Raw genomic sequence first — 136,128 nt, forward strand, 5'->3', positions numbered from 1 at the left:
AAACCTGATAAGAGATTAAAACGTATTTATATTGAACAGTAATTAACCAAAAAAATACAGTTCTTTTTTTTAAGAAATAATATCCTTGGTATAGTTTGATAATTGTGCCTTGTGTCTTACTTATAATCACCTAAAAGTTGTTATCTCTTTGTGAATCCTTAAATAAAATCAAGCGCTACAAATTTCACAAAGGAACAGGAATAAATATATTAGTTTTGTTGATACGTTTTTGTTGGCTTTATTTTTTAGTGCAAGTTGTATGGAAAGATGTCGGTTGTTTTGTCTCCACTTCTAGTTTGACATCTTTCCTCCTGTATGAAGACTCTTTTTCAGGCAAGTTTCCAGTTTTGCTCAGATTGCTTCGCTGGTGACTTATTGCTGAGTTATTGTCTCGCTGCTGTCTTCATTACAAGATATCTGCCTCACTGGTAACTTCATTGCAAGATATCTCTCGCTGCTATCTTCATTGCACGATATTCGCCTTGATGGAGTTTTTAGTATGTGATATTCGCTTGAGGCCGGGTAAGGAAACCCGAGATAACTTCCAGGATTGTAAAGCTGCTATAAAAGCCATGCGCTCCCCCTTAGCAGCCTCGACGCTTTTTGATCAAACACTCAGAGCTCTTAGACGTGCAAGACCGGCGGACTGAGAGGCTGTGTGTTTTGGTTATAAGCGGTGTAGTCTCTCAAACACTATTCCACAAAGATTGAGTGTCTGTGAGAGTTGGGTTTTGTGTTCTCGTGATTGAAGGTTCACGTACAGCTGAAGACTAAAGGTCATCCGAGCTAGGAGGTTGCTCGAAGGGTGGAATTGAGACGGAGCTCAAATTCAGGGGGAGTCCCTGTCTAGGTGATCACTAGTAGTAATAGTCTCTAGGTTTTATTGATTTGTTGATTGTAATCAGATATAAACCTTGTGTGTACTATTGACTACAAGATAGTGAAAATCCTTTCCACTGGCAGCGTGCCCCCAGATGTAGGTGTGTTTCACCGAACTGAGTAACTATATCGTGTGTACTTTGTTTACTACACTGTTTTGTTGTTTATCCATATCTGTGTTCAAGCAAGTTGTCGGACACATTGTCAACACATTGTGTGCGACATCTTGTCTTTGCGACTAATATCAGAATTTCATTTGGTATCAGAGCAGGCACCTTGATCTTTTAGGTGGTTTCCTGGATTTTTTTTCTGATTGCCTATTATGGATAGTTCCCGAGAGGGAGGTTCTGTCAATCGCCCTCTAGTACTCGACGGAACCAACTATGATTATTGGAAGGCACGCATGACCGCTTTCTTGAAATCCCTTGATAGCCGAACATGGAAAGCTGTGATACACAGGTGGGAAGCTCCTATAACGACTGATGACAAAAGAGCCCGTACTGGCACAAAACTCGAAAAGGACTGGACCCCCACTGAAGATGAGGCGGCCCTTGGTAATTCCCGTGCTCTTAATGCTATATTTAACGGAGTCGATAAAGATGTTTTCAGGTTGATAAATACATGCACTACTGCCAAAGAGGCCTGGGAAATCCTCGCTGTTACCTATTAGGGAACTACAAAGGTCCGTGAGCAGAAGCCTCAATATCTCACAACCAATTTTGAAGCCCTCACGATGCTCGGGGATGAATCAGTTGCTGAGTTCAACGTTCGCATTCGTGATCTTGCCAATGAATCATATTCTCTCGGGAAACCAATGACAGATGAAGATCTTGTTCGAAAAACACTGAGAGCCTTGAGCTCTAGGTTCAAAATGAAAATCACAGCCATTGAGGAAGTTCATGACCTAAAGACGTTGAAGTTCGACGAGCTCATGGGATCCCTCATGACTTTTGAGCTCTCCCTTCCTAAGATGGAAAAGAAACACAGAGGGATGGCGCTCAAAAACTCTGTTCATGAACAAAGGGAACAAGTATACTCAGACTCTGACAATGATATTGACGATACTATAGCTATGCTTGCAAAAAACTATGGCAGGGTCATGAAAAGACTCAACCAGATGAATGGAAAAAATGTCCCGCAAGATGTCAAGGACAATTTCCAACAACGATTCCAGAAGAATACTAATCCTCACAGGAATAGTAAAAGTGGTGAACGATCTGGCAAAGGCAAAGGCATTCAGTGCCACGAATGTGAAGGTTTTTGACATATTCAAAAGGAGTGTCCCAACTTCCTCAAGAAACAGAAAAAGGGATACAACGCTACTCTTTCGGATGAAGATGAAGATAGCGATTCAGATCAGATAAGTAACTTTGTAGCCTTTACTGCCTCTGTCCATACTCACGAGTCTATTAATGAATTTGGTGAATGTTCTCAGAAATATGTTCTCGATGAAGAACTATCTGATGATGCTATGAATGAAGCATACAATACCTTGCACACCAAATGGGTTGAGGAGTCCCATATTCTAGACAAACAGAGTGCTCTTATTCTTATCTTGACTGAAGATAAGGCAAGGCTTCTTGAGACAATTGTGGATCTGAAGAAGGAAGTCAGTCGGCTGAATGGAGAACTTGATCAAATGACTAAATCAGTCAGAATGCTGAACTCTGAGACTGACAGCCTTGACAAAATCCTCACTATTGGCAAACATGCGAAGAACATGAAGGGGCTTGGATATACCCATGGAGCTTCATCATCCCAGACTACGTTCGTTCCCCAAAAGCTGACTAGCCAGATGTCACGAAACATGCCTCAACCATCTGGTAATAACAATTCTCAAAATCTTTCTCGGCATCATCTCTCTGGACCAACCAGGTCTCTAGTCAATAGACCTCGTTGGGTATGCCATTATTGTGGTAGAAATGGACATATTCGACCCTTTTACTATCGGTTATACGGGAGAAACATTCGTCAGCAAAATTCCATTCAAAGAAATGTCCTACCTCGTCAACAACCTTCTACTCGACTGGAATGGAGAGTAAAAAATACGAACTATCATGCCAATATTGCCTACACATCTCTGAGTGCATCCACCGGAAGTGACTGATATTTCGATAGTGGCTGCTCTCGTCATATGACAGGTGATCACACCTTCCTGACCAACATGAAACCTTATTCCAACTGCCATGTTACCTTTGGAGATGGAGTAAAAGCCAAAATTGTGGGTAAAGGTCGATTAAACTATCCTGGTATGTCTTGCTTGACTGATGTTTTGTTGGTAGAAAGACTTACTGCTAACCTTATCAGTATTAGTCAGCTTTGTGATCTGAATTTGCGTGTTAATTTTACTCGTGATCAGTGTGTGGTGATTAATGAGGAACAGGATGAACTCATGCGAGGAACCAGATCTCGTGACAACTGCTACATGTGGTCTCCCGTACCAAACAACAATTGTCTCTTGACCAAAGTTGACGAAACCAAACTGTGACACCAAAAGCTTGGTCACCTGAATCTCAGAAGCATGCAGAAAATTATCTCTGAGAAAGCCATCATCGGTGTCCCAAATCTGAAGATTGTTGAAGGAAAAATCTGTGGTGAATGCCAGATTGGGAAACAGGTCAAGAAGTCTCACAAGATGGTGCAACATCTTACCACATCTCGTGTTCTGGAACTTCTTCACATGGACCTGATGGGACCGATGCAGGTCGAGAGTCTTGGGGGAAGAGATACATGTTCGTGTGTGTGGATGACTACTCCAGGTACACTTGGGTTGATTTTATTCGTGAGAAATCTGACACTTTTGCTGTTTTTGAATCTCTGTGTAAGAAAGTTTAGAGAGAAAAAGGAGAGAGCATCGGGAAAGTGATCAGAATCCGGAGTGATCATGGGAGGGAATTTGAGAACATGAGCTTTGCTAAGTTCTGTACTGAAGAAGGGATAGCCCATGAGCTCTCTGCTCTAATCACACCTCAACAAAATGGAATTGTTGAAAGAAAAAATCGAACCCTCCAAGAGATGGCTAGAGTGATGATGTTGGCCAAAGATATTCCACCACATTTCTGGGCTGGAGCTCTTAATACTGCATGCCATATTCACAATCGAGTTACCATTCGTCCAGGTACTTCTGTCACTCATTATGAAATATGGAGGGGGAGAAAGCCTAATGTGAAGTACTTTCATGTCTTTGGTTCGGTTTGTTATATTCTTGCCGACAGAGATCCACGACGAAAATTTGATCCTAAAAGTGATGAAAGTATATTTCTTGGATATTCTAGAAATAGTCGTGCCTATCGTGTCTTTAACAAACGCACTAAGACTGTGATGGAATCCATAAATGTGGTGGTAAACGATGATCATGATGTTACTAACAGTACTAATGATGAGGCTGAAGTGTTTCCTAGTAACACAGATGTCAGGACAGATGCTGAAAACTCTTTGGACGTCATTTATACTGGAAATCCAAATGTTAGGACAGATGCTGATGACAAAGTAAGCGACATTGTTCCTGATGAAGGATCTCCTCTTGAGACTGAACAAAGAGTTCCTTCCCGAAGAATTCAGAAAAATCATCCTGCTCATGAAGTGATTGGCGAAATCAGTGAAGGAATAAAGACTCGTCCAAAACCTCCTGTTAACTATCGGGAGATGATTGGTAATCTCTGCTTTGTCTCTAAGATTGAACCTAAGAATGTTAATGAGGCTATTGATGATGAATACTGGGTTAACGCTATGCAAGAGGAACTTGTTCAGTTTGAAAGAAATGAAGTCTGGGAGCTAGTTCTCAAACCTGACAATGTAAATGTCATTGGAACTAAGTGGATTTTTAAGAATAAATCCGATGAACATGGTAATATAACTCGGAACAAAGCTAGACTTGTGGCGCAGGGTTATTCACAGGTGGAAGGCGTAGACTTTGATGAAACATTTGCCCCTGTTGCGAGACTTGAAGCTATCAGACTTCTGCTTAGCATCTCTTATCACCTGCAATTCAAACTTTACCAGATGGATGTTAAGAGTGCTTTCCTCAATGGTACCTAAATGAGGAAGTCTATGTAGCTCAACTAAAAGGGTTTACAAATCCTAGCTCACCACAGCATGTCTACAAACTCAGAAAAGCTCTCTACGGCCTTAAGCAGGCTCCTCGTGCATGGTATGAAAGACTGACCCAATTCCTTATGCAGAATGGTTATACCCGAGGTGGAGTTGACAAGACCTTGTTCGTGAAAAAGGAGAATGGCAATCTCATGATAGCTCAAATCTATGTTGACGATATCGTATTTGGAGGAATGTCAAACAAGATGGTGGATCTTTTTGTTCGACAAATGCAGTTAGAATTTGAGATGAGTATGGTCGGTGAGTTAAACTACTTTCTGGGCTTTCAGATCAAACAAATGAGTGATGATATCTTCATCTCCCAAAGTAAGTATGCCAAAAACTTGGTAAAGAAGTTTGGCTTGAAAAAATCCTCTCACAAGCGGACCCCTGTCGCTACTCACATCAAACTCACTAAGGATGAGCATGGAGAATCTGTTGATCAAAGCCTCTACAGGAGTATTATTGCCAGCCTTCTTTACCTCACTGCCAGCCGACCAGATATAGCCTACTCGGTAGGAGTGTGTGCACGATATCAAGCCAATCCCAAAGCTAGCCATCTGGCTCAAGCTAAGCGAATCATAAGGTACATCTCAGGAACTGCTGATTTTGGTTTATTGTATACCTATGATACCTCCTCTACGCTTGTGGGATACTGTGATGCTGACTGGGCAGGTAGCACGGTTGATAAGAAAAGTACTTCTAGTGGATGTTTCTATCTTGTAAACAATCTCATCTCTTGGTTCAGCAAGAAGCAGAACTGTGTTTCCTTGTCCACATCTGAGGCCGAATACATCGCCGCTGGGAGTAGTTGCACTCAGCTTCTTTGGATGAAACAGATGCTTCCTGAGTATGATGTTGGTCAAGATGTCATGACATTGTTCTGCGACAATGTTATCGGTCCATCTCGGATCGACAGGGACTAAGGCGTCACCTCGACCCATGCGACCGGTGCAAGGCCTCGAGCGGCGAAACCTTACCTCGGCCTTTGGCCGGCCCAAACCAATGGCCGGGCCAAAGGTCAGCCGGCCGGCGGCCGGCCATATGCTCAGCCGGCCAGCGGCCGGCCATATGCTTGGCCGGCCTGTCGCCGGCCCAAAGGTCAGCCGGCCAGTGGCCGGCCATATGCTCAGCCGGCCAGCGGCCGGCCATATGCTTGGCCGGCCTGTCGCCGGCCCAAAGGTCAGCCGGCCAATGGCCGGCCATATGCCAAGGCCGGCCCTCCTCCAAGGCCGGCCCTCCTCCATGGCCGGCTCTCCAAGGCCGGCACTCCAAGGCCGGCCCTCCTCCATGGCCGGCTCTCCAAGGCCGGCCCTCCAAGGCCGGCCCTCCTCCATGGCCGGCTCTCCAAGGCCGGCCCTCCAAGGCCGGCCCTCCTCCAAGGCCGGCCCTCCTCCATGGCCGGCTCTCCACGGCCGGCACTCCAAGGCCGGCCCTCCTCCATGGCCGACACTCCAAGGCCGGCCCTCCTCCATGGCCGGCACTCCAAGGCCGGCCCTCCTCCATGGCCGGCCGGCTCTCCATGGCCGGCACTCCAAGGCCGGCCCTCGCCCAAAGCCGGCTCTCCAAGGCCGGCACTCCAAGGCCGGCCCTCCTCCATGGCCGGCCCTCCTCCATGGCCGGCTCTCCATGGCCGGCCCTCCTCCAAGGCCGGCTCAACCTTGCTCACTCGGCCAAGGGGTCTTCAAACCACCCCTTGGCTGCCTATAAATATGAGGGTCTCTCCCTCGACCCAGGTAATCCGAATTTGAGTGCTGAAACGCTGTCGAACTCGTACCTCGCTCATTTCTCTCAAGTCTCGACCTCTAAACACTAAAACCTCTATACTCCACCTCAATCACACTAATGTTGAGCGTCGGAGAGGTAAACAGGGCCCCCCCCTGTTTCCCCTTTGTAGTTCACGTGTTCTCTACTCCTTTTCAGGTACTCGGACGAAACAGAGACCACCTACGGCTAAGGGACGGCTTGGAATACCAAGCCCGACACGCTCGAGTCGAGACGAGACCACTTGGTCCGGCCTTGGGTCTAACCGTCTGCGACTCCTAAATCGTTGTCCGAAAAACTGCGACAACATTTTGGCGCTAGAAGGAGGGGACCACCAACCTTAGCACGCTCTCCCTTCCATTCCACACTTTCACCACTCCTGCGATTCTCGAGAGATGAGTCACCTGCCCACTACCTCCGCGGGTACCCGAGCGACGAGCTCGAGGTACGGTCTCCGACTCCTCGCGCACCGTCTTGAAGGGCAACCTCGCGATAGCGAGAGCCAGCCCCAAGACCCGGTGAACGACCCCGAGGCCGAGCTCCGAGAGGACACGGCCCGGCGGCTCGCGGAACTCCTTGACCGTCCCGGCGTTGACAGCTCCCTCATCGCCGGTCTCCTCGGCTACGACGTCGAGGATCGATCTGCTTAGGATTACTCCGACCCCGAATACGTGGAGGAGTCGAGGACCGACGAGGCCACCCCCAGCCTCGCTCAAGCGCGACCCGAGAGGGCCAACGGTGCGTTGGCCGATCCTTTGTACCCGGCGCGACAACAGGCACGGTTACAGTCCCGAGGACTCGCCCCCTCGGTTTCAAGAGGTGGCCGGACACGGCCCCTCGCCGAGGAGAGAGCGACTCTGGTCGACGATGGAGCCGATAGCCGAAGCGCTCGCCGGACGACCCGACCGAGGGCGACCTCGCCTCGTCACGCACCAAGCGTGGACCTTAGAGAGCGCTTGACGGTGCAGAGAAACTCCCGAGGGGAGGATCTCCGCCAAAGGCTAAATTCTCGAAGGGACGCGCTCCCCGCCGCAACTCTTGGCCGACCTCAGGCCAATGTCGTGGACCAAGCGTCCAATGAACGCCAACCGGTGACCCCCGTGGCCCCGACAATTGGCCCTGCCAACGGGCTTGATATGGTCACAATGATCCAGAGCCTCCAAAACCAAATCATCGAGATGAGGGCATCAGGGAGGCAAAGATCGTATGGAGGGATCGAGGAGTCATACTCTCCCTTCGCCGCACAAATCCTCGCGCAGCCTTGCGTGGGGAACTTCAAACTGCCGTCCATCCCTCCCTATGATGGACGAACTGACCCAAACTTCCACATCCAACACTACGAGACGTGGATGACGATGCAAGGGCAGACGGACGCCACCCTCTGGCAAGCCTTCAGCTTGACCTTCACAGGGTCGGGCTTTGAGTGGTTCCGGAGTTTGAGGCCTGGGAGCATCCCGTCCTTCCGGGCCTTGCGAGAGGCTTTCCTCGCTCGCTTTGCCACGCTTGTGGCACAAAAGAAGTCGAAGACCCACCTCCTCTCCATTCGACAAGGGAGAGACGAGACATTGAGACAATACCTCGCTCGCTTCACCGAGGAGTCTCACAAAGTCGAGGGCTTCGATGACAAGGACGCCATCACAGCGATCACCGAGGGAGTTCGCACGAGCGACTTCCTCAAGTCCATTGTCGGGCAAGTCCCGCGAGACATGGCGGAGCTGATGACGAGAGCCCGCACACATATGGGGATCGAGGACTATCTCGATGGCCAAGATGGCCGAAAGTCGGGAGGACAAAGTAGTCACCACCGCGAAGAACAGGACGAAGATCGTCCCGACCCTCGGAGGAAGAGGAGCAGGGGAGGCCGGGCCCCTAACGGTCGCCCCCTCTCCGATCCAAGATCGTCGCACGTTGATAGCTTCCGAGCGTTATCAACGTACACCTCACTGAACACTCCGCAAGAGCGGATCCTAGCTCTACACCGCGACAAGCTAGGAAGTCCGGCTCCCCTTGCGAAGGACCCCGCGAAGAGGGATCGAAATAAGTTCTGTGAATACCACCAGGATCACGGGCATCTGACGTCCGAGTGCTACCATCAAGACGGGAAATTAAAAGAGTATGTCCTGAGAACGGTCGGGGCGGCCGCGGTGCACGAAGGCCGTCCACGGCAGGGATGGAAGGGTCTGGCGACGGTGACTGTCATGGACCAGGCAGCGATTGAAGAACCGGAGAGCTCACAGCTGCATGTCGTGGGCTAAGCCCGTCCCCTTTTCTCATTATGTCATTTTATTTCCGGTTTTAAGACAATCTCGAATTTCAATAAGGCCAATGGCCCAGGGATGTAATTTTTGACTATTTGTGCATGATAATTGCATCACATTTCACCTCGAAGTCTTTATCTTGCTGCATTATAATTTCTAGTCTCCTCTACGAGTACACGAGAAACTCGGGGGGCTAATGGGAAACAATGCTAAAAAAAAAAAAAAAAAGGTACAATAAAGACGCGCGAATCGATTATGCCTTCGTTGGCAAATCGAGAAAACAAGACGCGCACAATACAACAAAGACGCGCGAATCGATTATGCCTTCGTTGGCAAATCGAGAACATAAGACGCGCACAATACAATAAAGACGCGCGAATCGATTATGCCTTCGTTGGCAAATCGAGAAAACAAGACGCGCACAATACAACAAAGACGCGCGAATCGATTATGCCTTCGTTGGCAAATCGAGAACATAAGACGCGCACAATACAATAAAGACGTGCTAATCGATTATGCCTTCGTTGGCAAATCGAGAAAACAAGACGCGCACAATACAACAAAGACGTGCTAATCGATTATGCATTCGTTGGCAAATTGAGAAAACAAGACGCGCACAAGACAACAAAGACGTGCAAACCGAATATGCCTTCGTTGGCAAGTCGAGAAAATAAGACGCGCACAACACGATAAAGCCGTGCTAATCGATCACGCCATCATTGGTAGATCGAGAAAATGAGCCACGCACGATCAACCCGAAACAAAAAGTCGTCCCTCGCGACGCCCAAAGGCCATTCCTCATGACGCAAACCCGAGAGCGTTCATCCCGCATCCGTATAAAGAGTAGATTTTGAGTTTCCACTCGATCTACGCTCGACCGGAAACTCGGGGGCTAATGTTGTCGGTCCGTCTCGGATCGACAGGGAGTAAGGCGTCACCTCGACCCATGCGACCGGTGCAAGGCCTCGAGCGGCGAAACCTTACCTCGGCCTTTGGCCGGCCCAAACCAATGGCCGGGCCAACGGTCAGCCGGCCGGCGGCCGGCCATATGCTCAGCCGGCCTGTCGCCGGCCCAAAGGTCAGCCGGCCAGTGGCCGGCCATATGCTCAGCCGGCCAGCGGCCGGTCATATGCTTGGCCGGCCTGTCGCCGGCCCAAAGGTCAGCCGGCCAGTGGCCGGCCATATGCTCAGCCGGCCAGCGGCCGGCCATATGCTTGGCCGGCCTGTCGCCGGCCCAAAGGTCAGCCGGCCAATGGCCGACCATATGCCAAGGCCGGCCCTCCTCCATGGCCGGCTCTCCAAGGCCGGCACTCCAAGGCCGTCCCTCCTCCATGGCCGGCTCTCCAAGGCCGGCCCTCCAAGGCCGGCCCTCCTCCAAGGCCGGCCCTCCTCCATGGCCGGCTCTCCACGGCCGGCACTCCTCCATGGCCGGCACTCCAAGGCCGGCCCTCCTCCATGGCCGGCCGGCTCTCCATGGCCGGGACGACAAGGCCGGCCCTCGCCCAAGGCCGGCTCTCCAAGGCCGGCACTCCAAGGCCGGCCCTCCTCCATGGCCGGCCCTCCAAGGCCGGCCCTCCTCCATGGCCGGCTCTCCATGGCCGGCTCTCCATGGCCGGCCCTCCTCCAAGGCCGGCCCAACCTTGCTCACTCGGCCAAGGGGTCTTCAAACCACCCCTTGGCTGCCTATAAATATGAGGGTCTCTCCCTCGACCCAGGTAATCCGAATTTGAGTGCTGAAACACTGTCGAATTCGTACCTCGCTCGTTTCTCTCAAGTCTCGACCTCTAAACACTAAAACATCTATACTCCACCTCAATCACACTAATGTTGAGCGTCGGAGAGGTAAACAGGGCCCCCCCTGTTTCCCCTTTATAGTTCACGTGTTCTCTACTCCTTTTCAGGTACTCGGACGAAACAGAGACCACCTACGGCTAAGGGACGGCTTGGAATACCAAGCCCGACACGCTCGAGTCGAGACGAGACCACTTGGTCCGGCCTTGGGTCTAACCATCTGTGACTCCTAAATCGTTGTCCGAAAAACTGCGACAACAGACAACATTAGCGCCATCAACATCTCAAAGAATCCAGTTCAACACAGTAAAACCAAACATATTGAGATCAGACATCACTTCATTCGAGATCTTGTGGAAGAAAAGAAGATCAAACTCGAATACATTCATACCGAAAAACAGCTAGCAGATATTTTCACCAAGGCTTTGGACGCTAACCGGTTTGAAAACCTCATATCCTCTTTTGGTTTATGTGTCATTGATCAATAGCAATTACTGCTTATCGGAGGGATTTTTGGTCTTATCATTTGTGCTGATCTTTCTCTTATTCTTATTCGCGTGAATTTTCTCTCATGGGCCCATGTATCTGGTTGGCCCATTCGACTGTTTTGCCGGGCTAAAATGCCAATTGTTGTCTTTCTGGGCCTAAGAACGATCAAGGTCCACTTTAAGTCACGACGTCGTTTCACTCCCTGCCATGCTCTCATTCATGCAGACGGTTACACTCTCGAGAAAGAAAGGGAAGTTACCACTTGTTCGAATTTTGAAATTTCCTATTTTTCTTCACTGTTCTTGAGCTTTGGTTCACGTAGTTGCTCGCTTACCCTCTTCGACGGTTATCTGTGTGACAATTTTCGTAGAACCCCTTTTAAAATGGTTGGCACCAGAAGTGGGATCAACACAACCATTCCCTTGGAAAAGGAGAAAATCACCATGAAGAGGAAAAATGTCGCGACAAGAAAGCCTGGCGCTGAAAGCAACATGCACGGAGTTAGGGTTCGAGGTCTTCGACCCAGTGTACACGCCGATGGTCAGGCCGGAGGTGCGATCACTTGGTCATCGGTTCCTCCTGAGAATCCATCCCTTTCCGCCGCCATCACAGGAGATGTAAGTTCCAGCAGTTCGTCTGAGGAAGAAAGAAGAGGTGACGATGCTCCAGAAGAAGAAACCCTCACCGGTGGATCCCCCATCGAAAGCCCTCACAAGGTTGTGCTAGGTAATCCTGTTGCCTCTGTCTCTTCTATTGTCATTCCTAGGGATAGGGATTCGCTGCTCCATACTCCAGAGCCTACTCCTGAGGATGCCATTGGAGGCATGTTGGGCTTGAGTAAAGATGTCGCGAAAAATGTGCCTACATCCTCTCTGGGACAAGAAAAGAAGATTGACCATGTCCAGGATGCTGGAGAGGACATTCTTGCTTGTCTGAAGCAGAAGGTTCAGAAAGATGATGACGTATGCCTAGCCTTTCTTCTGTCAGAGAAAAGAAAGAAGAAAAGAAAGTTGATGGAAGAAAGTGTTGTTCCTACTCACATCCCTGCTAAAATGAAGATGAAGAAACCGGTGAAGATGAGTCTGAACAAGAAGAAGTTGAAGGGAAAAACTGTTGAGGAGCCAATTCCAGATGTTCTGAAGGATATTGAGGAGGAAGAGGAAGATACCCGTCCTGAGTTTGTGTCTCACATCTCCAGGAAGTCTGTTGGAGGTCAAAAGCTTCCCAAGGATGTTCCCGCCGCCCCTCTGGATAATGTCTCCTTTCATGAGGAAGACCGCGTCAGAAAGTGGAGGTATGTCTTTCACATATCTATTTTTCCAGAAAAAGAACTGTCTAAGGATGCCCTGAAGATTGATGTGATCATGGAACTTTTATCCGATGCTCAACTTGGGAAAACTGTCTCTGGAATCGGGCCCTATTATCCTAAACTGGTAAAAGAGTGCATAGTCAATTTGTCCTCTGAAGTTGATCAGCCTCATCACCCTGAGTTTGGGAAAGTCTACGTGCGAGGCCACTGCTTTGATATCTCATCCACTGCCATCAACGAGTTTCTGGGAAGAGGAAAAATTGTCACTACTGATCGACTTCCCTCCTTGGATGTGATTGCTAAAGAGCTCACTAACGATGAGAAGAAGACCTAGCCTTCTAAGGGCTCTCTGCCTTCCTCAGATCTCTCGGCGAAGTATTCTGTTCTATACAGAATTGGGATTGCAAATTGGGCCCCTTCTTCTCACGGCTCAAGCATCAAGTCAGACTTGGCATGCCTCATTTATCAGATTGGTACTCGAGCGTCCTTCGACTTTGGGGAGTTTGTTTTCAGCCACCTGGCAAAACATGCTAAGTCCTATGCAGTGAAGCTTCCTATTGGCTTCCCCTCTCTCTTGTCAGGCATGTTGGTGGCTCAGAAGAGGGATCTGCTCAGGGCTGACGACATTTCAGGTAAACCTCCCGGTGAAATCTCCTTCAGTCCTAAGTTGTTTGAAGGGAAACATGCCATGGATCTTGTCATGTCATCTGTCGCTACATCGGTCTCCCTTGGTCGTACCTTCAAAGTGGCTCCCTTGTCAGAAACTACTAAGAGCGATATTCTCAAAGGCTTGTTGGAAGAAGTTGCTGCTCTTAAGAAAGTCATCGATATCTCTACTCGAAGAAAGACAGCTTGTGAGCGTCTTATCTCTGTCATGACTCCCTCCTCTACCACTGATGGTACTTCTACTTCTCACCCGAGTCCTTCTGTGTGTCATGATGAAGAAGAGACAGAAGATGATGTCAGCAGCGACTCTCAGAGTTCTCTTGCCCACGATGTTTCTAATCCCTCTGGTTGATGTTTATTTGTTCTGGTCTGTAACATCTAACCTCTTTTTAGACATCTTTATGTTGGTTTTTCGTCTGATTGTGTGTTTTCAGTCTGATGTTTTTTCTTCTGGATGGTTTGTAAGACAGCTTTCTCGTACTTTTTTTGCTGAATGTTATGCTGTTATTCTAGTTCTCATTTCTTTACAGGCTGTTGTTCCTCCCTCTGTGTTGATCGATCCGTGCCTTTGGTATTTTTTTTTTATGCAATCAGGGGGAGATGCGTCATGAAGTCATTTATTTTGACTCTCCTCTCTGGTCTTGACGCTTGTATGAGAACTGGTCCAGGAAGTGCTTGCCTAAAAAATAGCCAAAGGGGGAGATTGTTGATATGTTTTTGTTGGCTTTATTTTTTAGTGCAAGTTGTATGGAAAGATGGCGGTTGTTTTGTCTCCACTTCTAGTTTGACATCTTTCCTCCTGTATGAAGACTCTTTTTCAGCCAAGTTTCCAGTTTTGCTCAGATTGCTTCGCTGGTGACTTATTGCTGAGTTATTGTCTCGCTGCTGTCTTCATTACAAGATATCTGCATCGCTGGTGACTTCATTGCAAGATATCTCTCGCTGCTATCTTCATTGCACGATATTCGCCTTGATGGAGTCATTACTTTGTGATATTCGCTTGAGGCCGGGTAAGGAAACCCGAGATAACTTCCAGGATTGTAAAGCTGCTATAAAAGCCATGCGCTCCCCCTTAGCAGCCTCGACGCTTTTTGATCGAACACTCAGAGCTCTTAGACGTGCAAGACCGGCGGACTGAGAGGCTGTGCGTTTTGGTTATAAGCGGTGTAGTCTCTCAAACACTATTCCACAAAGATTGAGTGTCTGTGAGAGTTGGGTTTTGTGTTCTCGTGATTGAAGGTTCACGTACAGCTGAAGACTAAAGGTCATCCGAGCCAAGAGGTTGCTCGAAGGGTGGAATCAAGGAACTAAATGCCGGAGAATTTCCCGGATTTTCGGCTGGAAATTCCATTTCCATGGGTCAACGGCGAGCGAAAGAGAAATATGTCGTTTCCATGTGAGATGTCGCTGGAATTTCCAAGAAACGACATTTCGTTTCTGTCGTTTAATGCCGGTTGATGTCGTTCCATTTTGTGTATAAAACCATCTGCATTTCCAGGAAATTCGAGGAAATTCGAAGGAAAAGAAAAAAAAAGACTCGCGGCTGTGGAGGAGAGAACGTGGGTGTCGGAGGAATTCGACGGCGATCGGCGAGTTTCCACCATTTTCGTCACGCTCAAGGTATAAATCAACAATATGTCGACGAATTTCCTCCGATTTGAAGGAATTTCCAAGTCGTTTTGGAAACCCTAGATTCTGAAACTTGCACCTTCAATTTCTTGAGTAATTTGATTTTTTTTTCATATAATCTTCTTCATGAAAGTTGTTTGTAATGTGACGATCTATCATATATATATTTATGTGTTTGTTTCGCCACATTATTTCCGTTCGGTTTTCCGTCGGCACGTCGGTTTTCCATGGAAATCGGCATTTGAAAACGGCATTTTACTTGCCCATTTCCACAATTTTTCCGTTGGAAATTCAATCGGCATGACGACTTTCCGTAAATCAGGAGGCTCGAAACGGCAACGAAAACGGCATTTTTTTTCCTTGGGTGGAATTGAGACGAAGCTCAAATTCAGGGGAAGTCCCTGTCTAGGTGATCACTGGTAGTAATAGTCTCTAGGTTTTATTGATTTGTTGATTGTAATCAAATATAAACCTTGTGTGTACTATTGACTACAAGATAGTGAAAATCTTTTCCACTGGCAGCGTGCCCCCAGATGTAGGTGTGTTTCACCGAACTAGGTAACCATATCGTGTGTACTTTGTTTACTACACTGTTTTGTTGTTTATCCATATCTGTGTTCAAGCAAGTTGTCGGACACATTGTCAACACATTGTGTGCGACATCTTGTCTTTGCGACTAATCAGAATTTCATGTTTCACAACACATTAAAATATATATATATATATATATATATATATATATATAAAGCATACGAAATATTTGGTTAATTAATTATCCCACTTTCACAAGACCACTAAACAAAATTATATGAAACAAACATATTAAAAAAAATCAACTCTCCAAGTTTTAGCTAATTAATATACAAACCTATTATACGTAGAAGGACGGATTGAGGATTTTGAAACATGCTTGAACTCTAGTGTAACCTTTTGACATCGACCACACCTGAAAATCCCATGACAATGTATGATCAGTTGCATGAAAATGATTGAAATTAAAAAATTACATATATAGTCAATGAGTATTAACTATCAATCACAACAAATTTATTGTTACAGTAGTAATCGTACAAGCATAGAGAATACAAAAAGCTGTCGAAATTCAAGTAATGAAGAAATGTATCAAAGAGTTTAATTATGTGCTCTAATCTTTTGTAGAAACATGTTATACATTTGAATATAAAGACATTAGAAACATGTTATACATTTGAATATAATACTTGTGCAAACCTGAGAATATACGAGAGATGTATTATTTAATAAATAAATTATATACAAAAACAGAACTTTGGTTTCACTCTCATAAAGGATATTAAATGGGAAAAATTGACAAATTAGGAATATTATTATTACTGTTACTTAATAAAATGAATATGGTTCTCAGGAATTAAACTTCATTATGTGCTCTGATCTTTTGTAGAAACATGTTATACATTTGAATATACAGACATTAGAAACATGTTATACATTATTATATATATATATATAAAGGAAAGTGCATGTTTACTGTTCATCGTGTCTCATTTTACTGTTACGCGATTTTGAAAAATTACGAAAATACCCTTTAAATTTATAATAATTACAATACTTGCCATTCAATTAAAAATAAAATAAAATAAAAATTACAATTGTGCCTTGCACTACTCGATGCTTCGAGATTTTTCTAGACTGACTTTACATAACTGAACCATTAAGACAAAAAAATATTAGCTTAACTTTATCTGGACTTTTCTAGACACATTCCGATTCCGTATCCTCAATTCCCATATATTTTCTACTACAAAGTACAAACAATATATATACACACACCTTAACCCCAAAAATAAACAATCGATCAACCACACCACACCATACCACACCACAACTCCACCCAGACATATTCTTTAATTCAAAACAGTATATACACACACCCACATTAGCCCCAAAATAAACAATGGATTAATCCTACCCTAACTCCACATTACAGAAAAACCAAATTTACGAAGAAATTAAGCAACCACTTTAACTTTTCCTTTCTAGATCTCACTATCATTGTTGTGTAGCTGCACCAATATACAAACCCCACCATCTTCAAACATTTCTTCTTATTAGTCAGTCTAAAAAGATAGTTGAAACATTATGCTACTACCACTCAAAATCTATTTTCCTCTTATTTCTCGAAAATAAAGATGATATATTTTCCTCTAATTTGTTCTCTTGATTAGCATTAACACACATAACATATGTAATATGTAAAAGAATCGAAGAAAAAATGAATCAAAAGATTACAGCATATCAAAGATAGTCAAAATTTATAAGCACACTATTTTTTTTATATGAAAAATTGTTTTGTTCCAATCAGATTCAGCACCAACAATATAAGAACAATTTTTTTCCTTTAAATGAATCAACATAACACAACATATGAAGGATAGTCAAATGTATAAGCTATAATGTAAAACAAGTTGGACACATGCAGAAGATTGAAAATGAATTTAGGAAGTAAATGTGATAAAAGCTCCAACATCCTTACCAATGAATTCGATGGAGAAGAAACAAAAAATTAAGATAAAAATTCCAACATCTTACCAACGAATGACACTCCTTTGGTCATATAATGCTTCTCAAACCTGTAATTGTCAGTTATTTCTATTAGAAGATTATTCAACAGAGGTGAAAAATTGACTTATTTGTAACAAATCCAAAAAATGGATAATGAATTTCACGTTTCTAAAATCACACCATAACTCATATTTATTCTCATTCAACTTAACCTCACTCTAAACTTTTCTTATAGTCTAAACGTCACTCTTTTTTATCATAGATTTCTCAGTCTATATAAACGATATTAAATACAATCAAACGAATTAACATCAATTCGGAATTTAAAACTAAATCATCATTAAAAAAATGATTAAAAAATATTTAAAAAAATCCATTTTTTTTTCTGTGGCTTCTTACCGTCTCTTCTAAAGAATTAGGTGAACAAACGAAGCTAGAGAATCACGAAAAATGTCTAAAAAATCTTTGATCAGAAGTTTTCAAATTTAATACACAACTCAAGATAATTTAAACCAAAACCCTTGATTAAACAACAGAGGTCCGAACAGATCGAGGAGCTTCGAAGCCGAAAAGAAAGAAGCCGAAGCGCATAGTAAACAGTACGCGATTGAGAGGTCAACGACAGCCGAGACTAGCTCCGTGAATGTCCATGAATTTATAGCTTCGCATCAAACAAGAAAGAAAAAATAAATCACAGGTCAGTATTTCAATGCGTTTCTCATTATAATCACAGTGCAACACATACACGAAACGAATTTAGTAAATAGGAAATCAGCAGAAACTAAATCGATAAAGAAGCAAACAAATGAGAGGAAGAAAATCTTACCTTATCCAATTAACCGAATACAAACGCGTCAACTGAAAAACTCCAGCATAAAACCTAATCAGCGAGAGAGAGAGAGACTAATCGGCATTGAGAGAGAGAGAGATCAGAGATTTTATGCGGCTCTACCAAATATGATGAAAAAGTATATATATATATGGGCTTTATAATTAGGGGCTTCTGTTTTTTGCTTAATATTGGGCTTTCAATTCCGTTTAATTATTAGTAGGTTTTTTTATTTGAGTATGTATTAATGGGAGCAATGTTATTTTATGGATTCAAGAAAGTACTTTTTTCCACTAATCAGTAAAATATATATATATTACTTCAAAGGAGCTCATTTTCATTGGAATTAATTCAGTAATAGGTTCCATATACATATTTTTATGTCACATATAAATAATATATAGTTTCACTATTTGAATACTTATATATTACTAGTTCTAAGGCCGTGCCCATGGCACGGCATATATGCAATATGATCATTGAGTATTTTTTTTTTTCTTTTATGTATGTTATGTTATGAAACGAGATAGTAGTAGATAATTAGTTCAACAAAAAAAGTAACAGTTAAGTTTATTTACATAAGCATAGGGAGATAGAGTTTGTAGGAGCATAATAATTTACAGGGGTAGATATGGTTGCTAATAACACGTAAACAATAAAGAGAATTTATAACTCAGGGCTTTGTTGTTTTTTTTTTCTGTTAATTATTGGTAGAAGTGTAAGGGTTTATCGAACTAACCTTGAAATATCCATTGTTTTTTTTTAAGAGGAAGAACAGAAATGTGCAGAAATTGGAGTATGAAGATGTGGTTATCTATTCAAAATCAAGGGAATTGGAAAAGTATTGAGATGTTGATAAATAATTAGTGGACGTAAACTATGTGTACCTATGACTTCTAGTGTAGTAAAACAGTTACATATATATTAAATTTCTTTATTTTAAAAGTTAAAGCTATCTATTCACTTATTCACATCAAAGTTATATATTTGAGGTGCTGATTTAATATTTTGGTATATGGTTAACTGTTTTTTTTTTTTTTAAACTTTTCTTGCAGTCTTTAATAAGAGAGTATATGTACCAGTGATTTCTTGTGTATGAGGTTAAACCTGGACACGCCGGTTCTGAGGCTCTTCATGCTTGGCAACCCATAATGCAGGATCGTCTATTGTAACAGATGAAGAAGGATTAAGGATCCACGATATGCGTTCCAACTTTATCAAATAATTGTCGTGCCAATGAGATACCTTTAACTTTTGCCCCAATTCCGAACCGTTTCGTGGCTTTTTTTCCACCGCTGCTCGAAATTAGTGAGCACGTCATACGCATCAGGGGCTTCGATTTTGCAGTGCAAGTCATGCCATAGCTGCCTCGGTCCCTTCGTTCCGCTCTGTTTTTTGACACCGCCAAGTAAAACACATTATAACCTGTTCATCAATTCTTTGGTATTTACAAAAAGGAGACATAGAAATTGACACTCACAGAAAAAGTTGGGTTCTGAAAATCTCCGTCAAACGCAGTGTATAGATCACGAAACAGCCGGTGCTGAGGTGTGTCGTAACGGCCATCATAGAGGTCTAAACCTCCTAGAAATGAAGTTATCTTCCGGTTATTACCCCAAGCTTGTGTGTCCACAATTACGCATTTTTGATGATGCGTAAACAGAGTTCCTACAAGCTGAAAATGAACTTTTCACCTCAGCACCACATAAGAAAATAAGAGTCAATTTAGAAGAAAATAAAACATAAAAGGAATATTTATAAAGGTGAAAATGTTACTGGAACATGATATATTCATGCCTGATGCTTAAAAATGCTGAGCATACTGCTCGCATACCGCGGCGACAACACGCAAGTCACCGACGAGTGCTTGAAGAACTTCTTCGTTTCTTCATCGTGCGTTTCGATCACTCATTTCTGCCATCAAATTAAGCAACGCTGTTATATGTATGTTGAGTTAACACTTACTGTACCAAAAAGAGCAAGTCTCTCAAATAATAATGAAGACAATGATTAATTAGTACCGTCTTTAGAAAGAAGTTGTGGTGAGAGGTCTTATCATCCCAAATGATCATAAGAAGTCTGATGCCTTCCTGAGACTTGAATTTAAGCAAATCTCCGAGGCTCAAATCCCCGCCGTTTGGCAAAGGCCTTGTCGGTTTTCTAACCACTTTCACTTTGTGAAAAATGGACCAACCAACAATGTATATCAGATGATGAGCCTCCAATATCGTGTGGCATATATCTTCCCAGCAATTCTCTTGATCGTACGATTTTCCGTTCTCCAATTCGATTTCTTCAGGTGTTGGATCCGGTGAGTGAGCGTCCTGGTACAGAGTCACCGAACCGGCTTTCCGAGCCAGAAAATAGAGCAGCTTCCCGAACGGATTCTGTGAGTTTGGAATCACACGCGTGTGAGCAATGCGCGCCCCGGCGAGGCACATTGTGACGTGGGTTGCTGGTGATGATTTTCCCGTAGTTAAATGAATTTACCTTGAAACGCACCAGCAATAAATAAGCTGTCCCAGGGTGTTTCTATAACAAAAAGCTAGATCAGTCTAGAAACTTCAGTTTTCTTCCGTCTTAACGAAGACCACTGTATGATATGGTTTGATCTAAACGAGACCAGCATTCTCAACTGCAGATGAAAAGGAAAACAATTAAAAGAGGAATGTGAAGCATGAATGAAAACAAAGTTATTTATAAGCAAACAATAATTTAGTAAATAATAAATGTGCAAATCACAATAGGTGATCAAGTTAATAGAAAGCATTTTTAACTTTCGACAATAACAGTTAACGTAAAGTCGTGATGCAAAATATTCAAATTCATTCACTAATGTATTGCTAAAACAATAAAATATTACCTGTAAATAGAGTGTTGTTTATTTTACAAGTCTGTTGTTTCGTCAAAAAGTGTAATACGAGCCTCTTTTTTTTTTGTTACGTTGCATTCCTAGAAAAGAAAGAAACTTTTGGTGAGAGTGACAAATTTACTGGAAAATAAAAATAAAAGCAAGATAGTATGGCAATAACTATTCTGCTTGACACTTTAAATAAATTCTAAGAGCAGTATATCTATTACCTTGGCTGAAGCACCAAATTTATATTTTGTTCTAAACGATTAGCTAAGAACAGAATCTCGGCGTAGACCAGCGACTCTGAATCCTTCACGGCGAGATTCGATCGATCCTCGTTGAGCTTTGTCTCGCGCTTTCTCTTCGTCGTCAAACCTTCCAGTCTCTCTCTCTCTCTCTCCCGCTGAATATCTCTGTCTCTGTTTCGCCCTCTCACTCTCGCTATCTCTCTCTCGCTCAATCCCCTCGCTCAATCCCTCTCACACAAACAAAACAGGAAAAGAAAAAAGAACGAACAATCTGAAAAGGGGAAATGGGAAAACCAAGAGCTCAGCAAAGTAAAAAAAAACACTGATGCATTAATTGTTTCAGCCCATTAAAAAAACTTAAAATGTGCCACGTGGCGATTGAGGAGAGTGACGAAACGTTTTTTTGCTTAAAATTTTTGGGTCTTTTAATGAGACTAGTTGAAAAAACGCGCTACGCGCGAGTCAGCAATATTTAAAAAAAAAAAAATTAAAAAGAAAAATAAGTAAAATAAAGTAAGTTTAGACTTTTAATTGTATTAAATATAATATACATAAAAAAATTATACAAAATATATTGATAACAGAGGGAGGAAAAAAATTAATATACATACAAAAATTATACAAAATATATTTATGAAAGAAGGAAAAAAAAATTCAAAATCGGAAGTAAAAAAAGAATCAAAACCGGAAGGGAAAAAAAAATGGTTCCACGTGTCGCTGCCTAGCGGCACCAGAATTCAAGTTGAAACAAAAATATATACAAAATATATTGATGAGACAGGGGAAAAAAATTAAAGGTCGGGAAAAAAAATAAACGATAACATATGTTATTGATATAGTATAATATAGTATTAGTATTATGATTATAATATACATAAAAAAAAACATACAAAATATATTGATGTTTGGAAGGGAAAAAAAATCAAAATTGGAAAGAAAAAAAAAATCAAAATCGGGAAAAAAAAAAAACAAAATTGGAAGGAAAAAAAAATGGCTTCAACGTGTCGCTGCCTGGCGGACCAAGATTCAAGTTCGAAAAAAATATATATACAAAATATATTGATGAGAGTGGGAAAAAAATTACAAGGTCGGAAAAAAATAAATGATAATATATGTTATTGATATAGTATAATATATTATTAATAATTATGATTATAATATACATAAAAAATATAAAAAAAATCAAATTGGAAAGAAAAAAATCAAAATCGGAAGTAAAAAAAATCAAAATCGGAAGGGAAAAAAAATGGATTCCACGTGTCGTTGCCTGGCGACATCAGGATTCAAGTTGAAATAAAAATATATACAAAATATATTGATGAGAGATGGGAAAAAAAATTAAAGATCGGGAAAAAAATGATAATATATGTTATTGATATAGTATTGGTAATTATGATTATAATATACATAAAAAAATTATACAAAATATATTGATATTTGGAAGGGAAAAAAAATTCAAAATTGGAAAAAAAAAAAAAAAAACAAACAAAAAACAGACCGGAAGGCTCCCTAAAAAAAGGAAAAAAAAAAAAAAAAAAAAAAAAAAAAACCGGAAGGCTCCCTAAGCCACGTGTCGGCCCCTGGTGCCGCCACGTGTCGCCTCCTGGAGGCGCCACGTGGCGGCACCAGGATAAAAGTTAGAGACCCATTGTCACTTATTAACTATGTTATGGAGTAAGTAGATAGTTCATTCAACTATATGTTTATTATTGATATTAATTAATTTAATATATCCATGTATAAATTTATAAATTATGTTGCTCTCATTATTAAATAATATATTATTTGCATCTGTGAATACGTACATATAAATATATTCTATTTCTTCCGACTACATATTTATTATTGCAGTTCATTAATTTATATGACCAAAATCTATACATAATAAATTTTGTATATGTTTTACTATCATAGATAAATAATATTTAATTTTCAAATTTCAGTACATATATAATACTTTGAATATGATAATCTATAAAATACCTTATTTTTTAATAGAAAGAAATTTGTGGATTTTTTTAATATGAACATAGTTTTTTATTTATAAGATTAGCTTATATATAATTTAAATCTTTTTGTAATTTTTTTTAATGTCATGTTTGTCATCACAAAAAAATAAATTATTTAGATAATTAATTATTAATAACACATTAAGCATCCCGCAACAACGTGCGGGTTATTCCGCTTGTTTGAATATAATACTTGTGCAAACCTGAGAATATAAGAGAGATGTATTATTTAATAAATAAATTATATAAAAAAAAAAAACTTTGGTTTCACTATTATAAAGAAGGATATTAAATGGGAAAATAGACAAATTAGGAATATTATTATTACTGTTACTTAATAAAATGAATATAGTAAGATTGGAATATGCAAACTATGTTGGCATGCTGTAATATAATGATGGATTTATAAATGAATCTAAACAGCATGATATAATATTTCTGAGTAAATAGAATGCCTAAGTACACTGTTTGATTCTATTTTTTAATCTCTAGAGTTTCTGTATAACTCCAACGATTCTTTATAGTTTAAATATAAGTTTAATAAAATATGGAGAAGACAATTTATCGATGGGATGCGTTATCTGGAAGGTTCCAAATCCTAGGAATATTGCTAGAAGACCATGAAAAAGCTATAACGTGATACGTGAGTTATGTATATAATGAGATATTGCCTGAATAAAGCAGCCATTAATACTAATAATAATAATAATAATAATAATAGTATAGCCATTAATTTTCATGACAATCCTAATGCCCTATTTACTATTAGACTCATTGAAGAAGTCGAGCTACACCTTTTTTTTTATTTATAGAAAAAGAGCTTGTTCATCAAATATATTTGACAATGAATTGATTAGCTTCATTTAATTAAAGATATGTTTTCTTAATTAATGATGTATCCAATCACTCAAGGGGTTGACCTTATATTACAATTTAGAACATAAAAGTGAACTCCAACGATGGATCAACGCTCTTCGAGTACTCGTTATCTTCCACGTTCTACCCAAAACAAAACAACACAACCACTCACACTGAGCTCCCTTATGTTCATGAAATTTTCAGTTTAACATTCCTAAAGTGATGCTAAAAAAGAAATAACGGGTAGGAAAAGTAAAATTCGAAACGACGGGCAGACAAGTATGCAAAACCACCAAAGCTTATAAAAAAAATGATTCAACTCTTTTTTAGAATATCATCAGATTAAAGCTCAGCACTGAACAGCCAAATATCAATACAGATACATAAGATTAAGCAGCAAACGAAGAGAAAGACAACCGCAAAGGCTTTTTTTTTTTTTTTTGTATGTGTGTGTGCAAAGGTTTAGTTTTGATGGCTCTGAAACGTCACCTGAATCAGCTCCATCAAGAAAAGCTCCATAAAGAAATGGAAGTCTTTCGCCTTACATTGTTCAAATATAATAAAAAAACTAAAATATATTACAATATTCACATAAAAGAACAACTTTGTTCTAAACTGAATAAAAATAATGGCATAAGTCTTTGTTGATACCACAAAACCTGTGATGACCCTAATTCGTTTCCAATTTCAGTCAAATCAAGAAATTCCAAACAAAACAATTCCAATTCAGAATTTCGAGTGCTAAACAACACCAATCTAGCTAAATCAATTTCACTGAAATTATCAAGGAAATAAAAAAACTCCCAATTTTACAATCTCAAACCCTAATTCCTCAATTCCAATCCGGGTAAGAGATTTTCACCTTGTTTTTGTGGAATTGAACTCTTCGACGCTCTCTCTCTCTCTCTCGTTCACCGGCGGTCGTTCTCGATCGGCGGGTCGTGGCGGCCGTTCTTTTCAGCCACAGCGCGGGCGATGGGTCGGTGATTTCGTGGTAGCGCGAGGAAGAAGAAGAAGGTAGGAGATGGAAGAGATGATTGATGATGGTGGTCGAGTTGTTTTTGTGGATTGTTGTTGTTGTTCGCCGACTATTGTTGTTGTTCGTTTTTTTTCCCTGTTCTTTCTTTGCAGGTGATCGCGCACAGTGGAGAAGAAGTCGAACTATTGTTGTTGATAGCTTTTTTTTTTCCCTGTTCTTTCTTTGTTTGATTACACAGTTCTTTCTAAAATGAGAAAAGATTTTAGAAAAATAAAAAGATAAATATTGAATCATTGAAATCTGTACCACACAAATATCTACAGCATGACAAAAACAATTTGTAAACTCTTTTTTAGCTTAAGTTATCGTTCTCCAGAAATTATGCCACATGTTTTTTATGTTACTTTTTGTTATGCTAGAAGACAAAATATAGAGGACCAGTCTGCTTATCTACACATATATGTAGAAGTAATGATATATATATATATATATATATATATATATATATATATATATATATATTGTTTCCACAACTTTATATACCTAAGTTTAAACTGTGTTAGTATTATATGTTTAATATATATATATATATATATATATATATATATATATTTCAAAAAATTGGCTACGTAGCCATCTTTAAGGCTAGCAATTTGGTTTTAGCTAACCTTTCGTTAATTTTCTGTAAATAGTCATCTTGCTTACGTGGCAGTTTATTAATTGAAATAATTTTACACGTTTGCCCTTATTTATTACGCCGACTAATTATAATTAGAGAGTTTTTTTTAAAAAAAAATTTGAATATTACCGATTTGGAAAGATTTATTAACATGTGTTTTAGGGTTTCTAGACGTGATGATTTGCGTTGACTTTAGCTAAGTTGTTTCTATTTTTGTGGCTATTAATTATGAAATAAAATCTGTAAATCTGGAAATTTGTTATTTATTTTGGCTGGATATTTCTTGATCTAATTTTACATTCAAATTTTATTCTTTCTTAACGTGTAAATAACTCTTTTATTAACATGACATCAATTTACAATTTACATGACTCTTATTTACAAATCCAATTTACATCCACAAGACGAAGAAGAAAGAAGAATATAAACAAAAAAAAATCATGTGTAAAATAAAGAACAATAATGAAGTTCGATCTGAAGAAATTCTTGACCTCGTCGTTCTCGGCATCAAAGACGACCCAATGCATAAAAGAGAAATATGTAATTAAAATATGAAATTTAGTCTTCTTAATAATATAAAAAATTAGAAATTTATGACCATTAATTAAACCAAAACACCCAACCAAATTATTTTAAAAAAAATACAACACGTTAGTGTGTTCTTTCATTAGCATTGATGCAGAGAAAAGTGAGTGAGTGAAGCTACCTTGAATCTTCCTGAAAATAGTCGGTCACCACAAATATGACAGTAGTAAGTAAGTAGTAACCGCCACAAAACGTGTGTATATAATAATAATAATAATAATACACGTCGAAATTGTAAATAGTGTTAAGCCGTTTTTTAGACTTAACGTTCGTGAACACGCGGCGTGCTTGGATTGGTCGCGTGCCTAGTCTCGGGTCGGCCCAAATTACTTTTCGAGAGTCCAAAGGGCTCAAAGAAGTTCGGGACAAAGCCCAAAGCGTCCAAGAGCTTCAGAGGATCCTAGAATCGCAAAGAGGGAAATAATGCTTTGCCTTCTTCTTCGTCGGGAATACGTTCTTCGTCTTTGATTCCTGAGAAAATAAGAAAAGAAAAGTGAACTAGAGGGACGCGGGGGGTTTTCCCGGGGCGCGTGCTCCGACGCTCAACATTAGTCTTGTTGACGTTTGTATGAGTGGAGATAATCTTGAAAATATTTTATTATAGTCTCAAATGTATGTAAGTGATAAAGTTTTGTTGAGTAGAATACTTGCTATAGTTTTTTTTATAGCATGAGAGAGTCTCCTTTTAAAATTATGGGGTTGTGGGAGTATTTATAGAGACTTCAAGCGGTGTTGATGGGTTTTAGGATTTGGTTGTGGGTCCCAACAAAAATGGGAGATCGGTGGGTTTTGAGCGGAAAGAAATCTCTTTGACCAGTGAACATTTGCTTGAGCGAAGAGGCTTTATGCTTTGGCAGAATTTTGCCCAAATGGTGGGTTCCACAATGTTTTAAATACATGTTGATAGCGGATGACGTAGGCTACTACATATGTGAGGTGTTGGCTTTGGTTTTTCACGTGCAAACCCCACCATTTGGAAATAGCATTAAGAAAATATTCATAATGTGGCAGCATGACTTGGTCAACAAAAGGGGCTATTTTTCCAAGCTGATGATGTGGTCATTGATGCATTGTTTGGGTGAATTCTTTTTTCTTCTCATTTTGGGTTATCCAAGGGATCCTCCGGTTTTGTAGGTTTTACCGGAGGGATCCTCCGGTTTTGTGAGCTTTACCGGAGGGATCCTCTGGTTTTGTGATGAGTCGGGGTAGGATGGTCTTTTCATTTTTTCCTTGATTTTTGTAGGGGCTGATCATGCACAATGCTTGAACCTTCCTTGTCCTTGGTAAGGCTGTGATTTTTCTTTCCTGGCCCTTGGCAGGTCTGGGATTGCCTTCACAATTTTTGGGTTGAACTTCCTCCTGGAGGTCGAGCTCGTCTGGAGGTCGAGCCTGGCCTGGAGGTCGTCCCTGGCTGAAGGTCGAGCCTGCCTGGAGGTTGAGCTCGCCTGGAGGTCGACCCTGGCCTGGAGGTCGAGCCTGGCCGGAGGTCGAGCCTGCCTGGAGGTCGAGCTCGCTTGGGAGTTCGAGCTCGCCTGGAGGTCGACCCTGGCTGGAGGTCGATCCTGTTTGGAGGTCGAGCTCGCCTGGGGGGGTCGAGCTCGCCTGGAGGTCGAGCCTGGCCTGGAGGTCGAGCCTGCCTGGAGGTCGAGCTCGCCTGGGGGGTCGAGCTCGCCTGGAGGTCGACCCTCGCCGTCGGAGTGGAAGCCAACCCTTGACGCTAAGGCTGGATGTCATGGAGGTATGGGTTGACCCTTGACGTCAGGAGGGGAGGGGTGTCCCTTTGAGGGCGAGCTTGACTTGTCTTAATTTTGGACTGTACTCATTGGACCGGACTCACAATACTTACTCGTTTGGATTGGGCTTTGATGTTTTTTAATATGGGAAAAATCTCACATAACAGGTTTTACCCGAGGGATCCTCTGGTTTTGATGGTCCTGGCGGAGGGGTCCTCTGCTTTTGCGTCGTTTTTGCATTTGGATCTGTCGTTTTTCCCATACGAAAAATGACGCCATAACATTAACCCCTCAAGTTTTATGTGCGACTTGTCGTGCGTGAAACTATAATTTTTCGGTACCATTTCGAACATTCCGGTGAACTTGGACTTGTAAGCTTCAATTACCCAGATCTTTTTCGAATGTTTGCTTACTATTTTTTTTTTTAAACACAACTTCTGTGACTTGGCGAGGCGGGCTGAGACATCGTCCGAAACCCTCCACCTTGCGAGGTGAGGTCTCTCTTTTTTTTTTGTGAGTCTTGACGGCGCGAGCTCTTTTAATTTTTTTTTGTTAGAGTCTCGACGGCACGAGCTCTTAATAAACTTTTTTATTAGCGTCTCGACGGCGCGAGCTCTTTTATTTTTTTTTTGTTAGAGTCTCGACAGCGCGAGCTCTTTTTTGTGAGAGTCTCGACGGCGCGAGCTCTTTAAATATTTTTTTATTAGAGTCTTGACGGCGCGAGCTCTTTTTTTTTTATTAGAGTCTCGACAGCGCGAGCTCTCTTTTTGTGAGAGTCTCGACGATACGAGGTCTCTTTTTTTGTTAGAGTCTCGATGGCGCGAGCTCTCCTTATATATTCAGCTCTGAGCCCGTCGACGAAGGCGTAAATTGCATCGCTGTCATCATAATCGTTTACCTTGTTTGATTTTTCGATGAATTTGTTTAGGTAATGCTGAAGGGTCTCATGGCTTCCTTGCTTGACTGTCAGGAGATGTCACTCATCTTTCATTCGAACACGTGATGCAGCGAACCGTGTTAGAAACTTTTCTTGAAGGTCCTCGAAAGATTTGACCGATCTTCGTGGTGCTCTCTGACCACGTCTTCGCGGTGCTCGCCAGCACGGGTTTTTGCTCGGCTCTCCGGACCGGTCTTCGCGGCAGTCTCCCATCACGTATTCACGGTGCTCGCCGACCACGTCTTCGCGGTGGTCTCCGACCACGTCTTCGCGATGATCGCCGGCACTGGTCTTCACTAGGCTCTCCGGACCGGACTTCGTGGTGGGCTCCGACCACGTCTTCGCTAACTCGCCGGCACGGGTCTTCGCTCGGCTCTCCAGACCGGACTTCGCGGTGGTCTCCGACCACGTCTTCGCGGTGGTGGTCGACGACGTGGCTTGGCCGTGTTGGTCGTTCGCCGGTGTGGAGCGAAAGAAGATTTTTCTTGTTTGGTTGGTTCTTTGGTTTTTTTTTTTTTTTTTTTTTTTTTTTTTTTTTTACGTTAGCATGGCTTTTTGGAGGAGAATATATTTTCTTTTCTTTTTTCTTGTCTGGCTGTTCACGCAAGTGGGAGAAATAGGTTTTGATGACGTTTTTTTTATTTTTTTTTATTCCCACTTTGTTTGTGTAGCCGCGGGATGGTTTGAGAAGGTGAAGATTTTTTCTTTTTTGTGGCTTTTGAAGAAGAAGTGGGAGTAGGAAAATATATATTTTTTATTTATTTATTTTATTTTTCGTTTGTCTTTTCTTTGTACTCCAGCATTGAGTTGTATGATGAAGAAAGACTTTTCTTCCTTCTTTTTTGTTTTTTGCTGTGGGAGTTGAATAGAGGAGAGGGTTAAAGACCTTTTTCTTTACTTCGTGTTTGTTGTATGGAAATGCTTTGAGCTTGTGCGGGGCTCCTACTGCCTTTTCCCTTCTTGCGCCTTGAGCAGGCTTCGAGGTGGGTTGGGTTCTCGATGGCGCGAGTTCCCTTATCTTGGGCTTCACAAGATTCTTTGAGTTGTTTTTCTGGTCTCGGAGCAGTGAGTTCATTTTCTCCTCGGATCCTGTAAAGGCTTTAAGATTTGTCGGGGACTTGATGGCGCGAGCCCCCTCATCTCGGGTCGTTCAGAACTCTTCGAGATACGCTCGGGGTTCCGTGGGCGCTTTGAGGTTGGTCGGGGACTTGATGGCGCAAGTCCCCTCATCTCGGGTCGCGCGGGATTTTTTGAGGTGTGTTCGGAGTTTCAATGTTGCGAAATCTCATTTCTCGGATCCCGTGGACACTTTGAGGTCGGTCGGGGATTTGATGGCGCAAGTCCCCTCATCTCGGGTCGTACGGGATTTTTTTGAGATGTGTTCGGAGTTTCAACGTTGCAAAACCAAATTTCTCGGATCCCGTAGACGCTTTGAGGTCGGTCGGGGACTTGATGGCGCAAGTCCCCTCATCTCGGGTCGTACGGGATTTTTTTGAGATGTGTTCGGAGTTTCAACGTTGCGAAACCCCATTTCTCTGATCCCGTAGACGCTTTGAGGTCGGTCGGGGACTAGATGGCGCAAGTCCCCTCATCTCGGGTCGTACGGGATTTTTTTGAGATGTGTTCGGAGTTTGAACGTTGCGAAATCCCATTTCTCGGATCCCGTAGACGCTTTGAGGTCAGTCGGGGACTTGATGGCGCAAGTCCCCTCATCTCGGGTCGTACGGGATTTTTTTGAGATGTGTTCGGAGTTTCAACGTTGCGAAACCCCATTTCTCGGATCCCGTAGACGCTTTGAGGTTGGTCGGGGACTTGATGGCGCAAGTCCTCTCCTCTCGGGTCGTACGAGATTTTTTTGAGATGTGTTCGGAGTTTCAACGTTGTGAAACCCCATTTCTCGGATCCCGTAGACGCTTTGAGGTTGGTCGGGGACTTGATGGCGCAAGTCCCCTCATCTCGGGTCGTACGAGATTTTTTTGAGTTGTGTTCGGAGTTTCAACATTGCGAAACCCCATTTATCGGATCCCGTAGACGCTTTGAGGTTGGTCGGGGACTTGCCCGACTTGATGGCGCAAGTCCCCTCATCTCGGGTCGCGCGGAATTTTTTGAGGTGCGCCTGTATTCCTGCATTTTCACATGTGCGCATATATATATATATATATATATATATATATATATATATATTTTGCGTTTTGCGTTGTGCTTGGTGTTTGTCTTACTCTATTAACCCCCCAGTTTTTATGTAATTTTGTTTAAATTGTATGAAAAGTTAGGAGCTAAAGATTGCAAACTGAACGCGAATTTCGACTTCATTCATTAATTGGGCGCATGGCCTGCTTTTGAAAAATTCAAAGTACATTGGGGCCGGTGGTCGCTTTTGGAAAACTAAAAATTTGAAATGACTTGATTTGTTGTTCAGGTTTCGTCGCTTGCCAACCTTCAGGTGCCTTGGCGCCACGGTGTTGTCAATGGTGCCCACAAGAAGAGTAGTAGTGTCTATTTATGTACATTTGATGTCATATAGTCTTACGAAGACTCTTGCTTGTAATTGCTTATTCATTAATAAAAAGTTGAAACGTTCATTCAATCTTCCTTGTCTGAAGCTTTATGATAAAACCATAGTCTTTTAGTCCATAAACAAACTAAACAACTTACGAAGAGACAAATGTAGATTTGCATGAACAAACTCTTCGTAGTTTGCTTAAAACGATATATTCGCAATCTTAGGGTCAAAGGACTATTGACCTCAGTATGATTGTTAGAAGAATCTATGATGTCTGGTTATGAGGCATTGAGAGTTGGAGACTCTATAGTTCTTCTAGGTATCTTCCGAAGGTACTGAATTGACCAGTGCACTTCTAGAGACAATATAAGAACAAACCATTTAACCTCTTATGTCTCGAAGTCACTATGTATGAATTGCATCATGCTTACCTTAATCCTGAAATGAGACATGCCATTTCACACCTTAGTATTCTCATTTGAGAAAGTCAAAGTTCGGACTCACTATGTGATTCCGAACAAGGCCTATTGGTGAAGTACTAAGTTGTGAGTCTGTCATGAGTAACTTTGTGAAGTTCTCATAGATATGGAATTCATGTACAAGATTGCTGAAATGCAATGTATGTCACCTCATGCTTTGTTCCTTGGAGTGTGAATAAATGAACTGGCCAGTGTCCAAATTGAGTCCTGACTCTTTTGGATGAAACAATGTGACTTGTTAGCTCCTCGTCAATACATTGTTTCTAACTTATTCACAAGCGACAAAGGAGTTGAGGAAATAACAGCTAGAAGGGTAAAATGGTAATTTAGTAAATCCCGACTAGCTGATGACATTCATGAAGGGTAAACATAGATAATATTCAGTGGATCCGCTCATCATAATTAGGTCGAATTCTTGAGTAGAAAATAAATTCATTTGAACCGAGAGATTTTCAGTGTCAGCTCTTTAGTGGAGTCAGTTGGCATTAAGCTAAACTTGGAAAAGGTTTGTGAACTTTTGAGTCCAAGTGTTTAGCTAAAGCTTTGTTCATTTGGGTCCATGAGGTCACTGTCACGAATCACATCGATAGGAATAGTTAAACTGGAAGCTAAGTCAAAACAAGAACGAAAATTGTCGAAAGGGTAATTTTGTCTTTTGAGACATAAGGATGAAATGGATGTCAATAAATTTTGACAAGTTCATTTGATGACTTAATGTCACTCGGCCATAATATGATTAATTGGGCCTTGTGAATTAATTTCATTTCATAAGAATTTTATTGAAAATTCTTAATGGGCCTTCCACATGTTGTCATGAACAAATGAAGAAGCTTCTAGATGTGAAATGGGCGCCCAAATACCCAAGGGAAAGAGAAATTATTTTGTGCATAAATGTATCAAGATACTTGCCAAAAGAAAAAGAGGAAACAGATTTCCTCTATGAGGAAAGCATAAGTTCGGCCAACACAAGGGAAAGAGAGAGACAAACTAAATGAGGAAACAAATCCAAGGCTTATTGAAGCACATGTTGGACGTGCAAAGCAAGGGAAAAAGAGGAAATAAGATTTCCTCATAAAGGCTTGGAAAATAAGAGGAAACTACTTCTTTCCAAGGCCAACCCTTCTCCTATAAATAGGACCCTCATTCCTCTCATTCTATTCATTCAACATAAGTTAGAGATTGAGAGACTCTCTCTCTAGACATTGTTGGCCGCCCCTCTTCTCTCTCTTTCTAGTTTCTATTTTCGATTTTTCTTGTCTTGGCACCTAGGTCCTCACTCGACCTAGTCTTTAGCTCTGCGACTTTGAGACTCGTTCTTAAGTCGTAGTGTTTAAAAGTGCCCACTCACTGATTCCTTCTTTTCGAGTGATTTAGTGATAGAAACTTTCGTGGTTGCTCGAGGTGCCGAGGAAAGGAAGAGAGACGTGCTGCGAGGGGAGACGAGCGTTGCAACTTTCCAAAAGCTTCTACAAGGTTCAAGCTTCAAGAAAGGTTAGTAACTTTAATAGCTCATATTAGTTTTTATTTACATGTACATGCTCTTGTCTAGGTTAGTAAAAACTAGTTTTACTTAAAAAGAAAATTTTTAAAATTCCGCCGCTTAACGAAGCGTTAAACTTTTTCTTAAACCCTAGATCGATTCCAACAAATGGTATCAGAGCTATGGTCAAAGGAATGCATGTGCATGTTTTTAAATTATGAGCTTGAAAATCGTTTTCGAAAGTTTACTAATTTTGTGACAAGTTAGAATTGTAATCTTAGATTTTTTTTAATTTATTGCTCATGCCTTTAAATTAAAAACCATGTTGATTTTCTATGAGTTTGGGATGAACTTAAAACACATTAGAATCAGTTCTAAAAGTTTTTAATTTTTTATATTGAAAAACGTGTTTTAAAGGTTTGAGATTTTTTCGAGTAAAATTTTGTGACTAGTTTTGTTACCTTGCTAGTTTCTTATTTTTACTTGAATCGTTTTATGCTTGTTGTTATTTCTTTTATGCCTTGTTATTACCTTGCTAATAAAACACAAATAAAAGCTTTAAACAACATCTTAAAACGTTCCGTTACACTTGATTCTTTTTCGCACCTAAGTAGGACCAAGCTTTAATTTATTTTTTTTCTTCGAGCTGGAGTAAACCCGCATTAAAAGTGGCATAACTCTCTGCTCAGAAATCAAAATTTGATGATTCTTGAATCAAATTAAAGCTCTGTCTGTCCTCTGTCCAATGCCACCGGTTTCGGCTGAAAAGGACATCGGAGCCGCCTGATATGGCGATTTTACTCCGAGGTGCGCGGCTGTCTGGAACTCCAGTTTTTTAGAAATCCGGATTTTCAAACCCCACTACCATGAGTTATAGAACTCTAATGAGAAAACTTTCTTGAGCAAAAATGATTTTCATATGATTATAAACATGATGTGTAAGATTAAAATGTTTTGATTTTTGAAAGTTTAATTGAAATTGAATTTTTACAAAACTAGTTTGAATTTTGAAAAACCGTTTTCACTTTCAAACTTGAAAATTTTTGTCATCCAAATCAAATAAGTTTTCAAAATGTTTTCAAAACTATATCTATATCACATATGTTCAAAATCTATATGCTCTTGAAATTTTGAGTGGGAGGTCTCCTTGTAGACAAGCCGAAAAATAAAAAGATGTGTAATCTCAAACTTTCAAGTGTTCGAGTGAGTTGAAGTTCACACTTCCCTCACGCACTTTCCCGAAATAGAAAATAGGAAAAGATCGAGTATGTACCTTGTGCCTTTATGCACTAATACTGCTCTGAACATGTCGATCTAGGATTCTCTTCTAGTTGTCCGCTCTGTCGCTCTCTAATTAGGAAATTTGTTTCCGAACTTATAAGAGTCGATGAACCAACTCCAAAAACTAAGTGGGAGGGTTATATTCGTTGTTTGTAACCCGCGATCCCCAACACTAGTGAAAGATGCAATAACGTGGGACTAAGAGCCGCTCTTGCGACCCTCACTTAAATGTGAGTACTCCAAGGCGTTATTGCTTCGATCATTGCTCAATGAGCTACGTCCGAGAGTGATGCAATGATGGCAAGGCCTCCCCTTGGGGGATTGTTTTTCAAAGCTGATCTTTTGGACTAAGTGGTTGGTTGCTCACTTAGGCTCAATCCCTAGTATCCTTCCTTAAGGCTCTGCGAAAGGATATGAGTGATCAAACCAATTTACAAGGTGGCTAGTCAAAGTAGATGTGTTGACATCTTGGCTTAGCATTAATGATGTGTCATTTACTTATAAAAGGAGATTTTTTGCGGCCTTCTCTTGAGGGAGTAAATTATCGTTTGGTTTATAACACCTTTGGATTTTACAAAAGTCTTAATAAAACTTAAATCCTAAACCAAAGACTAATCATAAACTTGTTTCAACTTCAATAGGCTTTATGTCCCGCAAACATCTCTCAATCTTTCTTTCCTCGATCAAACTCGAAAACGAAAACTACGTAGATTCGAAACGTAACCTCGACATAATACCTACCGTTAACAAGCACAAATGGGTACTCACCACCCCGTGTCCTCCTCTGACGAATGATGATTCAACTCAAGAGGACAATGACGCCTTAGCGGCCTGACTTCGATCCGATGAGATTGTGAGGTGCTGTATCTTGGCATCTATGAACAATGTGCTGAAAGAGCAACATCGTGACATCGAGACTGCCGCTGACATGCTCTACAATCTCCTTGAGATGTTTGAAGGGCAAAGGCGTCAGACAAGGCAACAAGCAGTCCGACAGTTTATGAACTGTCATATGAAGGCTAGGACTCCTGTTAGAGACTTTATGATACTGATCATTAGTTTTCTAAATAAGATGGAAATCCTAGGATCTGAGAATGATGGGAAGAATGTCATAGATATGATCATAGAAACTCTCCCCGCATCTCTTGATACCTCCAAGATGAACTACTCCATAAACAAGCTAGAGTACACTGTTACCAAGCTTATGAAGGAACGTCACACTGCTGTAGGTCTCACTAAGAGAAAGAGGAATCAAGGTGAGGCACATGCTACTGAGCAAAAGCCTCCGCCTCTGGAACTAAGAAGAGACCTTACAAGGCCGATAAAAAGAACTTTCCCGCCTATCTCAAAGCAAAGGAACATAGTATTGTACTAGTTACCGAAGCATGCTTAGTAGCTGATAATGTATCAACGTGGATTCTTGACTCCGCTGCTACTAACCATATTTGCTGTTCCTTGAATGGTTTCAAGAAAACCAAAAGCTTAGAGGAAGGCGACTTCTGTTTCAAATGGGGTGATGGGAGCCTGGTGTCTGCAAAGGCTGTGGGATCCGTGACGCTGTCTTTTGAAGACCGCACTTTAAACTTGAATAATGTTTATTTTGTTCCTACCTTTGGGAAGAACTTAATATCCGTTGCTCGTCTTCGTGAGCAAGATTATTGTTTAAAGTTCATTAAGAATGGAATTCGTATTTCGTTTCCTGATAATTCTTTTGTCACTGATGCATGTATGAAGAATGCTCTTTTCTACATCTATCCCACTCAACCTTCTCTTTTAGACACCGAAATAGATAACGATCTAATTAGGGAGCCAAAGAGGATCAAACCTTTTGAATCCTCCGATCTAACAAAATCAACATACCTCTGGCACTTAAGACTTGGTCATATCAGTCTAGATAGGATTAAGAGACTTGTGAGGGATGGTCCACTCCAAGCCTCTGCAATAGGTTCACTACCTACTTGTGAATCCTGCATAGAAGGAAAAATGACTAAGCGACCTTTCTCCGATAAGGGTCGAATAGCCACTGAGTTGCTGGAACTAATACATTCTGATGTATGTGGTCCGCTCAACCAACATGCACGTGGAGGATACGAATACTTCGTTACCTTCACTGATGACTACTCAAGATATGGGTTTGTCTATTTGCTTAAACACAAATCCGAGACCTTTAACGTATTTAAGGTCTTTAGGGCTTTAGTGGAAAAGCAAACTGGCAAAGTGATCAAAACCCTTCGATCTGATCGAGGTGGTGAGTATATGTCTGGAGAGTTCGATGACTTTCTTAAAGAAGAAGGTATCGCTTCTCAGCTTACCGCACCTGGCACACCTCAACAAAACGGAGTGTCAGAGAGAAGAAACCGAACTCTTATGGAGATGGTTAGATCAATGATGAGTTACTCATCACTCCCGCTTTCCTTTTGGGGATATGCCCTTGAAACAGCCGCCTACATTCTGAACCAAGTTCCGTCTAAAACGGTTCCTGGTACTCCTTATGAGAGATGGACTGGCCGCAAAGTGAATCTTGGCCGCATCCGAATTTGGGGTTGCCCTGCACACGTGCCGAGGCAAAAGACTAGCAAGTTGGCTAGTAGGTCAGAATTGTGCCTGTTTGTAGGATATCCGAAGGAAACCAAAGGTTTTACTTTCTATAGTCCCGAGGACGATAAGACTTTCGTTAGCACGAATGCTCGTTTCCTTGAGGAGGACTTTATGAAGGATGCGAAACCTAGAAGCAAAATTGTGCTTGAAGAAAAGTTGGGTGAGGAAGCTTCTACCTCATCTGTAAGAACTGTTCTTACCCCAACTGAAACACAACCTAACTCGTCAGAATCTCGTCAAGTAGTACTTAGACGTAGTGGGAGGGCTACTCAAAAGCCTGACAGGTACATGTCTTATGGAGACTCTCTTGTAGCCGTCTCCGACATGGATGACCCTGTTTCCTATAGCCAAGCGATGGCTTGTTCTGAATCAAACCTTTGGCTTGACGCCATGAAAGTTGAAATGCACTCGATGCATGTCAACAAAGTCTGGAAACTTGTAGACCTTCCTGAAGGGATTAAACCCGTAGGGTGTAAGTGGATATACAAGAAGAAAAGGGGTCCTGATGGGAACGTCGAGACGTTCAAAGCACGACTTGTGGCGAAGGGTTATACCCAACAAGAAGGGATTGACTATGAAGAAACCTTCTCGCCAGTCGCGATGCTTAAATCCATCCGCATACTCCTATCCATAGCTGCAGCTCTCGACTATGAGATCTGGCAAATGGATGTCAAGACAGCCTTTCTGAATGGCAATCTTGACGAGCGCATTTACATGGCTCAACCAGACGGTTTCGTGGATAAAGGTCAAGAGACCAAGGTTTGTGAGTTGCTTAAATCCATTTATGGACTAAAGCAAGCATCTAGGTCATGGAATATTAGATTCGATGAAACTGTAAAGAGCTTCGGCTTTGAACAGTCAATAGATGAGCCTTGTGTTTACAAGTTAATACACGAAGGCAAAGTTGTGTTTCTGGTACTATATGTCGATGATATACTACTCATTGGTAATGACGTGGGTAAGTTATCTGAGGTTAAGGTCTGGCTAGCAAAGCAATTCGATATGAAGGATCTAGGAGAAGCCGCGTACATTCTGGGAATCCAAATCTTTCGAGATAGGAAAAACCGGACCCTGTCGCTCTCTCAAGCATCTTATATTGATAAGGTGATGGATCGCTTCTCGATGCAAGTCTGCAAGAGGGGTCAAACACCCTTTAGGCATGGAGTTTCACTCTCTAAGGACCAGTCTCCCAAGACTGCACAAGAGATCGAAGACATTCCTTACGCCTCTGCCGTAGGAAGCCTTATGTATGCTATGCTTTGCACTAGACCTGACATCTGTTTCACCGTTGGCATAGTTAGCCGTTTCCAATCCAACCCTGGACCCGAGCACTGGATTGCTGTTAAGCATGTTCTTAAGTATCTTCGAAGAACTAGGAACTTGATGCTTACATACTCAGGTACTGACCTGACTATGACGGGATATACCGACTCCGATTTTCAAGCGGATAAGGATTCCAGGAAATCCACTTCGGGATCTGTGTTCATGCTGTTGTGTGGAGAAGTATTAAGCAATCTTGCATTGCTGACTCCACAATGGAAGCAGAATATGTGGCTGCTTGTGAAGCATCCAAAGAGGCTATATGGCTTAGAAAGTTCCTTAAGTATTTGGAAGTTGTTCCAAACGTCGACGAGCCCATGACCCTTTATTATGATAATAGTGGGGCTGTCGCTAACTCAAAGGAACCTAGAAGCCATAAGCACTCTAAACATATTGAGAGGAAATACCATTTGATTCGAGAGATCGCGCAACGCGGAGACGTGGAGTGAAGTAGATCTCTGGAAGATCCATTCACCAAGGCCCTAGCGAACATGGTCTTCGACCAACTTCGAGAGGGATTAGGCATGTAGGACTACTCACATCTTCTTTGAGTCAAGTGGGAGTTTGTTGTCAATGGTGCCCACAAGAAGAGTAGTAGTGTCTATTTATGTACATTTGATGTCATATAGTCTTACGAAGACTCTTGCTTGTAATTGCTTATTCATTAATAAAAAGTTGAAACGTTCATTCAATCTTCCTTGTTTGAAGCTTTATGATAAAACCATAGTCTTTTAGTCCATAAACAAACTAAACAACTTACGAAGAGACAAATGTAGATTTGCATGAACAAACTCTTCGTAGTTTGCTTAAAACGATATATTCGCAATCTTAGGGTCAAAGGACTATTGACCTCAGTATGATTGTTAGAAGAATCTATGATGTCTGGTTATGAGGCATTGAGAGTTGGAGACTCTATAGTTCTTCTAGGTATCTTCCGAAGGTACTGAATTGACCAGTGCACTTCTAGAGACAATATAAGAACAAACCATTTAACCTCTTATGTCTCGAAGTCACTATGTATGAATTGCATCATGCTTACCTTAATCCTGAAATGAGACATGCCATTTCACACCTTAGTATTCTCATTTGAGAAAGTCAAAGTTCGGACTCACTATGTGATTCCGAACAAGGCCTATTGGTGAAGTACTAAGTTGTGAGTCTGTCATGAGTAACTTTGTGAAGTTCTCATAGATATGGAATTCATGTACAAGATTGCTGAAATGCAATGTATGTCACCTCATGCTTTGTTCCTTGGAGTGTGAATAAATGAACTGGCCAGTGTCCAAATTGAGTCCTGACTCTTTTGGATGAAACAATGTGACTTGTTAGCTCCTCGTCAATACATTGTTTCTAACTTATTCACAAGCGACAAAGGAGTTGAGGAAATAACAGCTAGAAGGGTAAAATGGTAATTTAGTAAATCCCGACTAGCTGATGACATTCATGAAGGGTAAACATAGATAATATTCAGTGGATCCGCTCATCATAATTAGGTCGAATTCTTGAGTAGAAAATAAATTCATTTGAACCGAGAGATTTTCAGTGTCAGCTCTTTAGTGGAGTCAGTTGGCATTAAGCTAAACTTGGAAAAGGTTTGTGAACTTTTGAGTCCAAGTGTTTAGCTAAAGCTTTGTTCATTTGGGTCCATGAGGTCACTGTCACGAATCACATCGATAGGAATAGTTAAACTGGAAGCTAAGTCAAAACAAGAACGAAAATTGTCGAAATGGTAATTTTGTCTTTTGAGACATAAGGATGAAATGGATGTCAATAAATTTTGACAAGTTCATTTGATGACTTAATGTCACTCGGCCATAATATGATTAATTGGGCCTTGTGAATTAATTTCATTTCATAAGAATTTTATTGAAAATTCTTAATGGGCCTTCCACATGTTGTCATGAACAAATGAAGAAGCTTCTAGATGTGAAATGGGCGCCCAAATACCCAAGGGAAAGAGAAATTATTTTGTGCATAAATGTATCAAGATACTTGCCAAAAGAAAAAGAGGAAACAGATTTCCTCTATGAGGAAAGCATAAGTTCGGCCAACACAAGGGAAAGAGAGAGACAAACTAAATGAGGAAACAAATCCAAGGCTTATTGAAGCACATGTTGGACGTGCAAAGCAAGGGAAAAAGAGGAAATAAGATTTCCTCATAAAGGCTTGGAAAATAAGAGGAAACTACTTCTTTCCAAGGCCAACCCTTCTCCTATAAATAGGACCCTCATTCCTCTCATTCTATTCATTCAACATAAGTTAGAGATTGAGAGACTCTCTCTCTAGACATTGTTGGCCGCCCCTCTTCTCTCTCTTTCTAGTTTCTATTTTCGATTTTTCTTGTCTTGGCACCTAGGTCCTCACTCGACCTAGTCTTTAGCTCTGCGACTTTGAGACTCGTTCTTAAGTCGTAGTGTTTAAAAGTGCCCACTCACTGATTCCTTCTTTTCGAGTGATTTAGTGATAGAAACTTTCGTGGTTGCTCGAGGTGCCGAGGAAAGGAAGAGAGACGTGCTGCGAGGGGAGACGAGCGTTGCAACTTTCCAAAAGCTTCTACAAGGTTCAAGCTTCAAGAAAGGTTAGTAACTTTAATAGCTCATATTAGTTTTTATTTACATGTACATGCTCTTGTCTAGGTTAGTAAAAACTAGTTTTACTTAAAAAGAAAATTTTTAAAATTCCGCCGCTTAACGAAGCGTTAAACTTTTTCTTAAACCCTAGATCGATTCCAACACACGGCCCATTGGTAGTATTAGCGGAGATGCTCCGCGTTCCACGGGTGTCTAATCTCCTTGCCGTCCATCTCGTCGAGGTGGTAAGTTCCGTCGTGTATCACCTTTCGAATTCGGTAAGGCCCTTCCCAGTTCGACCCGAGTACCCCTGCTCCGCGAACCTGGGTGTTTTGGAACACCTTCCTCAGGACGAGGCTTCCTTCGGCGAACGGCGGATTTTGACCCTTGAGTTGTAGTGCTTCTCAACGATCCTCTTCTGCGCGGCCATGCGGGCGAACTCTTCAGCTCTCCTTTCTTCGATCACGTCGAGCTCCATTCGGAGGGCTTCGTTGTTGCTGTCTTCGTCGAAGGTCTCTGTTTGGAATGACGGCGCTCCGATCTCAACGGGGATGACGGCTTCGACCCCGTAAGTGAGAGAGAAAGGCGTTTCGCCTGTGGCGGTCCACGTGGTTGTCCGGTAAGCCCAAAGGACAAGGGGGAGCTCGTCGGCCCATGCGCCTTTCTTTTCTTCCAGCTTCTTCTTCAAAGTCTCCTTGATCATCTTGTTCACAGCCTCAACTTGGCCGTTTGCCTGTGGGTGGCGTGGTGAGGAGAAGGTCTTGCTGATTTTCAATTGCTCGCATATCCTTCGGACCATCGCGTTGTCGAACTGGCTGCCGTTGTCGGTGACGATCGAGGCGGGGATGCCGTGGCGGCATATGATTGATTTCCACATGAAGCTTGTAGTGTTTGCTTCGGTTATTGTGGCCAGAGGCTCCGCCTCCACCCATTTCGTGAAGTAGTCGATGGCGACTATCGCCCAGACTCGCTGGCCGGATGCCATCGGGAGCTTGCCTATGAGGTCCACCCCCCACTTCGCGAATGAACGTGCCACGAGGATCGGGCACAATGGGGCCGGGGCCTGTCTCGGAATATGCGAGAATCTTTGGCACTTGTCGCATTTTTGCGCCCAACTGAAGGCGTCTTTCTTCATCGTTGGCCAGAAGTAGCCTTGCTTGAGCGCCTTCAAGGTCAGGGATTGACATGCGGAGTGATTCCCGCAAATTCCTTCATGTATTTCCCTCAAGACGTAGTCGGCTTCGGCCTCGTCCAGGCATCAGAGGAGTGGCTGCTAATACCCTCTCTTATAGAGTGTGGATCCTCGCCAGACATATTTGTGTGCGTGATACTTCACCTTCTTAGCTTCAGCCTGGTCGGTGGGGTGGACGCCATCGCGGAGGTATTTGATGATCGGCGTCATCCAGTTCGGTTGGGGCTCTTCTTCAATCAGGTTCACTTCTTCCTTGGTGATGGACGGGAGCTTCAAGGTCTCGACAGGTACCTTGCCTAACTCCTCACTGTCGCAGCCAGAGGCCATCCTAGCCAAGGCGTCGGCCTCAGCGTTCGAACCCCTGGGGACCTGCACGATCTCGTACCAGGAGAATGCCTCTAGTCGGAGCTTGGTTTCCTCCAGGAACGCCGCCATGTTCTCTCCTTCGCCTGGTACTCTCCCTTGACTTGGTTGACAACGAGGAGCGAGTCGCAGTGGATCTTAAGGTTTTCGGCCCCGAGCTTCCTGGCTATGTCTGTTGTCAATGGTGCCCACAAGAAGAGTTGTAATCTTTATATTATACATTTGATGTAATAAAGTCTCATGAAGACTCTTGCTTGTAATTGCTTATTCATTAATAAAAAAAGTTGAAACGTTCATTCAATCTTCCTTGTTTAAAGCTTTATGATAAAACCTTAGTCTTTAGGCCATAAACAAACTAAACAACTTACGAAGAGACAAATGTAGATTTGCATGAACAAACTCTTCGTAGTTTGCTTAAAACGATATATTCGCAATCTAATGGTCAAAGGACTATTGACCTCAATATGATTGTTAGAAGAATCTATGATGTCTGGTTATGAGGCATTGAGAGTTGGAGACTCTATAGTTCTTCTAGGTATCTTCCGAAGGTACTGAATTGACCAGTGCACTTCTAGAGACAAGATAAGAACAAACCATTTAACCTCTTATGTCTCGAAGTCACTATGTATGAATTGCATCATGCTTACCTTAATCCTGAAATGAGACATGCCATTCCACAACTTACGTATTCTCATTTGAGAAAGTCAGAGTTCGGACTCACTATGTGATTCCGAACAGGGCCTATTGGTGAAGTACTAAGTTGTGAGAATGTCATGAGTAACTTTGTGAAGTTCTCATAGATATGGAATTCATGTACAAGATTGCTGAAATGCAATGTATGTCACCTCATGCTTTGTTCCTTGGAGTGTGAATAAATGAACTGGCCAGTGTCCAAATTGAGTCCTGACTCTTTTGGATGAAACAATGTGACTTGTTAGCTCCTCGTCAATACATTGTTTCTAACTTATTCACAAGCGACAAAGGAGTTGAGGAAATAACAGCTAGAAGGGTAAAATGGTAATTTAATAAATCCCGACTAGCTGATGACATTCATGAAGGGTAAACATAGATAATATTCAGTGGATCCGCTCATCATAATTAGGTCGAATTCTTGAGTAGAAAATAAATTCATTTGAACCGAGAGATTTTCAGTGTCAACTCTTTAGTGGAGTCAGTTGGCATTAAGCTAAACTTGGAAAAGGTTTGTGAACTTTTGAGTCCAAGTGTTTAGCTCAAGCTTTGTTCATTTGGGTCCATGAGGTCACTATCACGAATCACATCGATTAGGAATAGTTAAACTGGAAGCTAAGTCAAAACAATAACGAAAGTTGTCAAAAGGGTAATTTTGTCTTTTTGGACATGGCATGAAATGAATGTCAATAAATTTTTGGCAATGTCATATGATGACATATTATATCACACGGCCATAACATGTTTATTGGGCCTTGTGAATTAATTTCATTTCATAGAATTTTACTAGAAAATTCTTAATGGGCTTTTCTTGTGTTGTCATGAACAATTAAAAGAAAACCTAGAAAGCCTTACTAGAAGGCTTTTTGGCCGTCCAACCCAAGTGAATGGGAGACCAAATTTCGTGCAGCCCTTAGTGTGAAAGAGAGTTTATTTTGTGCATTAATGTATGAAGATACTTGCCAAAAGAAAAAGAGGAAACAAATTTCCTCTAGGAGAGTATGACATGGGCGGCCAAGGCAAGCAAAATAGGAAACAAATTTGCTTCTAGATGGCAAGGCTTACACGCCCAAAATGAGAAAAGGAAATAAGGATTATTTCCTCATGAATATGTGATATTCTAAAGAAGAGGAAACTACCTTATTGAAGGTAAAGCCTCTCCTATAAATAGGAGCCTTATTCTTCTCATTTCATTCATTCCACATAAGTTAGAGATTGAGAGTCTATCTCTCTAGAACATGTGGCCGCCCCTCTCCTCTCTCTCTCTAGTCAATTTCATTTTACTGTTTTGGCACCTAGGTCCTCATTTGACCTAGAGTTTAGCTCTGCGACTTCAAGACTCGTTCTTAAGTCGTAGTGTTTAAAAGTGCCCACTCACTGATTCCTTTATTTCGAGTGATTTAGTGATAGAAACTTTCGTGGTTGCTCGAGGTGCCGAGGAAAGAAATAGAGACGTGCTGCGAGGGGAGACGAGCGTTGCAAACTTTCCAAAAGCTTCTCAAAGTTCAAGCTTCAAGAAAGGTTAGTAAACTTCTTAGCTCATAATAGTTTTTATTTCTATGTACTTGCTCTTTGTCTAGGTTAGTAAAAAAAACCGTTTTTACTTGAAAAGAAAATTTTTAAATTTCCGCCGCTTACCGAAGCGTTAATTATTTTCTTAAACCCTAGATCGATTCCAACAAATGGTATCAGAGCTATGGTCAAACATTAGCATGTACATGTATTTAAAAATATGAGCTTGAAAATCGTTTTCGAAAGTTTACTAATTTTGTGACAAGTTAGAATTGTTTTCTTAGATTTTTTTTTAATTTATTGCTCTTGCCTTTAAATTAAATATCATGTTGATTTTCTATGAGTTTGGGATGTTTTTAAAACACATTAGAATCAGTTCTAAAAGTTTTTAATTTTTTATATTGAAAAACGTGTTTTAAAGGTTTGAGAATTTTCGAGTAAAATTTTGTGACTAGTTTTGTTATCTTGCTAGTTTCTTATTTTACTTAAATCGTTTTATGCTTGTTGTTATTTCTTTTATATCATGTTATTACCTTGCTAATATAACACAAATAAAAGCTTTAACAACATCCTAAAACGTTCCGTTACACTCGATTCTTTTTCGCACCTAAAAAGGACCAAGCTTTAATTATTTCTTTTTCTTCGAGCTGGAGTAAACCCGCAGTAAAAGTGGAATAACTCTCTGCTCAGAAATCTAAATTTAATGATTCTTGAATCAAATTAAAGCTCTGTCTGTCCTCTGTCCAATGCCACCGGTTTTAGCTCAAAAAGACATCGGAGCCGCCAGTTATGGCGATTTTACTCCGAGGTGCGCGGCTGTTCCGAAACTACAGTTTTTTAGAATTCCGGATTTTCAGCCCCACTACCATGAGTTATAGAACTCTAATGAGAAAAATTTCTTGAGCAAAAATGTTTTTTATAAGATTATAAACATGATGTGTAAGATTAAAATGTTTTGTTTTTTGAAAGTTTAATTGAAATTGAATTTTTACAAAACTAGTTTGAATTTTGAAAAACTGTTTTCACTTTCAAACTTGAAAAATATTTTGTCATCCAAATCAAATAAGTTTTCAAAATGTTTTCAAAACTATATCTATATCACATATGTTCAAAATCTATATGCTCTTGAAAATTTGAGTGGGAGGTCTCCTTGTAGACAAGCCAAAAAATAAAAAGATGTGTAATCTCAAACTTTCAAGTGTTCGAGTGAGTTGAAGTTCACACTTCCCTCACGCACTTTCCCGAAATAGAAAATAGGAAAAGATCGAGTATGTATCTTGTGCCTTTATGCACTAATACTGCTCTGAACATGTCGATCTAGGATTCTCTTCTAGTTGTCCGCTCTGTCGCTCTCTAACTAGGAAATCTGTTTCCGAACTTATAAGAGTCGATGAACCAACTCGAAAAACTAAGTGGGAGGGTTATACTTGTTGTTTGTAACCCACGATCTCCAACACTAATGAAAAGTGCAAGTGTCGCCAGACTAAGAGTCACCCTCGTGGCCCTCTCTTAAATGAGAGTACTCAAGGGCGCTTTGCTCTGATCATTGCTCAATGAGCTAAGTCCGAGAGTGAGACGATGAGACAAGACCTCCCCTCGGCGGATTGTTTTTCAAAGTCGATCTCTTGGACTAAGTGGTTGGTTACACACTTAGACTCAATCCCTAGTAATCCTCCCTCGAGGCCCTGCAAAAGGATGTGAGTGATCAAACCAATTTACAAGGTGGCTAGTCAAAATATGGTGTATTGACATCTTGGCTAAGCATTAATGATGTGTCATTTACTTATAAATGGAGATTTTTTGCGGCCTTCCCTCGAAGGAGTAAATTATCGTTTGGTTTATAACACCTTTAGATTTTATAATGTCATAAACAAACTTAAATCCTAAACCAAAGACTAATCATAAACTTGTTTCAACTTAATTAAGCAACATGTCTCGCAAACCCTCTCTCAACCATCCTTTCCTCGAATAAACTCGAAAACAAAAACTGCGTAGAAACATAACCTCGACATAATCATTAACAAGCACAAATGGGTACTCACCACCCCGTGTCCTCCTCTGACGAATGATGATTCGACTCAAGAGGACAATGACGCCTTAGCGGCCTGGCTTCGATCCGATGAGATTGTGAGGTGCTATATCTTGGCATATATGAACAATATGCTGAAAGAGAAACATCGTAACATCGAGGTGCCGCCGAAATGCTCTACAATCTCCTTGAGATGTTTGGAGGGCAAAGGCGTCAAACAAGGCAACAAGCAGTCCGACAGTTTATGAACTGTCACATGAAGGCTAGGACTCCTGTTGGAGACTTTATGATACTGATCATTAGTTTTCTAAATAAAATGGAAATCCTAGGATCTGAGATTGATGAGAAGAGTGTCATAGATATTATCTTAGAAACTCTCCCCGCATCTCTTGATTCCTCCAAGATGAGCTACTCCATAAACAAGCTAGAGTACACTGTTACCAAGCTAATGAAGGAACTTCACACTGCTGTAGGTCTCACTAAGAGAAAGAGGAATCAAGGAGAGGCACATGCTACTGAGCACAAAGCCTCCGCCTCTAGAACTGAGAAGGGACCTTACAAGGCCGATAAAAGGAACTGTCTCGCCTATCTCAAAGCAAAGGAACATAGTATTGTACTAGTTACCGAAGCATGCTTAGTAGCTGATAATGTATCAACGTGGATTCTTGACTCCGCTGCTACTAACCATATTTGTTGTTCCTTGAATGGTTTCAAGAAAACCAAAAGCTTAGAGGAAGGCGAGTTCTGTTTCAAATGGGGTGATGGGAGCCTGGTGTCTGCAAAGGCTGTGGGATCCGTGACGCTGTCTTTTGAAGACCGTACTTTAAACTTGAATAATGTTTATTTCGTTCCTTCCTTTGGAAAGAACTTAATATCTGTTGCTCGTCTTCGTGAGCAAGATTATTGTTTAAAGTTCATTAAGAATGGAATTCGTATTTCGTTTCCTGATAATTCTTTTGTCACTGATGCATGTATGAAGAATGCTCTTTTCTACATCTATCCCACTCAACCTTCTCTTTTAGAAACCGTAATAGATAATGATCTAATTAGGGAGCCAAAGAGGATCAAACTTTCTGAATCCTCCGATCTAACAAAATCAACACACCTATGGCACTTAAGACTTGTTCATATCAGTCTAGATAGGATTAAGAGACTTGTGAGGGATGGTCCACTCCAAGCCTCTGCAATAGGTTCACTACCTACTTGTGAATCCTGCATAGAAGGAAAAATGACTAAGCGACCTTTCTCCGATAAGGGTCGAAGAGCTACTGAGTTGCTGGAACTAATACATTCTGATGTATGTAGTCCGCTCAGCCAACAGGCACGTGGAGGATAGGAATACTTCGTTACCTTCACCGATGATTACTCGCGATATGGTTTTGTCTATTTGCTCAAACACAATTCCGAGACCTTTAACGTATTCAAGGTCTTTAGGGCTTTAGTGGAAAAGCAAACTGGCAAAGTCATCAAAACCCTTCGATCTGATCGAGGTGGTGAGTATATGTCTGGAGAGTTCGATGACTTTCTTAAAGAAGAAGGTATCGCTTCTCAGCTTACCGCACCTGGCACACCTCAACAAAACGGAGTGTCAGAGAGAAGAAACCGAACTCTTATGGAGATGGTTAGATCGATGATGAGTTACTCATCACTCCCGCTTTCCTTTTGGGGATATGCCCTCGAAACGGCCGCTTATATTTTGAACCAAGTTCTGTCCAAAACGATTCCTGGTACTCCTTATGAACGATGGACTGGCCGTAAAGTAAATCTGAGCCACATCCGAATTTGGGGTTGCCCTGCACACGTGCTAAGGCAAAAGACTAGCAAGTTGGCTAGTAGGTCAGAATTGTGCTTGTTTGTGGGATATCCAAAGGAAACCAAGGGTTTCATCTTCTATAGTCCCGAGGACGATAAGACTTTCGTTAGCACGAATGCTCGTTTCCTTGAGGAGGACTTTATGAAAGATGCAAAAACCTAGAACCAAAATTGTGCTTGAAGAAAAGTTGGGTGAGGAAGCTTCTACCTCATCTATGAGAACTGTTCTTACCCCAACTGAAACACAACCTAACTCATCAGAATCTCATCAAGTAGTACTTCGACGTAGTGGGAGGGCTACTCAAAAGCCTGATAGGTACATGTCCTATGGAGACTCTCTCGTAGCTGTCTCTGACATGGATGATCCTGTTTCCCATAGCCAAGCGATGGATTGTTCTGAATCAAACCTTTGGCTTGACGCCATGAAAGTTGAAATGCACTCGATGTATGTCAACAAAATCTGGAAACTTGTAGACCTTTCTGAAGGGATTAAACCCATAGGGTGTAAGTGGATATACAAGAAGAAAAAGGGTCCTGATGGGAACGTCGAGACGTTCAAAGCACGACTTGTAGTGAAGGGTTATACCCAACAAGAAGGGATTGACTATGAAGAAACCTTCTCGCCAGTCGCGATGCTTAAATCCATCCGCATACTCCTATCCATAGCTGCAGCTCTCGACTATGAGATCTGGCAAATGGATGTATAGATAGCCTTTATGAATGGCAATCTTGACGAGCGCATTTACATGGCTCAACCAGACGGTTTCGTGGAAGAAGGTCAAGAGACCAAGGTTTGTGAGTTGCTTAAGTCTATTTATGGATTAAAGCAAACATCTAGGTCATGGAATATTAGATTCGATGAAACTGTAAAGAGCTTTGGCTTTGAACAGTCAATAGATGAGCCTTGTGTTTACAAGTTAATACACGAAGGCAAAGTTGTGTTTCTGGTACTATATGTCGATGATATACTACTCATTGGTAATGACGTGGGTAAGTTATCTGAGGTTAAGGTCTGGCTGGCAAAGCAATTCGATATGAAGGATCTAGGAGAAGCCGCGTACATTCTGGGGATCCAAATATTTCGAGATAGGAAAAACCAGACCATGTCGCTCTCTCAAGCATCTTATATTGATAAGGTGATGGATCGCTTCTCGATGCAAGACTCCAAGAAGGGTCAAACACCCTTTAGGCATGGAGTTTCACTCTCTAAGGACCAGTCTCCCAAGACTACACAAGAGATTGAAGACATGAGGAAATTTCTTACACCTCTGCCGTAGGAAGCCTCATGTATGCTATGCTTTGCACTAGACCTGACATCTGTTTCGCTGTTGGCGTAGTTAGTCGTTTCCAATCCAACCCTGGACCCGAGCACTGGATTGCTGTTAAGCATGTTCTTAAGTATCTTCGAAGAACTAGGAACTTGATGCTTACATATTGAGGTACTGACCTGACTATGACGGGATATACCGACTGTTACCGGTCCGTCTCGGCCCGGTAGATCGACGACAGCCGCGCTGGCGGCCCGCCTGAGACTCTCCCGCCCGCGGCCGACTCAGAGCTGGCGCCCGTCCAAGGCCGCCTCAGAGCCGGCGCCCGTCCAAGGCCGCCTCAGAGCCGGCGCCCGTCCAAGGCCGCCTCAGAGCTGGCGCTCGTCCAAGGCCGCCTCAGAGCCGGCGCTCATCCAAGACCGGCTCAGAGCAGGCGCTCGTCCAAGGCCGCCTCAGAGCCGGCGCTCGTCCAAGGTGTTGGAATCGATCTAGGGTTTGAGAAAAAGTTTAACGCTTCGTTAAGCGGCGAAATTTTAAAAATTTTCTTTTACAAGTAAAACTAGTTTTTACTAACCTAGACAAGAGCATATGCATGTAAATAAAAACTAATATGAGCTATGGAAGTTACTAACCTTTCTTGAAGCTTGAACCTTGTAGAAGCTTTTGGAAAGTTACAACGCTCGTCTCCCCTCGCAGCACGTCTCTCTTTCTTTTCTCGGCACCTCGAGCAACCACGAAAGTTTCTATCACTAAATCACTCGAAAAGAAGGAATCAGTGAGTGGGCACTTTTAAACACTACGACTTAAGAACGAGTCTCGAAGTCGCAGAGCTAAACACTAGGTCGAGTGAGGACCTAGGTGCCAAGACAAGAAAAATCGAAAATATAAACTAGAGAGAGAGAGAGGAAGGGGCGGCCAAGTCTAGAGAGAGAAGCTCTCAATCTCTAAAACTTTGCATGAATGAAAAGTGTGGAATGAGGCTCCTATTTATAGGAGAGGTCTCACCTTCAATAAGGTAGTTTCCTCTTCTATAGAATATCACATATTCATGAGCCAATTTCCCTTTTCCTTCAAAGAGGTGCACGTCCAAGACAAAACAAGTAAGTCCTTGGATTTGTTTCCTCTTTTGTTTGCTTCTCTCTTGACCACATTTGGGCGCCCACCATGTTTCCTCTTAGGGGAAATTTGTTTCCTCTTTTTCTTTTGGCAAGTATCTTGATACATTTATGCACAAAATATTCTCTCTTCCTATGGGTATTATGGGCGCCTATCACCTTCTAGAAGGGGCTTCTAGAAGCTTTTCCATTTTGTTCATGACAACATGAAAAAGGCCCATTAAGAATTTTCAATAAAATTCTTATGAAATGAAATTAATCCACAAGGCCCAATTAATCATATTATGGCCGAGTGACATTAAGTCATCAAATGAACTTGTCAAAAAATTTATTGACATTCATTTCATCCTTTGTCTCAAAAGACAAAAATACCTTTTTGACTATTTTCGTTCTTGTTTTGACTTAGCTTCCAGTTTAACTATTCCTATCGATGTGATTCGTGACAGTGACCTCATGGACCCAAATGAACAAAGCTTTAGCTAAACACTTGGACTCAAAAGTTCACAAACCTTTTCCAAGTTTAGCTTAATGCCAGCTGACTCCACTAAAGAGCTGACACTGAAAATCTCTCGGTTCAAATGAATTTGTTTTCTACTCAAGAATTCGACCTAATTATAATGAGCGGATCCACTGAATATTATCTATGCTACCCTTCATGAATGTCATCAGCTAGTCGGGATTTACTAAATTACCATTTTACCCTTCTAGCTGTTATTTCCTCAACTCCTTTGTCGCTTGTGAATAAGTTAGAAACAATGTATTGACGAGGAGCTAACAAGTCACATTGTTTCATCCAAAAGAGTCAGGACTCAATTTGGACACTGGCCAGTTCATTTATTCACACTCCAAGGAACAAAGCATGAGGTGACATACATTGCATTTCAGCAATCTTGTACATGAATTCCATATCTATGAGAACTTCACAAAGTTACTCATGACAGACTCACAACTTAGTACCTCACCAATAGGCCTTGTTCGGAATCACATAGTGAGTCCGAAATTTGACTTTCTCAAATGAGAATACTAAGGTGTGAAATGGCATGTCTCATTTCAGGATTAAGGTAAGCATGATGCAATTCATACATAGTGACTTCGAGACATAAGAGGTTAAATGGTTTGTTCTTATCTTGTCTCTAGAAGTGCACTGGTCAATTCAGTACCTTCGGAAGATACCTAGAAGAACTATAGAGTCTCCAACTCTCAATGCCTCATAACCAGACATCATAGATTCTTCTAACAATCATACTGAGGTCAATAGTCCTTTGACCCTAAGATTGCGAATATATCGTTTTAAGCAAACTACGAAGAGTTTGTTCATGCAAATCTACATTTGTCTCTTCGTAAGTTGTTTAGTTTGTTTATGGACTAAAAGACTATGGTTTTATCATAAAGCTTCAGACAAGGAAGATTGAATGAACGTTTCAACTTTATTAATGAATGAATAGGCAATTACAAGCAAGAGTCTTCGTAAGACTATATGACATCAAATGTACATAAATAGACACTACTACTCTTCTTGTCCAAGGCCGCCTCAGAGCCGGCGCCCGTCCAAGGCCGCCTCAGAGCTGGCGCTCGTCCAAGGCCGCCTCAGAGCCGGCGCTCATCCAAGACCGGCTCAGAGCAGGCGCTCGTCCAAGGCCGCCTCAGAGCCGGCGCTCGTCCAAGGCCGCCTCAGAGCCGGCGCTCGTCCAAGGCCGCCTCAGAGCCGGCGCTCGTCCAAGGCTGCCTCAGAGCCGGCGCTCGTCCAAGGCCGCCTTAGTGCCGGCCTTCACCTCCATGGCCGGCTCAGAGCCGGCCCTCGGGCAAAGGGGTGCCCGAAATGCCCTTTTGGTCGCCTACAAGTACCGGGGTCCCTCTCCCGGTCCAGGTAATCCATTCTTGAGTACTAAAATGCTGTCGAACTCGTACCTCGCTCGTTTCTCTCAAGTCTCGGCCTCTAAACACCTAAACCCTCCACAAACCACCTCAATCCTACTGATGTTGAGCGTCAGAGAGGTAAACAAGGGCAACCCCCCTGTTTTCCCTTTGTAGTTCACACCTTTCCTGCTTGCTTTTCAGGTGCCTGGACGAGATAGATACCACAAACAGCTAAGGGACGACTTGGGATACCAAGTCCGACACGCTCGAGCCGAAGTGAGACCACTTGGTCCGGCCTTGGGTCTAACCACTTTGGGCTCCTAAATCATTGTCCGAAAAACTCCGACAACATTTTGGCAAAACCATGGAGGTCTATGTGGACGACATGCTTGTCAAAAGCCTCAAGGCCCACGACCACGTTCGAGACCTTAGAGAGATGTTCACGATCCTGCGACGCTACAAGATGAAACTCAACCCCAACAAGTGTGCTTTCGGGGTCGAGTCTGGAAAGTTCCTGGGCTACATGGTGAGCCGCCGCGGGATCGAAGCCAATCCTGAAAAAATTAGGGCGATCTTAGAGATGAGGTCGCCGCAGAAAGTAAAAGAAGTTCAAAGTTTGACGGGAAGGATCGCCGCCCTGACGCGATTCGTTTCCAAGGCCACTGACAAGTGTCAGCCGTTCTTCAAGGCACTGAAAAAGACCGACGGGTTCGTATGGACGGAGGAGTGCGAGGAAGCGTTCCGCGAAATGAAAGCCTATTTCACCTCCCCCCCCCCGTTCCTCGCAAAGCCAAAGAATGGCGAAATTTTGTACCTCTACCTCGCGGTCTCCGACAAGGCCGTGAGCGCGGTCCTCATAAGCGAGGAAGAGAAGGTGCAATGGCCGGTCTATTACGTGAGCAAGGCGCTCCTCAACGCCGAGACCCGATACTCGGAAATCGAGAGATTGTCCCTCGCCCTCGTCATGAGCGCAAGAAAACTCCGACCCTACTTCCAAGCGCACCCCATCGTGGTGCGCACGGGACATCCCATCGAGAAGGCCCTTCAAAAAGGGACCTCCTCTCGAATGGCCATATGGTCCCAGGAGTTAGGCGAGTACGGGGTCGAGTTTCAGCCGAGAACCGCCATCAAAGGCCAAGCCCTCGCCGACTTCATAGCGGAGTTCACAAGCGCACCCTCGATCGGCAAACGGGGCAAGGATAATGGGAACGAGGAAGACGATGAGAATGACCACATCGAGTCGTCAAAGAAGAGGACCAGCAGCCCGATAGGGCCGATCTGGGACTTGCACGTAGATGGCGCGTCAAAGGCCCAGGCGGCTGGCGCTGGCGTTGTACTCACGAATCCCGATAGGGAAAAATTGAGATACGCCCTGCGGTTCGAGTTCAAGGCTTCCAACAACGAGGCGGAGTACGAAGCTCTGATCGTTGGCTTGGAGCTGGCGAACAAGCTAGGCGCCCAAAACCTGCGCATCCACTGCGACTCGCAGTTGATTGTGAACCAGGTCAGGGGCGACTACGCCGCTAAAGAGCCAAACATGATCGCGTACTTGTCAAAGGCCCAAAAGAATCTGGAGGCCCTATCGTGGTTTGAGATCGTCCAAGTCCCCCGAGAAGCGAACATCGACGCCGACGCTCTGGCACGCCTCGCATCTGGGATAGACGAGGAGGCTGAAGGAAGTGTCCCGATTGAAGTGCTGACTTGACCCTACGTCTCGAGAGGCGACGTGGGGTTAGTCGACGTAGTTTCGCCACCCTCATGGATGACGCCGCTCGTGGAATTCCTGAGGCGAGGAGTCATCCCCGAAGACAAAGAAGAGGCCAAAAAGCTGAGAAGCTTAGCGCCAAAGTACACGATGAGGGAGGATAACTTGTTCAAGAGAGGCTACTCCATGCCCCTTCTCCGCTGCCTGACCGATGTCGAGGCGAGGAAGGCGGTCCACGAGGGGGTGTGCGGAAACCACGCCGCCGGACAATATTTGGCATTGAAGCTGCTCAGACTTGGATATTTTTGGCCGACCTTGAAAAAGGACTCCCACGAGTGGGCCAAAAAATGTGATAAGTGCCAAAGGTTCGCCCACATCCCGCGTCAAGCACCGGCCCCATTGTGTCCAATCATTGTGCCGCGACCTTTCGCGAAGTGGGGAATCGACCTCATCGGTGAGCTACCTACGGCCCCGAGGCAATACAAGCACGCGATCGTGGCCATCGATTACTTCACAAAGTGGGTAGAGGCTGAGCCGCTAGCGAAGATCACCGAGGCGAACACGACAAGCTTCATTTGGAAAAGCATCGTCTGCCGCTTCGGGATCCCCGCGTCAATTGTAACCGACAACGGGAAACAATTCGACAATGCGCGCCTCCGAGAAATGTGCGAACAACTGGGCATTAGCAAGACTTTCTCCTCTCCCCGCCATCCTCAGGCCAACGGTCAGGTCGAGGCGGTTAACAAGACAATCAAAGAGAACTTGAAGAAGAAGCTGGAGGAAAGAAAGGGGGCTTGGGCCGACGAGCTCCCCATGGTCTTATGGGCGTACCGCACCACCGCTCGAAATGCGACCGGCGAAACCCCTTTCGCTTTCGCGTTCGGCGTCGAGGCCGTGGTACCCGTCGAGACCAAGCTACCGACCTTGCGCATCGAGGAGTACGAAGAAGCCACCAACAACGACGCAATCAGGCTCGAGTTAGACCTCATAGACGAGAGAAGGGCGGACGCACTCACCCGGCTTGCTGCACAAATGAGGAAGGTCGAGAAGTACTACAATTCCAAGATCAAGCTGCGGAAGTTCGCAGACGGGAGCCTCGTTCTTCGAAGGGTGTTCCAAAACACCAAGGTGCAAGGTGCGGGAGTTCTAGGCCCCACCTGGGAAGGTCCGTACCGTGTGCGCCGAGCCATCCACAACGGCACGTACGAGCTCGAGAACCTGGAGGGACTCGTGTTCACGCACCCGTGGAACGCGGAGCACCTTCGGCAATACTACCAATAGATGTTCATTCGTCCACTTTACGTTTTGTTGTTTTCATGCTACTTTCGATTTTAGCAAACACAATTTTAAATTTCAAGTTCGGCCAACGGCCTGGGATGTAATTTTTTAACCATTTCAACATTATAATGAATTACATTTCGCTTCAAAGTATTGTATTATAATTTCTAGTCTCCTCTACGAGCACCCAAGAAACCCGGGGGGCTAAGGAGGATAGAATGAGGGTAACAAGCTCATTTACTCCACTTACAAGCTCATTTACTCCACTTTTCAAGCACCAAGAGGTAGCGAAACGTCCACAAATCAGATCCGCGCACCGGACCTCTGACCCCGCACGTCCCTCGTGCGACGCTCTCGCACAAGTCGAATCCGTACGCAGAGAGATAGCGAAACGTCGACAAGTTGGATCCGCGCACCGGACCTCCGACCTCGCACGTCTTTCGCTGCGACACTCTCGCGCAACGTTGTGCCTTGCACACCGATAGGCAGTAAGGCGTTGACGGATCACGTCCGCGCACCGGATCGTCGATCCCGGCAGTCAGAACCCAGAACGTGACACGTGTACCGACAAGTACCACGCTCACTGGGAACTGCAAGCTCGCCCCGATACGCACACCGATAGGTAGCGTACTCGCCGGAAGATGAGCGCGACGGCCGCCCAGCTCGTACACACCGATAGGCAGCGAGTCACGAAGGGATGGCCGAGAATCGCACCCGCCGGATGAAACTGGTCTAGCCAGCGTCCGCGGGAAACTTCGCCGCCAAATGCGGCAGTAAGCCGTGCAAACCGGTTACGCTAGACATAGTAAGCCGAGTTCGTAAGACACGCATTGTTCAAATTGCGCAAATCGATTACACTAAGCATAGCAAGTCGAGAAAATAAGGCGCATAACGAATAAAAAGGCTTCAATCAAAGCAGGGCAATGTTGCACAATCAACCCAACAAGAAAAGCACGAAAGTACGATACATGTCAAACATAACAAAAATCCGGAAGGAAACGTAAAGCGAGCGCTAAACAAGTGCGCAGAAAACCAAAGAAAACTTGGCTACTCTGAGCTGAAGTCGATCTGCTCTTCGTCGTCTTCGGGGCGAGGGGCGCCCGGCCCGCCAACGGCTTCTCCATCAGACCGACAGTTTGACGACTGGGCAGCCTCCACAGGGACTTCGGGAGGCGCGTCGTCCTCTGGCAACTCGTCATCCAGAGGACGAAACATGTCATCAAAGAAGGAAAACGTGATCCCGCGAGACGCGTTCTCCTCTGCGGTCGTGTCTTTGACCCGCATGGCCACCTCGTAACGGGCCACCTCCAGCGAGAGGTCCCAGTCCTCCTCCACCTCCATCTTGGATCGCACAGCGTCGTCCTTCTCCTCGGCGAGGGTCTGCACCTCCGCTCGTAAAGCATCCCTCTCCCTCTCGGCCTTGACCCGGGAGATCTCGCTCACCGACAGTTGAGCGTGGACGATGTTCAGCTCCTCGTCCCGGCTCGAGAGCGCCACCTGGAGCTTCTTTGTCTCCCCTAAGAAGGTGTCAGCCGCCTGCTCAGCCTTCTCCCGAGATGCCTTCTCTCCCATACGGAGCAATTTCTCGGCCGCCGCATCCTCGCGAGCTCGCTTCAGTTCCTCCTCGAGCGCTTGAAACTCTTGGGCGGTGTGGACCCCCGCCAGAGTGGCAGCATGGGCGGCCGCCGTGCTCTCCTTGTCCGTCTCCATGATCTGTGTGCGACGCAGCAAGTCCCGGAGGATACGGTCGCTCCGTTCTTGACACGCGAGCATCTGTCGAAACAAACAATATACGTGCTGTTGTCGCACGAAAATGAACAACTATTTAAAACCTCGGGCGGTTCGATCCAAGGCCAGACCAAGTGATCGCACCCGGGCCAAGAGTGGGAACTCGATAGTCTCGAGCTAGGGTTTTCTCCGATCAACCCGCCTCTCGGGAGAGGTAGGGGGTGAGGGGGAGGAGTGACCGTGCCTTGGTTGTCGGCTGCCTACGTACCCGTGCGTGGGATCAGGTCAGAACGTAGTTCAAGCGTGAAAGACGCAGTATGAGGTGCGGAGCCTTGGTGGAGAGGCGTGCTCGACGAAGGAGACGGGGCGCGAGGAGTCCTCGGCAGCGTCTCAGAACTTCGGAGATCGCGTACGCGTCTAGCGTATTAGACGCGCGATGGGAACTCTAGTCGAGAACCCTAGGGGCGTGCTTGAGCATCGGAGAACGTTCGGTCAAAGGGAGCGACGTCCGGGAAGTCCCCGTGAGTGCTTCGGAACCTTTGAGAACGAGGGAGGGAGAAGAGAGTCTACTTCAGGCCAAATATGGCATCCAGAGAAGCAGAGAAGAGTAAGAAATCGAGCGTGTCGATAGGAGATGAAGAGAATTTTTGAGTATTGAATAAGATTCAATGGGATGGCTTTCCCCTCAATGGGAGGGGGTTTATATAGGTGTTTGGGAGCCTTAGAAGGTCCCTTTTTCGTCCATGTGGGACTAGGAACGCGCATGCCATCAAGTGGAGGCGCACGGCGCGTGCGGCGCACAAAGCGCGGTGCACAACGCGCGGCGCGCGGCGCGAGGGTCACCGGGCGCGGCGCAGGTCGCGCGGCGCATAGAGTGTGCGGTGCGCGCCTGCCTGGCGCGGCGCGCCGTCTGCTGCACGGCTGGCCGGCGTAGCGTGTTGTGTGCGTGATGAACGGCTCGTCTTGCCGGGTTCTTACGGGCCTTCGGATATCATTCTTCCCACGTGAAATATGACGATTTTCACTTGACAAGAGTGACTCGATTCGAGGAGCAAGGCTCAACTCGACGAGAGTAACTAACGACTTGACTCGAGGAGCGACTCGAGAATGACTCGAGGCTCGACTCGAGGAATAATTCAAGGCTCGACTCGAGGAGATTGACTCAAGGCTCGACTCGAGGAGTCAAGAGTTTGGGAGAGGGCTTGAAGACCTGCCGCTCTTCGGGACCTCCGGCCTGACCATCGGCCCTTTGAGCGACGTGCCTTCTTGGCGTCTCGGGTTTTCCGAAAACGACCGACAACATTAGCCCCCCAAGTTCGTCGCTCGGGAGGCGTCCCAGCGATGAACTTTTTGTCTTCTAGTTGGGTGTTTGAGAAAAATATTTCCCGTGTCTTGTGACCCCTAGGAAAAATCTTTTCCTCTTCTCTTTCTTTTTTTTTTGTTTTTTGTTTTTTTTTATTTTTTTTTTGTTTTTTTTAGGGGGCCGCACGGCGCGCGCCCTGGACGGCACGGCGCGCGGTTTGGGCAGCGTGGCCTGCGCGGCGCACGGGCTTGGCGCGCTGCGCGCCCCGTGCGCGGGGCTGGTTCGCCTTGCGCGGGAGAACTCCGACTTTTTGGAGCTTTTTCTCCGATTTTGCTCCTTGTGGGAGTAGGATTTCGACTCCTACCCCCCTAGAAGTCTATAAATAGACCTACCTCCTTCCCTTTATTCCTCACTTTATTTTTTCTCTTTTCTCTACGCTTGTTTTCTTTTTTTACGCTTGCATTATGGGTGTCCCTCCCCTTTTCTCAGCTGAGAGTCTCGAGATTGATTTCTCTCTCTTGTTTCAGGGTTCTGAACACGCAGAGGATGATCTCTTCGCGGGATTAAGGGAAGTTCCTATGCACGTGGAAGAAAATCCAAGCGGAGTAGAGCAGTGGCTGGAGGAAGGCGAGCTGGGTGCGACCGTGCCCGCTGCTCAGCCTCTTGAAGAGTGCGCGCCAACTGGGCGCGATACAGGTGGGGAGTTTGATCATCCCGCGTCCGGGGAGCCTGCCCCTCGCCTCGTGATCAACTTAGTTGGCGAGGGGGTTCGCGACAAAGTCCGCCTCGACGTGCCGCAGTCCGACTTGGACTTTCAAGGCGTGCCGGGAGATGTTACGGACGCGGATGCGGTGACTCCGCTAGAGTCGGTTCTCGACGAGATAGACTACGTAGACGACTTTGGTCCCGAGTCTGAAGATCCCGGAGGTGAGTCAGAGACATGTCCGGGGGCCGAAGGCCTCGCATCGGAGCGTCCCGAGGTACCGTCGGCAGCTGCCGCGGTCGTGTCGGAGGGCAGGGACCCTTCCGTGGAGCCAGGGGGTTCTCAGCCCGAGACCCCTGATGCAGAGGCGTTAGTATCGGCGAGGTCGCTTGCTAGGACGGAGTGGTATCCCGAGGAGGGCCTTGCTGCTCCCGAGGACTTCGATTGTTCGGGGGTCAATGCTTCGAGCTCGCTCACCTACCGGACATTCGTTGGTCTCCGGGAGGCATTCGCCATTCCGTCGTCCCTGGCGCTTCTCCATCCTTTACAGGACGACCGTCCTTTCCGGCCTCGTCGTGGATTTGCCGCAGTTTCAGTTGCAAGTCTCAACTGCGGGTTACGGCTGCCGTTTCAACCCATCGTTCAGCAGCTTCTCGCCCGTCTGGGGGTGCACGCATGTCAGATGAGCCCGGCATTCTACCGTATAGTGGCGATGTGCCACATGGAGTGGCATTGCCAGACTGAGCGGGTAATGACCGTGAGTGATTTTTGCAACCTCGTCGCGGTCTTCCCTGCGCCCGGGCAACCCAGTTTCTTTGTGGCCCGCGATCGCCGGAATACTAAGCTGATCGTCGATTCAGAGAAGTATAATCGACGACCATGGGTGTGGGTCTCAGCGGAGGCTTTTGGCGATGCGCCGCTCCGGTTCGGCCCCTTGGCCGAGTTTTCTGCTAACGTAGGGGCCGATGACATCGACTTTGTGAAGGAGATCCGGGGAATGTCGGAGGCTCGGAAAGCCGTCGAACGATTTCGTTCCCCTGAGCTGATGGCTTCTACCGGGTGGTTCCCGCCATTTCCACCTAGCCAGCGGACCGAGAGTGCCCCCAGTGCCGCTTCATCTCTCTCGAGTGGCGATCCGCAAGGTATGTCGATGTTTCACACTTCTTGCTTCTTGTTTTTGGCTTAGGTTTTTGACTTTTGTTGCTTTTGTAGTCTCTTCGGCTAGGGCAAGGGCTCGAGCGCGCCTAGCGAAGGCTTCTCGGGACCCGAAGTCGTTGGCGGCGGTCCGTTGCCGGATTGCCGCTCGGAACGGTCGGGAGAAACCCGATACCGATCATCGGATGGGGAGTGGTCCTCGCGCTTCTTTGAAGCGACCCTCCTCCTCGGCTTTAGCCGACACGTCTTCGGACTCCAAGCGCGTAAACTCGATGGTTGATGTGGAGGCTGCGGAGGTTAGGGGGGAATGTTCCCTGGGCCTCGCTCAATCTTCGATGAAGATGTGGAGGAGCGTCGTGGCCAGCAGCGACGTGGAGTTCTTTCGTCACGGCGTTTCCGATGCACAGAGAGTAAGTTTCCCTTGCCTCGTTTGTGATGAACCTTTCTTTTGCTAAATTATCTTTTTGCCTTCTCAGGTGCTTGCTCGAGCGACCCGGGGCGAGAAGATCCTTCACGATCTCATCAGGAAGATGAGCCGTGCCCAGGAAGAGCTTGCTCAAGCGAAGTCTCAGCTGGCCCACGCCGAGCAAGGTTCTCACTCAAAGGCGGAGTTTGCGAGTCTCCGCGAGCAGCTTCAGGAGGCTCGCGTGGAATTGGGAGTTACCCGCGGCAAGTGCGACCGCGCTCAGGCGGCGGTGGCAAAGATGGCTGAGGAGCTAACGACGGAACGTCAAGCCCTCGAAGTGGCGACTCGATCGACGGAGGTCTTTCGGAGCGAAGCGCGGGACCTTCGACGTCAGTTGGAATCGCGCACGGAAGAAGTTGGCATTCTTCAGGGCCAGCTTACATCGAGTGAGGCTGCCCGTGTTCGTGCGGAATGTAAGCGCGACTCCTTGGCGGAGGAGGTGGTTCGGGTCACCGAGGAGAAAGTCGCGGCGGAACAGCTTGCGTCCGACCTCCAGGACGACTTTGATGTCGGAGTCGAGGAGGCAAGGCATGCAGCGGCGGTGGAGTGTCGGGACGCCACAGCTACCGAGAATGTTTCTCGGGGGGTCACCTTCGACTTCTTCGACTCGCTATTCCCACCACTCGACGGGGCCGATCTTGTAGGCGATATTCCCGCCGAGTGACCTTTTCCTTTATTTATTTTTCTCGCGCAAGTGTTTAGCGCATGCTTTTTAGATTTTTCCATTCAGCGCACCTGTCTTAGCGCTTGCTTACTAGGATTTTTCCCTTTGGCGCACTTGTCTTAGCGCATGCTTTCTAGGATTTGGGGCAGTTGCCTCTTTCTTTTATGAAAAGTTTTTTTATTTATTCTTACGAATGTTTTCGCACATTCATCTTTTATGGCATGCTTGGATGGTCGATTTGTTTGTGTCAATGGTTTTTCCCATCCTTTTACCTCAGCAGGGTACCTTTTCAAACACGCTAGTCACTTGGATGGTTCGCGTTTTTAAGTATTTTCAACTGCGGGTCAGCCATGCTACGTAGGCGCCTTACGTGTGCCGGATTGCGTAGAGCGGACGTATCAGGCCGCGCTAGGTAGGTGTTTTAAGCGCACCATGCAGGCGTCTTGGATTGCGCCATGTAGGCGTCTTAGGTTGCACCATGTAGACGTCTTAAGTGCGCCATGTAGGCGTCTTAGGTTGTGCCATGTAGGCGTCTTAAGTTGCGCCATGTAGGCGTCTTAAGTGCGCCATGTAGGCGTCTTAGGTTGCGCCATGTAGGCATCTTACGGGATGCGCCTTTACGCGTCTTACGTGCGCCATGTAGGCGTCTTAGGTTGCGCCATGTAGGCGTCTTACGGGCTGCGCCTTTACGCGTCTTACGTGCGCCATGTAGGCGTCTTAAGTTGCGCCATGTAGGCGTCTTACGGGTTGCGCCTTTACGCGTCTTACATGCGCCATGTAGGCGTCTTAGGTTGCGCCATGTAGGCGTCTTACGGGCTGCGCCTTTACGCGTCTTACGTGCGCCATGTAGGCGTCTTTGGTTGCGCCATGTAGGCGTCTTACGGTCTGCGCCTTTACACGTCTTACGTGCGCCATGTAGGCGTCTTAAGTTGCGCCATGTAGGCGTCTTACGGGTTGCGCCTTTACGCGTCTTACGTGCGCCATGTAGGCGTCTTAAGTGCGCCATGTAGGCGTCTTAGGTTGCGCCATGTAGGCGTCTTACGGGCTGCGCCTTTACGCGTCTTACGTGCGCCATATAGGCATCTTAAGTTGCGCCATGTAGGCGTCTTACGGGTTGCGCCTTTACGCGTCTTACGTGCGCCATGTCGGCGTCTTAAGTTGCGCCATGTAGGCGTCTTACGGGTTGCGCCTTTACGCGTCTTACGTGCGCCATGTAGGCGTCTTAAGTGCGCCATGTAGGCGTCTTACGGGCTGCTCCTTTACGTGTCTTACGTGCGCCATGTAGGCGTCTTAAGTTGCGCCATGTAGGCGTCTTACGGGTTGCGCCTTTACGCATCTTACGTGCGCCATGTAGGCATCTTAGGTTGCGCCATGTAGGCGTCTTACGGGCTGCGCCTTTACGCATCTTACGTGCGCCATGTAGGCGTCTTAAGTGCGCCATGTAGGCGTCTTACGGGCTGCGCCTTTACGCGTCTTACGTGCGCCATGTAGGCGTCTTAGGTTGCGCCATGTAGGCGTCTTACGGGCTGCGCTTTTACGCGTCTTACGTGAGCCATGTACGCGTCTTTGGTTGCGCCATGTAGGCGTCTTACGGGCTGCGCCTTTACGCGTCTTACGTGCGCCATGTAGGCGTCTTAAGTTGCACCATGTAGGCGTCTTACGGGTTGCGCCTTTACGCGTCTTACGTGCGCCATGTAGGCGTCTTAGGTTGCGCCATGTAGGCGTCTTACGGGCTGCGCCTTTACGCGTCTTACGTGCGCCATGTAGGCGTCTTAAGTTGCGCCATGTAGGAGTCTTACGGGTTGCGCCTTTACGCATCTTACGTGCGCCATGTAGGCGTCTTAAGTTGCACCATGTAGGCGTCTCACGGGTTGCGCCTTTACGCGTCTTACGTGCGCCATGTAGGCGTCTTAAGTGCGCCATGTAGGCGTCTTAGGTTGCGCTATGTAGGCGTCTTACGGGCTGCGCCTTTACGCGTCTTACGTTTTTTGGTGGAGCGTGTTCTTTTGAGAGTTTCCTTACCATAGCTAGCCCCCCCAAGTTTTTGGGTTATAAGTTAATTGTTTGATAACCAGAAAACTTGCATAAAACAAAATTTGAATCGGAAAACTTGAGTTTTATTACTTTTGCGAAAAACTTGCGAGAAAATTAAAATTCTAAAACATTGGCTCGTAGGCGTTATTGAAAATGGGAAATAAAAGCGATAAAAATGCGGGGGACGCTAGCTACTGATAGTACTGCCTCAAGTGCTCCGCGTTCCACGGGTGGCGAATCGGAGTTCCGTCCGTGTGCTCGATGTAGTATGTCCCATCATGAATGACTTTGCGGACTCTGTAAGGGCCTTCCCAATTCGGGCCTAGGACGCCGGCGCCTTGGACTTGTGTGTTCTGGAACACTCGTCTGAGGACGAGGCTTCCAACGGCAAAGGTCCGCTTTTTGATCTTGGAGTTGTAGTACCTTTCGACCTTGCGCTTCTGTGCGGCGAGGCGTTTGAATGCTTCCGCTCTCTTTTCATCGATCAGGTCCAACTCAAGGCGCATGGCCTCGTCATTGTCCGCCTCGTCGAATGCATCGACTCGGAATGTGGGTACCTCGGTTTCAATTGGAACCACGGCCTCGACCCCATATGCAAGGGAGAATGGCGTCTCGCCGGTGGCGTTTCGCGCGGTTGTCCTATATGCCCATAGGACGAATGGCAATTCCTCGGCCCAGGCGCCTTTCTTGTCTTCGAGCTTCTTTTTCAGGTTGCTTTTGATTGTCTTGTTGACTGCCTCGACTTGGCCGTTGGCCTGAGGATGACACGGCGAGGAGAAGGTCTTGCTGATCTTCAGTTGATCGCAGATATCTCTTACTCGCGCGTTGTCAAATTGTGCTCCGTTGTCGGTCACAATCGAGGCGGGGATACCGTGCCTGCATATGATGTTCTTCCAGATGAAGTTTGTCGTGTTTGCTTCAGTTATTCTGGCAAGCGGCTCGGCCTCTACCCACTTAGTGAAGTAGTCGATGGCGATGATGGCGTACTCGTATTGCCTTGGCGCTCTAGGGAGCTTGCCAATGATGTCCACACCCCACTTAGCAAAGGGACGTGGGACAACGATGCTGCTTAATGGGGTCGGGGGCTGTCGCGGAATTTCCGCGAAGCGCTGGCATTTATCGCAACGCCTTGCCCATTCGCAAGCATCTCGCTTCATAGTAGGCCAGAAATAGCCTTGCTTAAGCGCTTTGAGCGCAAGGGAAGTTCCAGCGGCGTGGTTTCCGCAGATGCCCTCATGGATTTCGCGGAGGACCTTGGTCGACTCAACGCTATCGAGGCATCGGAGCAGCGGTGTCGAGTAACCGCGCTTATAGAGTGTGCCCTCACGGAGCATGTATTTGGATGCTAAGGCCCTCAGTTTATCGGCTTCCTTGCGGTCTTCGGGGAGTTCCCCTCTTCGCAAAAACTTGACAATTGAGTCCATCCAAGTGGGCTGAGATGCCATCTCTATGGTCCCGACTTCATCTCGGGAGACGGATGGTCGTGGGAGAGATTCAATGGGTACGGTCCCCAATCCGTCTTCGTCGATGCCAGATCCGAGGCGAGCAAGCGCGTCAGCCTCCGAATTTTGTTCTCTCGGGATTTGGTGAATCTCGAACCAAGAGAAGGCCTCGAGTTTGGAGTTTGTCTTAGCCAGGTACGCGATCATGTTGGGTTCCTTGGCGGTGTAATCTCCTCTAACCTGGTTTACGATAAACTGCGAGTCGCAGTGTATTCGCAGGTTATGGGAGCCGAGTTTCTGTGCCAGCTCTATCCCTACAATGAGCGCCTCGTATTCGGCTTCATTGTTGGAGGCTTGGAAGCCGTAGTGAAGGGCGTATCGCAGCTTTTCCCCGTCGGGATTAATCAGGATTATTCCGGCGCCAGCCCCCCGAGCATTAGATGCTCCGTCTACGTATAACTCCCAGATGGGACCCGTTGGGTCTACCTTCCTTTTCCGAGTTAGCGTATCGTCGCTAAGGTCGGCTTCCGCTCTTCCCATATCGGGAGCGTAGGAGAATTCTGCCACGAAGTCGGCTAAGGCCTGCCCCTTTATAGCCGTTCTTGGGTGGAACTCAATCCCGTACTCGCTCAATTCTTGGGACCAGATCGCCATGCGAGTCGATGTTCCCTTTTGAAGAGCTTTACCGATTGGATGCTCAGTTCGCACCGCAATTGGGTGAGCTTGGAAGTACGGTCGTAGCTTCTTAGCTGACGTTACGAGAGCCAGAGAAAGTTTCTCAATCTCGGTGTAGCGCGTTTCCGCGTCGAGTAAGGCTTTGCTCACGTAGTAGATCGGCCACTGGACCTTGTTTTCTTCGCGGACAAGGACATCACTTACAGCTCTTTCGGAGATGGCGAGATACACGTATAGCGTCTCGCCCTCTCTCGGTTTAGAGAGGAATGGTGGGGACCCAAAGTAAGCCTTCATTTCTTGGAAGGCATTTTCGCATTCGTCCGTCCACTCAAAGCCGTCCGTCTTCTTCAGAGCTTTGAAGAACGGTTGACACTTGTCGGTGGCTTTAGACACGAAGCGTGTCAGAGCGGCAATCCGACCGGTCAGGCTTTGTACCTCTTTAACTCGTCTTGGCGACTTCATTTCAAGGAGTGCCTTGATTTTTTTCGGGTTCGCCTCTATGCCTCGTCGGCTGATGATATAACCGAGGAACTTTCCGGATTCAACCCCGAATACGCATTTGTTGGGGTTGAGCTTCATTTTATATCGGCGGAGGATTGTGAACATCTCCCTAAGGTCGCGTATGTGATTGGTTGCCAGTAGGCTTTTAACGAGCATGTCGTCCACGTACACTTCCATCGTCTTGCCGATCTGATCGGCGAAGATCCGATTTACCAAGCGTTGGTATGTTGCTCCCGCGTTCTTAAGGCCGAAAGGCATGACCTTGTAACAGTAGAGACTTCGATCGGTGACAAAGGTCGTCTTAATTTGATCGGGCTCGTGCATTCGAATTTGGTTGTAGCCTGAATAGGCGTCCATGAAGCTTAGAAGTTCATGGCCGGCCGTGGCGTCCACCAGTTGTTCGATGCGCGGGAGTGGAAAGCAGTCCTTAGGGCAGGCTTTGTTAAGATCTTTATAGTCTATACAAATTCGCCACTTCCCGTTGGGCTTTTTTACCATTACCACGTTGGCGACCCACTTGGGGTACTTAGCCTCTCGAATGAAGTTTGCGGTGAGAAGTTTCTCGACCTCTTCATTTATGGCCAGGTATCGTTCTGGGTTGAACGTTCGTCTAGCCTGCACTTTTTCGGCGACTTTTGGGTCGTCGTTCAGTCGGTGCACTATTACCTCGGGATCGATTCCGGGCATGTCCGCACACTACTACAAAAATAGGATTCTACAACGCTTAAAAAACATTGTAGAATGATTCTACAACGCTTCTTAAGCGTTGTAGAATCCTGCGTTGTAGAAGCTTCTACAACGCTTAAAAATCCGTTGTAGAATCCAACAGCTTTCTACAACGCTTAATTATCCGTTGTAGAAACTACACTTCTACAACGGATTCTTAAGCGTTGTAGAAGCTTCTACAACGGTCTAATTCCATTGTGTAATTTTAAAATATTTTCACACATGTCGCCGCGGCGAAGTATATTTTTCGCCGCAGCGACGTGCTTCTACAACGGATTGATTTTCCGTTGTAGAAGGACATCGCCGCGGCGAGAATTATACGTCGCCGCGGCGAGTTATTTGCCGCGGCGAGGTACGTTCCGAGCCGTGGCGAGAACATTCTACAACGGATTTTCAATCCGTTGTAGAAGCACGTCGCCGCGGCGAAAAATATACTTCGCCGCGGCGACGTCAAATCTTAGCCGCGGCGAGATGATTCTACAACGGATATAATGCGTTGTAGGAAGGCGATGAAATTTCTTTTAAAAACTCGCCGCGGCGAAGAAAAAACCTCGCCGCGGCGAGACTAAGATTTCTAATTTGCTTGCTCTCGGTATCTTGTCTCGCCGCGGCGAGAAGTATAGTTCGCCGCGGCGAGAATCATTTATTTTCAATCCACAATTTGTTTTTTACACGATACTAGCACCTGAAAATAATCTTCAATACAAAAAATATCTAATATATACATGTTGTCAATGTGACTTGTTAGCTCCTCGTCAATACATTGTTTCTAACTTATTCACAAGCGACAAAGGAGTTGAGGAAATAACAGCTAGAAGGGTAAAATGGTAATTTAGTAAATCCCGACTAGCTGATGACATTCATGAAGGGTAAACATAGATAATATTCAGTGGATCCGCTCATCATAATTAGGTCGAATTCTTGAGTAGAAAACAAATTCATTTGAACCGAGAGATTTTCAGTGTCAGCTCTTTAGTGGAGTCAGTTGGCATTAAGCTAAACTTGGAAAAGGTTTGTGAACTTTTGAGTCCAAGTGTTTAGCTCAAGCTTTGTTCATTTGGGTCCATGAGGTCACTGTCACGAATCACATCGATAGGAATAGTTAAACTGGAAGCTAAGTCAAAACAAGAACGAGACAGTTTTACGAAAATTGTCAAAATGGTATTTTTGTCTTTTTGGACATAGGACGAAAAGAATGTCAATAAATTTTTTTTTTTTTTTTTTGACATTGTCATATGATGACAAATGAAATAATTATTACTCAGCCATATTAGTGTAATTGGGCCTTGAGGATTAATTTCATTTCATAGAATTTTACTTGAAAATTCTTAATGGGCTTTTCTTATGTTGTCATGAACAAATGAAGAAACATCTAGAAGCTCCTTCTAGAAGCTCAAATTTCGTCCAACCCAAGGAAAATAAGGCTGAATTTCGTTCATGCCATAGTGGGAAAGAGAGTTTATTTTGTGCATTGATGTATGAAGATACTTGCCAAAAGAAAAAGGGGAAACAAATATCCTTAAGAAGGAAAGTGCATTTTCGGCCAACTAAGAGGAAATCAAATGAGGAAACAAATCCTAAGCCTTCATGAGGCATGTTGGACGTGCAAGGCAATAGGAAAAAAGGAAACTACCTTTTGAAGGTAATCCTCCTCCTATAAATAGGAGCCTCATTCCTCACATTTCATCGATTTCAAGTTTTAGAGATTGAGAGACTCTCTCTCTAGAACTTGGCCGAAATCCTCTCTCTCTCTCTCTAGTTATTTTCGATTTTGTTTTGGCACCTAGGTCCTCACTTGACCTAGGGTTTAGCTCTGCGACTTTGAGACTCGTTCTTAAGTCGTAGTGTTTAAAAGTGCCCACTCACTGATTCCTTCTTTTCGAGTGATTTAGTGATAGAAACTTTCGTGGTTGCTCGAGGTGCCGAGGAAAGGAAGAGAGACGTGCTGCGAGGGGAGACGAGCGTTGCAAACTTTCCACAAGCTTCTTCAAAGTTCAAGCTTCAAGAAAGGTTAGTAAACTTCTAGCTCATATTGGTTTTTAATTACATGTACTTGCACTTGTCTAGGTTAGTAAAAACTGTTTTACTTGTAAAAGAAAATTTTTAAAATTCCGCCGCTTACCGAAGCGTTAATTATTTTCTCAAAGCCTAGATCGATTCCAACATATGGTATCAGAGCTATGGTAAAAGATTAGCATGTACATGTTTTTAAAATTATGAGCTTGAAAATCGTTTTCGAAAGTTTACTAATTTTGTGACAAGTTAGAATTGTAATCTTAGATTTTTTTTAATTTATTGCTCTTGCCTTTAAATTAAAAACCATGTTGATTTTCTATGAGTTTGGGATGTTTTTAAAACACATTAGAATCAGTTCTAAAAGTTTTTAATTTTTTATATTGAAAAACGTGTTTTAAAGGTTTGAGAAATTTCGAGTAAAATTTTGTGACTAGTTTTGATATCTTGCTAGTTTCTTATTTTTACTTGAATCGTTTTATGCATGTTGTTATTTCTTTTATTCTATGTTATTACCTTGATAATAAAACACAAATAAAAGCTTTAACAACCTTCTTAAAACGTTCCGTTACACTCGATTCTTTTTCGCACCTAAAAAGGACCAAGCTTTAATTTATTTATTTTTCTTTGAGCTGGAGTAAACCCGCATTAAAAGTGGTATAACTCTCTGCTCAGAAATCGAAATTTAATGATTCTTGAATCAAATTAAATCTCTGTCTGTCCTCTATCCAATGCCACCGGTTTCGGCTCAAAAGGACATTGGAGCCGCCAGATATGGCGATTTTACTCCGAGGTGCGCGGCTGTCTGAAACTCCAGTTTTTTAGAAATCCGGATTTTCAAACCCCACTACCATGAGCTATAGAACTCTAATGAGAAAATTTTCTTGAGCAAAAATGTTTTTCATATGATTATAAACATGATGTGTAAGATTAAAAGTTTTGATTTTTGAAAGATTAATTGAAATTGAATTTTTACAAAACTAGTTTGAATTTTGAAAAACCGTTTTCACTTTCAAACTTGAAAAATATTTTGTCATCCAAATCAAATAAATTTTCAAAATGTTTTCAAAACTATATCTATATCACATATGTTCAAAATCTATATGCTCTTGAAAATTTGAGTGGGAGGTCTCCTTGTAGACAAGCCGAAAATAAAAAGATGTGTAATCTCAAACTTTCAAGTGTTCGAGTGAGTTGAAGTTCACACTTCCCTCACGCACTTTCTCGAAATAGAAAATAGGAAAAGATCGAGTATGTACCTTGTGCCTTTATGCACTAATACTGCTCTGAACATGTCGATCTAGGATTCTCTTCTAGTTGTCCGCTCTGTCGCTCTCTAACTAGGAAATTTGTTTCCGAACTTAAAAGAGTCAATGAACCAACTCCAAAAACTAAGTGGGAGGGTTATACTTGTTGTTTTTAACCCACGATCCCCAACACTAATGAAAAGTTCAAGTGTCGCCGGACTAAGAGTCACCCTCGTGGCCCTCTCTTAAATGAGAGTACTCAAGGGCGCTTTGTTCTGATCATTGCTCAATGAGCTACGTCCGAGAGTGAGACGATGATGACAAGGCCTCCCCTTGGGGGATTGTTTTTCAAAGTTGATCTTTTGGACTAAGTGGTTGGTTGCACACTTAGGCTCAATCCCTAGTAATCCTCCCTCGAGGCCCTGCGAAAGGATGTGAGTGATCAAACCAATTTACAAGGTGGCTAGTCAAAATAGATGTATTGACATCTTGGCTTAGCATTAATGATGTGTCATTTACTTATAAAAGGAGATTTTTTGCGGCCTTCTCTTGAGGGAGTAAATTATCGTTTGGTTTATAACACCTTTGGATTTTATAAAAGTCTTAATAAAACTTAAATCCTAAACCAAAGACTAATCATAAACTTGTTTCAACTTATATAGGCAATATGTCTCTCAAACATCTCTCTATCTTTCTTTCCTCGATCAAACTCGAAAACGAAAACTACGTAGATTCGAAACGTAACCTCGACATAATACCTACCGTTAATAAGCACAAATGGGTACTCACCACCCCGTGTCCTCCTCTGACGAATGATGATTCAACTGAAGAGGACAATGACGCCTTAGCGGCCTGGCTTCGATCCGATGAGATTGTGAGGTGCTATATCTTGGCATCTATGAACAATGTGCTGAAAGAGCAACATCATGACATCGAGACTGCCGCTGACATGCTCACCAATCTCCATGAGATGTTTGGAGGGCAAAGGCGTCAAACAAGGCAACAAGCAGTCCGACAGTTTATGAACTGTCGCATGAAGGCTAGGACTCCTGTTGGAGACTTTATGATATTGATTATTAGTCATCTGAGTAAAATGGAAATCCTAGGATCTGAGATTGATGGGAAGAATGTCATAGATACGATCTTAGAAACTCTCCCCGCATCTCTTGATACCTCCAAGATGAACTACTCCATTAACAAGCTAGAGTACACTGTTACCAAGCTTATGGAGGAACTTCACACTGTTGTAGGTCTCACTAAGAAAAAGAGGAATCAAGGAGAGGCACATGCTACTGAGTAAAAAGCCTCCGCCTCTGGAACTGTGAAGAGACCTTACAAGGCTGATAAAAAGAACTGTCTCGCCTATCTCAAAGCAAAGGAACATAGTATTGTACTAGTTACCGAAGCATGCTTAGTAGCTGATAATGTATCATCGTGGATTATTGACTCCGTTGCTACTAACCATATTTTTTGTTCCTTGAATGGTTTCAAGAAAACCAAAAGCTTAGAGGAAGGCGAGTTCTGTTTCAAATGGGGTGATGGGAGCCTAGTGTCTGCAAAGGCTGTGGGATCCGTGACGCTGTCTTTTGAAGACCGCACTTTAAACTCGAATAATGTTTATTTTGTTCCTACCTTTGGGAAGAACTTAATATCCGTTGCTCGTCTTTCGAGCAAGATTATTATTTAAAGTTTATAAAGAATGGAATTCGTATTTCTTTTTCTAATTCTTTTGTCACTGATGCATGTATGAAGAATGGTCTTTTTTACATCTATCCCACTCAACCTTCTCTTTTAGACACCGAAATAGATAACGATCTAATTAGGGAGCCAAAGAGGATCAAACTTTCTGAATCCTCCGATCTAACAAAATCAACATACCTCTGGCACTTAAGACTTGGTCATATCAGTCTAGATAGGATTAAGAGACTTGAGAGGGATGGTCCACTCCAAGCCTCTGCAATAGGTTCACTACCTACTTGTGAATCCTGTATAGAAGGAAAAATGACTAAGCGACCTTTCTCCGATAAGGGTCGAAGAGCCACTGAGTTGCTGGAACTAATACATTCTGATGTATGTGGTCCGCTCAACCAACAGGCACGTGGAGGATACGAATACTTCGTTACCTTCACTGATGATTACTCAAGATATGGGTTTGTCTATTTGCTCAAACACAAATCCGAGACCTTTAACGTATTTAAGGTCTTTAGGGCTTTAGTGGAAAAGCAAACTGGCAAAGTGATCAAAACCCTTCGATCTGATCGAGGTGGTGAGTATATGTCTGGAGAGTTCGATGACTTTCATAAAGAAGAAGGTATCGCTTCTCAGCTTACCGCACCTGGCACACCTCAACAAAACGGAGTGTCAGAGAGAAGAAACCGAACTCTTATGGAGATGGTTAGATCGATGATGAGTTACTCATCACTCCCGCTTTCCTTTTGGGGATATGCCCTCGAAATAGCCGCTTACATTCTGAACCAAGTTCCGTCTAAAACGGTTCCTGGTACTCCTTATGAAAGATGGACTGGCCGTAAAGTAAGTTTGGGCCACATCCGAATTTGGGGTTGCCCTGCACATGTGCTAAGGCAAAAGACTAGCAAGTTGGCTAGTAGGTCAGAATTGTGCCTGTTTGTGGGATATCCAAAGGAAACCAAAGGTTTCATTTTCTATAGTCCCGAGGACGATAAGACTTTTGTTAGCACGAATGCTCGTTTCCTTGAGGAGGACTTCATGAAGGATGCGAAACCTAGAAGCAAAATTGTGCTTGAAGAAAAGTTGGGTGAGGAAGCTTCTACCTCATCTGTAAGAACTGTTCTTACCCCAACTGAAACACAACCTAACTCATCAGAATCTCGTCAAGTAGTACTTCGACGTAGTGGGAGGGCTACTCAAAAGCCTGACAGGTACATGTCTTATGGAGACTCTCTTGTAGCCGTCTCCGACATGGATGACCCTGTTTCCTATAGCCAAGCGATGGCTTGTTCTGAATCAAACCTTTGGCTTGACGCCATGAAAGTTGAAATGCACTCGATGTATGTCAACAAAGTCTGGAAACTTGTAGACCTTCCTGAAGGGATTAAACCCGTAGGGTGTAAGTGGATATACAAGAAGAAAAGGGGTCCTGATGGGAACGTCGAGACGTTCAAAGCACGACTTGTGGCGAAGGGTTATACCCAACAAGAAGGGATTGACTATGAAGAAACCTTTTCGCCAGTCGCGATGCTTAAATCCATCCGCATACTCCTATCTATAGCTGCAGCTCTCGACTATGAGATCTGGCAAATGGATGTCAAGACAGCCTTTCTGAATGGCAATCTTGACGAGCGCATTTACATGGCTCAACCAGACAGTTTCGTGGATAAAGGTCAAGAGACCAAGGTTTGTGAGTTGCTTAAATCCATTTATGGACTAAAGCAAGCATCTAGGTCATGGAATATTAGATTCGATGAAACTGTAAAGAGCTTTGGCTTTGAACAGTCAATAGATGAGCCTTGTGTGTACAAGTTAATACACGAAGGTAAAGTTGTGTTTCTGGTACTATATATCGATGATATACTATTCATTGGTAATGACGTGGGTAAGTTATCTGAGGTTAAGGTCTGGCTGGCAAAGCAATTCGATATGAAGGATCTAGGAGAAGCCGCGTACATTCTGGGGATCCAAATCTTTCGAGATAGGAAAAACCGGACCCTGTCGCACTCTCAAGCATCTTATATTGATAAGGTGATGGATCGCTTCTCGATGCAAGACTGCAAGAGGGGTCAAACACCCTTTAGGAATGGAGTTTCACTCTCTAAAGACCAGTCTCCCAAGACTGCACAAGAGATTGAAGACATGAGGAAGATTCCTTACGCCTCTGCCGTAGGAAGCCTCATGTATGCTATGCTTTGCACTAGACCTGATATATGTTTCGCCGTTGGCGTAGTTAGCCGTTTCCAATCCAACCCTGGACCCGAGCACTGGATTGCTGTTAAGCATGTTCTTAAGTATCTTCGAAGAACTAGGAACTTGATGCTTACATACTCAGGTACTGACCTGACTATGACGGGATATACCGACTCCGATTTTCAAGCGGATAAGGATTCCAGGAAATCCACATCAGGATCTGTGTTCATCCTTAATGGTGGAGCTGTTGTGTGGAGAAGTATTAAGCAATCTTGCATTGCTGACTCCACAATGGAAGCAGAATATGTGGCTGCTTGTGAAGCATCCAAAGAGGCTGTATGGCTTAGAAAATTCCTTAAGTATTTGGAAGTTGTTCCAAATGTCGACGGGCCCATGACCCTTTATTGTGATAATAGTGGGGCTGTCGCTAACTCAAAGGAACCTAGAAGCCATAAGCGATCTAAGGATATTGAGAGGAAATACCATTTGATTCGAGAGATCGCGCAACGCGGAGACGTGGAGGTGAAGTAGATCTCTGGCAGATCTATTCACCAAGGCCCTAGCGAACATGGTCTTCGACCAACTTCGAGAGGGATTAGGCATGTAGGACTACTCACATCTTCTTTGAGTCAAGTGGGAGTTTGTTGTCAATGGTGCCCACAAGAAGAGTAGTAGTGTCTATTTATGTACATTTGATGTCATATAGTCTTACGAAGACTCTTGCTTGTAATTGCTTATTCGTTAATAAAGTTGAAACGTTCATTCATTCTTTCTTTGTTTGAAGCTTTATGATAAAACCTTAGTCTTTTAGTCCATAAACAAACTTAACAACTTACGAAGAGACAAATGTAGATTTGCATGAACAAACTCTTCGTAGTTTGCTTAAAACGATATATTCACAATCTAAGGGTCAAAGTACTATTGACCTCAGTATGATTGTTAGAAGAATCTATGATGTCTGGTTATGAGGCATTGAGAGTTGGGGACTCTATAGTTCTTCTAGGTATCTTCCGAAGGTACTGAATTGACCAGTGCACTTCTAGAGACAATATAAGAACAAACCATTTAACCTCTTATGTCTCGAAGTCACTATGTATGAATTGCATCATGCTTACCTTAATCCTGAAATGAGACATGCCATTTCACACCTCAGTATTCTCATTTGAGAAAGTCAAAGTTCGGACTCACTATGTGATTCCGAACAAGGCCTATTGGTGAAGTACTAAGTTGTGAGTCTGTCATGAGTAACTTTGTGAAGTTCTCATAGATATGGAATTCATGTACAAGATTGCTGAAATGCAATGTATGTCACCTCATGCTTTGTTCCTTGGAGTGTGAATAAATGAACTGGCCAGTGTCCAAATTGAGTCATGACTCTTTTGGATGTAACAATGTGACTTGTTAGCTCCTCGTCAATACATTGTTTCTAACTTATTCACAAGCGACAAAGGAGTTGAGGAAATAACAGCTAGAAGGGTAAAATGGTAATTTAGTAAATCCCGACTAGCTGATGACATTCATGAAGGGTAAACATAGATAATATTCAGTGGATCCGCTCATCATAATTAGGTCGAATTCTTGAGTAGAAAACAAATTCATTTGAACCGAGAGATTTTCAGTGTCAGCTCTTTAGTGGAGTCAGTTGGCATTAAGCTAAACTTGGAAAAGGTTTGTGAACTTTTGAGTCCAAGTGTTTAGCTCAAGCTTTGTTCATTTGGGTCCATGAGGTCACTGTCACGAATCACATCGATAGGAATAGTTAAACTAGAAGCTAAGTCAAAACAAGAACGAGACAGTTTTACGAAAATTGTCAAAAGGGTATTTTTGTCTTTTTGGACATAGGACGAAAAGAATGTCAATAAATTTTTTTTTTTTTTTTTTGACATTGTCATATGATGACAAATGAAATAATTATTACTCAGCCATATTAGTGTAATTGGGCCTTGAGGATTAATTTCATTTCATAGAATTTTACTTGAAAATTCTTAATGGGCTTTTCTTATGTTGTCATGAACAAATGAAGAAACATCTAGAAGCTCCTTCTAGAAGCTCAAATTTCGTCCAACCCAAGGAAAATAAGGCTGAATTTCGTTCATGCCATAGTGGGAAAGAGAGTTTAAATTGTGCATTGATGTATGAAGATACTTGCCAAAAGAAAAAGGGGAAACAAATTTCCTTAAGAAGGAAAGTGCATTTTCGGCCAACTAAGAGGAAATCAAATGAGGAAACAAATCCTAAGCCTTCATGAGGCATGTTGGACGTGCAAGGCAATAGGAAAAAAGGAAACTACCTTTTGAAGGTAATCCTCCTCCTATAAATAGGAGCCTCATTCCTCACATTTCATCGATTCCAAGTTTTAGAGATTGAGAGACTGTCTCTCTAGAACTTGGCCGAAATCCTCTCTCTCTCTCTCTAGTTATTTTCGATTTTGTTTTGGCACCTAGGTCCTCACTTGACCTAGGGTTTAGCTCTGCGACTTTGAGACTCGTTCTTAAGTCGTAGTGTTTAAAAGTGCCCACTCAATGATTCCTTCTTTTCGAGTGATTTAGTGATAGAAACTTTCGTGGTTGCTCGAGGTGCCGAGGAAAGGAAGAGAGACGTGCTGCGAGGGGAGACGAGCGTTGCAAACTTTTGTTGGAATCGATCTAGGGTTTAAGAAAAAGTTTAACGCTTCGTTAAGCGGCGGAATTTTAAAAATTTTCTTTTTAAGTAAAACTAGTTTTTACTAACCTAGACAAGAGCATGTACATGTAAATAAAAACTAATATGAGCTATTAAAGTTACTAACCTTTCTTGAAGCTTGAACCTTGTAGAAGCTTTTGGAAAGTTGCAACACTCGTCTCCCCTCGCAGCACGTCTCTCTTTCTTTCCTCGGCACCTCGAGCAACCACGAAAGTTTCTATCACTAAATCACTCGAAAAGAAGGAATCAGTGAGTGGGCACTTTTAAACACTACGACTTGAGAACGAGTCTCGAAGTCGCAGAGCTAAACACTAGGTCGAGTGAGGACCTAGGTGCCAAGACAAGAAATAATCGAAAATAAACTAGAGAGAGAGAGAGAGGATTTTCGGCCAAAGTTCTAGAGAGAGAGTCTCTCAAATCTCTTAAACTTGGATGAATTGAAAATGAGAAGAATGAGGCTCCTATTTATAGGAGAGGTCTCACCTTCAATAAGGTAGTTTCCTCTTCTATAAAATGAGCCAATTTCCTCTTTCTTTTCCTTGAGAAGCTCGGCAAAAATAGACTTCATTAAGTCTTGGAATAGTTTCCTATTTTGTTCCATGCCTTGCCTTGTCTCTCTCTTGGCCGAATTCCATATAGCATCCTCATGCAAATTTGTTTCCTCTTTTTCTTTTGGCAAGTATCTTGATACATTTATGCACAAAATATTCTCTCTTGGTTGGGTATGTTGGGCGCCTATATCCTTCTAGAATGGGCTTCTAGAAGCTTTTCCATTTGTTCATGACAACATGAAAAAGGCCCAATAAGAATTTTCAATAAAATTCTTATGAAATGAAATTAATTCACAAGGCCCAATGATCAAGTCATGGCCGAGTGAAACATGTCATAAAATGACCTTGTCAAAAATTTATTGACATTCATTTCATCGTTTGTCTCAAAAGACAAAAATACCCTTTTCACTATTTTCGTTCTTGTTTTGACTTAGCTTCCAGTTTAACTATTCCTATCGATGTGATTCGTGACAGTGACCTCATGGACCCAAATGAACAAAGCTTTAGCTAAACACTTGGACTCAAAAGTTCACAAACCTTTTCCAAGTTTAGCTTAATGCCAACTGACTCCACTAAAGAGCTGACACTGAAAATCTCTCGGTTCAAATGAATTTATTTTCTACTCAAGAATTCGACCTAATTATGATGAGCGGATCCACTGAATATTATATATGTTTACCCTTCATGAATGTCATCAGCTAGTCGGGATTTACTAAATTACCATTTTACCCTTCTAGCTGTTATTTCCTCAACTCCATTGTCGCTTGTGAATAAGTTAGAGACAATGTATTGACGAGGAGCTAACAAGTCACATTGTTTCATCCAAAAGAGTCAGGACTCAATTTGGACACTGGCCAGTTCATTTATTCACACTCCAAGGAACAAAGCATGAGGTGACATACATTGCATTTCAGCAATCTTGTACATGAATTCCATATCTATGAGAACTTCACAAAGTTACTCATGACAGACTCACAACTTAGTACTTCACCAATAGGCCTTGTTCGGAATCACATAGTGAGTCCGAACTTTGACTTTCTCAAATGAGAATACTAAGGTGTGAAATGGCATGTCTCATTTTAGGATTAAGGTAAGCATGATGCAATTCATACATAGTGACTTCGAGACATAAGAGGTTAAATGGTTTGTTCTTATATTGTCCCTAGAAGTGCACTGGTCAATTCAGTATCTTCGGAAGATACCTAGAAGAACTATAGAGTCCCAAACTCTCAATGCCTCATAACCAGACATCATAGATTCTTCTAACAATCATACTGAGGTCAATAGTCCTTTGACCCTAAGATTGCGAATATATCGTTTTAAGCAAACTATGAAGAGTTTGTTCATGCAAATCTACATTTGTCTCTTCGTAAGTTGTTAAGTTTGTTTATGGACTAAAAGACTATGGTTTTATCATAAAGCTTCAGACAAGGAAGATTGAATGAACGTTTCAACTTTATTAATGAATGAATAGGCAATTACAAGCAAGAGTCTTCATGAGACTTTATTACATCAAATGTTCAAAATAAAGACTACAACTCTTCTTGTGGGCACCATTGACAACAACTTTCCACAAGCTTCTTCAAAGTTCAAGCTTCAAGAAAGGTTAGTAAACTTCTAGCTCATATTGGTTTTTAATTACATGTACTTGCACTTGTCTAGGTTAGTAAAAACTGTTTTACTTGTAAAAGAAAATTTTTAAAATTCCGCCGCTTACCGAAGCGTTAATTATTTTCTCAAAGCCTAGATCGATTCCAACAATACATTCATCTCAAATATCCTCATCTTTAAAACATTCAAAATCTAATATATACATCTTCAAAAAAACTAGCTAATCGTCACAGTTAATAAATGTTTGTACATAAGTTACCCATTCTTCCCTAACTCTCTCTAAATCCTCTTTTGTATAGGATTTCTTATTTTCTAATTTTCCTACACCTCCTACGACTATATCACGCATATAAGAAATGACAAAATACCCGCATTCCGTGTTTCCCGTTTGTCTCGGAGCGTCCCAAGTCTTGATGTACGTTGATTGCCCGTTACTATTGGCGTTTTGATGCTCGAGCTTGAAATCAACAAGAACCCTATATAACACGGAGATTATAAGAGAAAAAACATCTAGAACGGTTTATAATAAAAATTATTTAAGAAATCAAAATATTACCTTTTTATCAATCGATTTAAATCCGTTGGGATTTTATTTCTCAACGGGTCAAAGAACATAGCACTATTTCTCCAAAGGTCGAGGACAACGAGCATCCAATGCGCACCTTTGTTATACGGCATCAAAACTAGTTCACCAAATTTGCAATGTCGTACCACGTTTCCAACGTCCTTGACTCGTTTTGACAAATAAGCCTCCTCGTCGTCATTTTGTATATACGAACTTAAGCTCGGATTTATAAAACAAAAATTTCGAGTCTTCTTCGCCTTTTCTAGCCTCGATCGTAGATAGCTATGACAAACAAATATTTAGTTGATCAAAACACTAAATATTGAATATTGATATTAAAAAACGCATATAAAGAAAACTCTTACTCCATATAAACCGTTATGCTCCCCGCGCCAATTTCCAAGTATTGCAAAAAATCGGAAATGTCTTCAAATGACACCGGAATCGGGATAGCCGCGAGACTTGGACTAACATTGACCATAATCACATCCCCTTCCGGTAACATTACTTTGTTGGCATGTTGAGCGAGCAATCGATACTTTGGATTAATCACCTTGTACGGAATCTTCTTAGCATCATCGATGCTAGCTTCACTCTCAAAACCGAGCTTTGAGAGTTGTTTGACAACCGGACCGCGACTCTCTATTCCCGAGTCCATTTCCATGAGTCTCTTCGGCCACGAGACAAACCCGCCTATAGCATCTTCAACGGTTTGAGCTTCTTCGGTGGGAATTGGCAATTTTGCTTTTTTAATCAAAACCCCCAAAACGGCCACGCGTAAATTTCCTTCCTCCAAAGGTGAGAAATGAACTACGCCTCCATTCATGTACGCTCGCCCATTTGCAACATGAATTGTGCCTCCGAACTCGGTGTCATCAATGAAAAGAAGACACTCGACGCTTTCATCCGAACTCGGTGTCACCGGCGTGGTTGGATTCAAAGAGCAACTAGCACGAACACTATTTGGTTTTTCCACAACAATAGGATCGATCTTCGGACGATCATCAACAATGATAGGATCGATCTTCGGACGATCATCAACATCGTCGTGTTCTAAGCGAATCAAGAATTTTATCAATAACTTAATACCAAAACATTTATCTTTAATAAATAGATAAAAAAAAATTGAACATACCTAAAGAGACCGCTTCATTGACGTGTTCTTCAACATTTGCCATCTCTTTATCATCAACAACCTTCGCGTTGAGATTCTCTTTCACTTGCTTGACACTAGGCGACTCGACATTAATGCTACCATTTCCACCGAATGTCTTCATCACCAAAGACTTTAACTCGCTCATTTCCCGACGCATCTTCATTACTTCTTCGTTGGGCGTTGGAGGAACAAAGTACTTAAAACGCGACGTGTGTTTGGATTGACCGCAAACTCGCGACGTTCCAAAAGCTTCTTGCAAAACACTCTTTCCCGATTCCGGCAACCATGTCCCCTGCGATGCTTGTTGTGATAACGTTTTCTACACATAAAATTATTTGAAAATAAAATTACAAGGTTAATTGTTATAACAAAGGTAAAGAACTTACGATTTTTTCTACCATCAATTTGTCTTTCTCATCCTTGTAGTTATCTACGTCTTTCATTCGCGAGTCAATCCAAAGTTCCTCTTTCGTAGGCCATTCCCCCGTTTCGTCATGCTAGTAAGAAGTAATTATATAATAAATTAAAAAATAATTGCAACATTTGAAATAACTAAAAGAAAAAAATGAATCTAACCTTTTCTTGATCAAGCTTTCGATATCCATTTCGGCCCGTTCGAGATTTGTACACACTTTTTTCGATATTTGATTTCCCATGTTCCGATGTTTGTTTGAACATTTCGGTTCGTCTATACTCAACAAATGCTATCCAATCTTCTTCGGTGATACTTGTATAGTATTTCAAAATACAAGCCGGTCTCTTTAAGGCGATTGGTTCGTTGATTATGTCTTTGAGTAGATCATTGTATATCTCATGACGAAATAACCTTGCGGCTTCTCCGACTCTCATAAGGCAATCGTGTTTTTGTTCGATAGGAATCGTAAATCCTTCTTGCATTTCGTTCCAAATCCGTTCTTTAATTTGGGCGTTGTCTTTACATCTCCAATCACGCATCGAAAGTGGAACGTGTTCTCTTGCTAACACGCCAAAGTAACTCGACAACTCATCACCCTCTTTACCGATTGGTTGCCCTTTATCATCAAATTGTACCGGGATTTTTTTACCAAGTGTTTTAGCCTTATTAACCCGACCCATAAGAGTGTTTCTTCGTTTTCCTTGTTCATCGGAGTTAAGCGCTAGTTGTCTTCTAATTTTTCTTTTACCACTACCGCTAGAAGTAGTAGTAGTGGACGACATTGAATCTAATAAACAAAATTCAAATCATAATTTCAATTTTCAACTCAAATGTTATCAAAATTTCAACTCAAATATAACAAAAATCAAATATAAACTCAACTCCAATCACAATATAAACTCAAATCCAATCCGATTCTAAACAAAAACACAATTTCAATCCCAATTCAATCTATTATCAAATATATTTCTCAAATCAAATCAATATCAAACTTCAATTCAATAAACTCAAATCCAATACAATATCTCCTAATTTCAAATCAATATCGAATTCACACTAAATAAGTTCATGTAAAAATGTTCAAAAACATTACCCGGAGTTGGACGAGCACAAGGGCGGCGAAGAGAAGGTGGTGAGGCGAGGTGAGGGCGCGCGGCGAGGTGAGGGCGCGCGGCGAGGGTGGGGACGAGCAAGGTGAGGGCGTGCAGCGAGGGAGGGCGGCGTGGGCGCACGGCGAGGTGAGGGAGGGGGCTCAGCGAGAGGGCGGCGTGGGCGCGGCGCACGGCGAGGAGAGGGAGTTGAGGGTCGGAGAGAACGCGCGGGAGGGCGGGCGCGGTAGTTCAGCGAAGTGAGGGACGGAGAGAGAGAGAGGGGCCGAGAGAGAGAGAGAGAGTGGCGGAGAGAGAGAGGGACGGGCGGCAAGAGAGTGACGGAGAGAGAGAGGGACGGGCGGAGAGAGAGAAGGACGAGAGAGATAGTAGTGGAGATGAGAAGAAATGAGAATGAGAAATGAGAGGGAAAAAAACGCTAAGTATAGATATGAATGGGCGCGGGTAGTTAAAAAAATTTGAAAATTTCAGATTTTTTAACGCTCCTACAACGCTTATTCTAAGCGTTGTAGGATCTCGCCGCGGCGAAGTGTATTTCTCGCCACGGCGAGACCCTTCTACAACGCTTAGAATAAGCGTTGTAGGATCCTCGCCGCGGCGAAACCAAATTCTCGCTGCGGCGAGAGTTACCCAGAAACGTCTCGTCGCGGCGAAAATGTGGCATCGCCGCGGCGAGGTAACCCTAGATGTCCTCGCCGCGGCAATATACAATTTCCGCCGCGGCGAGACCTTTCTACAACGCTTAAGTAAGCGTTGTAGAAGCCTCGCCGCGGCGAAGGCTAATTCCCGCCGCGGCGAGGAATACATTCGCCGCGGCGGGAATTGTATGATGCCGCGGCGAGAGTATATGTCTGGAACATGGTGCTCTCGGTAAGTTTTTCGCCGCGGCGACGACTTGTTCCTGCCGCGGCGCAGGACTCCTGCCGCGGCGGGATTTGTACCTCGCCGCGGCGAACACATATTTTTGCCGCGGCGAGGACATTCTACAACGCTTATGGAAAGCGTTGTAGAATGTCTCGCCGCGGCGAAGTAGAAAGTTCGCCGCGGCGAGTGACACGAGACTGGTGATATAAATTCTCATTTCTGGTCTTTTTCACTTTGAACTCTCTCATAACCTCACTCGAAAAAATTAGGGTAACCTCATTCTAGAGCGTCCTCGTTTACTAGTCTCATCTACACATTCAAATCTTGTAAGTTCTTCTTTAACTTGTTCTAATTGTTTTTCTCTTGATAGTTTACTAATTAGAATTTGGAATTTTTTGTATAATTAGGGTTTTTCTATGAATATGAGAAAGTGGATGTGGGAGAATAGATTGAATGAGATATATCAAAAAGGTGTAGATGAGTTTTGTGATTTTGCTAGAGAGAACATGGTAGATTTGAAATCTATTTGTTGTCCTTGTATTAAATGTGGAAATCATAGACATTTTTCGATTGATGTCGTTCGGACCCATTTGTTTGCATATGGAATAATGACCTCGTATCAAAGATGGTTCTACCATGGTGAGGTTTTTCGTTCTACGGCAAATGAGGATGATGTTGAAGATGATATTGATGATATGTGCGGCATGATGAATGATTTGGAGGACGATTTTGTTGAGCGACCGGAGTTGTTTGAGTCCATAATGAATGATGCGGAGACACCATTATATGAAGGGTGTACAAGCTATTCGAAGTTGTCATTTTTAGTTACATTATTTCATTTGAAGGCGTCGGGGGGTTGGACTAACACTAGTTTTACTCTATTGTTGGAAACACTGAAAGAAGCATTTCCGAAAGACAATAAAGTACCTTGAAGTATGTATGAAGCAAGGAAGACTTTGGGTACATTAGGCATGAAGTACGAGAAATTCCATGCGTGCCCAAATGATTGTGTTTTATATAGACACGAGTATGAAGATCTAGATGAATGTCCGACGTGCAAAGAGTCACGGTGGAAGAAGGGTAAAATTCCATGTAACGGGGTTAAAGGAGTTCCAGTTAAGGTACGTACATTTTCATCACTTGATTAGGAAATACATGTAGCTCATATTCATTATTTATTACTGATTTTCGTTAAATATATTTCAGTCGTTATGGTACATTCCTCCAATGCCGCGCTTTCGTCGAATGTTTAATAGTGTCAAACACGCGAAGAACATGGTTTGGCACTCCGAAAAGCGTATCGATGATGGTATGTTGAGACATCCTGCTGATGCTGCACAGTGGAAATCATTCGATTTAGAGTATAAGGATTTCAGTGTTGATACTCGAAATTTGCGCCTTGGTCTAGCTTCTGATGGAATGAACCCGTTCAGCATGATGAGCAGTAAATACAGTGTTTGGCCGGTTATACTTGTGAACTACAATCTCCCTCCAAAGCTATGTATGAAGAGAAAGTTCTTGATGTTAACGCTTTTGATTTCAGGACCGAATCAACCAGGAAATGATATTGATGTCTACTTGGCACCGTTGGTCGATGATTTGAAGATGTTATGGGAGAAAGGGATGGAAGTTAAAGACGCTTACCGTGGAGATTCGTTCAACTTAAGGGCAATGTTAATGTGGACTATTAACGATTTTCCGGCCTATGGAAACTCGTCAGGATACTCTGTGAAATGCTCGATTGGTTGTCCGATTTGCATGAAAGACACATCTTCCATCCGTTTGAAGCATGGTAAGAAAACTTTTTTTCTGGGTCATAGAAGATTCTTACCAAGAGATCACTCGTATAGAAGATTGAAACAAGCGTTTGATGGAAATTCAGAAGAACGACCCCCTCCTAGAATTTTGTCTGGTGAAGATGTCTATGAGATGGTTAAAAACGTCAATGAAGTGCTTGGGAAAAGAAAGCGGAGTGCTAGTACTAAAGAATCGTTCAAAGAGAATCCTTGGAAGAAGAAATCGATTTTCTACGACCTTCTTTATTGGAAGACACACTACGTCCGGCATTGTCTGGATGTTATGCACATCGAGAAAAATGTTTGCGAATCGCTTATTGGTACACTTCTTGATGATCCAAATAAATCGAAAGACGGAATACAATCTCGATTGGATCTCAAAGAGATGAATATAAGAAGCATTTTGCATCTCGAGGAGGGGGGTGGGAAAAAAACAAAATTACCACCGGCAAAGTACACTCTAGATCGAAAGGAGAAAAAGAAATTGTGTAACTGGTTTGCTTCTATTAAAGTCCCCGAAGGTCATTCGTCAAACTATAAGAGGTTCGTGTCTTTGAAAGATTTGAGACTTACTGGAATGAAGACGCACGACTGTCATGTGCTGCTACAACAAATGTTGCCTCTTGCTTTACGAGGAATTGTGCCAAAAGATGTGAGGTTTGAAAAGCTACGTGAAGAACTACAATAGGCCGGAAGGGAGCATAGTTGAAAATTACATACCAGAAGAGTCGGTTGAGTTTTGTTCTGAGTATATAGCTAAAACAGACGAAATTGGGTTACCCAAGAATACCAATTTTGATTCAAAAGCTCTATCTAAAGGTATTTTTTTAACACTTTATTTGTTTATTTAAATTATATATGAACATTATTTTTAAGTATTTGTTTCATTATATATAGGTACTTATTCGATCGTCAACCGAAAAGAATGGGAGCAAGCAAGTCTCCATGTGCTACACAACGTTTCCGAGGTCAAGCCATTTGTGGATATTCATTTGAATGAGTTGAGAGTGAATAATCCAAAGAAGGGTAGAAATGAAAAATGGTTGCAAGAAGAGCACAACCGTTTGTTTCAGAACTGGCTTGGAAAACGCATATTTATAGAGGCAGGACATTCATCTACGTTGAGTAAACTATCTGGCGGGCCGTCCTCAATGGTTACAAGGTACACTGCTTGGTCTGTTAATGGTTTTACATTTTACACAAGGGAACGAGACAACAAGCATCCCGTACAAAATAGCGGTGTTACATTGTTTGCTGAAGCTTTACATGTTTCGTCGGCAAAAGATAAGAATCCAAAACATGCTTTTATGAAGTATTACGGATACATTGAAGATATTTGGGAACTTGATTATTGCGGGTTGCGAGTCGCATTATTCAAGTGCAAATGGGCAGACAATAATCACGTTAAAGTTGATAATGAAGGAGTTACAATTGTCGACTTTGGACGGATTGGCTACGAGAATGATTCATTTATTTTGGCTTCGCAAGCAAGTCAAGTGTTTTATGTTTCAGATCCAGCTAATCCTGAGTTATCGTTAGTGGTTCATATGAAAGCGAGAAACGGTAACGAAGAAGAAGACGAAGACATGTCTAGCATTCCTCCGTTCACATCAGGATTACCGCCAATTGATCAAGAGGTGGATGGTTTTAATGATGACGATGTTTCACATCTACTTCGTAAGGATATAGATCCTATTTTTGTTTGATATTGAACATTTAGATAATGTATTTTCATTTTGGATTTTATGTTATTCTCATGTGGACAACGTTATTTTCATTCAAAATTTCTCTATACAATGTCATTTACATTTCTCCAACATCGCCGCGGCTGAGTACATCTCTCGCGGTGGCAGGATAATCTCGCCGCGGCGAAATACAAATCCTGCCGCGGCGAGGGACCTTCTACAACGCTTTAACAAGCGTTGTAGAAACCTCGCCGCGGCAACGTATATTCCATGCCGCGGCGAGGTCATTACGCCGCGGCTGGAATATCACCACGCCGCGGCGAGACAAGTTCTTAAAAAAACACAGACTCTCGGTATAAAAATATCAAACTCTCGCCGCGGCGAGATACAAATCCTGCCGCGGCGAGGACCCTTCTACAACGCTTAAAAAAGTGTTGTAGAAACCTCGCCGCGGCAACGTATATTCCATGCCGCGGCGAGGTCATTACGCCGCGGCTGGAATATCACCTCGCCGCGGCGAGACAAGTTCTTAAAATACACAGACTCTCGGTATAAAAAAATCAAACTCTCGCCGCGGCGAAATACAAATCCTGCCGCGGCGAAGACCCTTCTACAACGCTTCGTAAAGCGTTGTAGAAACCTCGCCGCGGCGACGTAGAGTCCATGCCGCGGCGAGGTCATTACGCCGCGGCGGGAATATCAACTCGCCGCGGCGAGGATATGTTCCCAAATATGAAGGCTCTCGGTAAGTTTCTCGCCGCGGCTATGTTGTATTTGCGCCGCGGCGACACGTTTTCGCCGCAGCGAGAAGACTACGCCGCCGCGGCGAGATTCTGTTTTCAAAAACGCATGCTCTCGGTAAGTTTCTCGCCGCGGCGACGTGTAAGTTTCGCTGCGGCGAAGACTTTCTACAACGCTTTGGAAAGCGTTGTAGAATTTCTCGCCGTGGCGAGGTAGAAAACACGCCGCGGCGAGAGTTATACGCCGCGGCGAAATTTCTAAGTCGCCGCGGCGAGATTAGAATAGAATCACCTCACCCTACTCATTTTTACTTTCTTTCCCATTTTAAACTTGGTTTTCAACAGAAAAATTATCATTCAAATAAAAAACCATCACACATTCAGATTTCACAATTTTTAAATATTAATCAAGTCTCAAACACACATTAACTAAAACACGAGTCTTAAACATAAACAAACCATGCGAGTCTTAATTTAAATTTAAAATGAAGCTTAAACAAACCAAACGAGTCTTGAATTTAAAATTTAAAGTTGGTGTTGTTGGTTTAGTCGTCATTCGGTGGTGGTGGTGGTGGTGAGTGCGCCGGATATTGAGGAGGTGCCATATGCGGTGGCCACTGTGGTGGTGGGTACGGATAATCGGAGTATTGAGGATATGGAGGAAATAACACCTGGTTCTCTTGGTTGATGTCCCACCGAGAGTAGAGATCGTTCAGTTGGTTGATGTGAGAGGCGCCATACTCCACTTGTTGGTGCATGTACTGTTGCGTGTGTTGGAACCCGCCGACGAGATAGTTGGAGCATTGAGCTATGTAGTCGATGGTGGCGGGGTCGACTACCGGAGGTGCTGGTAAGAACAATCGAGGCTCGTTGACTGGTGGTCCCTCTTCCCCTTCCTCCTCCTCATCCTCCGCTTCCTCCTCTTGTGGTTCCTCCCTAATCTTGTAGCGATCGATGATGTTATTCGTAATAGGCCCCATAGGACCCTTGATCGTATCCCTTTTCGAGCGTCCTACCCCCGCATTTGTACAAAGGCCGGTAATGATCGACGGATATGGCAAACCGTGGCGTTCATTAGTATAGTCTAGACTCTTCATCCAATTGTAGATGAATCGACCGACGTTGATAGAATGACCTTTTATGATGCAGAACAACACCTGGATACGGCCCTCGTCAAGAGTGGTGAAGTGCTTGATCGGATAGAGGCGAGCGCAAACAAAGTAAATCCAAGCTTTAGCAATCCTGGTGAGTTGGTCACGCTTGAGTACCCTTTTCCCTTTTTCAAGGACCCAATCCTCTCCTGGAATGCACAGCAACCTCGCCATCTCCTCGTGGCTGCAAGTTCTCAACCATTCCCGATAGCCTTCATTCTCGAAAGGCACATCTGGGGTCCCAAGCAAATCGTTGATCGCTTCGATGCTCACATCGACCTTTTTACCTCGGACCGTCACAACATCTCCATTGTGATCCGGTAAGTTTGCGTAGAATTCGTACACGAAGTTTAAGTTCGTCTCGAACTCGGGAACGGCACAATACTTCACCCATTCATGACCAAGAATACTGTTGCGGATTGACACTCCTATCTCGGTGTTAGAGCTCACATTGAATCCCCGCTCAGGGATCACACTGCGCGACGAGATTTTGTCGTAACGATCCTCCGCGGCCTTGCTGGTGAAGATATTCGTGTTATAATCTGCTTCAGGGGACGATTGACGAGCTCGCTTACTTTTACTTTTACTAGGACCTTTGGAAGTGCTCGGAGCCGTGGCGCCCGCCGGATTTTTTGTTCGAACCATTTTTCACCTTCACAAAGCATAATCATAAAAAATTCAATCTCGACATCTACAATCAACATAACCATTTTAAATACTAACAATGTCACAACAATCACAAATTCTATATCAATTCCAACTTCATTTAAACATAACAATATCAAATTCATAAACAATTCCATTCTAACACAAATTCTAACTCAAATTCATTCTAACACAAATTCTAACTCTAATTCATTCTAACACAAATTCTAACGTCTCAAATTCATTCTAACACAAATTCTAACTCAAATTCATTCTAACACAAATTCTAACTCAAATTCATTCATAATAAAATAACAAACCCTAATTTTGTTAAATCAATAACCACCTTAAATCAATAACCCTAATTTTGTTAAATCAATAACCACAACATGCAACTCGGGGAAATAACATGAAATCCATATTCAAAAACACGAAATCCATATTCAACAACACGAAATTAAATCAATAACCACCTTAAAAACTTAGAAAATCATACCTTTAAAAAGAGAGTGAGAGGCGGTGAGAGAGAGAGAGGCGCGAGAGAGTTGGGCGGCGAGGACGTGGCGAGCGAGAATGGCGGCGAGGATGTGGTGAGCGAGAATGGCGGCGAGGACAAGGCGACGGCGAGAAATCGGGGCGGCGAGGACGTGGCGAGGGATTTTGGAAGAGAAAATGAAGACAGAGTCGGCCGAAATAGTTTGTCTCGCGTTTGTATTTTGAGGAAAATGAGAAAAAAAACTGAAAACTGGTTTATATAGTGAAAACCTAAAAACCTCGCCGCGGCGAGAATATGTCTTCGCCGCGGCGAGAAGATCCTACAACGGATTTTCTAACCGTTGTAGGATCATCTCGCCGCGGCGGGAGTCCTACATTGCCGCGGCGAGGCAGTTTCATAGAAAACTGCTAGGCCACGGTATCCTTCTCGCCGCGGCGGAGTATATTTCCAGCCGCGGCGACATAATCTCGCCGCGGCGAGGGAGGACCATCGCCGCGGCGACTCTATTCTACAACCCTTTAAAAAAACCGTTGTAGAATTTGTCGCCGCGGTGAGGTTTAAATCGTGCCGCGGCGAGGTCCATCCTTCTACAATGCTTTGAACTTGCGTTGTAGAAAGTTTTCGCCGCGGCGAAAATCACATGGTGCCGCGGCGAAGGTTCTACAACGGGTTGTTTTAACGTTGTGGGAAATCTGAAATTTAAGTTCTTCTACAACGCTTTTGTAAAGCGTTGTAGAATCACCCAGATTCTACCACGCTTATCCATAAGCGTTGTAGAAACACCCAGATTCTACAACGCTTATGTTAAGCGTTGTAGAATCCCTAGTTTCTACAACGCTTATGTTAAGCGTTGTAGAAAGTCCGTTGTAGAATCTCATATTTGTAGTAGTGGCATGAGTCCATGCAAAAACATCCTTGAACTCCCTAAGGAAGGCGGTAAGCTGAGTTTTGATAGCGAGTGGAAGTCGGGTGCCGATTTTTACAACCTGATCAGTCTTCGATTCGTCCAGGACGATTGGCACAAGATCATCGGGGGTTTCCACCTTAAGTCTTTCGATTTCATCACGGGGGTCAAGTTCTCCGAACTTCCTTGCATCCCTTGGGTTGCATCGGTAATCCTCTTCCAGTTGGAAGATTGTGTTGACCGCTTTTCCCGCGGACTTGCCATCAACTCCTTGCACGTAGCATATTCTGGCTTGGGATTGGTCTCCAGCCATAATGCCAATTCCTCCTTCGGTGGGGAACTTCACCAGTAGGGGATATGTGGAAGTGATTGCCCTTAGCCGGTTCAACGTGGGTCGCCCGATGATTAAGTTGTAAGGCGACTCCTGATCGACCACTAGGAATGGGACCATGTGAACGGCCTCGATCCCTCCAGGGGTCCCGAAGGTGACCGGCAGGTCGATAATGCCCTTGGTCATAACCATTTCCCCATTGAACCCAAACAATGGTGTTTGGGTCGGAGTCGGGCGCAGCCCCCCGAGCTTCATGCGCTCTAGGGTGGACTTGAAAATTATGTCAGCAGCACTGCCATTATCGATGAGAACCCTTTTCACCAAGTTATTGGCCACTTGGGCTTTGAGCACGATCGCGTCATTGTGCGGATGCACAACTCGCTTGGCCTCTTCATTGGTGAAATACATCGTCTCGTGAGGCACGGACGGAGGTTCTTCATATGTGAAGTTGACGTGCATAGCAGCGTCTTCCTGAGACACGGCCCTAAGGAATTTCTTTCGTTGTCGGGCTGAATCTCCATCTTGTGGACCCCCCAGTATGGTGGTTACCACGTGCAGTTGTGGGTTGGCGTTGGCAGTAGCCGTGGTTCGGTCGGCAGAAGCGGCTGTTCCTTCTCCTTGACCAGACTGTTGTCTGTTCGCGGTGGGGCCCGCAGCGCCAATCATGCGCAACACGAACTCCTTCAGCTCACCCCGTTGGATTAAAGCCTCGATTTGCCTTTTGAGGTTGTAGCATTCCGAGGTCAAATGACTGTATTCCCGATGGCACTCACAATACCTGGATCGATCGCGAGTTGCGGGATCCTTCTTCATTGGAGCCGGGGGCGTGAACTTGTCACGTGCCAGAGCCAAGATCCTTTCCGGCGCCGTGTTCAGCGGCGTGAATGACGAGTACCCTTTGAAGTTTTCCGCAAGTCGCGGTTTCTGAGGTACAGGGGGTTGGTTGCTAGGAACCTGGTTCCCCTTGTTTCGCCTTTTACGAGGTTCGCTCTGCTCGCGGCTAGGTTCTTCTCGGCGGCGAGATCTTTGATTAGTGCTCCTGCGGCCGTCGAGGTAGTCTTCGACTCCCATGAAGGTCTTAGCTCGAGTCATCAACTCGGCCATGGTGGAAGGGACACGGCCGACGACAGACTTGAGGAAGTCACTCGTGCGCAAGCCTTCTATGATAGCGGCAATTGCGTCACTGTCGTCAAAGCGGTCGACCTTGTTTGACTCTTCTGTGAATCGGGCGAGGTATCGTCTAAGAGACTCGCCACTCTCTTGCCTGATTGACCACAGGTACATCTTGGTCTTCTTTTGGACCATAGACGTAGCGAACCGTGCTAGGAATATGTCCTTCATGTCTTTGAACGAGTGGATGCTTCCTGGCCTTAAGTTTTTGAACCACTCAAAGCCGGGTCCGGCGAGGGTCAAACTAAAAGCTTGGCACATGGCACCAGGAGAAACACCCTGCATCGTCATCCAGGTTTCATAGTGCTGGATGTGGTAAGCAGGATCTGCTTTCCCATCATAGGGAGCGAGGTTCGGGAGCTTGAAATTCCCCGTACAAACTTCAGCCAATATCTGAGTAGTGAAAGGCGATGAGTTCTCCTCAACGACTCTGTAGGCACTTCCACCTATTCCGTATTCTCGGAGATCTCGTACCTCATTTCGAAGGTTGTGGATCATAGTGACCACATCGAGACCGATCGTTGGAGTAACCCCTTGATCGGGAGGAGTCACCTGTAGCCTCTCGTTAGACCCTTGTCCTGCGCGGCGGTTCCCGTTAGTTGGGGCTGCCAGCGGGATATTGGGTCTAGAGCTTAGTCGCTCTCTCAGATCATTGCCACGCCCAATGCGTTGAGCAGTGAGGTGGTCCCTAAGATCAGGGCTGGCCGTACGGAGGCACCGGCTTTGCTTGCGGCGGTGCGCTCTCCGCGCGCCCTGACTTTCCGCAACATTCTCCCTCGGACCTAGTGGGTCGAGAGCCGAACGTCGGGAATTACCCTCTTGAGAAGCTGTCGGCGCATCGCCTGTTCGGGGTAAGGAATTCGACGGACCGGCTTCAAACACGGCGGGGAGTCCCCCGTCCTTCGTGAGAGAAGTCTCGATATCCTCCGACTCACCAGTACCCTCATAATCAGGGTCGCGGCTTTCCTCGTTGATGTTCTCAGGATCCCCATTGGGGATCGTCGTGTCACGCATAGGTTGCTTCGCAGCCAGTCGGCTGTGGTACCTTGCGTTCCTCGCCTTCAGTCGGCGGATACTCTCCTCTAACTCCACGATGCGGTTGTCCCTGCTATCAGGAGATGGAGATGGTGAGCGGGTCGAGCTCTCTTCGTGGAGCGACTCTTCGTCACCATGCGCTCGGGAGCGCAAGAAGTATTTCTTGGTCCTGGTGACGTTTTCGGGGTTGTTCACGCCCTCAGAACGTAAGGGTGGTTGGCTACTCATCGTTTCTCAAGTTCGAGAAGGTTGAGTTCACAGAAGAAAAGAAGAAGATGAACAGAAGGGATTTCGGGCTGAATAGGTCGGGAAGTCCCCTCCTTCTAGCGCCAAAATGTTGTCGCACGAAAATGAACAACTATTTAAAACCTCGGGCGGTTCGATCCAAGGCCAGACCAAGTGATCGCACCCGGGCCAAGAGTGGGAACTCGATAGTCTCGAGCTAGGGTTTTCTCCGATCAACCCGCCTCTCGGGAGAGGTAGGGGGTGAGGAGGAGGAGTGACCGTGCCTTGGTTGTCGGCTGCCTACGTACCCGTGCGTGGGATCAGGTCAGAACGTAGTTCAAGCGTGAAAGACGCAGTATGAGGCGCAGAGCCTTGGTGGAGAGGCGTGCTCGACGAAGGAGACGGGGCGCGAGGAGTCCTCGGCAGCGTCTCAGAACTTCGGAGATCGCGTACGCGTCTAGCGTATTAGACGCGCGAGGGGAACTCTAGTCGAGAACCCTAGGGGCGTGCTTGAGCACCGGAGAACGTTCGGTCAAAGGGAGCGACGTCCGGGAAGTCCCCGTGAGTGCTTCGGAACCTTTGAGAACGAGGGAGGGAGAAGAGAGTCTACTTCAGGCCAAATATGGCATCCAGAGAAGCAGAGAAGAGTAAGAAATCGAGCGTGTCGATAGGAGATGAAGAGAATTTTTGTGTATTGAATAGGATTCAATGGGATGGCTTTCCCCTCAATGGGAGGGTGTTTATATAGGTGTTTGGGAGCCTTAGAAGGTTCCTTTTTCGTCCATGTGGGACTAGGAACGCGCATGCCATCAAGTGGAGGCGCACGGCGCGTGCGGGGCACAAAGCGCGGCGCACAACGCGCGGCGCGCGGCGCAGGGGGTGCGGCGCGCGGGTCACCGGGCGCGGCGCAGGTCGCGCGGCGCTCGCCTGCCTGGCGCGGCGCGCCGTCTGCTGCACGGCTGGCCGGCGTAGCGTGTTGTGTGCGTGATGAATGGCTCGTCTTGCCGGGTTCTTGCGGGCCTTCGAATATCATTCTTCCCACGTGAAATATGACGATTTTCACTTGACAAGAGTGACTCGATTCGAGGAGCAAGGCTCAACTCGACGAGAGTAACTAACGACTTGACTCGAGGAGCGACTTGAGAATGACTCGAGACTCGACTCGAGAATGACTCGAGGCTCGACTCGAGGAACAATTCAAGGCTCGACTCGAGGAGATTGACTTAAGGCTCGACTCGAGGAGCGAAGCTCGACTCGAGGAGTCAAGAGTTTGGGCGAGGGCTTGAAGACCTGCCGCTCTTCGGGACCTCCGGTCTGACCATCGGCCGTTTGAGCGACGTGCCCTCTTGGCGTCTCGGGTTTTCCGAAAACGGCCGACAACACGTGCGATCGAAATAAGCATAATGGTTGCACATAAGACAAGCAAGCGAATCGTACCTTTCGGGCATCGCCAATCCCACTCTGGAAGTGCTCGAGGTCGCTCGCCGTCAGGAGACTCTTGAAATCCCGCAGAGAGGTTTCAAGGATCCCTCAAGAGCATTGATCCCTCAGCTCCACCGCCTCCGCTAGGAGCATCAATTCCATGCCCTCTGGCGCCGCCGACGTATGAGCGCGCTTGTGGCCGGAGGACGAGTCGGGGAGGGTCGTCGACGATGGTCGCTTGTTCGAGGAGTTCGCCTCGTTCCTCGCCCGCGTTGGAAACCCCCCATGGTGAGCCTCGGCTTGTGGTTGAGCCACGGTCACGGCTTCGACGTCGAGTGCCACCCTCGGTACTTACGCGCGTGGTCAATGTCGCCGGGTCATGGTATCTGAAAAAGATAAAGAGACGACAGGTTAGAATGCAATACAATGGAACGTGCAATAATGGAAAGCATATGTATGGTTAGTACCCCCCACGTCGGGGGGAGGAGCAGACGAGCCCCCCGCCTCTGATTCGGGGTCCTCTGTAGCCTCCGCGCCGAGACCCGGGCACGGTGGAGCGTCGTCACCATGCGTGAACCACCCGGTCCTCGCCATTAAGTCTGGGGATTCGAAGTGCGGTCCTTGCCGCCTTGATTCCGGGACCGCCCTGATCACCGCGTCAAGCTCGGAACCCTCGATATCGCCCACGGGTGGAAAATCAGCCGCGGGGCCGAAGAAGAGGGGCGCGATCCCGAAGGCTGACTCGGACACCCATATCCAAGGGTATCTGTGCTTCGAGTTAACCTTGATAATGATGGCGAGGCGCTTACGGTGTGACGCTAAGTAGAAGCCCGGCTTCCCGGGCACCCCTCGTACCATCATGAGGCCCTGGATGTCGTCGGCAGTGACGACCCTCTTCTTCGCCCGATAAAGCATCATCTGGCACGCCGCGACCAGTCGGTAGAAGGCCGGGGACATCTGCAAAGCGTGTACCCCCAATCGAACCAACAACTCCTGGCTAACCGGTTGAAAAGGCAACCTTAATCCCCCGCGAAGACTCGCCTCGTGGACCGCGGCATACCCCTTTCGAGGGCGGGTCGGAAGATCGTCGGGCAACGGTCTGAGGATTGACACAGACTCCGGGATGCTGTAGCGTTTCCTCAGACTCACGAAGCTGGCAATGGAAATCAAGCTCGGGACGTCGACACCCGAGCAGTCGAGGTTGCCCCGTACGGCCGACTCTCCTATCGGGAAGGTTGAGGCCCGCGTTTCCTCCCGCGCAGTGGAAGAAAGTACCCTCGCCGCAGGTGCTACGTGACGGCTCGACGAGTCACCGGAACGTTCAGAGTCTGGGACATTGCCCGAGCAGGGGGTGACCCCCTCGCGGCCGCCCGCTCGAGCCGGACGGCTCCCCTCAGTCCCGGCAGAGTTGCCCGAGCGCCTGACCGGCTGCCGGCCGGCCGGGTCACCGTCGTCGGGCCGGCCCGACCTATGGCCGGCGGCGCTCCCTCCTGTGCCTGCGTCAAGCCCGAGGACCCAGCCCATCTCTTGGCTGGGTGGCTCCTCCACGCGCGGGTCCGGCCCAGGCGACCTCCGGCTTCCAGCGCGCGCGTCAGGCCCGTCGGTCCGGCCCAGCTCTCGGCCAGTCGGGTCTCTGGCCCATGAGCCCTGCCCGGGCATCCCAGCACTCGTCCCAGGTGCGTCCGGCCCACCAGCCCGGCCCGGCTCGCGGCTGGCCAGGCCTTCCTCGCGCGCACGCAGCCCGGTGGCCCCGTCCGTCCAAGGCCGCCTCAGAGTCGGCGCTCGTCCAAGGGCGCCTCAGAGCCGGCGCTCGTCCAAGGGCGCCTCAGAGCCGGCGCTCGTCCAAGGCCGCCTCAGAGCCGGCGCTCGTCCAAGGCCGGCTCAGAGCCGCCTCAGAGCCGGCACTCGTCCAAGGCCGCCTCAGAGCCGGCGCTCGTCCAAGGCCGCCTCAGTGCCCGCCATCACCTCCATGGCCGGCTCAGAGCCGGCCCTCGGGCAAAGGGGTGCCCGAAATGCCCTTTTGGTCGCCGATAAGTACCGGGGTCCCTCTCCTGGTCCAGGTAATCCATTCTTGAGTACTGAAACGCTTTCGAACTCGTACCTCGCTCGTTTCTCTCAAGTCTCGGCCTCTAAACACCTAAACCCTCTACAAACCACCTCAATCCTACTGATGTTGAGCGTCGGAGAGGTAAACAGAGGCAACCCCCCTATTTTCCCTTTGTAGTTCACACCTTTCCTGCTTGCTTTTCAGGTGCCTGGACGAGATAGATACCACAAACAGCTAAGGGACGACTTGGGATACCAAGTCCGACACGCTCGAGCCGAAGTGAGACCACTTGGTCCGGCCTTGGGTCTAACCACTTTGGGCTCCTAAATCGTTGTCCGAAAAACTGCGACAACACCGACTCCGATTTTCAAGCGGATAAGGATTCCAGGAAATCCACTTCAGGATCTGTGTTCATCCTTAATGGTGGAGCTGTTGTGTGGAGAATTATTAAGCAATCTTGCATTGCTGACTCCACAATGGAAGCAGAATATGTGGCTGCTTGTGAAGCATCCAAAGAGGCTGTATGGCTTAGAAAATTCCTTAAGTATTTGGAAGTTGTTCCAAATGTCAACAAGCCCATGACTCTTTATTGTGATAATAGTGGGGCTGTCGCTAACTCGAAGGAACCTCGAAGCCATAAGCGCTCTAAGCATATTGAGAGGAAATACCATTTGATTCGAGAGATCGTGCAGCGCGGAGACGTGGAAGTGAAGAAGATCTCAACGGTGGACAACCTAGCAGATCCATTCACAAAGGCACTAGCGAACAAGGTCTTCGACCAACATCGAGAGGGATTAGGCATGAAAGACTACACACATCTTCTTTGAGTCAAGTGGGAGTTTGTTGTCAATGGCGCCCACAAGAAGAGTTGTAATCTTTATATTATACATTTGATGTAATAAAGTCTCATGAAGACTCTTGCTTGTAATTTCTTAGTCATTAATAAAAAAGTTGAAACGTTCATTCAATCTTCCTTGTTTGAAGCTTTATGATAAAACCTTAGTCTTTAGTCCATAAACAAACTAAACAACTTACGAAGAGACAAATGTAGATTAGCATGAACAAACTCTTCGTAGTTTGCTTAAAACGATATATTCGCAATCTAATGGTCAAAGGACTATTGACCTCAGTATGATTGTTAGAAGAATCTATGATGTCTGGTTATGAGGCATTGAGAGTTGGAGACTCTATAGTTCTTCTAGGTATCTTCCGAAGGTACTAAATTGACCAGTGCACTTCTAGAGACAAGATAAGAACAAACCATTTAACCTCTTATGTCTCGAAGTCACTATGTATGAATTGCATCATGCTTACCTTAATCTTGAAATGAGACATGCCATTTCACAGCTTACGTATTCTCATTTGAGAAAGTCAGAGTTCGAACTCACTATGTGATTCCGAACAGGGCCTATTGGTGAAGTACTAAGTTGTGAGAATGTCATGAGTAACTTTGTGAAGTTCTCATAGATATGGAATTCATGTACAAGATTGCTGAAATGCAATGTATGTCACCTCATGCTTTGTTCCTTGGAGTGTGAATAAATGAACTGGCCAGTGTCCAAATTGAGTCCTGACTCTTTTGGATGAAACAATGTGACTTGTTAGCTCCTCGTCAATACATTGTTTCTAACTTATTCACAAGCGACAAAGGAGTTGAGGAAATAACAGCTAGAAGGGTAAAATGGTAATTTAGTAAATCCCGACTAGCTGATGACATTCATGAAGGGTAAACATAGATAATATTCAGTGGATTCGCTCATCATAATTAGGTTGAATTCTTGAGTAGAAAATAAATTCATTTGAACCGAGAGATTTTCAGTGTCAACTCTTTAGTGGAGTCAGTTGGCATTAAGCTAAACTTGGAAAAGGTTTGTGAACTTTTGAGTCCAAGTGTTTAGCTCAAGCTTTGTTCATTTGGGTCCATGAGGTCACTGTCACGAATCACATCGATTAGGAATAGTTAAACTGGAAGCTAAGTCAAAACAATAACGAAAGTTGTGGAAAGGGTAATTTGGTCTTTTTGGACATGGCATGAAATGAATGTCAATAAATTTTTGGCAATGTCATATGATGACATATTATATCACACGGCCATAACATGTTTATTGGGCCTTGTGAATTAATTTCATTTCATAGAATTTTACTAGAAAATTCTAAATGGGCTTTTCTTATGTTGTCATGAACAATTAAAAGAAAACCTAGAAAGTCTTACTAGAAGGCTTTTTGGCCGTCCAACCCAAGTGAATGGGAGACCAAATTTCGTGCAGCCCTTAGTGTGAAAGAGAGTTTATTTTGTGCATGAATGTATGAAGATACTTGCCAAAAGAAAAAGAGGAAACAAATTTCCTCTAGGAGAGTATGACATGGGCGGCCAAGGCAAGCAAAATAGGAAACAAATTTGCTTCTAGATGGCAAGGCTTACACGCCCAAAATGAGAAAAGGAAATAAGGATTATTTCCTCATGAATATGTGATATTCTAAAGAAGAGGAAACTACCTTATTGAAGGTAAAGCCTCTCCTATAAATAGGAGCTTTATTCTTCTCATTTCATTCATTCCACATAAGTTAGAGATTGAGAGTCTCTCTCTCTAGAACTTGTGGCCGCCCCTCTCCTCTCTCTCTCTAGTCAATTTCGTTGTATTTTTTTGGCACCTAGGTCCTCATTTGACCTAGAGTTTAGCTCTGCGACTTCAAGACTCGTTCTTAAGTCGTAGTGTTTAAAAGTGCCCACTCACTGATTCCTTTATTTCGAGTGATTTAGTGATAGAAACATTCGTGGTTGCTCGAGGTGCCGAGGAAAGAAAGAGAGACATGCTGCGAGGGGAGACGAGCGTTGCAAACTTTCCAAAAGCTTCTCAAAGTTCAAGCTTCAAGAAAGGTTAGTAAACTTCTTAGCTCATAATAGTTTTTATTTATATGTACTTGCTCTTTGTCTAGGTTAGTAAAAAAACCGTTTTTACTTGAAAAGAAAATTTTTAAATTTCCGCCGCTTACCGAAGCGTCAATTATTTTCTTAAACCCTAGATCGATTCCAACAATGTCGAGTCCGGCTAGGAGGGCTTCGTATTCGGCCTCGTTGTTCGAGGCTTTGAATTGGAAGTGGATTGCGTACTTGAGCTTTTCTCCGTCCGGGTTGACGAAGACGATTCCTGCCCCTTACCCGCGGACATTGGATGCTCCGTCCACGTGCAGGTTCCAGACCGGCCCATTGGGAGCGGCCTTCCTTTTCTTTTTCGGATCCTTGTCCCCCGCGATTTCTTCTTCTTGCTTGTCTTCCTCGTCTTTGCATAGATTCACATCGTATGTGAATTCGGCGATGAAGTCGGCGACGGCCTGTTCCTTAATCGCGACCATTGGCTGGAACTCCACCCCGTATTCTCCTAGCTCCTGGGACCAGACGGCCATTCTCATTGAGGTGCCCTTCTGCAGAGCTTTCTTGACTGGGTACTCGGTCCTCACTATGACTTGGTGTGCTTGGAAATATGGTCGAAGCTTCCTTGCGGACATCGTCAGAGCAAGGGAGAGCTTCTCTATCTCCGGGTATCGTGTCTCAGTGTCCAGGAGCGCCTTGCTTACATAATACACGGGCCATTGTATCTTCTCTTCTTCTCGGACGAGGACAGCGCTGACCGCCCTCGTTGACACAGAGAGGTACAGGTAGAGGGTCTCGCCGTCCTTGGGCTTCGCTAGGAGCGGCGGCGTGGCGAAGTATGTCTTCAAGTCCTGGAATGCGGTTTCGCACTCGTCGGTCCACTTAAAGTCGGCTCCTCCTTTGATGGCTTAGAAGAAAGGCTGACATCGGTCGGTGGCCATGGAGACGAACCGACTTAGCGCAGCCACGCGTCCAGTGAGGCTTTGGACTTCCTTCGCTTTGGTTGGGGACCTCATGTCCAGGAGTGCCTGTATTTTTTCGGGGTTGGCTTCGATGCCTCGCTGGTTGACGATAAATCCCAGGAATTTCCCTGACTCTACACCGAACGCGCAGTTGTTCGGGTTCAACTTCATCTTCTACTTTCGGAGAAGGGCGAAGGTCTCCTCCAGGTCTTTGACGTGGTCAGGCGCCTCGAGGCTTTTGATGAGCATGTCGTCGACATAGACCTCCATCGTCTTCCCGATTTGCTTGGCGAACATTTGGTTTACCAAGCGCTGATAAGTGACTCCGGCGTTCTTCAGCCCGAACGGCATCACCTGGTAACAGAATAGGCCTCGATCTGTGGTGAAAGTGGTCTTCAGCTCGTCCGGTCCGTACATGCTAATTTGATTGTATCCCGAGTAGGCGTCCATGAAACTCAAGAGTTCGTGCCCTGCGGTGGAATCGACCAGCTGATCGATCCTCGGCAGGGGGAAGCAATCCTTCGGGCAAGCCTGGTTGAGGTCGGTGTAGTCCATACAGATTCGCCACTTCCCATTCGACTTTTTCACCATGACCACATTAGAGACCCAACTAGGGGACTTGCGCCATCAAGTCCCCGACCGACCTCAAAGCGTCTACAGGATCCGAGGAGAAAATGAACTCACTGCTCCGAGACTAGAAAAATAACTCAAAGAATCTTGTGAAGCCCAAGATAAGGGAACTCGCGCCATCGAGAACCCAACCCACCTCGAAGCCTGCTCAAGGCGCAAGAAGGGAAAAGGCAGTAGGAGCCCTGCACAAGCTCAAAGCATTTCTATACGACAAACACGAAGTAAAAAAAAAGGTCTTTAACCCTCTCATCTATTCAACTCCCACAGCAAAAAACAAAAAAGAAGGAAGAAAAGTCTTTCTTCTTCATACAACTCAATGTCTGGAGTACAACGAAAAGACCAACGAAAAAAAAAAAAAAAAAAATATATATATATATATATATATATATATATTTTCCTACTCCCACTTCTTCTTCAAAAGCCACAAAAAAGAAAAAAATCTTCACCTTCTCAAACCATTCCCGCTTCTACACAAACAAAGTGGAAATAAAAAAAAAATAAATAAAAACGTCATCAAAACCTATTTCTCCCACTTGCGTGAATAGCCAGACAAGAAAAAAGAAAAGAAAATATCTTCTCCTCCAAAAAGCCTTGCTCACGTAAAAAAAAAAAAAAAAAACCAAAGAACCAACCAAACAAGAAAAATCTTCTTTCGCTCCACACCGGCGAACGACCAACACGACCAAGCCACGTCGTCGACCACCACCGCGAAGACGTGGTCGGCGAGCACCGCGAAGACGTGGTAAGAGACCACCGCGAAGTCCGGTCCGGAGAGCCGAGCGAAGACCCGTGCCGGCGAGCATAGCGAAGACGTGGTCGGAGCCCACCACGAAGTCCGGTCCGTAGAGCCTAGTGAAGACCAGTGCCGGCAATCATCGCGAAGACGTGGTCGGAGACCACCGTGAAGACGTGGTCGGCGAGCACCGTGAATACGTGATCGGAGACCGCCGCGTAGACCGGTCCGGAGAGCCGAGCAAAAACCCGTGCTGGCGAGCACCGCGAAGACGTGGTCAGAGAGCACCACGAAGATCGGTCAAATCTTTCGAGGACCTTCAAGAAAAGTTTCTAACACGGTTCGCTGCGTCACGTGTTCAAATGAAAGATGAGTCACATCTCCTGACAGTCAAGCAAGGAAGCCAAGACACCCTTTAGCATTACCTAAACAAATTCATCGAAAAATCAAACAAGGTAGACGATTATGATGACAGCGATGCAATTTACGCTTTCGTCGACGGGCTCAGAGCCGAATATATAAGGAGAGCTCGCGCCATCGAGACTCTAACAAAAAAAGAGACCACGTACCGTCGAGACTCTCACAAAAAAAGAGCTCGCGCTGTCGAGACTCTAACAAAAAAAAAAAGAGCTCGCGCCGTCAAGACTCTAATAAAAAAAATACTTAAAGAGCTCGCGCCGTCGAGACTCTCACAAAAAAGAGGTCGCGCTGTCGAGACTCTAACAAAAAAAAAGAGCTCGCGCCGTCGAGACTCTAATAAAAGTTTATTAAGTGCTCGTGCCGTCGAGACTCTAACAAAAAAAAAATTAAAAGAGCTCGCGCCGTCGAGACTCACAAAAAAAAGAGAGACCTCACCTCGCAAGGTGGAGGGTTTCGGACGATGTCTCAGCCCGCCTCGCCAAGTCACAGAAGTTGTGTTTAAAAAAAAATAGTGAGCAAACATTCGAAAAAGATCTGGGTAATTGAAGCATACACGTCCAAGTTCACCGGAATGTTCGAAATGGTACCGAAAAATTATAGTTTCACGCACGACGAGTCGCACATAAAACTTGGGGGGTTAATGTTATGGCGTCATTTTTCGTATGGGAAAAACTACAGATCCAAATGCAAAAACGAAGCAAAAGCGGAGGACCCCTCCGCCAGGACCATCAAAACCAGATGATCCCTCGGGTAAAACCTGTTATGTGAGATTTTTTCCATATTAAAAAAACATGAAAGCCCAATCCAAACGAGTAAGTATTGTGAGTCCGGTCCAATGAGTACAGCCCGAAATTAAGACAAGTCAAGCTCGTCCTCATAGGGACACCCCTCCCCTCCTGACGTCAAGGGTCAACCCATGCCTCCATGACATCCAACCTTAGCGTCAAGGGTTGGCTTCCACTCCGACGGCGAGGGTCGACCTCCAGGCGAGCTCGACCCCCCAAGCTAGCTCGACCTCCATGCAGGCTCGACCTCCAGGCGAGCTCGACCCCCCCAGGCGAGCTTGACCTCCAGGCGAGCTGGACCCCCCAAGCGAGCTCGACCTCTAGGCAGGCTCGACCTCCAGCCAGGGTCGACCTCCAGGCCAGGCTCGACCTCCAGGCGAGCTCGACCCCCCAGGCGAGCTCGACCTCCAGGCAGGCTCGACCTCCGGCCATGGTCGACCTCTAGGCTAGGCTCGACCTCCAGGCGAGCTCGACCTCCAGGCGAGCTCGACCTCCATGCGAGCTCGACCTCCAGGCAGGCTCGACCTCCAGGCAGGCTTGACCTCCAGGAGGAAGTCCAACCCAAAAATTGTGAAGGCAATCCCGGCCCTGCCAAGGGCCAGGAAAGAAAAATCACAGCCCTGCCAAGGACAAGGAAGGTTCAAGCATTGTGCATGATCAGCCCCTACAAAAATCAAGGAAAAAATGAAAAGACCATCCTACCCCGACTCATCACAAAACCAGAGGATCCCTCCGGTAAAGCTCACAAAACCTGAGGATCCCTCCGGTAAAACCTACAAAACCGGAGGATCCCTTGGATAACCCAAAATGAGAAGAAAAAAGAATTCACCCAAACAATGCATCAATGACCACATCATCAGCTTGGAAAAATAGCCCCTTTTGTTGACCAAGTCATGCTGCCACATTATGAATATTTTCTTAATGCTCTTTCCAAATGGTGGGGTTTGCAGGTGAAAAACCAAAGCCAACAACTCACATATGTAGTAGCCGACGTCATCCGATATCAACATGTATTTAAAACATTGTGGAACCCACCATTTGGGCAAAATTCTGCCAAAGCATAAAGCCTCTCCGCTCAAGCAAATGTTCACTGGTCAAAGAGATTTCTTTCCGCTCAAAACCCACCGATCTCCCATTTTTGTTGGGACCCACAACCAAATCCTATAACCCATCAACACCGCTTGAAGTCTCTATAAATACTCCCACAACCCCATAATTTTAAAAGGAGACTCTATCATGCTATAAAAAAAACTATAGCAAGTATTCTACTCAACAAAACTTTATCACTTACATACATTTGAGACTATAATAAAATATTTTCAAGATTATCTCCACTCATACAAATGTCACCAAGACTAATGTTGAGCGTCGGAGCACGCGCCCCGGGAAAACCCCCCGCGTCCCTCTAGTTCACTTTTCTTTTCTTATTTTCTCAGGAATCAAAGACGAAGAACGTATTCCCGACGAAGAAGAAGGCAAAGCATTATTTCCCTCTTTGCGATTCTAGGATCCTCTGAAGCTCTTGGACGCTTTGGGCTTTGTCCCGAACTTCTTTGAGCCCTTTGGACCCTCGAAAAGTAATTTGGGCCGACCCGAGACTAGGAACGCGACCAATCCAAGCACGCCGCGTGTTCAAGATCGTTAAGTCTAAAAAACGGCTTAACATCTTCTTTCTTCGTTGGTCGTCATCGACCTCGTCCTCGTCCCTGCGCCAGTTTCCCCTCTCGCGGATCCTCCGACTATCGTAGTACTCCTCGACGGAGATGTGCTGGGTAGCTTTGGAGATGAGCTCCGTCATCGTAGCGGGTCGCTGCTTCACCAGCGACGTCAGAAGGTCGCCAGCCCGTAGGCCGTCGATGAAGGCGTAGACAGTGTCGCCGTCCTCGTAATCGTCCACCTTGTTGGACTCCTCGATGAACCGGTTGAGGTAGTGTTGGAGCGTCTCGGAGCCACCCTGTTTGATCGTCAGGAGGTATGATTTTTCCTTTCTCCGGACCCATGAGGCGGAGAAGCGAATGAGGAACCTCTCCTGGAGGTCTTCGAACGATTGTACGGACCCTCGCCCGAGCCTTTGGAACCACTCGAACGCGGTACCGGTGAGGGTGAGACAAAATGCCTGGCACATCGTTGACGGGGATTGTCCACGCAAGTCATGCTGCCACATTATGAATATTTTCTTAATGCTCTTTCCAAATGGTGGGGTTTGCACGTGAAAAACCAAAGCCAACAACTCACATATGTAGTAGCCTACGTCATCCGATATCAACATGTATTTAAAACATTGTGGAACCCACCATTTGGGCAAAATTCTGCCAAAGCATAAAGCCTCTTCGCTCAAGCAAATGTTCACTGGTCAAAGAGATTTCTTTCCGCTCAAAACCCACCGATCTCCCATTTTTGTTGGGACCCACAACCAACTCCTAAAACCCATCAACACCGCTTGAAGTCTCTATAAATACTCCAACAACCCCATAATTTTAAAAGGAGACTCTCTCATGCTATAAAAAAAACTATAGCAAGTATTCTACTCAACAAAACTCTATCACTTACATACATTTGAGACTATAATAGAATATTTTCAAGATTATCTCCACTCATACAAACGTCACCAACACTAATGTTGAGCGTCGGAGCACGCGCCGGGGGAAAACCCCCCACGTCCCTCTAGTTCACTTTTCTTTTCTTATTTTCTCAGGAATCAAAGACGAAGAACGCATTCCTGACGAAGAAGAAGGCAAAGCATTATTTCCCTCTTTGCGATTCTAGGATCCTCTGAAGCTCTTGGACGCTTTGGGCTTTGTCCCGAACTTCCTTGAGCCCTTTGGACTCTCGAAAAGTAATTTGGGCCGACCCTGACTAGGTACGCAACCAATCCAAGCACGCCGCGTGTTCACGAACGTTAAGTCTAAAAAATGGCTTAACATTTTGGCGCTAGAAGGAGGGGTTCTCGAGAACAACCACGTACGCGCTCTCCACCAGCAAAAACATTCATTTCTTAGATACCAAGGATCTCTCACTACATCAAGAAGTCACCATGTCAAACCGCGCGGCCGTCTCCGAGAGTGGCGCTCCCCGACGAACGGGGAGCGTGGCGCTCCACACGCGAGCGCAGATATAGGCAAGGCAGGGGCACGCCCAGGAAGCCCCCCAGCAGGCGCGGGCCCATCGACGGGCGCGGTGCCGACGGCCAACCCGAACACCAAGCATAAAGTGCAACGACAAATTAAAATATACGAATAATATGCATACATGTGAAAATGCAGGAATACAGACATATCAATCGTGGCATCAAGCCCCAAACGCACCTCAAAGCGTCCGCAGAGACCGAGAAATGGGGTTTCGCAACGTTGAAACTCCGAACATATCTCAAAGAACTCCGTGCGACCCGAGATGAGGGGACTTGTGCCACCAAGTCCACGACCAACCTCAAAGCGTCCACGGAACCCGAGAAAGGGGTTCCCATAGTCAGAACCCCGTGCGTATCTCAAAGAGTTCTGTGCGACCCGAGATGAGGGGACTTGCGCGATCAAGTCCCCGACCAACCTCAAAGCGTCCACGGAACCCGAGATAGGGGTTCCCACGCATCGGAACGCCGAACATATCTCAAAAAATCACGTGCGACCCGAGATGAGGGGACTTACGGAGTCCGAGAAATGGGGTTTCGTAACGTTGAAACTCCGAACACATCTCAAAGAACTCTGTGCGACCCGAGATGAGGGGACTTGCGCCACCAAGTCCCCGACCAACCTCAAAGCATCCACGGAACCCGAGAAAGAGGTTCCCATAGTCAGAACCCCGTGCGTATCTCAAAGAGTTCTTGTGCAACCCGAGATGAGGGGACTTGCGCCATCAAGTCCTCGACCAACCTCAAAGCGTCCACGGAACCCGAGAAAGGGGTTCCCACGCACAGGAACCCCGAGCGTATCTCAAAGAGTTCTGTGCGACCCGAGATGATGGGGCTCGCGCCATCGAGTCCCCGACTAACGTCAAAGCCTTTACAGGATCCGAGAAGAAAATGGACTCGCTACTCCGAGACTAGAAAAACGACTCAAAGAATCCTGTGAAGCCCGAGATAGGGGAACTCACACCACCAAGACCATCGACGAAAAAGTCGAAGAAAAGAATACTCCCAAAGCAATTTAATTTCTCGCACGACAAGTCGCACGAGAAACTCGGGGGTTAATGTTATGTGCTATTTTCATCAGCCCAAAAGTCAGCACATGGGCCTCATGGGCCATAAAAAAAAAAAGACAATATAAAACAAAAACCCTAGCTGGGGGAAAAGGGGGATACACGGCAGCCACTGAAAACAAAAGGAAAGAAAAAAAGAATTCCTCTCGGGTCTTCATCTCAGACTCTCCAGCGAGAAGAAAAATCAGAGAAAAGAAAAAAGAGAATAGAGAGAAGAAAGGAAAGAGAAGGAGATGGCGGTCACATCGGCGCTCTCGGCGACGACCGTGACTCTTGTGACTCCGGCGCCCCCGCACGAGAAGGTCACAGCTCCTCCATCCACCTCGCCGCTCCGGCAACGAGGTCTGGTCCGTGCTCACCTTAGCTCTCCAGCGACGATCGTGGCGACGGGGAAGAAGGGTCCGGAGTTTGCGTCGACGGAGATCTGTGACCGGTGAATGAGCTTTCAGCCACGCGAAGAAGAGTAGCGGGTCCGAAGCCATGAACGCAGGCGAGCCGGTCCCCTCGGGCCAACTGGTCATCGAGTGTTGTAGATCCGCGCGATCCCTCTGCGTGCGAACCAGCTCCGAAACCCGCCGAAGTCTCGACTCCAGCCGGCGCTGTAGATCTGTTCGGCCCCAGCGCGCACAAGCCGACTCCGGTGCTCGCTGAAGCTTCCATCCCAACCGACACTGCAGATCCAGCCGACCTTAGCTCTCACGAGCCAGCCTCGACGCTCTCCAAGACCTCAACTCCAATCGGCCCACCACGAACGCCGGCGGGAAGATCTCCTGCCAGGTCGACAGCAGAGGACGAAGGAAGAGGGACCTGAGCCGACGTTAGTGGAGATCCGAAGTCGACCCTCGTCAGCGCACGCGACAGCTCCGACGCCACCGAAGAAGGGTGGTGCTCGGTCCCTTGGAGCAGATCTGACCCAAGCAGCGCAGAGGAGAGCTCCTTGGCTCGCGACCCAGGCAACCCCGACACCCGCCAAGAAGCTCCAATTCCCGCTGGACCTCCAGCTGTCGCACTCGAAGGCCCCAACGCCATAGAGGGAGAACAGAGCCCAACCACGGTGCACATATCTGGTACAAATGCGCGAGAAGGAAAAGTCCCTTGAGGTAAGGTGGACGATGGGCAGGGGAGATGAGCTTGGCGAAGTGACGCGTCACGAGATGGACAGGATCTCGGTGAAGCGACGTTCCATGAGACGGACAGGAAAGATGAGTTCGGCGCGGCGACATGCCACGAGACGGCATCCCCGGCGGACCGCTCGACGAGACGGACAGGATAGACGTGGTCGACGAGAAGACATGTCACGAGACGGCATCCCCTACGGACCGCCCGACGAGACAGACAGGATAGACGTACTCGGCGAGGCAACACGCCACGAGACGGCATCCCCGACGGACCGCTCGACGAGACGGACAGGATAGACGTGCTCGACGAGAAGACATGTCATGAGACGGCGTCCCCTACGGACCGCTCGACGAGACGGACAAGATAGACGTACTCGGCGAGGCAACACGCCACGAGACGGACAGGAAAGACATACTCGACGAAGCGCTGAGCCACGAGACGCGGGGGTCTCCGACAGACCACTCGGTGAGGCGACGGGCCACGATAGAGCGTCCCCGACGGACCACACGGCACGGCGACATGACACGAGGTGGACAGGATGGGCGTACTTGGCGAGGCGACGAGCCACGAGATAGCGTCCCTGATGGACGTCCCCGACGGACCACTCGGCGAGGCGACGAGCCACGAGATGGCGTCCCCGACGGACCGCTCGGCGACACATCACGAGACCTCCAGGCGAGCTCGACCCCCAGGCGAGTTCGACCTCCAGGCGAGCTCGACCTCCAGGCAGGCCCGATCTCCAGGCGAGCTCGACCTCCAGGAAGGCTCGACCTCCAGGCGAGCTCGACCTCCAGGCAGGCCCGATCTCCAAGCCAAGCGAGCTCGACCTCCAGGCAGGCCCGATCTCCAAGCCAGGCGAGCTCGACCTCCAGGCAGGCTCGACCTCCAGGCGAGCTCGACCTCCAGGCAGGCCCGATCTCCAAGCCAGGCGAGCTCGACCTCCAGGCAAGCTCGACCTCCAAGCGAGCTCGACCTCCAGGCAGGCTCGACCTCCAGGCAGGCTCGACCTCCAGGCGAGCTCGACCTCCAGGCAGGCTCGACCTCCAGGCAGGCCCGATCTCCAAGCCAGGCGAGCTTGACCTCCAGGCAGGCTCGACCTCCAGGCGAGCTCGACCTCCAGGCAGGCTCGATCTCTAGGCCAGGCTCGACCTCCAGCCAGGCTCGCCCTCCAGGCCAGGCTCGACCTCCAGGCCAGGCTCGACCTCCAAGCCAGGCTCGACCTCCAGCCAGGCTCGACCTCCAGGCGAGCTCGACCGAACCCAAAAATTAAGGCCCAACCCAAAAATAAAGAGGCCTCGCCCGAACCTCTATTTCCATTTCGTAAAAAAGGACTCGTCCGAACCTCTATTTCCATTTCGTTAAGGAGGCCTCGCCCGAACCCCTCATTTCCATTTTGTGAAAGAGGCCTCGCCCGATCCCATCTCGTAAAAGAGGCCTCGCCCGATCCCATCTTGTAAAGGAGCCCTCGCCCGAACCCCTGTTTCCATCTCGTAAAGGGGGCCTCGCCCGAATCCCCTATTTCCATTTCGTAAAGGGGGCCTCGCCCAAACCCTCTCATTCCCATTTTCAGAAAGTGGGCCTCGCCCCGAACCCCTTTACTCCCACCGTACTCTTGTCCTAACTCTCACCACCTCACTATAAATACCCGAGACAAACACTTATCAAGGGCTGGCTTTTTCTCTCTCTAACCAGATTATACCAAATTATCTACTCAGCTATTTCTCTCTCTAAAAACACCTTTGAGACCGAAATCAAGAACAAAGAGGATCAAAGCCACTTCACACATTCTTTTTCACACAAAAAAGAGGAACAATCTACTTCCATTCTCTCTAGAGTGGGAGAAGAGAAGCTTACTCTCTCTCTAAACACAAGGCTCCAAGCCAAATTATATTCCCTCTACAAGAGTGTCCAAGAACTCGAGAAATCAATTCTCAAGTTCTTCACTTGATAAGAGGAATATTCCATAACTAATCTCACAGGTTCGAAGACACGTGGCCAAGTCCGCTAACGTCACGTGTCCGTAAGTGTTGATCCAAAAAACGCCTTAACAAATATGTATAGAGAAATTTCATTAATTGGGCTTTATAAGCCATTAAATATCAAGATTAGACAATAATGTTTAAAAATATCTAAATATGGACTTTTGGACACATTTTGGACCAAAATACCCCTGATTCAAAAAACCCATATTTTTTTTCTCATTTTCAAATCATTTTCATCACAATTCTTTTCATCTTCGAATTGGTTGCGCTAGGATTAGAAATTTCGGTGGTCGATGTCGTACGATGCGATACAATACATTATAATGTACGATAAAATTCACACACATTATAATGTACGATACCGTACGATGCTGTACGATGTCGTACGATGCGATACGATATCGTACGATGAGATACAATGTGATACGATACATTATAATGTATGATAAAATTCATACACATTATAATGTACAATATCGTACGATGCCGTACGATGTCGTACGATGCCGTACGATGAGATACAATGTGATACGATACATTATAATGTACGATAAAATTCATACACATTATAATGTACGATATCGTACGATGTCGTACGATTCTGTACGATGTCGTACGATGCGATACGATACATTATAATGTACGATAAAATTCATTCACATTATAATGTACGATATCGTACGATGTCGTACGATGTCGTACGATGCGATACGATGCCGTACGATGAGATACAATGTGATACGATACATTATAATGTACGATAAGATTCATACACATTATAATGTACGATAAGATTCATACACATTATAATGTACGATATCGTACGATGTCGTACGATGTTGTACGATGCGATACGATGCCGTACGATGAGATACAATATGATACGATACATTATAATGTACGATAAAATTAATACACATTATAATGTACGATATCGTACGATGTCAGACGATGCTGTACGATGTCGTACGATGCGATACGATACATTATAATGTACGATAAAATTCATACACATTATAATGTACGATATCGTACGATGGTGTACGATGTCGATTGATGCGATACGATGCCGTACGATGAGATACAATGTGATACGATACATTATAGTGTACGATAAAATTCATACACATTATAATGTACGATGTCGTACGATGCTATACGATGTCGTACGATGCGATACGATACATTATAATGTACGATAAAATTCATAAACATTATTATGTACGATATCGTACGATGTCGTACGATGCTGTTCGATGTCGTACGATGCGATACGATGCCGTACGATGATATACAATGTGATACGATACATTATAATGTACGATAAAATTCATAGACATTATAATGTACGATATCGTACGATGTCGTACGATGCTGTACGATGTTGTACGATGAGATACGATGCGATACGATACATTATAATGTACGATAAAATTCATACACATTATAATGTACGATAAAATTCATACACATTATAATGTACGATATCATACGATATCGTACGATGTTGTACGATGTCGTACGATGCGATATGATACATTATAATTTATGATAAAATTCATACATATTATAATGTACGATATTGTACGATGCTGTACGATGACGTACGATACGATACAATGCCGTACGATGAGATACAATGTGATACGATACATTATAATGTACGATAAAATTCATACACATTATAATGTACGATATCGTACGATGCTTTACGATGTCGTACGATGCGGTACGATTCGATACGATACATTATAATGTACGATAAAATTCATACACATTATAATGTACGATGTCGTACGATGCTGTACAATGTGGTACGATGCGCTACGATGCCGTACGATGAGATACAATGTGATACGTGTTGTCAATGGTGCCCACAAGAAGAGTTGTAATCTTTATTTTGTACATTTGATGTAATAAAGTCTCATGAAGACCCTTGCTTGTAATTGCCTATTCATTCTTTAATAAAGTTGAAACGTTCATTCATTCTTTCTTTGTTTGAAGCTTTATGATAAAGCCTTAGTCTTTTAGTCCATAAACAAACTTAACAACTTACGAAGAGACAAATGTAGATTTGCATGAACAAAGTCTTCGTAGTTTGCTTAAAACGATATATTCGCAATCTTAGGGTCAAAGGACTATTGACCTCAGTACGATTGTTAGAAGAATCAATGATGTCTGGTTATGAGGCATTGAGAGTTGGAGACTATATAGTTCTTCTAGGTATCTTCCAAAGGTACTGAATTGACCAGTGCACTTCTAGAGACAAGATAAGAACAAACCATTTAACCTCTTATGTCTCGAAGTCACTATGTATGAATTGCATCATGCTTACCTTAATCCTGAAATGAGACATGCCATTTCACACCTTAGTATTCTCATTTGAGAAAGTCAGAGTTCGGACTCACTATGTGATTCCGAACAGGGCCTATTGGTGAAGTACTAAGTTGTGAGTATGTCATGAGTAACTTTGTGAAGTTCTCATAGATATGGAATTCATGTACAAGATTGCTGAAATGCAATGTATGTCACCTCATGCTTTGTTCCTTGGAGTGTGAATAAATGAACTGGCCAGTGTCCAAATTGAGTCCTGACTCTTTTGGATGAAACAATGTGACTTGTTAGCTCCTCGTCGATACATTGTTTCTAACTTATTCACAAGCGACAAATAAGTTGAGGAAATAACAGCTAGAAGGGTAAAATGGTAATTTAGTAAATCCCGACTAGCTGATGACATTCATGAAGGGTAGCATAGATAATATTCAGTGGATCCGCTCATTATAATTAGGTCGAATTCTTGAGTAGAAAACAAATTCATTTGAACAGAGAGATTTTCAGTGTCAACTCTTTAGTGGAGTCAGTTGGCATTAAGCTAAACTTGGAAAAGGTTTGTGAACTTTTGAGTCCAAGTGTTTAGCTCAAGCTTTGTTAATTTGGATCCATGAGGTCACTTTCACGAATCACATCGATAGGAATAGTTAAACTGGAAGCTAAGTCAAAACGAGAACGAAAATAGTCAAAAGGGTATTTTTGTCTTTTGAGACATATGATGAAATGAATGTCAATAAATTTTTTGACAAGTTCATTTGATGACTTAATGTCACTCGGCCATAACTTGATTATTGGGCCTCGTGAATTAATTTCATTTCATAAGAATTTTATTGAAAATTCTTAATGGGCTTTTCTCATGTTGTCATGAACAAATGAAGAAGCTTCTAGAAGCTCCTTCTAGATGAGGATAGGCGCCCAAATACCCAAGGAAAAGAGAGATTATTTTGTGCATAAATGTATCAAGATACTTGCCAAAAGAAAAAGAGGAAACAAATTTCCTCTATGAGGAAAGTAGAACTTCGGCCAAACAAGCCAAGAGAAAGTCAAAGGCAAGGCATGGAATAAAAGAGAAAACTAATCCCTTGGGGATGTGTTTGATGTAGGCGCCCATTTAGGAGATTTGGGCAATAAAAGATTGCTCAAAAAGGCTTGGAAAATAAGAGGAAACTACTTCTTTCCAAGGCCAACCCTTCTCCTATAAATAGGACCCTCATTCCTCTCATTCTATTCATTCCACACAAGTTAGAGATTGAGAGACTCTCTCTCTAGACATTGTGGCCGAGACTCCTCTCTCTCTCTAGTTTATTTTCGATTATTCTTGTTTTGGCACCTAGGTCCTCACTCGACCTAGTGTTTAGCTCTGCGACTTCAAGACTTGTTCTTAAGTCGTAGTGTTTAAAAGTGCCCACTCACTAATTCCTTTATTTCGAATGATTTAGTGATAGAAACTTTCGTGGTTGCTTGAGGTGCCGAGGAAAGAAAGAGAGACGTGCTGCGAGGGGAGACGAGCGTTGCAAACTTTCCAAAAGCTTCTTCAAAGTTCAAGCTTCAAGAAAGGTTAGTAAACTTCTAGCTCATATTAGTTTTTAATTACATGTACTTGCTCTTTGTCTAGGTTAGTAAAAACTGTTTTTACTTGTAAAGAAATTTTTTAAAATTCCGCCGCTTCCCGAAGCGTTTAATCTTTTTCTTAAACCCTAGATCAATTCCAACAAATGGTATCAGAGCTATGGTCAAAGATTAGCATGTACATGTTTTTAAAATTATGAGCTTGAAAATCGTTTTCGAAAGTTTACTAATTTTGTGACAAGTTAGAATTGTAATCTTAGTTTTTTTTTTAATTTATTGCTCTTGCCTTTAAATTAAAAAGCACGTTGATTTTCTATGAGTTTGGGATGTTTTTAAAACACATTAGAATCAGTTCTAAATTTTTTTAATTTTTTATATTGAAAAACGTGTTTTAAAGGTTTGAGAAATTTCGGTAAATTTTGTGACTAGTTACCTTGTCTTCCTAGTTTCTTTTATTTACCGTATTCGTTTTATGCTTGTTGTTATTTCTTTTATGCCTTTTTATTACCTTGCTAATAAAACACAAATAAAAGCTTTAACAACCTTCATAAAACGTTCCGTTACACTCGATTCTTTTTCGCACCTAAAAAGGACCAAAGTTTTAATTATTTCTTTTTCTTCGAGCTGGAGTAAACCCGCATTAAAAGTGTCATAACTCTCTGCTCAGAAATCCAAATTTAATGATTCTTGAATCATATAAAAGTGTCATATTTAACGATATGGCGATTTTACTCCGAGGTGTGCGGCTGTCTGAAACTCCAGTTTTTTAGAAATCCGGATTTTCAAACCCCACTACCATGAGTTATAGAACTCTAATGAGAAAACTTTCTTGAGCAAAAATGTTTTTCATATGATTATAAACATGATGTGTAAGATTAAAAGTTTTTATTTTTGAAAGATTAATTGAAATTGAGTTTTTACAAAACTAGTTTGAATTTTGAAAAACCGTTTTCACTTTCAAACTTGAAAATATTTTGTCACCCAAATCAAATAAGTTTTCAAAATGTTTTCAAAACTATATCTATATCACATATGTTCAAAATCTATATGCTCTTGAAAATTTGAGTGGGAGGTCTCCTTGTAGACAAGCCGAAAAATAAAAAGATGTGTAATCTCAAACTTTCAAGTGTTCGAGTGAGTTGAAGTTCACACTTCCCTCACGCACTTTCCCGAAATAGAAAATAGGAAAAGATCGAGTATGTACCTTGTGCCTTTATGCACTAATACTACTATGAACATGTCGATCTATGATTCTCTTCTAGTTGCCCGCTCTGTCGCTCTCTAACTAGGAAATTTGTTTCCGAACTTATAAGAGTCGATGAACCAACTCCAAAAACTAAGTGGGAGGGTTATACTTGTTGTTTGTAACCCACGATCCCCAACACTAATGAAAGAAGCAATTAACGTGGGACTAAGAGTCGCTCTTGCGACCCTCACTTAAATGGGAGTACTCCAAGGCGTTATTGCTTCGATCATTGCTCAATGAGCTACGTCCGAGAGTGAAACGATGATGGCAAGGCGTCCCCTTGGGGGATTGTTTTTCAAAGTTGACCTTTTGGACTAAGTGGTTGGTTGCACACTTAGGCTCAATCCCTAGTAATCCTCCCTTGAGGCTCTGCGAAAGGATGTGAGTGATCAAACCAATTTAAAAGGTGGCTAGTCAAAATAGATGTATTGACATCTTGGCTTAGCATTAATGATGTGTCATTTACTTATAAAAGGAGATTTTTTGCGGCCTTCTCTTGAGGGAGTAAATTATCGTTTGGTTTATAACACATTTGGATTTTACAAAAGTCTTAATAAAACTTAAATCCTAAACCAAAGACTAATCATAAACTTGTTTCAACTTCAATAGGCTTTATGTCCCGCAAACATCTCTCAATCTTTCTTTCCTCGATCAAACTCGAAAATGAAAACTACGTAGATTCGAAACGTAACCTCGACATAATACCTACCGTTAACAAGCACAAATGGGTACTCACCACCCCGTGGCCTCCTCTGACGAAAGATGATTCGACTCAAGAGGACAACAACGCCTTGGCGGCCTGGCTTCGATCCGATGAGATTATGAGGTGCTATATCTTAGCATCTATGAACAATATGCTGAAAAAGCAACATCGTGACATCGAGACTGCCATCGACATGTTCACCAATCTCCTTGAGATGTTTGGAGGGCAGAGGCGTCAAGCAAGGCAAGAAGCAGTGCGACAGTTTATGAACTGTCACATGAAGGCTAGGACTCCTGTTGGAGACTTTATGATATTGATCATTAGTCATCTGAGTAAAAAGGAAATCCTAGGATCTGAGATTGATGGGAAGAATGTCATAGATGTGATCTTAGAAACTCTCCCCGCATCTCTTGATACCTCCAAGATGAACTACTCCATTAACAAGCTAGAGTACACTGTTACCAAGCTTATGAAGGAACTTCACACTCCTGTAGGTCTCACTAAGAGAAAGAGGAATCAAGGAGAGGCACATGCTACTGAGCACAAAGCCTCCGCCTCTAGACCTGAGAAGGGACCTTAAAAGGCCGATAAAAAGAACTGCCCGCCTATCTCAAAGCAAAGGAACATAGTATTGTACTAGTTACCGAAGCATGCTTAGTAGCTGATAATGTATCAACGTGGATTCTTGACTCCGCTGCTACTAACCATATTTGTTGTTCCTTGAATGGTTTCAAGAAAACCAAAAACTTAGAGGAAGGCGAGTTCTGTTTCAAATGGGGTGATGGGAGCCTGGTGTCTGCGAAGGCTGTGGGATCCGTGACGCTGTCTTTTGAAGACCGCACTTTGAACTTGAATAATGTTTATTTTGTTCCTACCTTTTGGAAGAACTTAATATCCGTTGCTCGTCTTCGTTAGCAAGATTATTGTTTAAAGTTCATTAAGAATGGAATTCGTATTTCGTTTCCTGATAATTCTTTTGTCACTGATGCATGTATGAAGAATGCTCTTTTCTACATCTATCCCACTCAACCTTCTCTTTTAGACACCGAAATAGATAACAATCTAATTAGGGAGCCAAAGAGGATCAAACTTTCTGAATCCTCCGATCTAACAAAATCAACATACCTATGGCACTTAAGACTTGGTCATATCAGTCTAGATAGGATTAAGAGACTTGTGAGGGATGGTCCACTCCAAGCCTCTGCAATAGGTTCACTACCTACTTGTGAATCCTGCATAGAAGGAAAAATGACTAAGCGACCTTTCTCTGATAAGGGTCGAAGAGCCACTGAGTTGCTGGAACTAATACATTCTGATGTATGTGGTCCGCTCAGCCAACAGGCACGTGGAGGATACGAATACTTTGTTACCTTCACCGATGATTACTCACGATATGGGTTTGTCTACTTGCTCAAACACAAATCCGAGACCTTTAACGTATTTAAGGTCTTTAGGGCTTTAGTGGAAAAGCAAACTAGCAAAGTGATCAAAACCCTTCGATCTGATCGAGGTGGTGAGTATATGTCTGGAGAGTTTGATGACTTTCTTAAAGAAGAAGGTATCGCTTCTCAGCTTACCGCACCTGGCACACCTCAACAAAACGGAGTGTCAGAGAGAAGAAACCGAACTCTTATGGAGATGGTTAGATCAATGATGAGTTACTCATCACTCCCGCTTTCCTTTTGGGGATATGCCCTCGAAACAGCCGCTTATATTCTGAACCAAGTTCTGTCCAAGACGGTTTCTGGTACTCCTTATGAACGATGGACTGGCCGTAAAATAAGTTTAGGGCACATCCGAATTTGGGGTTGCCCTGCACATGTGCTAAGGCAAAAGACTAGCAAGTTGGCTAGTAGGTCAGAATTGTGCTTGTTTGTGGGATATCCAAAGGAAACCAAGGGTTTCATCTTCTATAGTCCCGAGGACGATAAGACTTTCGTTAGCACGAATGCTCGTTTCCTTGAAGAGGACTTTATGAAGGATGCAAAACCTAGAAGCAAAATTGTGTTTGAAGAAAAGTTGGGTGAGGAAGCTTCTACCTCATCTGTAAGAACTGTTCTTACCCCAACTGAAACACAACCTAACTCATCAGAATCTCGTCAAGTAGTACTTAGACGTAGTCGGAGGGCTACTCAAAAGCCTGACAGGTACATGTCTTATGGAGACTCTCTTGTAGCCGTCTCTGACATGGATGATCCTGTTTCCTATAGCCAAGCGATGGCTTGTTCTGAATCAAACCTTTGGCTTGATGCCATGAAAGTTGAAATGCACTCGATGTATGTCAACAATGTCTGGAAACTTGTAGACCTTCCTGAAGGGATTAAACCCGTAGGGTGTAAGTGGATATACAAGAAGAAAAGGGGTCCTGATGGGAACGTTGAGTCGTTCAAAGCATGACTTGTGGCAAAGGGTTATACCCAACAAGAAGGGATTGACTATGAAGAAACATTCTCGCCAGTCGCGATGCTTAAATCCATCCGCATACTCCTATCCATAGCTGCAGCTCTCGACTATGAGATCTGGCAAATGGATGTCAAGACATCCTTTCTGAATGGCAATCTTGACGAGCGCATTTACATGGCTCAACCAGACGGTTTCGTGGAAGAAGGTCAAGAGACCAAGGTTTGTGAGTTGCTTAAGTCCATTTATGGATTAAAGCAAGCATCTAGGTCATGGAATATCAGATTCGATGAAACTGTGAAAAGCTTCGGCTTTGAACAGTCAATAGATGAGCCTTGTGTTTACAAGTTAATGCACGAAGGCAAAGTTGTGTTTCTGGTACTATATGTCGATGATATACTACTCATTGGTAATGACGTGGGTAAGTTATCTGAGGTTAAGGTCTGGCTAGCAAAGCAATTCGATATGAAGGATCTAGGAGAAGCCGCGTACATTCTGGGGATCCAAATCTTTCGAGATAGGAAAAACCGGACCCTGTCGCTCTCTCAAGCATCTTATATTGATAAGGTGATGGATCGCTTCTCGATGCAAGACTCCAAGAAGGGCCAAACACCCTTTAGGCATGGAGTTTCACTCTCTAAGGACCAGTCTCCCAAGACTGCACAAGAGATTGAAGACATGAAGAAAATTCCTTACGCCTCTGCCGCAGGAAGCCTCATGTATGCTATGCTTTGCACTAGACCTGACATATGTTTCGCCGTTGGCGTAGTTAGCCGTTTCCAATCGAACCCTGGACCCGAGCACTGGATTGCTGTTAAGCATGTTCTTAAGTATCTTCGAAGAACTAGGAACTTGATGCTTACATACTTAGGTACTGACCTGACTATGACAGGATATACCGACTCCGATTTTCAAGCGGATAAGGATTCCAGGAAATCCACTTCGGGATCTGTGTTCATCCTTAATGGTGGAGCTGTTGTGTGGAGAAGTATTAAGCAATCTTGCATTGCTGACTCCACAATGGAAGCAGAATATGTGGCTGCTTGTGAAGCATCCAAAGAGGCTGTATGGCTTAGAAAATTCCTTAAGTATTTGGAAGTTGTTCCAAACGTCGACGAGCCCATGACCCTTTATTGTGATAATAGTGGGGCTGTCGCTAACTCAAAGGAACCTAGAAGCCATAAGCGCTCTAAGCACATTGAGAGGAAATACCATTTGATTCGAGAGATCGTGCAGTGCGGAGACGTGGAAGTGAAGAAGATCTCAACGGTGGACAACCTCGCAGATCCATTCACCAAGGCCCTAGCGAACAAGGTCTTCGACCAACATCGTGAGGGATTAGGCATGAAAGACTACACACATCTTCTTTGAGTCAAGTGGGAGTTTGTTGTCAATGGTGCCCACAAGAAGAGTTGTAATCTTTATTTTGTACATTTGATGTAATAAAGTCTCATGAAGACTCTTGCTTGTAATTGCCTATTCATTCTTTAATAAAGTTGAAACGTTCATTCATTCTTTCTTTGTTTGAAGCTTTATGATAAAACCTTAGTCTTTTAGTCCATAAACAAACTTAACAACTTACGAAGAGACAAATGTAGATTTGCATGAACAAACTCTTCGTAGTTTGTTTAAAACGATATATTCGCAATCTTAGGGTCAAAGGACTATTGACCTCAGTACGATTGTTAGAAGAATCAATGATGTCTGGTTATGAGGCATTGAGAGTTGGAGACTCTATAGTTCTTCTAGGTATCTTCCGAAGGTACTGAATTGACCAGTGCACTTCTAGAGACAAGATAAGAACAAACCATTTAACCTCTTATGTCTCGAAGTCACTATGTATGAATTGCATCATGCTTACCTTAATCCTGAAATGAGACATGCCATTTCACACCTTAGTATTCTCATTTGAGAAAGTCAAAGTTCGGACTCACTATGTGATTCCGAACAAGGCCTATTGGTGAAGTACTAAGTTGTGAGTCTGTCATGAGTAACTTTGTGAAGTTCTCATAGATATGGAATTCATCTACAAGATTGCTGAAATGCAATGTAGTTAAACTGGAAGCTAAGTCAAAACGAGAACGAAAATAGTCAAAAGGGTATTTTTGTCTTTTGAGACATATGATGAAATGAATGTCAATAAATTTTTTGACAAGTTCATTTGATGACTTAATGTCACTCGGCCATAACTTGATTATTGGGCCTCGTGAATTAATTTCATTTCATAAGAATTTTATTGAAAATTCTTAATGGGCTTTTCTCATATTGTCATGAACAAATGAAGAAGCTTCTAGAAGCGCCTTCTAGATGAGGATAGGCGCCCAAATACCCAAGGAAAAGAGAGATTATTTTGTGCATAAATGTATCAAGATACTTGCCAAAAGAAAAAGAGGAAACAAATTTCCTCTATGAGGAAAGTAGAACTTCGGCCAAACAAGCCAAGAGAAAGTCAAAGGCAAGGCATGGAATAAAAGAGAAAACTAATCCCTTGGGGATGTGTTTGATGTAGGCGCCCATTTAGGAGATTTGGGCAATAAAAGATTGCTCAAAAAGGCTTGAAAAATAAGAGGAAACTACTCTTTCCAAGGCCAACCCTTCTCTTATAAATAAGACCCTCATTCCTCTCATTCTATTCATTCCACACAAGTTAGAGATTGAGAGACTCTCTCTCTAGACATTGTGGCCGAGACTCCTCTCTCTCTCTCTAGTTTATTTTCGATTATTCTTGTTTTGGCACATAGGTCCTCACTCGACCTAGTGTTTAGCTCTGCGACTTCAAGACTTGTTCTTAAGTCGTAGTGTTTAAAAGTGTCCACTCACTAATTCCTTTATTTCGAGTGATTTAGTGATAGAAACTTTCGTGGTTGCTTGAGGTGCCGAGGAAAGAAAGAGAGACGTGCTGCGAGGGGAGACGAGCGTTGCAAACTTTCCAAAAGCTTCTTCAAAGTTCAAGCTTCAAAAAAGGTTATTAAACTTCTAGCTCATATTAGTTTTTAATTACATGTACTTGTTCTTTGTCTAGGTTAGTAAAAACTGTTTTTACTTGTAAAGAAATTTTTTAAAATTCCGCCGCTTCCCGAAGCGTTTAATCTTTTTCTTACACCCTAGATCAATTCCAACAATACGATACATTATAATCTACGATAAAATTCATAAACATTATAATGTACGATATCGTACGATGTCGTACGATGCGATACGATGCCGTACGATGAGATACAATGTGATACGATGCATTATAATATACGATAAAATTCATACACATTATAATGTACGATATTGTACGATGTCGTACGGTGCTGTACGATGTCGTACGGTGCTGTACGATGTCGTACGATGCGATACGATACATTATAATGTACGATAAAATTCATACACATTATAATGGACGATATCGTACGATGTCGTACGATGCTGTACGATGTCGTACGAAGCGATACGATGCCGTACGATGAGATACAATGTGATACGATACATTATAATGTACTATAAAATTCATACACATTATAATGTACGATATCGTACGATGCTGTACGATGTCGTACGATGCGATACGATGCCGTACGATGAGATACAATGTGATACGATACATTATAATGTACGATAAAATTCATACACATTATAATGTACGATGTCGTACGATGCTATACGATACATTATAATGTACGATAAAATTCATACACATTATAATATACGATATCGTACGATGCTGTACGATGTCGTACGATGCGATACGATAAATTATAATGTACAATAAAATTCATACACATTATAATGTACGATATTGTACGATGTCGTACGATGCTGTACGATGTGCTACGATGCCGTACGATGAGATACAATGTGATACGATACATTATAATGTACGATAAAATTCATACATATTATAATGTACGATATTGTACGATGTCGTACGGTGCTGTACGATGTCGTACGGTGCTGTACGATGTCGTACGATGCGATACGATACATTATAATGTACGATAAAATTCATACACATTATAATGTACGATATCGTACGATGTCGTACGATGTGCTACGATGCCGTACGATGAGATACAATGTGATACGATACATTATAATGTACGATAAAATTCATACATATTATAATGTACGATATTGTACGATGTCGTACGGTGCTGTACGATGTCGTACGGTGCTGTACGATGTCGTACGATGCGATACGATACATTATAATGTACGATAAAATTCATACACATTATAATGTACGATATCGTACGATGTCGTACGATGCTGTACGATGTCGTACGATGCGATACGATATCGTACGATGCGATACGATGCGATACGAGACATTATAATGTACGATAAAATTCAAACACATTATAATGTACGATATCGTACGATGTCGTACGATGCGATACGATACCGTACGATGAGATACAATGTGATAAGATACATTATAATGTACAATAAAATTCATACACATTATAATTTACGATGTCGTACGATGTTGTACGATGCGATACGATGCCGTACGATGAGATACAATGTGATACGATACATTATAATGTACGATAAAATTCGTACACATTATAATGTACGATGTCGTACGATGCTGTACGATGTCGTACGATACGATACGATGCCGTACGATGAGATACAATGTGATACGATACATTATAATGTACGATAAAATTCGTACACATTATAATGTACGATGTCGTACGATGCTGTACGATGTCGTACGATACGATACGATGCCGTACGATGAGATACAATGTGATACGATACATTATAATGTACGATAAAATTCATACACATTATAATATACGATATCGTACGATGTCGTACGATGCTGTACGATATCGTACGATGCGATACGATGCCGTACGATGAGATACAATGTGATACGATACATTATAATGTACGATAAAATTCATACACATTATAATATACGATATCGTACGATGTCGTACGATGCTGTACGATATCGTACGATGCGATACGATGCCGTACGATGAGATACAATGTGATACGATACATTATAATGTACGATAAAATTCATACACATTATAATGTACGATGTTGTACGATGCGATACGATGCCGTACGATGAGATACAATGTGATACGATACATTATAATGTACGATAAAATTCACACACATTATAATGTATGATATCGTACGATGTCGTACGATGCGGTACGATGTCGTACGATACGATACGATGCCGTACGATGAGATACAATGTGATACGATACATTATAATGTACGATAAAATTCATACACATTATAATATACGATATCGTATGATGTCGTACGATGCGATACGATGCCGTACGATGAGATACAATGTGATACGATACATTATAATGTACGATAAAATTCATACACATTATAATGTACGATGTTGTACGATGTCGTACGATGCGATACGATGCCGTACGATGAGATACAATGTGATACGATACATTATAATGTACGATAAAATTCATACACATTATAATGTACGATATCGTAAGATGCTGTACGATGCGATACGATGCCGTACGATGAGATACAATGTGATACGATACATTATAATGTACGATTAAATTCATACACATTATAATGTACAATATCGTACGATGTCGTACGATGCTGTACGATGTCGTTTGATGCGATAGATGCCGTACGAAGAGATACAATGTGATACGATACATTATAATGTACGATAAAATTCATACACATTATAATCTACGATGTCGTACGATGCGATACGATGCCGTACGATGAGATACAATATGATACGATACATTATAATGTACGATAAAATTCATACACATTATAATGTACGATATCGTACGATGTCGTACGATGCTGTACGATGCGATACGATGCGGTACGATGAGATACAATGTGATACGATACATTATAATGTACGATAAAATTCATACACATTATAAAGTACGATATCGTACGATATCGTACGATGTTGTACGATGTCGTTTGATGCGATAGATGTCGTACGACGAGATACAATGTGATACGATACATTATAATGTACGATAAAATTCACAGTCATTATAATGTACGATATCGTACGATGCTGTACGATGTCGTACGATGCGATACGATACATCAAATGTACGATAAAATTCATACACATTATAATCTACGATATCGTACGATGTCGTACAATGCTGTACGATGTTGTACGATGTGATACGATGCCGTACGATGAGATACAATGTGATACGATACATTATGATGTACGATAAAATTCATAGACATTATAATGTACGATATGGTACTATGTCATACGATGCTGTACGATGCGATACGATGCGGTACGATGAGATACAATGTGATACGATACATTATAATGTACGATAAAATTCATACACATTATAATGTACGATATCGTACGATGCTGTACGATGTCGTACGATGCGATAGGATGCCGTACGATGAGATACAATGTGATACGATACATTATAATGTACGATAAAATTCATACAGATTATAATGTACGATATCGTACGCTGTCGTACGATGCTGTACGATGTCGTACGATGCGATACGATACATTATAATGTACGATAAAATTTATACACATTATAATGTACGATATTGTACGATGATGTATGATGTCGTACGATGCGATACGATACCGTACGATGAGATACGATACATTATAATGTACGATAAAATTTGTACACATTATAATGTACGATATCATACGATGTCGTACGATACTGTACGACGTCGTACGATGCGATACGATGCGATACGATACATTATAATGTACGATAAAATTCACACATTATAATGTACGATATCGTACGATGTCGTACGATGCGATACGATACCGTACGATGAGATACAATGTGATACGATAAAATTCATACACATTATAATGTACGATGTCGTACGATGCTGTACGATGTCGTACGATGCGATACGATGCCGTACGATGAGATACAATGTGATATGATACATTATAATGTTCGATAAAATTCATACACATTATAATGTCCGATATCATACGATGTCGTACGATGCTGTACGATGTCGTACGATGTCGTACGATGCTGTGCGATGTTGTACGATGCGATACGATGCCGTACGATGAGATACAATGTGATACGATACATTATAATGTACGATAAAATTCATACACATTATAATGTACGATATCGTACGATGCTGTACGATGTCGTACGATGCGATACGATACATTATAATGTACGATATCGTACGATGTCGTTCGATCCTGTACGATGTCGTACGATGCGATACGATGCCGTACGATGAGATACAATGTGATATGATACATTATAATGTACGATAAAATTCATACACATTATAATGTACGATATCGACCACCGAAAATTCTAATCCTAGCGCAACCAATTCGAAAATGAAAAGAATTGTGATGAAAATGAATGAGAGAAAAATATGGATTTTTTGAATCAGGGATATTTTGGTCCAAAATGTGTCCAAAAGTCCATATTTAGATAATTTTAAACATTAGGGTCTAATCTTGAAATTTAATGGCTTATTAAGCCCAATTAATGAAATTTCTCTAGGTATATCAGAAGTGACCTATGCATACACCACCCTCGTACTTCTAGAGAGAAGTATAAGAAACCTAAAAAAATAAATTAAACTAAAAAAAATCAGGACATCCAGAATTTGGGGCGGCCAGTTGGCGATCCCCAGCAGAACCTTGACTTGACAGCTTCTGAATGCGGGTCGAAAATTCTTTAGCCTAGCAAGAAAATTAAACATTGAAAGAACATCACCGGAGAATTTTGGGTACCAAATACCATGTCTCTTATAAAAAAAAATGGGGAAGAAAGAAGAACACGGACGCTAACCTTTTTGTCGATCCACGTCAACAAACTCAGTTGATTGGGCGTGGGATGAGGTGTGGGAGTCGGCAGTGGTGATTTTTCCACTCTTCTTCTGGGGAACAACGGCGATGGTGACCATGAAGGAGGTTCCTCAATCAGAGGAATTTTAGGTTTTTTTCGGTTTTTTATTCGGGATTATGGTTAGGTTGAGGAGCTAACAAATTAATGACTTTTAATTTGCTTCCTCGAATAGCGCGACAATTATGATGACCAAATCTTTGTAATTATATTTTATTATTCAGTTTAAAATGAACGGGATAGTTATTGAGATCTGTTTGGTCTTTTAATTAGTTGTTAATTGATGGGCGTGGTTATTTACTGAAAATTAACAAAAAAATTGACTAAAAACAAAATCTCTATAACCAAATGACTATACACCTATATAACCCTATATATTTTGTAGTATTCGATTTCTTGATAATAATTCTAATATATCTTGTATATACTGATGCAGATAAAAGAATTTTGAAAGCAATATATATTTCTATGTATGTATATATATATATATATATATATATATATATATATGATTTTAAAAAGTAGTATTTATCCTTTTGTATACGTGTGTAATATCAATAAGAGCAACCGACTTCGAATTTCTTTTAATGCCACGATTACCATTTTGTGACCCACCATTTTAATAGAGTCGTTCTTATCTCTTCCTCTTAGAGTCCTTTCATACGTAATAAATCCTGTTTAAAAAAAAAAAAAAAAAACCTTTCGACTGAGATCAATAACGCAGAAGAAACCAAACCCACGGAGAAAAAAAAAGTAAAGAGAAAAATAACAAATATTAACGTTGTAGCTGATGCGCTAAACAGGAAAGGAACATGTGTTCTCCTCCTTAGCTTTACTCAATTAGAAGAGAGATCAATTGGAAAAGAGATATGGTGATTGGGGATTATGATCTCAAACTCTTCGAGAATCGTGATTAAACGGTGATTTACAATTTGGTATTGTTTTTGTTGTAATTGAACTCAGCATTGTTTTGGACACATGTAAGCTTAGCAGATACAAAACTGGTTTAACAGTTTTTATCGCAGGTGACCGTTGGATCATATCCAACGGTGACTTGGCTACTAAGCTTTCTCCAAACGTCTATTTATAGCGTTTGAACGGTCTCAGTTTCAGTCAGAATATCTTCTACTGAGTCTGAATTAGAGAGAAAGAGAGAATTAGAGTGTAAATCGAGTTGATCTCAGAAACTCGATTTGGGGATAATTCTAGGGTTTCTTTGCTCGTTTTTCAATTTCTCAGTTGTAATCTGTATTGCCATTGATAGTAGTGATCGGAAGCTGGACTAGGTCGTTAGTGACCGAACCAGGGTAAAAACTTTGTGTCTTCTTCTCTTATTTCTTCTGACGACGTCGACGAGCAAGTTCCTGGTTTTTCCGGTGTTTGAGGTATCTCAGTTTAGAGAGCTCGAATTCGGGAATTGACGCAACAATTGGTATCAGAGCCATCTCAACAATCGACATCAAAGAAGATGAGTCTAAGGCGTATCGAAGTGGATCGTTTCGACGGAAAAGGCGATTTCTCGCTATGTCGTACTCGAATGAAGGCACTGATGGTTCAGATGAAGATCGCCAAGGCGCTGCAAGGAGAGAAGGGGCTACCAGACTCGTTATCCGCTCCTGAGAAGCAAGACATCCTCGACATGGCGTTCAGCACGCTAATTCTCCATCTCGGAGACAAAGTCTTGCGAGAAGTCTCGTCGGAGAAGACTGCTTCAGGAATCTGGTCAAAGCTCGAGTCTTTGTACATGACAAAGTCTCTCTCCAATCTCATCTACCTGAAGGGGAAGCTTCATTCCTTCAAGATTCAAGAAGACAAGCCCATCTCAGAAAGTCTTGATGACTTCAACAAGATCATTCTTGATCTCGCAAATCTTGAAGAAGTTATCAAGGATCAAGATCAGGCAGTCATGATTCTGAATGCTCTTCCAAAATCTTACTCCTCTTTGGTTGATGCTCTGAAATATGGAAGAGAAACTCTTTCTCTTGAAGACGTTCAGGTTGCCTTGAAGGCCAAGGAATTGGAGTCCAAGCCTGACAGGAAACAGACCGCTGAAGGTCTCAATGTGCAAGGCAAATCCAAGAAGTCCTCCAAGTCTAAGAACAAAGACAAGGCAAAGCCAAAGGGAGATACTGCAGAACTTTCCAATACAAGTGCTATCACTGCCACAAGCAGGGACACATGAAGAAGGATTGCCCGGATCGTGACAAGACCTTCAACAAGCAAGGAAATGTGACAGTTGCTGAGCAAGGATATGACAGTGCAGAAGCCCTCACCATATCTGAAGGAGGTGATAAAGATGTTTGGGTTCTTGACAGTGGCTGCACCTACCACATGTCACCAAACAAGGAATGGTTTCAAAATCTTCAGACTCAAGTTGGGGGGTCAGTTCTTCTCGGCAATGATGATTCTTGCAAGGTGAAAGGGATAGGTAACATTCGTATCAAACTTCAGAATGGCTCTATTAGAACCATCACTAATGTTAGATATATCCCTGAACTAAAAAGAAATCTTATATCTCTTGGAACCCTTGAGTCTCAAGGTTATACTTTCAAATCTGAAAATGGTGTTTTAATTGTTTCTAAGGGATCTAAGGTGATTCTTGAGGGTGATAGGCATAATGGCTTGTATTTCTTGAATGCCACTACTCTTGTTGGTGCTGTAAATGTCATTGATAGGGATAAAATGGCAAGTCTTTGGCAATTGAGACTTGGCCATGTCAGTGAAAAAGGTCTGATGGAACTCGACAAGAAAGGGTGCTTTGGAGAGTCAAAGCTGGGAAAATTGGTGTTCTGTGAGGACTGTGTCTATGGTAAATCCATCAGGAACAAGTTCTCAAAGGGTGTTCACAAAACTGAAGGAATATTGGATTATATACACTCAGATGTGTGGGGTCCATCAAGGGTTAACTCACATGGAGGGAACAGATATTACATGTCCATCATTGATGATTATTCCAAGAGAGCTTGGGTCTACATCCTCAAGCACAAGAGTGAAGCCTTTGATAGTTTCAAAAACTGGAAAGCTATCACTGAAAATCAAACTGGGAAGAAGGTTAAAACCCTGAGAACTGACAATGGACTTGAATTCTGTGCTGATGTTTTCACTGAGTTTTGCAGGAATGAAGGAATTCAAAGGCACTACACTGTGGTTCACACACCACAGCAAAATGGTCTTGCTGAAAGGTTCAACAGAACCATAATGGAGAGAGTTAGATGCATGTTACAACATGCAAGACTCCCTCACACATTCTGGGGTGAGGCAGTCAAAACTGCCTGTTATCTGATAAACAGGTGTCCTTCAAGTGCCTTGCAGCTCAAGACTCCCATGGAGATGTGGTCTGATCACAAGACAGACTACTCAAATCTGAAGGTGTTTGGGTGTACTGCCTATGCACATGTGAAGCAGGGAAAGCTTGATCCTAGAGCTCTAAAGTGTATCTTCATTGGATACCCTGAGGGACTGAAAGGATACAAGCTGTGGTGCCTTGAACATGGCCACAAGAAATGTATTATAAGCAGGGATGTTATCTTCAATGAACATGATTTTCAGGGTAGGAAAGCTGATGAGACTGACAAGCCTCTTAAGGAGCAAGAAGAAGTGCAAGCTGCAGAGATTGAGGTGGAGGATCACACTCAAGAATATGCACAACCTCAGCCACAGGTGGAGCTTCAACAACATCTCCCAGCACAACCTGAGACTCCTGATCATCCTGAGCATGAAACTCATGATGATGAAGAAAATCCTGAAGAAGAGGAACAAGATATCACTGACTTCAACCTAGTCAGAGATAGAGAAAGAAGGGTGCCTAAGCCAACACAAAGGTTTGGGTATGATCTTACTGCTTATGCTTTCATGACAGCTTCAGAACTTCTTGAGGAGGAGCCTAGGCACTACAAGGAAGCTGTTAACAGCAAGCACAAGGAATCCCGGAAGGGTGCCATGTTAGAAGAGCTGAAATCCTTGAAGGAAAATGAGACATGGACTGTGGTGGACAAGCCAAAGGACAAGAAGATTATAGGCTCGAGATGGATCTTCAAAGTCAAGGAAGGCATTCCAGGAATTGAAGCTCCAAGATTCAAAGCCAGACTGGTTGCCAAAGGGTTCTCACAAACTGAAGGCATTGACTACAATGAGATTTACTCTCCTGTAGTCAAACATAGGTCCATTCGAACTATTTTGTCTTTGGTTGCTAACTTTGATCTTGAACTAGAACAGATGGATGTAAAAACAGCTTTCCTCTATGGAGATCTTGATGAGGTCATCTACATGCAACAACCTGAGGGGTTTGAAGTTGGTGACAAACAAAATAAGGTTTGCTTGCTTCATAAGTCCTTGTATGGACTAAAGCAATCTCCTAGGCAGTAGTATCTAAAATTTGACAAATTTATGATTGATCACAACTTTAATAGGAGTGAGTATGATTGGTGTGTTTACTTCAAGTGTCTGAACAAGTCTATAATGATTTATCTGCTTTTATATGTGGATGACATGCTAATTGTGAGCCAAGATAAACATGAAGTAAACAGGTTGAAGGAACAGTTGAGGAAAAGATTTCAAATGAAAGACCTAGGACCTGCAAGAAGGATCTTAGGGATGGAGATCGTCAGACACAGGAAGGACAAGAAATTGTGTCTTTTCCAGAAAAGTTACCTGTCCAAAGTCCTTGAAAGATTTGAGATGACACACTCAAAGCAAGTTGCCACTCCCATTCCTCAACACTACAAACTCTCAACATCTCAGCAACCAGTTACTATGGAGGATAAGAATTACATGACCAAGGTGCCATATGCAAGTGCTGTGGGAAGTCTAATGTTCTCCATGATCTGCTCAAGACCTGATCTAGCTTATGCTATCAGTTTGGTTTCAAGGTTTATGGCTAATCCTGGAAAGGAACACTGGAATGCATTGAAATGGATTCTCAGATATTTGAAGGGGTCTATTGATTATGGCATCATTTATGGGTCTTGTAATACTAACACTGTGCAGGTTGAAGGTTTTGTTGATTCTGACTATGTAGGTAGTATTGATACAAGAAAATCAATCACAGGCTATGTGTTCAAGGTCTGTGGTGGAGTGGTTAGCTGGAAAGCTTGTCTGCAATCAGTTGTTGCCTTATCAACCACGGAGGCTGAGTACATGGCTCTTACTGAAGCCGTGAAGGAAGCACTATGGATGAAAGGTCTTGTTAGTGAGCTTGGCTTCAAACAAGACCAGGTTGTCATTCACAGTGACAGTCAGAGTGCCCTGCACCTAGCCAAGCATCAAGTCTTCCATGAGAGGTCAAAGCACATAGACGTCAAGCTTCACTTCGTCAGAGATGTGGTCAACTCAGGGAAGGTGAAGGTGGTCAAGGTTTCAACTGAAGAGAACCCTGCTGACATGCTTACAAAGGCTCTACCTGGAGTCAAGATTGAGCATTGTTTGAAGCTGTTGCACGTCAAGGGGTTCCAGGAAGTAGAACCTTAGGGGTTTGAGTCCGGTCACTATTAGATGATATGAAGATGTTGTGTTCAAGGTGGAGAATTGTTGTAATTGAACTCAGCATTGTTTTGGACACGTGTAAGCTTAGCAGATACAAAACTGGTTTAACAGTTTTTATCGAAGGTGACTGTTGGATCATATCCAACGGTGACTTGGTTACTAAGCTTTCTCCAAACGTCTATTTATAGCGTTTGAACGGTCTGGGTTTCAGTCAGAATATCTTCTACTGAGTCTGAATTAGAGAGAGAAAGAGAGAATTAGAGTGTCAATCGAGTTGATCTCGGAAACTCGATTTGGGGATAATTTTAGGGTTTCTTTGCTCGTTTTTCAATTTCTCAGTTGTAATCTGTATTGCCATTGATAGTAGTGATCGGAAGCTGGACTAGGTCATTAGTGACCGAACCACGGTAAAAACTTTGTGTCTTCTTCTCTTATTTCTTCTGACGACGTCGACGAGCAAGTTCCTGGTTTTTCCGGTGTTTGAGGTATCTCAGTTTAGAGAGCTCGAATCCGGAAATTGACGCAACAGTTTTCCATCATCAGACCGATAGAAAATCTGTGAGAGTTATTCAAATCCTGGAAGACATATTGAGAGCGCGCTGTCATGGGCGTAGTTGTTGGACTAAAACCGTGCGGCCTTAGCTCGCTGGACGGGCTAAGTCAGCCTGGAAAATGGGGCGAAGGAAGGGAGGGTCGGTCGAGAAGTGAGAACGAAAGTGTTTATAAGAGAAATTTGTATCATATCGTGAGTACAAAGAATGTTCGGATGCTTTCTGATGATCCTTGAAATGAAAATGGCCTCCCTATTTATAGGGAGAGATACAAGAGAAGAATCCCTAGAGTCTTAAGAGAAAACTACGAAAATACCCCTGCCTTACATGTTCCCTAGGAGATACATTGAACCTAGACAAATTCTAGATGGTTCTTGAGTCTGAGTGGCTTGAGAGACCTTCTAGAAGGTGTTTTGGGCGAAATTCCCCTTTGGGCCTTGCAGCTTGTTGGGCCCAAATGTGTCTTGGGTCAAACCTCCATGGGAACTGAGGGCTCCACTGCGTTGGATTGGTCACGTAGCCCAGCCAACTTTATTAGGCCGTGACATCCTCCCCCACCTAATAACGCGGCGCCTCTGTCGCGTTGTTGGTCGTGAATTGTTGGATAAGTCTCTTGAATTGCCAGAGTGCGTCCTCGTGTTCCCAGCTAGCTTCAGTCTCCGGTAAACCTTTCCACCTGACGAAGTATTCCTTGTATGGTTGGACTCCTTGCCTCCTGATGGTCCGATCCGCCAATATCTCTTCTGCGACTTTGTCGAATGAGGTAGTCACGGCTGTGGGCGCCCTTGCCGATTCTCCGCTCGATGGTTCTTCTGGATCCTCGTGGTATGGTTTTAGCTGGCTCACATGGAAGACTGGGTGGATTTTTACCTTCGGAGGAAGTTGACACATTATTAATGCTTAGCCAAGAAGTCAATACATCTATTTTGACTAGCCACCTTTTAAAATTAGTTTGATCACTCACATCCTTTCGCAGAGCCTCAAGGGAGGATTACTAGGGATTGAGCCTAAGTATGCAACCAACCACTTAGTCCAAAAGATCAACTTTGAAAAACAATCCCCCAATGGGAGGCCTTGTCATCATCGTCTCACTCTCGGACGTAGCTCATTGAGCAATGATCGAAGCAATAACGCATTGGAGTACTCTCATTTAAGTGAGGGTCGCAAGAGCGGCTCTTAGTCCCACGTTAATTGCTACTTTCATTAGTGTTGGGAATCGTGGGTTACAAACAACAAGTATAACCCTCCCACTTAGTTTTTGGAGTTCGTTCATCGACTCTTATAAGTTCGGAAACAGATTTCCTAGTTAAAGAGCGACAGAGCGGACAACTAGAAGAGAATCCTAGATCGACATGTTCAGAGCAGTATTAGTGCATAAAGGCACAAGGTACATACTCGATCTTTTCCTATTTTCTATTTTGGGAAAGTGCATGAGGGAAGTGTGAACTTCAACTCACTCGAACACTTGAAAGTTTGAGATTACACATCTTTTTATTTTTCGGCTTGTCTACAAAGAGACCTCCCACTCAAATTTTCAAGAGCATATAGATTTTGAACATATGTGATATAGATATAGTTTTGAAAACATTTTGAAAATTTATTTGATTTGGATGACAAAATATTTTTCAAGTTTGAGAGTGAAAACGGTTTTTCAAAATTCAAACTAGTTTTGTAAAAACTCAATTTCAATTAATCTTTCAAAAATCAAAACTTTTAATCTTACACATCATGTTTATAATCTTATAAAAAACAATTTTGCTCAAGAAAATTTTCTCATTAGAGTTCTATAACTCATGGTAGTGGGGCTGAAAATCCGGAATTCTAAAAAACTGGAGTTTCGGAACAGCCGCGCACCTCGGAGTAAAATCGCCATAACTGGCGGCTCCGATGTCCTTTTGACTTGAAACCGGTGGCATTGGACAGAGGACAGACAGAACTTTAATTTTATTCAAGAATCATTAAATTTCGATTTATGAGCAGAGAGTTATGCCACTTTTAATGCGGGTTTACTCCAGCTCAAAGAAAAAGAAATAATTAAAGCTTGGTCCTTTTTTAGGTGCGAAAAAAAATCGAGTGTAACGGAATGTTTTAGGATGTTGTTAAAACTTTTATTTGTGTTTTATTAGCAGGGTAATAACATGGTAGGCATAAAACGATTCAAGTAAATAAAAGAAACAAGCAAGACAATATAACTAGTCACAAAATTTTACTCGAAATTTCTCAAACCTTTAAAACACGTTTTTCAATATAAAAAATTAAAAACTTTTAGAACTGATTCTAATGTGTTTTAAAAAATCCCAAACTCATAGAAAATCAACATGATTTTTAATTTAAAGGCAAGAGCAATAAATTAAAAAAAATCTAAGATAACAATTCTAACTTGTCACAAAATTAGTAAACTTTCGAAAACAATTTTCAAGCTCATAATTTTAAATACATGTACATGCTAATCTTTGACCATAGCTCTGATACCATTTGTTGGAATCGATCTAGGGTTTAAGAAAAAGTTTAACGTTTCATTAAGCGGCGGAATTTTAAAAATTTTCTTTTCAAGTAAAAACGGTTTTTACTAACCTAGACAAAGAGCAAATACATATAAATAAAAACTATTATGAGCTAAGAAGTTTACTAACCTTTCTTGAAGCTTGAACTTTGAGAAGCTTTTGGAAAGTTTGCAACGCTCGTCTCCCCTCGAAGCACGTCTCTCTTTCTTTCCTCGGCACCTCGAGTAACCACGAAAGTTTCTGTCACTAAATCACTCAAAATAAAGGAATCAGTGAGTGGGCACTTTTAAACACTACGACTTAAGAACGAGTCTTGAAGTCGCAGAGCTAAACAATAGGTCGAATGAGGACCTAGGTGCCAAAACAAAAAAAAATCGAAAATAAACTAGAGAGAGAGAGAGGAAGGGGCGACAACCACAAGTTCTAGAGAGAGAGGCTCTCAATCTCTA

General features: G+C 43.9%; 2 protein-coding genes across 7 annotated transcripts; both read right to left on the reverse strand.

Moving 5' to 3' along the window:
- Nucleotides 1–15,745: 15,745 nt before the first annotated feature.
- LOC149393512 (phospholipase D delta-like) lies at nucleotides 15,746–21,655 on the reverse strand. 6 transcript variants are annotated; one of them, XR_016299759.1, is made up of 10 exons: nucleotides 21,329–21,655; nucleotides 21,111–21,199; nucleotides 20,738–20,882; nucleotides 20,269–20,634; nucleotides 20,045–20,161; nucleotides 19,728–19,933; nucleotides 19,493–19,635; nucleotides 19,327–19,410; nucleotides 18,245–18,298; nucleotides 15,746–18,079 (listed from the first exon to the last, which is right to left on the reverse strand). XR_016299759.1 is itself a non-coding variant. In XM_089617109.1 (10 exons), the coding sequence occupies exons 3-4, from the start codon at nucleotides 20,686–20,688 to the stop codon at nucleotides 20,156–20,158; spliced, it is 426 nt and encodes a 141-aa protein (XP_089473235.1). In that variant the 5' UTR covers nucleotides 20,689–20,882; nucleotides 21,111–21,199; nucleotides 21,329–21,655; the 3' UTR covers nucleotides 15,746–15,823; nucleotides 17,446–18,079; nucleotides 18,245–18,298; nucleotides 19,327–19,410; nucleotides 19,493–19,635; nucleotides 19,728–19,933; nucleotides 20,045–20,155. The 6 variants fall into 6 exon arrangements, 5 of the variants coding, with proteins under 5 accessions (XP_089473235.1, XP_089473237.1, XP_089473236.1 ...); XM_089617109.1 differs by having other exon boundaries at nucleotides 15,746–15,823; nucleotides 17,446–18,079; nucleotides 20,269–20,882; XM_089617111.1 differs by having other exon boundaries at nucleotides 19,355–19,410; nucleotides 19,728–19,922; nucleotides 20,269–20,882.
- Nucleotides 21,656–24,291: 2,636 nt separating this feature from the next.
- Nucleotides 24,292–90,244, reverse strand: LOC149393513 (uncharacterized). Its single transcript, XM_089618056.1, has 5 exons — nucleotides 90,187–90,244; nucleotides 88,636–89,697; nucleotides 24,876–24,990; nucleotides 24,706–24,756; nucleotides 24,292–24,357 (listed from the first exon to the last, which is right to left on the reverse strand). The coding sequence occupies exons 2-5, from the start codon at nucleotides 89,688–89,690 to the stop codon at nucleotides 24,292–24,294; spliced, it is 1,287 nt and encodes a 428-aa protein (XP_089474182.1). The 5' UTR covers nucleotides 89,691–89,697; nucleotides 90,187–90,244.
- Nucleotides 90,245–136,128: the final 45,884 nt, after the last annotated feature.

Source organism: Urtica dioica, chromosome 6 (genome assembly GCF_054948205.1).
Source record: "Urtica dioica subsp. dioica isolate 48M chromosome 6, U.dioica_male_clone48M_v1_H2, whole genome shotgun sequence".
Lineage (NCBI taxonomy): Eukaryota > Viridiplantae > Streptophyta > Magnoliopsida > Rosales > Urticaceae > Urtica > Urtica dioica.

What these genes read in the sequence shown, in the direction of transcription:
- LOC149393513 (XM_089618056.1), bottom strand. Translation starts at nt 89,690, where the DNA reads ATGGTTCGAACAAAAAATCCGGCGGGCGCCACGGCTCCGAGCACTTCC. An exon ending in ACGAATTAGGGTCATCACAG is followed by an intron (nt 24,757 to 24,875) that starts GTTTTGTGGTAT and finishes GAACAATGTAAG; the next exon opens with GCGAAAGACTTCCATTTCTT. An exon ending in TCTTGATGGAGCTGATTCAG is followed by an intron (nt 24,358 to 24,705) that starts GTGACGTTTCAG and finishes TGTTTTGGGTAG; the next exon opens with AACGTGGAAGATAACGAGTA.
- LOC149393512 (XM_089617109.1), bottom strand. Translation starts at nt 20,688, where the DNA reads ATGTGCCTCGCCGGGGCGCGCATTGCTCACACGCGTGTGATTCCAAAC.